The sequence below is a fragment of the Bidens hawaiensis genome, unplaced genomic scaffold, assembly GCF_021521415.1.
Source record: "Bidens hawaiensis isolate Kalapana, Puna unplaced genomic scaffold, B.hawaiensis_p1.1 tig00021170_1, whole genome shotgun sequence".
NCBI lineage: Eukaryota > Viridiplantae > Streptophyta > Magnoliopsida > Asterales > Asteraceae > Bidens > Bidens hawaiensis.
Genome location: NW_027493269.1, coordinates 112512 through 256690, shown reverse-complemented (window position 1 = coordinate 256690; position 144179 = coordinate 112512). Strand labels below are relative to the sequence as shown.

Here is a 144179-nt window from a genome sequence, read left to right as displayed (position 1 = left end):
TAAAAGATTCTTTGATCAGTCACTCGAGTGGTGGGGATGAGTGGTCTTCTCTCATCGTCCAACTCTAATTCTTCAATGTGACTTTCTTCTATTGCACAAGAATCTCTAAATAATTCGTATTCTTTGGAGACAAAGTTGATCACATGAGCATCCGGCGGTGGTGGTGTTGCTTTCTGTGGAAGGTCTTCAGGATCCTGGGTTTTGGATTTCTTCCTTCCCAAGAGTTCTTTAAAGTGACCCTTGCTCAGGAGGTACCCAATTTCTTTTCTCAAGCCAATACACTCATCAGTCGCATAGCCAAAGTCTTCATTGAAGGCGCACCATTTAGACTTGTCCTTTAAGCGGACGACTTTCTCATTCTTTTGGGACCACCTTGCCTTTTCTGCCAGATCCTTCATGGCACAAATCAAGCCATGAGTATCTACAGAGAAACGATAGTCGGAGATGCAAGGGTAATCTTCATCGTCATCTCCTTCTTCAACTGCCCGTAAGTTCTGATTGTTGAACTTGGCGTATGGCTTTGCATTGTTGTTCCTATTCCAGGATCCTTTATTCTTCTCAGGAGTTTCTTGTTTTGTTTGTCCCCCGAGACGATCCTGGATCTTTTTATCTTCTTCCAATTAGTGCCCTGTTTCTGACTTCATCTAATGTCCTGCATGGAGTCATCACTAAATCATCATAAAACGGGGAGCTCTTTTGAATTCCCATCTTGAATGCTTCAACAGCAGTAGTCATATCAAGGTTTGGGATTTCCAGAGCTTCCTTACCGAACCTTGTAACGAAATCCCTAAGGGATTCATCACTGGGTTGGATAACACGATATAAATCACCGGTCAACCTCTCAAATTTCCGACTACAGGAAAATTGAGTGTTGAACAAATTAACTAAATTAGAGAAAGATGTAACCGAGAAAGGGGGAAGACTTAGCAGCCATTTTAGCGCAGCTCCCGTTAATGTTGCTCCAAATCCTTTACAAAGGCAAGCCTCTTTAAGTCTTTCAGGAACAGGATTAATTTCCATTCTTTCTCGATATTGGGCAACATGTTCCTCAGGATCGGTGCTCCCGTCATACGTCTTCATGTTGGGGGTTTGGAACCGCTTCGGAATTTCAGCATCACATATGGACGGAGCGAACCTGGATAATTTGTGACTTCCCTCCAGGATTTCAGGAATTGGACGTATCACTCCCGGAACACTGGATATCATATCCTTTAGCTTTTGTAACTCCCTGGCCATGGCCTGGTTGATACCTGAATCCTGCATAGGAACACGGTTAGTGTCTAAGGATATAAGATCGTACCAGTTACCTCTCTGCTAGGTGAAGTTTGGTATTCCAGACGAGTATCTGGGAAGAGGAGTCGGCAATCGGAGTGGGTCCTCCAGAAGCTATGATCTGCATGGGAATTATATCCCCTTCGTGGACTTCGGAGAATCGTTGCTGTTGGACTCCTGGTGACCCATGATCCCTTGTTGAAGGATAGAGGATCCTGGTTGAAACATTGAGGATCTTTGAGCCAGTTGACCCATGGACCCTGGTTGGAGGATGGATGATCCTTGTGAGCACTGTGCCATGGATTATGGACTGCTAAAATCCATCATCCTGGGCATCAAAGGGGTAAGATCCTCAGCTGGCCTCTTGTTCTTCCTAAGATCTTCTATCTCACGGAGGATCCTCTGATTGGTCTTGTTCTGCTGCTCCATGTATGCTTTAACTGTGAAAACATAGATGAAACATCACTGTTAGTATTAACCACCGGGGCAGCAGCAGCAGTTTTTGAGCTTTGGAAGACTGGTAGTTGCGTCTTACTTCCAGCAGCAGCAGCCTTTGGTGCTCCCATGATTGGCGGAGGCATCGGTGGCAAAGTCCTCGAAAAGAGAGGGACCGTAGTCGGCATGGTTGATGAAGCAGAGGATGATTGAGAGGCCATTGATAGCGATATGGGTATGAAAAAGTTGAGAATGATAAGAATAATATGGATTATAGCACCAATTGCCCCACGGTGGGCGTCAAATTGTTTTGGACAAAAATCGGTTAAGGATCAAGTATCCAAATTTGTAAATGTGAGGTAAGGTGCAAACACAATAATGACAAGTGTATGAGCGTGGTATTGATGAGCACAATGATTTGATTACGAGGGAAAAAGCCCTTAACCAAGATAGTCTTACTTCGGTCAAAACTTATCGAGGCAATCGTTGGTAAAATAGCTCCGGTCAAGGATTAATAGGATAATCGTTGGTCGAAGTACCTTAGTCAATGATCAACAGGATAACCTTTGGTCGATTAGTATATGGTTATCGTGGTCTCCGGCATAAAAAACCCCCGGACGGTGAAAACTATCACCATCGAGTTTATTAATAATCGAAAAGTAGTTACAAATGTTTTTGGAGTATATGATTGAGATTACAATGTAAGCTAGTGTGTAGAGAGAATTATTGAATCTTCTCTAGTGTGTGCGATTACAAGTGTCCTTTTCTAGTCGATCATTACTCGTTTCAATAATCAAACAATAATAACAATATCTCCTAATTAGACGGATCTTTTCCACTAGCCGCTCCATGACTTTGACCACGTGCTTATAGTCGTTCAGTAACGAGATAAGCGGAAGAACCAGTCACACAGTCGTTGGTGATATTTAAACTTCGATCTTCTAGAGAGTTCGTCCATAATCAGCTATGTTGAATTAGGATCCTATATCCATATTCCAGCTATAGGATGTTCCACGAGGATAATTGATGCTAATGCGTCTCGAAGTTGATACACCTGTCTAACACATCACCATACTAAATGCAATCGTTAGTAAACAAACAATACCGAGGATATCGATCATTTATATCCTGACCTGTATCTCAAAGATAAACTATCCATAAGACAGTTAAGGATAAAGGATCCTCAGTATAAAAATCGTGGCCTAACAATGGTTAAATCTCCGTGTGTTGAACAATAATGTTGTGCCATGATCGTGTGTCGATATGGTTAAATCTTCGTGTGTCGGGTTAGCTTAGTGGGCTGAATCGATGAGCCAACAATCCGAGTGGATGGGTTATCAAGCTGTTTAAACAAGATACATCATCATATGTTCCGGGTTTGGTTTTGGGACCAAATCGTAACGTACAAGGCAACATTGGTTCGCGATGTTGACAACAACGAGGGGTGAATTTCGGAGCTGGAACCGGTGGCTAAAAGTGGCCGCATAGTTATGGTTTAGGGCTGTAAAATTACAAGACATCGGGCTCATATGGTTTTGGTTTCTGTTTGTACGAATAATGGGTTTGTAGGAAATCACCGAAAATAAGGAAACTTATGTGTTTGGAGGTGAGTTGAATGATGTCCTAGATCTTGTATAGATTTAGGAGTAACGAACCAAGACGCAACTTCGTGTGAAGGCGTGTGATGAGTCCAAGAATCAAGTCCAAATAGATACGGGTGTTGCGGGCCGTGAAAGACCTTGGAGGAACAAGTATGAATCTAGAGGGAGTGTTGGAATTCAACATTTTAGCCGATGTCGGAAGACGTGACCTGTTGTGTTGAGTCGCAGATTGTTTCGAGTCGATGTGCTTTATGTGTGTCACAGTTAGAAGAAGTTTGGTGTTGAGAGGGAGTGTTAAATGTGTCCAACACCAACTCAGATTGATGAGTCCTAGAATCTCGGATTATATTTAATATAATAATAATTAGTTTATTATTATAGATAAGTTAGTCTTGTCTTTAATCCTAACTGTATTCGAGTTAGTATAGGATTAAGAACCGTGGGTTTATATATACCATTGGTTCAATGTGTTAGCTAAATTATTAAGTTTTTCTCGTGAGTTGTTTTCTTAATAAAAGAGACGATCGTGTGTTGATCAAATCTCGTGTTCGTGTTCTTGATTCACCCGCTAAAAGTTTAACATGCACGGTTCGGTTTGGATCCATTTTTGGGCAAAGTTTGAAACTTCGGTTTTTTTTCGGTTTTTGCCAATTGAGTTTGAAATTTGGGCTGAACAAAAACTTTTGGCCCAAAATAATGAATTTTGGTCCTAAATCGGTTTGTCAATCGGGTCGGTGGTTTCGGGTCAAAACGGGTAAGAGTCATAACAGGTCAATTCGGAATAAGGGTTAATTTGGTTCTGGTTGTACTATTCGGGTCGAAAGGGTTCGGTTCAGAATAGGTTTAGGGTTAGATTGGGTTCGGGTTAGAATGGTTTCGGATCATAACGGGTTGGTTTAAAAAATGTATTTTTTTAAATTACTGTACATTTTAGCTTTGCTTATTGTTTCTATTCCTTTACGGCACTGGTTACATGCATTCAGACGTCGCTTACGGACCTATGTGCGTTCAGGCGTTGGTTACACGTGTTTAAATGCCTGTTACGTGTACCGGCAGGTTACATGTATAATAATTTATTACACATTTGGCTACAATATTTGATTATTAAATTTTCATAAATTAACTAAAATAAAATTGAAAATCTATAAATTTGGTTTGGTTTTTAATTACATGCAAAACCAAAACCGAACCATAAGTTTGGTTTACTAAAACATAAAACCAAACCATTGGTTTTTGTGTCAGTTCGGTTTTTCGGTTTCATGCACACCTTCTTTATCTAGTGTCTGATGTATCGATAAAATTGGTAAGGGAATTTTGATGCGATCGAATGGTATGAATGATATTGAAATGGAATTTGCATGCCAACACACTAATTGTATCAATTTGGGATATGGATTTGGTGGTTAATAAGAACATACCTACTTTGTAATTAATAACAACAGGAACAATGATAAGGGTTTGAAGCTTTATGATCCGGGCTACCACAACACAGCTCCTGTTCGTTCATCAATCTGTTACATTGATGGTAGAAAGTAGTTCATTCTTAGATGTAGCCTACCTTTTAAGCAAGTCCTAAAGTTTAATAATTTTAATTATTCTTTGTATATGTTCTCGAATAATCTGGATTTGTCTTCGGTGTATGGGAATTTGCCATCTCAGAGCCAGTTAGCAGACTGGGAGTTTTGGTAAGACATTTTTCCTTGTGTAAAAAAATATATTCAGTATACAATAAATGTGAATTAAATTTGTATCTAAAATGCATAAATCTTGTTCAGTGCAATGAGTGTGCTTTCTGTATTCCATCCTGATGCAAACCCTACTCTTAGAGTAAGTAATTACTCTTTTAACTATCTTGTTTAATTTCGTTGCAAAATGAAAATGAGAGTTTATGGTCCAATAAACGCACCTCAGAAACCGCAGCAGAGAAACATGAAAGAGAAGACAAAGCTGATCTCTAACCTCAGCCGAGAACAAAGCAACACTCTTACCTCAGCCGAGAGAGAAGCTAAGGAGTGAAACAATGAAAAATGATGACAAATGTGAAGGAAAGCTGACAGGCCCATCTCCGGGAATTTAAATACTTCGGCCGAGCCGAAATAAAAAGGCCCATAGGCCTTAACGAATAAGAAATATATAAGCTAATTTTTAGTAATGGAAACTAGGTATTCCGTCTCCGAGAATTTAAACTAGCTAAATTTTAGTGATGAAATATATGAGCGGATAGGCCTGCCTCGATTTCTTTTTTGGATTAGTAGGTTTAGGAAAAACTTATGGATACTAGGTATATGGATGCATTAGTGATGGAAACTAAGTACCCCGTCATCGCAGATGGCGGAATATGACACTTTATCACATTTTAATGTTTTCAAACTAGTAATTCTAGTAAAAAATAACTATATACGAATCAAATCATCTCTTAATTTATAAAGACACAATAATTACATGTCAACCAGTTCCAAACATCATACATTTTAGCATGGATTCATATGTAAATACCGATCATAAAATTATATTATTATTTCTCTACAAATCAAGTAGATGGGTTAGTAATACTAATCGTAAAACTTAAAGGTTAAAAGTGTGTATGTTTAAATTAATATTAAAATAAGTGAGGGACTATTTTTGTCATATGCCAAAACTTATATTTGAAACACATTCTTACTGCACATGCTTTCCTTCCGTCCCCGACTAAACTCTTATATTACGGCCGTGAACCTTGTTGGGTTTCAACGGTGGTTTGGAGAAAATTGTTAATAATAAATCTAACTCATTTTTAACATATTCATTTAAGTATGTATTAATCAATTAATATATTAAACGAGTCGAATAAACGCAGCGGATAATACGAACTACCAATGAATCAAAAACCGAACTTGGATTCGATTACAACATATAAAAGTACAATAAAACAAACGACAACCATAGATAATAGTTTAAGCTTCATACCTCGTTATACACAAACCGGGAAGAACACCGAGATCTAACGAAAGATACTAGACGGTGACACAATCTGGATCCAATAAAAGATCCAACAGCAGCGGCGGCGGCGAATTGCTCCGGCGACGGCAAGACGGGGCGGGGTGGACCGGTTCCGGCGGACAGAAGCCAAACAACAGCATAGGTTGCGTAAACAGCAGCAACTGCGTAAGTGAGCTGCAACTGGTGGTGTTGAGATCGGCTAGTGGCAGCGGTGGCCAGAAATGGAGCTTGTCGGAAAAACGGGTTCGCCGGAAGGGAGCTGCAGACAGACAGACAAGGGCAAGGAGCAGCACAAGCAGTTTATGAGGGACTGTTGTGGTGTTAGGCGATGTCCAGAAGACGGCGGCGCGAAATTCTGGTGGTCAGAAAAACGGCCGGCGGCGGCTGGTGAAGATGATGGTTAGGGTTTTTAGGTTATTAGTGATAAGGTTCACCTTCTAATAATATATACTATACTATATAAAAAGACCATTAGGGTTAAACCATTTCAAACGCATTGGGCTTAAGCCCAATTACCAACTAAAGCCCAATCCACCATCCAATCTTGCTAATTGATTGTGTCGGCCCAGTTAACTATTAAGTGAGCTTAAGGTTCGTTATTCTCGGTGTAACTCATGCCGGTTCACAATCGGGTCAGCCCGCTTTGACTTGACCCGAACCGACCATAAAATCCAACAGTCTCCCACTTGGACGGTTTAGGATCAAGTAGCACAACGCTGATAGCTAGAGGCGTTCTAGCTACACACAGCTGTCCCCAACCGAAAATTCATAACCAAAATATCTTGGAATACATTATTGAAAGATAATGAACTTATAGTAATAGTTGTCATATATCTTTTCTATATAAGACATCAATTGAACAATGAGACAGGGATCAAATCAATCTCATATAGTGTTCAGTTACTGTAGTTCTCGATATAGAGTCAAAGTGGTCCAATCAAACACACCGTAAGTTTGGGTGAGGCCTCACACTTTACCAGTTTGAATCAACGAGGGCGCCAATATGTATAATTGTTACATTTTAACGTAAGAGTACAGAATCCCATCTTGACTACATACAACTCCCACTGAACTTCAGAATAGTTCCAATCAATGCCTTTATGGCTGGCAGTTACGCAACAGCGGTTAACATGATCAAAGAATATTCCTCGGTAAACGAAAGTTCCAATATGTATCTCAGGTCTAAGGATACTAAATGAGCATACTATTATCAAAACATCTTATGATCAAGATCCATGAAGATGATTTGATGCGAGTTACATCCAACGTCATTCATAATGAGGTCTGTGAGTTTGGAAGTTAACTGCTTGAATCCAAAGTCAGAATAGTCAGAATCGTTCCCACGAGTCGGACCGACTACGGATAATTTAGAATACAATATTCACGGATTAAACGTATTAAAAGAACACAATTGTAACATTCTACGTTTGCATTTAACCATTAAATCAAAAGTGAACTTAAAAGTACAACTGTTTAAATGTTCAGACATCCAAATACTAAATCAAAATAAATCACTAGCAAATCTAAGCCCGATAGCATCTCTATGCTGATCATGCTTGTCCTAAGGCATTGGCTTAGTGAACGGGTCAGCTAGATTTTGATCTGTGTCTACTTTGCTTATCACGATATCACCTTGTTCCAATATTTCCCGAATAAGATGGAACTTTCTTAGGATATGCTTGGTTCTGTGATGAGACCTTGGCTCTTTGGCTTGAGCAATAGCACCTGTGTTATCACATAACACCTCGATTGGCCTGCGAATACTCGGAACCACATCGAGATCGGTGATGAACTTCTTCTTCATCCAAGCAGCCTCCTTAGAAGCATCCGATGCAGCTATATACTTTGATTCGGTGGTAGAATCTGCCACTACACTCTGCTTGGAGCTCTTCCAATAAATAGCTCATCCATTGAGAGTGAAAACGAAACCTGACTGTGAGCAAGAATCATCTTGGTCAGTCTGGAAGCTAGCATCAGTGTAACACCTTACAATGAGCTCCTCTTCCACTCCTCCAAACACCAAGAACATATCTTTGGTCCTATTCAAGTACCTTAGAATGTTCTTCACAGCAGTCCAATGGGTAATGCCAGGACTCTGTTGAAAACGACTAGTTATGCTCAAGGCATACGAGACTTCATGTCTAGTACACAACATAGCATACATGATAGAGCCAACCGCAGAAGCATATGGAATTGCTTGCATATGCTTGGATTCAATGTCCGTTGCCAGAGATTGCGATTTGCTCAACACGGTTCGCTTAGTCATTGGAATGGCTCCTTTCTTGGAGTTTTCCATTGAGAAGCGTGCAATTACTTTGTCTATGTAAGTGCTTTGACTTAGCCCTAGAATCCGCTTAGACCTATCTCTATAGATCTTTATTCCTAGAATATATGCGGCTTCTCCAAGATCTTTCATTGCAAAACAAGATTCCAACCGGTGCTTAACTTCCTTAAGCATAGGAATGTTGTTTCCAATGATTAGTATATCATCCAAATTCAAGATGAGAAATAATATAGTGCTCCCACTAGCCTTTCTGTAAACACAAGGCTCATCTTCATTTTTGATAAAACCAAACTCTTTGATTTTCTCATCAAAGTGAAGATTCCAACTTCGAGATGCTTGCTTAAGTCTATAAATGGACTTGTTCAATTTGAAAACCCTATTAGGATATTTAGGATCGACAAAACCTTCAGGCTTAACCATATAGACATCTTCAGAAAGATGTCCATTAAGAAAAGCGGTTTTGACATCCATTTGCCATATCTCATAGTCATAGTATGCAGCAATGGCAAGCAATATCTTTATTGACTTAGTCATAGAAACGGGCGAAAAGATTTCATCAGAGTCAACCTCTTGAGTCTGAGTAAAACCTTTCGCGACTAGCCGTGCTTTATAGGTTTGCACATTTCCATGCATGTCAGTTTTTCTCTTGAAAATTCATTTGCTTCCTACTGCCCGATCATCGGGGGGTAGCTCAACCAAGTTCCAAACTTGGTTATCATGCATAGACTGCATCTCGGCGTTCATGGAATCTCGCCATTTCTCATATTCCGGATCCAAGATAGCAGACTTGTAGTCAGTAGGTTGGTCGTTAGACTCGGCTACTAATAAGACTTTGGGACCATCTAGATGTATAAGTATCTAGAGTTTGGTACGAGAGTCCTGCTACTTCTGCGAACGCTCGTGTTCATGTCTGATGTATCAGCAACAACTACTTGTTGATCAGATGCTCCAAGTTCTTCAGCGGTTGTTTGTGGTTCTCGAATTTCTTCAAGATCGACAGTGCTATCTTCAGTTCCTCGATCGAGAAATTCCTTCACGAGGAAGTGGCCTTTACTCTTGATAGAAATCGTATATGTATCAGGATGAAAGAATTAATAACCACTTTGGTTATAGTATCCGACGAAAACAACTTTTATGCCGTGGGGATCAAGTTTGTCATCAGACTCACTTGTGACATAAGCATCACATCCCCATACTCTAAGGAAAGATAAATGGGCTTTCACCCATGCCATATCTCATATGGGGTTTTGTCTACCTTCTTAGTTGGAGCAAGATTGACAATGCGGGCGGCGGCAATAAGGGCGAAACTCCAAAAGGAGTGAGGCAAGTTGGTTCTACACATCATTGATCGAACCATGTTTAGCAAAGTTCGATCTCTCCTCTCGCTCACGCCATTATGTTGGGGTGTGCCAGGTGGAGTGAGCTGTGAAACAATTCCACGCTCTTTTAGATGAGTGATGAACTCTGAGCTAAGATACTCTCCACCTCAATATGATTGAAGTATCTTAATGGTTTTACCAAGTTGGTTTTCCACCTCGTCTTGAAACTCTTTAAACTTTTCAAAAGTTTCATTCTTGTGTTTCATAAGATACACATAAGCATATCGACTATAATCGTCGATAAAAGAAACGAAATATCTTTCATGGTTTCTAGACATGGTTCTGAAAGGTCCACGCACATCAGTATGTATGAGTCCTAGCAGATCTCTTGCTCATTCACTTTTATGAGTGAAGGAGTCCTTGGCGAGTTTGCCATCTAAGAAAGATTCACAATCGTCAAAAGAGTCTGGTCCTATGGATTCAAGAATCCCTTCGGATTGGAGTCTTTTAACTCTTGCCTTGCTTATGTGACCAAGTCGGCAATGCCATAGAAATGTATCATTGATGCCAGATCTGATACGTTTTGAAAGATTATATACGTTATTATTAGTTTGAACATAAATCTCATAAATACCATTTTGAGGTTTAGCCTCAAAGTAAAAGATATCATTCAAGTAAGAAGAAATAGCCATGCCATTAAAAACATACTTAAATCCTTGTTCAAACAACAACAAAACTGAAATGATGTTTCTGGTCGAACCAGGAGCATGCAAACAATTATTCAAAGGAAAAACTAGGCCAGATGGACAAGTAAAATGAAATACTCCAGTTGCCTGATACTCTCTTCCCATCTCCAACGATGAGTTCCATACTGCCTTTATTCGGTTTCCTCCACTTCTCAGGCTCCTGTAAGACATTAACGATGTGGAAACCACATCCGGTTTCAAATTCCCATGTGTTGCTAGAGACAATGAAAAGTTCAATAACGTATATGGAAATACCTCGAGAAAAGCCTTCACCATTAGCTCTTTTCATCTTAATCTCAGCAAGGTAATCGGGACAATTTGGCATCCAGTGCCCCATCTTGTTGCATTTGTAGCATTGGCGCTCCTCAAAGGGCGGCGGTGGTGGCTTTGCAACTTTCTTGTTAGTGTTGGTGGCAAACTTGGCAGCAACAGTAACTTTCTTCTTGCATTTTCCCTTATAACCCCGATTCTTGGGTTTTGGCTTCTTGACACCAGCAGATCGGATCATTAGAACTTGATTGTTCCAAGAAGGAATGTTCATCTCAGCCGTTTTGAGCATGTCGTGAAGCTCCGACACTGTCTTCACCCAGGCACTCATATTGAAATTCATTACGAACTGGTCGTAAGAGCTGGGGAGAGAGTTGAGGATGAAATCCGCTACGATCTCATCAGGCAGGGGATAATCAAGTTTCTTAAGTTGATCGATGTGCCCCTTCATCTTAAGAGCATGTGCACTGACGGGAGACCCTTCTGCCATCTTGCAACTAATGAGTTGTTTCATGGTGTCGAAACGTGCTTGACAGACTTGTTTCTGAAACATACCCTTGAGTTGTTCAAGCATCTCATAGGCACCAAAGTCTTCTAAGCCTTTAGCAAGCTCAGAAGTCATGGTTGCTAGCATAATGCTTCAGACATCAGCCGAGTCATCCTTATGCTTCTCAAGAACTTTTCGAGCAGCGGCTGTATTGTTTTCAGGCTCGGTTAGAACAGGTCCATCGAGAACATACATGCGCTTTTCCATGGTGAGAACAAGTCTCAAGTTGCGATGCCATTCGATAAAGTTGGTACCGTTCAGTTTATCCTTCTCAAGGATAGACTTAAGGGCATAGGGTGAGTTTTCGTTTGACGACATCTTATTAATAAAGCGAAAGTAAACTTAATTAGTATTTTCGACGTTGTGGTCCTATTATTCATGACCCATTAACATTAATAAATTAGGAGCATGAGAATCTGGCTTCCAGTTATTAAAGGCAGCTGTAGCACACAATACTAATAAGTGGTTAGGCACACTGACATAGATTTCCAATTGTGAATAGAGCACAACTCTCGGTTATGAGGCCTATTGAGACAAAGATTATCTGAATAGATACGTTTAGCCTCATCTTTGCCCACTTCAAGTCTCCAGACAGCTGTAGCATGTAACAGGAGAGTAAAGTAATAGTTGTCCTAGTATAGTGATGTGTGAAAGGGCCAGATGTGTCAACGAAACGCTTTCACCTTGATATGATAGGCTGGAAAACAAGTGGGTGATGTAGCTCTAAACACTTGAAATTTTGCAGTATGCCTCAAGTGTGACTTGTAGTAGGATTGGCATAAACTATTGGTTTTAAATTGGGATTAATTTTATAATTGCCATATAGAGTAAAAGTCAAATTTTACTGTATTTATTATCAGGACAAATTGATGAACCCTTTTATCTCTCAGGACACTTAGTTTTAAATAAGCTATTAAAAACTAAGTTTGTCGCAATACGGCTAACCAATTTTAAGTTAATAGAAAAACTATTAAGTTATTAGTTTTGTAAATCAAAACGCTTTTAATTTGCAAAACATAATTGGTTAATAAAAATGTTTATTTTCAAATTTATTTGGTATTAGGTCGGTGATATTATAATCCTATTATAAACAACCAAGCAACCACAATAGCAAATTAAATATGTAAATCCATAATGGCCAAAAGAGGTGATCGGTCTCGCTAGAGCCAATTAGGGGGACCGATCGGGTCAAGGGGTTCACAACACAAAACAACCACAAGGATGGACTCTTCGTGCATCCCGTCATCTTGTCCGCACTCCCACTAACTCCAAGAAATCCTTGAGCTCGTCCTCGGTTATCTTCGGGTCTTCTTTATTACAAATTTATAAAACTAACAATAATTTCCTATTACAAATTTGAACCATCCACATGACCAAAAAGAAAACCGAAAATTAAAATAATAATTGTTCAAAACTTTGAACCATCCATATGGCCAAATAACAAGCTCAACAACCAAACAAACATAGGTCGGGGCTGGATTTACATATTCAAAATAAATAATATTCGGGTCGTTTTGACTTGGTCAAATAAAATAAACAAAACTTTGACCAAATCTAAAATTACCCAAAAACAAATAAAGATCAAGAAACTTTAAACGATTTAAAGTTTGTGATGTAGATCCGGTTAAACGAATCGGGATCGACTCGTACGTTGTAACCGCGGCTCTGATACCACTGTTGGTTTTCAACGATGGTTCGGAGAAAACGGTTAATAATAAATCTAACCCGTTTGTAACATATTCGTTTAAGTATGTATTAATCAATTAATATATAAAACGAGTCGAATAAACGCAGCGGATAATACGAACTACCAATGAATCGAAAACCGAACTTGGATTCGATTACAACATATACAAGTACAATAAAACAAACGACAACCATAGATAATAGTTTAAGCTTCATACCTCGGTTATACACAAACCGGGAATAACACCAAGATCTAACGAAAGATACTAGACGGTGACACAATCTGCAGCAGCGGCCGGCGGCAAATTGCTCTGGCGACGGCAAGACTGGGTGGTGGTGGACCGGTTCCGGCGGACAGAAGCCAAACAGCAGCATAGGCTGCGTAAAGAGCAGCTGCTGCGTAAGTGAGCTGCAGCTGGTGGTGTTGAGATCGGCTAGTGGCAGCGGTGGCCGGAAATGGAGCTCGCCGGAAAAATGGGTTCGTCCGAAAAGAGCTGCAGACAGATGTACAAGGGTAGGGAGCAGCACCAGCTGTTTATGAGGGACTGTGGTGGTGGTATGCGATGTCTAGAAGCCGGAGAAGACGGCGGCGCGAAATTCTGGTTGCCGGAAAAAAGGCCGGCGGCGGCTGGTGAAGATGATGGTTAGGGTTTTTAGGTTATTAGTGATAAGGTTCACCTTCTAATAATATATACTATACTATATATAGAAATACCATTAGGTTAAACCATTTTAAACCCATTGGGCTTAAGCCCAATTACCAACTAAAGTCCAATCTGCCATTCAATCTTTGCTAATTGATTGTGTCGGCCCAGTTAACGATTAAGTGAGCTTAACGTTCGTTATTCTCGGTGTAACTCTTACCGGGTCACAATCGGGTCAGCCCGCATTGACTTGACCCGAACCGACCATAAAATCCAACAAACCTCTCATGCGAGTTTTAAACACTAAAAATAACGACTAAATCGACAAATTGACAGCGTCGTTTCGTTTACCGATAAATATATAAATACATAAAAAAGTTTTGGCCCCCGAAAAAAATTATGTGCCTCGGCCGAAGGTCCGGCTCGCACACCCCCAAGCCGGCCCTAAAAGCGGATAAAGACACAGAATAAAGGTGTATCAAATTTAATATGGTAGAATGATGGTTGTAGCCTTTTGAAATCGATTGAGGAAAACAAATAACCCGATTGAGGAATGTGGTGGCGTAGGGGGTTATCTTTCTTGTCCCAAATAATAAGCAGAAGAGCGGTGAAATCTGACAGAGCGGCGATTAACCGAAGAGGAAAAGTAAGAAAAATGATAAGCAGAAGAGTCGTGGCGAGAGAGCACCACGTCAATCCACTCAAATAGCAATGAATTCCAGAAAATTTCAGTTGCATTTTAATATTGGGTATAATGCTTGGTTAATAAAATGCAGCACACTACTTGAATTTTTAGATTTACTATATTGGATTATTTATCATGGATAAGATGAATAATAGCCAGATATACTTTTAGAAAATATGTTACAAATCCTTTAGGTAAGTTTATAAAATGTTTGATAGTTTACAGAAATAACGAGATGAATATTCATATTTTTGTGAAGATAAACATTTACTAGTATTCAAAACTACGAGTTTCCATTTTCTTGAAAGAACAAATCATCAAGTTTATTCTTATTTTAATTTATTTAATTATTTTTTTTTTTGAGAGAAATATCTGGTAACAATTTAAATCAAAATGAAAATGGATAAGAAACTTGTGTCTCAAACTAGAGGCTGATCTAACACCGTAAGCTTGACTCAAATGAGTCAACGTTGAAGACTGACTCAAATGAGTCGACGTTGAAGACTTATAACAGATTGGATATATGAATCATGCATTCTTCATCCTTCACTGTTCATCAGTCAATCATGAGGATTAATTCTGGTTTCTTCTTTGGCTTTTCTCTAATTATCATGTTATCACCTAGTCCCACCACTGCCCAGCCTTCTGAATTATATCCCACAGCAAATCTTTCAACTACATGGACCACCAACGGCTCGTATGACATGCTCGTTCTCCATAGAGAAACCAATATAGCTGTATTCACCTTAGGCTTCCTCTGTGAAGAAAATTGTACCTCTTACATCTTTGGCATATTCATTTCTCCAACCACGAAATCCCCTGGGCAATCTGAATCAGTTTGGCTTGGGTATTCGCTCGGGAACAATACAACACTGAATTTTACTGCAGCTGGAGACTTGGTGCTAACGGAAGATGAATACACATTTTGGAGCACCTACACTTCCAGAAAAGCGGTTGCTGGCATGAACCTCACCGATACCGGAAACCTGGTGTTGTTTAATGACCAGAACTCGGTAGTTTGGCAATCTTTTGATCAGCCAATAGACTCTTTGTTACTTGGACAAAAGCTGTTTGCAGGTCAAGAACTGATATCTTGTTATTCTTTCAACGGTCTATCGTATTCTCTTCAAGTCACGGATAAAGGTGTGTTCGGCTATAAAGAATCACAAGAGTGGTCTCAAACCTATTTCAGTAGGTTCATCTATGGAAACAATACAACAGGAAGAAGATACATGAGGTTCTTGAACGGGAGTTTGTCATTCTTCACGGATTCTTCCGAGCCAAGTGATCCTTCTTATGTAATTGACATACCTAAAGCTTCATCAGCTCAGTATATGAAACTAATACCAGATGGGCATTTGCAAGTATTTGAATGGCAATCTGAAAAGTGGACAATGGTAACCGATCTTACTACAGTTTTTCAATCATATTTTTATACAGCAAATCTTTCAACTACATGGGATGTCAGTCACTCATATCTCCAATCCATGTTCCATAGAGAAACCAATGGAGCTCAATTCTCCTGTGGCTTTATCTGTGAGGGAGATGGGACCGACTGCAAATCTTCTCACTACATCTTTGCCATAGTCATTTCTCCAGCCATTGACCCTAGGGAATATCAAGTCGTTTGGTCAGCCAACCCTGACAATCCGGTCACAAAGAATGCGATACTGAATTTCACTGCAGCTGGAGACTTGGTCCTAACGGATGGAGATGAAACCATAGTATGGACCACCAACACCAAAGGAAAATCCGTTGTTGGCATGAACCTAACTGATATCGGAAATCTGGTGTTGTTTGATCAACAGAACAAGGTAGTTTGGCAATCTTTTGATCACCCAACAGATTGTTTGTTACCTGGCCAAAAGTTGTTTCAAGGTCAAAAGCTGAGATCTAGTGTTTCGTTAACCAATTCAACACGTCAGAATGGTATGTTTTTTCTTCAAGTAACAGAAAAAGGTTTGTTTACTTATGTTGAATCAAGCCCACCTCAACCCTATTACAGTATCTATAGCAACGATACAAGTAAAGGAAGAAGATACATTAGGCTCATGAATGGGAGTTTGTCATTATTCATGCAACCTTCCAAGCCAAGTGTTCCCGATGTTGTTATTGACATACCTAAAGCATCATCAACTCAATATATGAAATTAATGCCAGATGGGCATTTAGTAGTGCTTGAATGGAACTCTGGATCCAACAACTGGAAAGTGGTAGCCAATCTTCTTATGGATATTGATGTAGGAGAGTGTGGTTATCCTTTGGCTTGCGGAAGAAATTCCATTTGCTTGGCTGATAAACAATGCATTTGTCCCGGACATGATTATTTTAGAGCAGTGAACGATCGCCAACTCAACCTGGGATGCTCTGCAATTACTCCCCTCTCATGTAACTCTATACAAGATCATCATTTTATCCAGCTTGAGAACGTCAAGTACTTCACCTTCTATTCTGTTATTTTCGACATGGTGGGCGTGAGTATGGAGACTTGTAAACAAGCGTGTCTAAACAATTGTTCATGCAAAGCAGCTTTTTTCCAGCACCATTTTAATTCTGCAAATGGAGAATGTTATTTACCTTCAGAGTTATTTACAATGAACACTGTAATAACATATTATAATGTTTCAGCTTTCATAAAAGTCCAGAATGTTACATCACCTCCTCAAGTTGCAACATTCGCAGGCTCTAAGGATCATTCTTCTCCTCAAGTTGCAAGAGTTGTAGGCTTTACGATTGGAGGTTTTGTGCTTTTTCTTCTTGTGGTCATAGGTTGTATTACATACGTAGTCCACAAGCGAAAAGGGGATACAGAAATGGAGGAAGACTATTTAGATCAAGTTCCAGGAATGCCGACACGGTTTTCTTATGAAGAGTTAAGAATAGCCACAAATGATTTTCGTAAAAAGCTTGGTGAAGGAGGATTCGGATCTGTTTTCGAAGGCACCCTAGCAGATGGAGCCAAGATTGCAGTAAAATGTCTTGAAGAACTTTCACACATTAAGAAATCATTCCTAGCTGAGGTTCAATCCATTGGCAGCATTCACCATGTAAACCTAGTTAGACTTCATGGATTCTGTACATGGAAATCACAACGATTTCTAGTGTATGATTTCATGAGTAACGGGTCATTAGATAAGTGGATCTACCATAGAGTTCGGGACCATGTACTGGGATGGGAATGTAGAAAGAAAATCATTCTTGATATAGCCAAAGGTTTAGTATATCTCCATGAAGATTGTAGGCAAAAGATTGTGCATCTTGATATCAAACCTCAAAACATACTTCTTGACAAAGATTTGAATGCCAAAGTATCCGATTTTGGGTTATCTAAGCTCATTGACAAAACTCAAACCGAAGTGATGACTACCATAAAAGGAACACCTGGCTATATTGCTCCAGAATGGTGGAGCTCAATTATCACTGAAAAGGTGGATGTGTACAGCTTTGGGATCATTCTCTTGGAGATCTTATGTGGCAGGAAAAATTTCGATAGATCTCTGCCAGAAGAAAGCTGGCACTTGCTCTCTGTCTTTCAGAAGTGCTGGGAGCAAGGAATGTTGTTAGATATGGTTGATGAACACAGTGAAAATATGCAAATAAATGGCACAGAGGTTGTAGAGATGATGAAGATGACTTCATGGTGTTTACAGAATGATTATACACGCAGGCCTTCAATGTCTTCAGTGGTTAAGGTGTTAGAAGTAGGAATGAGCGTTGAAACAAACTTGGATTATAACTTTACAGATCCAAGACTGCGTAAAAACAATAGTCAGAAGAAAGAGTTAACACCATTGTTGGCTTCTGTTCTATCTGGGCCAAGGTAAGTAGCTTCAAAGGTTGTGGATCGTTTCTATGCTTTCTGTATTTTGTTTCCATACAAAAGTATATTGGCTTTATGCGTGTACAATATTATTGAGTTCATATTATAACTGTTGCAATAAATTCCAACTATTAGCTGCTTGTTTTATGTGTTATAATTGTTCAATCCAATGGTGTTTTTATTACCAATAAACCTCAGGTCTTCTTCTGGTGCATATTGATCTCACTGCAATCAACCGAGTCCATTTGTTTGGAGGTCTTGTCTGCCACTACCATATCCGCCACCCTCGTCGCTAGCCTCTACTAAAGAAAATATAACTGGTGAACCCATTTTGATATTTCTTTACATAGTAGAGTTGGTTCAACCGACTCTATGTCCTTTCCTTAAACAAAACCGTTATTCAAGTTTCACGAATTTCAAAACAAACGAGCTACCATGTAATCCAAACTAGCAAAGCATCTTATATAGGCACAAATGTTGCTAGCTAGTTCAAGAAATAAACTCCTTTTAACTTAACCAATAACTAAAATTTGCTGCATCGCACACAATATATAGTTTCATTGAGTAAATAAGAATAAGGTAACAAAAAGAATCATATATAGGGGGCTTGCGCCTCATAAAATGACTTCAATTCCTCATTTTTCTAGTTTCTACGGCATTCCTTAAATAGTTGATGGTGCTTTCACGCAATCTAAAGCGTCCGGAAGAAGCCTCGCATTCGCTGGCTTTAACCCCTTTCTCAACCACCACTTTAGAAGAGCTTGTTCGATCTTCCTCACCTGAAAATATATAAGTATACAATCATAAATATGCCCAGTTTTTCACTTGCATATTGCCACTATCTATGTTTACATATAATGAACAAAAAAGCAGTTTGCCCAAATTTTGGATCAAATTGCCCTCATTCACAACAATCTAAGTTATGACATGCGAATATTAAGTAGTATTTAGTAGTTAATAGTAACTAACACAATTATGTTTCTTATAAGTACTTTGAGATGCTATATATGTAGCTGAATCAGCTGATTCGCCTAACATGTTACCTAGGGTCCTAGGCCGTATTAAAGTTTAATAAAGATAAGATAGTAAAACCTGCTTAACAATGAATGTCTCCTCTGCAACACTCAGCGGGGCAGTTAATATAGTAAGAAACCCGTTTCTTTTCCCGTAGACAATATCTGTGAAGGTCCGATCACCCACCTGTAAAAAAAACATTTTTGTATGATAATTTATTTAACTTTAACAAACACCAAATTAATTTTTATAGATAATACTTGGTACCATAATGAGCTTAGATGAATCACATCCAAAATGCCTTTCAACTTCTTCAGCTGAACCAGCCGGTTTCTTCATCTCTGGTATGAGCATTTAAAGAAACAAAGTGCATGAATTCGTCATCAGTTTAGAGAAATCAAGTATCCACAAGCACACATTTCCCACTTGTGACATGACACGCAAACCTGACATGAACCTAGCACGACGTTCACGGGTTTGTGTTTGTTATAAAATGGTTTGGGTCAGTTTAGGGCCAGGTTCGGATCAATCCGGATACCTATATATTTTTTATGTTTTTTTTCTAAATATGATTTATACAATAAATTAAGTTGATTGGGTATCTTGTGCAAAACTTAAAACTAAAAAGGAAATTAGCATAATATATTATAATTAAAAATGTAAGTGCTTTGTATAAATCTGAAATTTATATTTGTTGTGAAAATGTAAATGTAAAGTATTATTATAAGAAAACAATAAAAAACAAAAAACTTCCGGGTAAAACGAGTCGTGTTCAGCTTCACTTGCCTTACATGATTTTCAGATTCAGGTTCTTGTCAAATTTTCCAGATTTATCGTCAAACTTTCGAGTTCGTGTTGAGTTGGACCCGCCAACCCATGAACACGACCCATGTAACACCCCTACTTGAAAACATGTAAGCTCAATTCAAATGGAGGATATTATAAGGAATTCATTTAGACACTTACTATGTCTAATTACTCGAATTCCAATAGCAAACTCAATCGCCTTTGCTTTCCTGTCATCAGGATCATACTCCTCAAGTCCTAATCCCAATTGAAAGTAGTAATCGATCACATCACAATTCACAAACCATTCAAAATAAACGCAAACTTATCGGTTGGGTTGAAACTAATTTACCAGCAGAGTTACTGAAAACTGCAATGTTGTTCCCAAAAACCGATTTGCAAGACTCCACAGACGCGGTAAGCGGACCCCACAAATCTAAAGAGTAAGGAACAGTAAGAGTGTTATCCTTATCAAACACCACACCTTCAAACCCCTTTGTCTTCAAAGCAGCCCAATCAATATATGTTACATCAGGTACCGAAACATGAGGTATCATCCAATGCCTGTTTCTGGTAATCACCGAAACTGTAAACAGAATCCCTTGGACGTTAATCCTCTGGCCAACTGCTGCCTTTAAGTCTGCCCACCGCATGTTTGTGACATTTCTTCTATGAGATTTAACACATGAACGAATTCTGGTGTTAGAGGCATGGTTGATTGGGTGAGTGTGATGTGGTGGAGACAGGGTATACAACATTTTACGAGGATATTATTGTTATTATTATTATTATAATAGCATGATGAGATGCCCATTTGTGGAATCTAAACGCTTGATGTTTGGAGAATCTTGTGTGTGTGTTTTGGTTTGGAGTTGAGATTGATTTGACTTTATAAAGGATTGTGGCCACTAGTCGTGGATGTGTGGGATGAAATGGATTTGGTTTGTGTGGAATAAAACTTGTAACACAGAAATTTTTTTTTTTTTTTTGAACTATAAGCTTTTATAAACAACCAAATAACCGAACAAAACCGAAACACCCACAAGCTGCCTCCACAACCCGGAGAGCAGCCCAAAACAACGAAAAAACGTTACATAAGCTCAAATTTACACCATTTCGACCAATCTAAATTTTTGTTTTTACCCCTATTCAAAAACAAAAAGAAAACAAAAAAACAAGCGACTTTATGTCTCCTGTTAAATCTTCAGTATTGACTTATTTGCCTTTAAACACCTTTTCATTCATCGCTTTCCAAATTCTCCAACACGCTACAATAACAAAGCCATGAAACACTTCCTTCTCCTTCTCATCGAGCTTAACAGTCTTGTGCAACTCTAAAAGATTTGTTACCGAAAAACTGAAAATACGATGAATTTTACACCATCGGCTAATATGATCCCAAACTAGCGCCGCAACCGCACAACCTGTAAACAGATGGTCCCCCGTTTCCACACCCATCTCACAAAACACACACAAATTATCTTCAACTCTTAAGTTTCTACGCTCCAAGGCTCCCCGAGTAGGAATTCTATTCATCTCAGCCCTCCAAGCATGAATATTGCACTTAGCTAGCACCCATTTGCTCCATTTCATAACAAAATTATTTCCCGCTACATTACTTTTGAGAAACATACCTTTAACGACCTCACCGAGAAAACACCTTCTTTATCACCGAGTCAAACCCAACTATCCGGGGCCCTCCTTCCACCTAGTTGCGATCATTAAGTGGATGCAGATTTCCCACTCTGCCCTTTCTTGGGATGTGCTTGGGCTCTTTATCCAATTCCAAGCCCAGCCGATCCTTCCTTCAAACCGTCAAAAACGCTCCTTAACTCTGCACTTTTTGTTCAGCTCCAACTTGAACAGATTGGGGCAAACATCTTTTAAGTTGTGACTCCCCACCCAATTATCATACCAAAAAAAGCAATCTGTGACCATCACCTAATGAACCTTTTATTATGTCCACCACCCTAATTCCATCCCAAGTAAGACTATTTAACGCCTTAGCTATATTCAGTCAAACACCAGTATTGCCTCTCTTACTCGGGACAACCTCCTTGTCTTTAACCTGATAGTGAATGGAGTCAATAACTTTTTCCCATAACCCATCAACTTCAGTCTTATATCTCTATCCCCATTTAGCTAGCAACGAGTTATTAATATCTTTAAGCCTCGATATGCCTAATCCACCCTCACTTTTAGGTGACGTCACCCTCTCCCAAGCCACCCAATGAATCTTTCGAGCGTTAATAGACCCTCCCCGAAGAAACTGTTTTGTAATCTTTTCAAGATTCTCCACAACTTTGTTTGGAACTTTAAAATAGAGAAGTAATAAACCGGAAGACTTTCGAGCACTGCTTTAATCAACACCACCCTACCTCCAATAGAAAGAGAATGGGATCTCCAAATCGCCAGTCGTTTCTCAAAAATGTCCATAACATCAGTTGGTGTGGGCCTACGGGGTGGACCTAGATGGGCAACCCTCCACTTCCTAAACACCTGTAGTGGTGTTGAGGGCGTTTTTGGGTGATGTGGCATGTGGTAAGCGTCCCATTACGTATGCCCTTGCACTATATCCGATATCAAAGTAATATATTGTTATTTGTCAATTTATGTTGGTAATACACAATTTAAATTCATATAAACCATTTGATAATAAGAATCGTGACAATTGTATTCTATTTTGAATGCTTTCATTTATTCTTCTCGTTTATTTATGCACCTTTAGACCTTTAGTCATCTCCTATTGCTCGTGTTTTAAGTTTTCTTTAGTTTTAAGATATGTTTGGTATGGGGTAATATAATGGACAAATAAATGACGAGAAAATGTATCCGACAATAGAATAAAATGAATCATTACTTTGTATTGTTTGGTATATATGAATAGAAATGGGGTAAATAGGAATACTCATGATTCAAAATGTAGAAAACTTACCAAAATAATAAGAATGATATTGGCGGTGATGATGGTAGCAGCAGTGATAGTAGCGACGAGAGTGGTGGCGATAGTAGTGTTGGTGTTGGTGACAGTGGTACATCAATTACACAGTCAATTCAAAAGGCGGTTATGACACAACTTGTTGCCCGTTACATGTCACTTTATTGTAATCGTTTGAATGGTAAATTATCTACTATTATAATCAACAAAAATATGATTCAACCACATATTCCTTAATTAGCCTAATATTTTGCCAAGTGTCACCCCTATCTATCCATCTTGAATTCTTAATTATTTAATTAATATAAATCATTTAAAATATTCCATAACTTATCTTTTTATCCCTATCACATTCCACTGTTATTTACAATTTAATAATTTATACAGAATAATAGTCTTAATAATTTCATATTAAAAAGTGAATGCATTAAATTTATACTTAATCTTATTGTTAAATTAAACTATAAACTACATTTAAAACTTTAATTTTTGAAAACCATTCATGATTATTAAAATCTTTCACTTTCCATCTATAATTATAACTTCAATTATATTCTAAAAAATATTATAATAGTAACATGGTCAAAAGCTTAGAAACTAATTTTATATAATCTCACTATTCTATGTGTTTTATTAACATTTGTTTATTTCACATAAAAACAAATGTTACAAGTTTTGGACAACCATTCAACAACGGTAATATTCATTGTCGGCCATTCAACATGCTCATGTGCATCAAATCTACATAGATACCTTTCAGGAAAATACATGTGAATATGACCAAAATATCTTACAGACGATGTTATCCAAAACCTATATATGTTGGTTTCATATTGTTTGTGATGTTTTTTTTTGTTTTAAAATAGTGAAGCGGCTTTTTATATTTAAGATAATGTGTTTTATGTTTGAAAGTACCTTTTCAGTTTTTGTGGATTTGTATTGTTTTAAACTCTTAGTATCCGGTGTTTTGATTATATATATTTTTTGAATGTTAAACACATATATTAGTTTATATTGCTTTATAAGAATATATTTATTTAAACTTTAAGTACAGTTTATTTAAGTATTTGTATGAGTTGTATCAATATTTTTTATTAAACACCATTATTCTTAAATATATAAATCCTTATATCAAATTAATATTAGTACTAAATGATTTATGTTTTTAGTAACAATCGTGTGTTATTAGTAAGAAAAGTTGATTAAATAATTTTTAAACATTATATACAAGGAAAGCTTTTAGATTATGTCGCACTTTTATAGATTAATACTAGGGGTGTGTGCGTGGTGGGTTTGGTGTGGTTTTTGGCTATAACCTAACCAAAAATAAAAACTTCGGTTTTTGGAGTTTTTGAAACCGTTCGGTTTCGGTTTTTTTGGTTTTTGTTTTAGTTTCAGTTCGGTTTCGGTTTCTGCCATCAGTTTTTGTTTCAGATTGGTTTTTCGGTTTGGATTATATTCGGTTTCGGATTGTTTTTTTTTCTTGCACATCCCTAATTAATACTAGAGATGAAGTCAATCTTCTAATATTCAACGAAGAGGGTAACTACAAAAATGTTGTATACGAAGAATTTTTTAGAGATCAATGAAGAGGGTAACTACAAAAATTTAATTTTATTCAACGTTGTAATACATTTTCACATTCATCTAATACCAAATTAGTATAAGTATTTCATGTTGTGTTGTTCTTTTGTTAATATAGTTTATCCGACCCATGTATACACGGGTATTTAACCTAGTTATTTTACATATATAAATAAAAATTAGTTAATAAAACGAAAATTTCCATAAATAGGCTTCAATGAGCATGTCCCGTATTCATTCTTTGAGCTTTATGTCAGCCGAATATAGAAAGATTCCAATGACACTTTCATAGACTTTTAGCCATAAACTATTGCTTGTAAATAAATAAAAGAAGACTATACAAAAGATATTATTTGCTTCATCTTAAACAGTCATACTACTTATATAACTTGGATAATGCATCATGCAAGCATGCATAAAATTTTTCATTCAAATAGGAAACAAACGAACATTGAAAACACGAAAACAATGGGGCTTCTTGCAACAATTGGAATCGGGTACGTGTTTTACATTTATACTTGGATTGGAGAATTTGAAAGTTTGTTTCATGAAACTAGTTTAACTTTGTTAATTTTGTTATAGGCCAGGTATACGATTCGTTTCCCCTTGTAAGTTACACTTTCTATCATTAACATACAAATTTGTCCAAGTTTGGTTGTCTTAGTTTTTGTTAGATGTCTAATACCATAAGATTAAACGGACACGAACCAAATATAAGAAAAAAACTGGGGAAAAAAGTCAAAAACCCTTACATCATACATGGGAGAAAGGGTCTTGACGGATCCAAGCATTAGCTAGTTGGTTGCATTTGGCTGACGAGTGGTAATATTGTTAGTGATTAGGCTGAGGGGTGCGGAGCGCTAGTCAGGGCGCGTGAGGGACTTCGATAGCGCCCCGGGGCGCGAGAGCCACACCACCGGGGCGCGAGAGGGGCGCGAGAGGGGCGCGAGAGCGGAAAACGAGGCAGGCGCCAGGAGGCTCGCGCGCGTGAGTGGCTGTGGGAAATGGGAAAGAGCCGTTGGAAGGCTTTAATAATGAATAAAAATATTTTTTTTTTTTTAACAAAATCATCTATATATATCACAATACATATATCACAATACATATCAAACACAACCATTCTCACATACTACAACCAAAACGAATATCACACACCACACCCAAAACCCAAAATCACCCTATCTTCGAAACCTTTTTTTAAAAACATGTCTGGAAATTGGTACCCAAACCTAGATTCAGATTACCCTTACGACGATTTATGGTCGGCACCGGAACAACCGATGTTTTATTCGGGGTCGCAACAATCATCCGGCTTTCAACCATCCAACATGCAACCGTCTCCTAACTTTGTAGTTCCGGAGACACAAGAACCGGAACCAGAAGGTGAAGCTGCGGGACAAAGAAGACGCGTCCACCGGAAAAAACAACTTGCAACGGACGGGTCGGGTTCGGCTTCGACCGGAAGGGCGAAACGGAAAATCACTCCGTGGTCATCGGATGAGAAGGAAGCCCTGTGTCGGGCTTGGATAGCCATTTCTGAGGATCGGCGTTGCGGTAATTGTTTTAACGTTTTTAAAAATGATTGTAAATAAAAAGTTAAATAAAAAAGTTAAATGGCTTACAAATTTATTTACATAATTTTGCAGCCGACTACCAAAAGAGCAAGGTCTTTTGGACAAAGGTTAGGGAGACGTTCTATTCGCTCGTTGGGAGTACAGAGCGGAATCCCGATATGATTTCGGGTCGGTGGACCGAAATTAGAAAATTTGTCGGCTTGTTTACTAATCTGTTCAACAGGAACGCCGGTCGTATGAGACCAAGTGGCAGTGACGATTTGGCGGTCTATAATTTCACTGTCGAAGAGTGGAAGCAGGAGTGCCTGCGGAGGTATGGGGCGGTGAAGACGTGGGACGGTGTAAAGTTGTGGGAGAGGTTGAGAAGGTGTGCCAAGTGGGTTGAGCTGGTGGCGCCGGACCTTGATGCGGAAGTAGGGCCGAAACGGACTAAAACTAGTTCGTCTGGAGCGTACAGCACAACGGACGGGTCGGATTGCCGGGTTGGATTCGACCTAAACGTTGCGGGGGAGGAAACGTCTTCACCGCCGAGGAGGCGGCCATTGGGAAGGGACGCCAGGGGGAAAAAACCGGCTGAGGGGGAAGCCGTAAACATCAACGATCTTGTTGAATCCCTCAATAAATTCAACAAAACCCTGGAGGTGGTCTCTGTTGACAAAAAGGAAAAAAAAAGAATGAGAGATTTGGACTTCCTTGCAAGAGACTTCAGCCACCTAAATCCGGTCGACCAAATGCTGATGGAAAAACAAAAGGAACGTATCCGGAAGAGGTTGATCGAAGAAGACGAAGCCGAAGAATAAGAATAATGTTAATGTGTTTTTTTAATTTTTTTTAATTAATGTGTTTTTTTAATTTTTTAGTACTTTAATTTTTTTTATATATTAATGTGTTTTTTTAATTAATGTGTGTTTGTTTAAATAATTACTTGTTTTTTTAATAATACGTTTTTTTAATACATTTATAAAAAAATAAAAAAATAAACCGCTCGCGCCCCCTCTCGCGCCCCTCCACACCATGCCCCGGGGCGCTATCACCACTACCAATACCCATCTTATCAAGTTTCTCTCTCTGCCACACGTCACAATATTATTGGATGGCGCCCCCACTCACGCCCCCTCTCGCGCCCCCCACACCCCTCAGCCTTATGAGAAATGAAACAACAAACATGGTTTATATAGATTATAGAGTGCTAAAACGTCCAAACACCACTACAGGTGGGGGCGTTACTGAAGAAAATGAGTTGGGGGCGTTAAGCTAGGCACGACAATGCATTTATGTTTCACTATTTCAATTTGCATTTAATTAGAGTATCCAATCAACTTCTTACACAAATTGTTCCATTTACATTTTTATTTAACTTGAAAATTATTTTAGTTAATGTGATGGAGAGAACCCACTACTCACAAAAATATTTTAGTTAATGTGATGAGACGTTTTATGTAATTAATTAACTAACTATTACAGTTGCCCTTATAGCTTTGAATACCGTGGTTTGGAAAGAAAGAAAAGCTTACCGATAATACGTGGTTCGAGAATAGAAAAGAAAAGCGTATAACCCTTCATTTTAGTTTGCTTCATTTTCTTTACCATATACACAACCTTTTATTATTCTTTTTTCCACTACTACAGAATTGTTGTCTTAAAAGCGGTCAAATGTTTCCTTTGAAGCGGTTTGTAACCGCTTTTATGTGCATCACTGTTAATCGAGTTTTGTGTTCACTTTAAAGCGGTTTTCTATTTTTCAATATATTTAAAGCGGTGCACTGTTAGAAGCGGTTTCCTCACCAAACCGCTTTAAACTTTACAAACTACAAATTGGATAAGATGTGCGTTGGAAATTCAATACTAAATATATATAAATAACAGTAGCAGCAAGCTTTAATTTAATATGAATAATAAATAGCTGTTTTATTTAAAAAAAACTGCTATACATTAAAAGTATTATGAAACAAAAATTGCTACACATCACCAAAATTATACAAATTTTTCGAATTCGACAATACGAACTATACAAATTATCCAAATTCAACAATAAATCTAACTTAATGTGGGGCTGTTTTCAAACAATCTATCAAAAAGCGGCGTCATTGCTCTCATTATCGTATTCCCGATCTCCACGAGCGTAGCAAATCCCGATTTTGCTAAATCTATAAATAGATAAATAAAGTTAGAATAATCCGAACAAAACCACAATCTTATATATAAGAGCCCCGCAAACCTTAACAAAAAAACAACCCAATCGGAAACTAACCTGTAAACGAAAACCCAGAACAAAAATCCGAACCTTTATTTTCACTTTACCACTAAAAGACTAAAACCAAACCCAGCCCGAATAACCAAAACATATATTGTAAGTTGTAACTAACCCCAAATTAGTAGAATACCCTTGGTAACCAAAGTTAATCTAAACTACTGTTATAGAAACATTGTTTACACATCCTCAACAAACCCATATAAGCAATAAAAACATAAACTAATGACCACCGTATCACATGGAGTATAAACAAATTTTAGATGTCGGTAGCAATAGATTCTAGCTATTAGCTAATTATCTATAACTTTGAACAACAAAAAAATAAGTGTTCGGGTTCTGTTTTTAGAATAAAACCCAAACAACTCAACACAAGCCCGAATAACAAAGACTTAGGAGCTAAAAAAACGAAAAGTATACCCAATATATAGTTCACGAAACAAATTATCATGAATATATAAAAAATACTTACATTGTTGAGGAATTGATTATGGTAATGATAAACAAATTCAAACATATGCTTTATAAGCATATATCCACATTCCAAGTGCTTTTTTGTTGCTTGCACTACAACAAAAAAAAAACACAATTAAGAGGAAACCAATTAATAAAAACTAAAGAACTAAAAAAAATAGAAAACATACCTTAACCATGTTCCAAATAAGATATTTATCTTGGTCCTTAATGCCTTTTAAGAAGTAAAATTTAAATAATGCAATAAAAGAATCATAATCAGTACATATAAGTAAACAAATTGATTTTCTTTTGTAAACACAAGTGTCAACTAATCTATCTAACACATATTAAAAAGCTCCAACACAGTTAATCAAAAAGAAAACAACAAATGGCATATTCACACAACCCCTTGTGGGCATTCACACATCTAAATAATCGAAGAACCGACAAGCTAGATACCACATGCCTAAACCGCCCCAAACAGTTATTCTAATATATAAGAAGCTCTAGTATTTACCTTTTCATGAAATTTGGAGAAAAAGCTTCAAATTGATAGCCAGGTACCTCGTTTAGGGTTCACCGTTTGGCCGGTGAAGCTGAAATTGATGGCACGGTTCGCTTTGTGGTTCACAGATTCGCTTTGTGAAGATGAAGACGATGGCGGATTAGGAGAATAGAGAAGACGATGTTGGGGTTTGATAGATAGATTTGGGGTTTAGGGATTGAAGTTTGAAATATTTGGGGAAAAAAAAAAGAATGGTGGGTTAGAAGACACGGGCGGGAAATGAAATTAGATGATGAAACTATATCATATATTATAATTATTTTGTATGTATTATGTATTAAATCATATGTCATATATTATAAAACTTGTGATCACCTAAGCACTTTTAAGAAAACTTGTGATCTTAAGGTGATTTCATAAGTACTTTTGGCATTAGGATAACCTAACCACTTGTATGAGTAAACTCACACGTGTGTATAATTAGGACGACTTGATTTGAAACCATGACTATATGATCACCTTAACATGGCGTTCAAAGGTGTTGATGGGATTTAACATACCAACTAAACATATGATGTTTAACCGATCCCATAAAACTAGAAGTTGCAAAGGTTTGCAATTGTCAAACGTTGACTACCTTGTTAATTCGAATAGTAGGATAAAGGTCACCTAACTACTATTTGAATGAAACGTTAGGTTCTAGATTTTAATCAATAATTGTCTTGGAGACATTTAAAGGGTATTAAAGATTAAAATTTTATTAATATCGAAAATACTAATTTGAACTTTGTTAAAATTCTTTTAGATGGCCGCAAACAACGCACCAAACGCAATTATCCCACACGTGCATAATCTATCACTAAGATCCATTCTGGATAAGGATCGTCTAAACTTTAACAACTTCATGGATTGGTATCGAAACTTGAGAATTGTTCTCAAGCAAGAAAAGAAGTCTTATATTTTAGACGATCCTATTCCCGATGAACCCGATGTCAATAACTTGGATGCCTATGCGGATTGGTTAAAATACACCGAGGATTCGGTGCAAGTTTCTTGCCTCATGTTGGGAACAATGATTCCCGAGATCCAAAAGGATTTCGAGAATCATGGGGCGTATGACATGATAACCCAACTTAAGGAAATGTTCCTTACTCAAGCTCGGGTTGAGTGATTCGAAACGGTTCGAGCGCTTCATGCATGTCATATGGAAGAAACCCAATATGTTTCATCTTATGTACTTAAGATGAAGAGCCACATTGATCGGCTTGAACGGCTTAACTGTCCCGTCTCAAAAGAGTTAGCCACGGATTTAATCCTAAATGGCTTAACTAAAAGGTTTGAGACATTCGTCATGAACTACAACATGAATGGATGGGACAAAAGTATTGGTGAGCTTCACGCAATGCTTAAGACAGCCGAGGCCGGCATGGGTAAATAGGTTTTACCCGTTCTTGCGATCAATGAGGGTGGCTCAAAGAAAAGGCATCACCCGGAACCAAAAGCAAAGGTTGCCGTTGGTAAGGGGCAAGTCAAGAAGGGGTTCAAGGGAAAGGCAAAGGCGGAGCCAAAGCCAAAGAAGCTAAAGGTTAGCGCTGAGGATCCGTGCTTTGGTTGTGGTGAGATAGGTCATTGGATGAGAAACTGTCCGACCTATCTCAAGGAGTTGAAAGCTAAGAGGGATGCGGGGCAAACCTCAGGTACAACTTTCATGATTCACATTGATCTTAATATTATTTCTTCTAACACATGGGTATTAGATACCGGATGTGGAACTCACATATGCAATTCATTGCAGGGGTTCAAAAGAAGAAATGAGGTGAAGAAAGGAGATATAAGTCTCTTCATGGGCAATGGAGCAAAGGTTGACGTCCAAGCCCGATGAGATTATGTTTTAAAGCTTCCAAATGGTTTGGAAATTGTTTTGAAAAACATTTTATATTCCCCTAGTTTGACTAGGAATATTATCTCTGTTTCTATATTAAGACAATCTGGTTATGACTTTAAGTTTGTTGATAATGGTATTTATGTTTTCATGGATAATGTCTTTTATTTTAAAGCGATGCCGTTTTATGGCATTTATGAATTAATTCATGATGACTCATACATTGATAACTCGTTGTACCAAGCTAACACCAGAAGACTCAAAATGGATTTGAGTAATACTTTTCTTTGGCATTGTCGTCTTGGTCACATAAACAAGAATCGTATTCATACACTTCGAAAGAATGGTCTTTTGAAATCAAATGTTGATTCATTTGATGAATGTGAATCTTGTTTATTGGGAAAGATGACCAAAGAACCCTTTAATGGAACAAATGAAAGGGCGAAAGACTTATTAGGTATCATACATTCGGATGTATGTGGACCTTTTAGGACAATGACAAGAAATGGTGAAAGATACTTCATTACCTTTACCGACGATTATAGTCGCTATGGGTATGTGTTCTTGTTAAGACACAAAAATGAGGCATTTGAAATGTTCAAAGTCTTCCAAAATGAAGTACAAAATCAACTCAACAAAACAATCAAAGTACTACGTTCCGATAGAGGAGGTGAATACCTCAATGATGCGTTTCTAGAACATCTTAGGAGTTGTGGGATTGTCTCAAAACTTACTCCACCTGGAACACCACAACATAATAGTGTGTCCGAAAGGAGGAATCGAACTTTATTGGACATGGTTCGATCCATGATGGCTAGAAGCTCATTACCTCTATCATTTTGGGGTTTCGCTGTGATCTCTGCTGCCCGTATTTTAAATATGGCACCAACCAAGAAAGTGGATATGACACCTTTTGAAATATGGCATGGAAAGGCTCCAAAATTTTCATATTTAAAGGTATGGGGTTGTGAGGCTTATGTTAAGATCTACACCCCTGACAAACTTGAATGTCGATCCACTAAGTGTATATTTGTAGGATATCCCACGGATTCGATGGGATATTATTTCTACAATCCAAGCGAGCATAAAGTGTTTATAGCTCGAAAGGCTAAGTTCTTGGAAAGAAGGTTCCTTATGGAAGGAACTGATAGAACTGTAGAACTCGAAGAGGATCGAGAACTACAAGCCGATACACGTTTGGTTGACACTAGCAATCAACAAGAGGTTGTTGAGGATGATCAAATGGTTGATCAAAACACACAAAACATTCGCAAATCTGGTAGAGTTAGCACCCCACCTGAGAGATATGGATTATTCATGGATGGATGCTACGTGGTTGATTCGGATGAACCCACCACATACCGAGATGCAATGTCGCAATCTGATTGTGACAAATGGCTAGAAACCATGAATGTTGAGATGCAATCCATGCATGACAATCAAGTATGGGACTTGGTTGCTCCACCTCTAAATTCCAAGCTGGTTGGAAGTAAGTGGGTTTCAAGAAGAAAACTGATATGCATGGAAACTTGGATACTTATAAAGCTAGACTTGTAGCAAAGGGTTTCACTCAAACTCAAGGGGTTGATTATGATGAAACTTTCTCGCCCGTGGCGATGCTAAAGTCTATAAGGATATTGTTTGCCATAGCCGCATATTATGACTATGAGATATGGCAAATGGATGTCAAAACTGCTTTTCTTAATGGGCATCTTAATGAAGATGTTTATATGGTTCAGCCTGAAGGTTTTGTCGATCCACAACATCCTAACAAAGTATGCAAGTTGAAGAAATCAATCTATGGATTGAAACAAGCATCCAGAAGTTGGAATCACCGTTTTGATGATGAAGTTAAGAAATTTGGATTCATCAAAAACGCTGATGAAGCTTGTGTGTATAAGAAAGCTATGGGAGCATCATAACCTTTCTGGTATTATATGTCGATGACATATTACTGTTTGGAAATGACATTCCAACCTTGGAAGGTGTGAAAGCCTGGCTTGGAAGCTGTTTTTCCATAAAGGATCTTGGTGAAGCCGCCTATATTCTGGGAATAAGAATCTATAGGGATAGATCAAGGCGGTTGATAGGTTTGAATCAAAGTGCATACATTGACAAGATCTTGAAAAGGTTCAAGATGGAAAACTCTAAGAAAGGTTTGGTACCTATTCAAAGAGGAACGATGTTGAGTGCTTCTCAATGTCCAAGCTCAAAGGATGAGCAAGACAAAATGAGTGGTCTCCCATATGCATCTGCTATAGGATCCATCATGTATGCCATGATTTGCACTAGACCGGATGTGTCATGCGCCTTGAGCATGACAAGTCGATACCAACAAAATCCGGGAACTAGCCATTGGATGGCTGTTAAAAGCATATTGAAATACCTTAGAAGGACTAAGGATATGTTTCTAATATATGGCTCTGGTGAGGAGGAACTCGTTGTAAAGGGTTACACTGATGCGAGTTTCCAAACTGATCGAGATGATTCTCGATCACAATCGGGATACGTTTTCGTTCTCAATGGTGGTGCTGTCTCATGGAAGAGTGCAAAACAAGACGTGGTAGCTTTATCCACCACTGAATCTGAATACATCGCCGCCTCCCTGGCAGCTCAAGAAGCTGCATGGATTAGAAAGTTCATTGCCGATCTAGGAGTGGTTCGTACCATTCAGGACCCTTTAGAGATCTTTTGTGACAACGAGGGTGCGATTGCTCAAATTAAGGAACCCCGCGCACATCAAAAGACTAGGCACATTGAGCGGAGATTCAACTACATAAGGGATTAAGTTGAAAAGGGAAAGATATGTATTCTCAAAGTTCACACTGATCAAAACATTGCGGACCCACTCACGAAACTCCTTGAAAGGCCGAAGCATGAGAGTCATACTTGCGCCTTAGGACTTCGATATTCTAGTGATTGGATTTGATCAAAATTTGTATTTGGATATTGGAACAATTTTATTTTAACTCAATCATATGGTTTTGGAAGGTCATGTTCTTGAGTTATGTTCCATTTTAGTATGTTTAAATCCGTGAATAATTTGAATTATTCTAAACGTCCGTAGTCGTTCATATTTGTGGGAACAAATGTGAAAGTAAGACTATTATGAACTTGGATTGGTAGATATTCATGAGGTATGAATATAGCAAAGGGTTGCTGCCAAGGTTCATAGATATTTATGGGATAAATATTGGACTGACCTGCTCTCAATTTTACTGCATGGAATCCTTGGGATTTGTGATCATAAGTAAATTTAAGTAAAGGCGAACTTCATAGTATCCTCCGACCTGAGATACATATTGGGTCTTGATATTCATCGACTATTATGCTTTGACTTAGTTCTTCGCTGCTCTGAAATATGTCAGTACATAAGGCTAAGCTCAAGTATAGTACAAGGTGATAGTGATAGACGTATGTAGTCAATATGGGATTTGTCCCTCTTATTCGTTGAGAGTTAAATGTCTAAGGCCTGACAAGTTAAATCAACAGAGAATGATCACTCTGTGTCTCTGGATTTAACATGACATTTGTGGCAAAAGGATAAATGATAGTTTCACCTAAATCATTTTCAAGTATGGGACTTGAAAGGGATGATGTTATTGAATGGCACTTCATCATACGTATTAGGGGTAGTAAACCGTAGTTAGGCGGTATTTGCTACTTGCATCAATCTTCTATGTATCTTGTGCAAGTGGGAGATTGTTGGACTCGGTCTGCCCAAGAGACATATTAAATTGATGTGGCTAATACGTTATGATCCAAGTCGGGTCATACCCAATAACAAGCTAGACAAACACCGATAATATTCGTTCATATATGATGTGATCATAACAAATGAATATTAACACTTGAGTTATTTGGAAAGGGGTTTCTAAATAAAATGTACTTGTGTAATAAACAAATCATATGGATGATTTATGTTTTATGAAAGAACATTACATAGTGTTATTTAAGTTGATTAAATAACAATATGTGAATAATAATAACCAAGCATGTCTCTTAACATATAATAGGTTTTATAAGTTATAAGTTATAAACTTATAAAAGTATATATGTATGGATATATATATATATATATGTTTAAAGTTTTATAAAAGAACAGGATAATAACTCTTTCAAATGTAATATTATTGTATGTTTGAGTGGAGACATGCAAGGTGAGTGGAGACATGCAATGGTTATTATTGGTGGAGAGAAAGATGCCTTTAAATAAAACCAAGTCTTTCTCTTTCATTCTTTCATAACACACATAATTTCCAAGTAAACTTTTCTCCCTTCCTCTCTTGGGTATTTTCATCCAACATAAGAAAAGAAGAAGAAAATTTCAAGTGCAAATCCTAGCTAGAAGTGGTGTGTTGTTGAAGCTTGGGGTATGCTAGCTTGAGGAGCTTCCATATTCAAGTTCTTACCTTTCAATCATCATCTCTTTCACCCGGTTTTGTCATATTGAAAGGTAGTAGTAACATGCATGGACTTATAGTGACATGCATGTATTTGATAGTGTGTAATTCGTATTTGGATCCGGGTTTGGGTTTTGCATGTTTAAAATTGGTTTTATACATATCATATTAACAAGATTTAAAACTTTTATATCCGCTGCGTTTTTGGTAAAATAGGGATTTTATCACTTTGATAATCTTGTTAAAACCCAACATATTCCATTGACTAATCAGACACATCATTTCTCATTCCTTCACAATTACTCATTTCATTCCCCTGTCATTTAAATTACCACGTCATCATTTATTAAATTATGATTATCATCGTTGGCTTGTTGCCTAAGTATTTGACGACTTGCCACGATCACCAAGTGACTCACCATGCATTGACTAACAAGTGTATCTAGGCTTAAAACCACAAGTTATGAAACGAAACTCTAGTTCTTTAATATTATCGAATCTTTTGAAATTTTGACATTCCCTGCAATGACACCAAATCATTTGATCTGCAACATTCACTTGATTATCTTAACGAGCTCTGTGTAATTTTAAGTTTTTCATCTTTTGGACCTTTGTGCATTTATTTTACATTCCCGTAGACTCACTGCCTCAACGTCCAAGACCGACAGTGTCCGGATTATACCAACGTCGCTTATAACGAATGTATCTGACACTCATGGTTAATTTACTAGTTAACTAATAAATAAGAAATGAGCTGAACTCGAGCTTTAAAGATGAGCTTGAAACGAGCCGAGCTCTCGTAATTCAGAATAAGCCGAACTCGAACTTGACTCAGGCGGTTTACACCTCTACTTAAGACTCTGTATAATAAGTCAAAAAATAAATGTTTTTTATAGTTTAATTAGAAAGCTTTATAAATATTTGGAAGGGACATGCACATATAATGTGCTGGTGGAGAGAATGAATAAGTTTAATTCAAATATGTGCCGCTGGAAGAAATATTAATAATAGATGAACGTTTGGCTTTAACTTAAATTGCCTGTGTTAGAAGCGGTTTCAACTCAAAACCGCTTTTGACTATTGAGTCATGAAACTTTGAAGCGGTTCTACGCCCTCACCGCTGCTAACTGAAAATGAAGACCGCTTTTGATTATGAGCTTTTGTAGTAGTGTTCCTTTATATTTCAACTCTTTTATATTTTTGCACAATTCAGTTCATAAATTATAAAATTGTATTTGAAGTTATAATTGCTATCATAATCTGTCAAATATGCATGACATCAAAGTCTATTATCATGTTGCTTTTCATTTTCCTGGACTCAAGGTCTCACTAAGTCCGTCTCCAAGATTTCACTAGGTCCTTCTCCAAGATTTCAGCCGTCCATGATAAGAACTAAAAATGGACCGTTATATAAAATTGTTTTTCTCCATTTTTGGACGTTTATTTAGTTATTTTGTTATTAGCCCAAACCCATTAGGTTGTTATTTGGACAGTTTTACTATTACTATTATTTTCTTGTAAAATGAACTAACGACTATATTTGTACAAACTTAAAAAAAAGGTACACGTCAATACTTGTAATCAAGGGTTTTACATCCGAAGAAGACGATAAAAAATGGCCACCTTTAGGGTTTTATACTCATTCATTACCCTCTTTGAACTTTTCTTTTGGAAAGTCCTTCAATGATAATTCAATCAATTTCACATCCGTAAATTAGTTATTTTCTCTCGTAAGATTAAAATTACAAGTTTGATAACATGTATATCATTTTTTACACATGAAATTGATTATTTCAAGAAAAAAAATAGGTTTTCATTTTGGCCCTACTTGAAGTCTTTGTTTTGCTTGTGGTTGGTTCTACCCGGGATCAATGGGGCATCATACGTATATGCAAATATAGTAAGAAAATATGTTATAGCAGGATCCATTTGAATTCAAAATACTGGAAACTCCTATAAATGATGAGCCTAGATGCACGGAGATCCGTGGAGTGTGACATTGACACATGTGGGCCCGAAGCATTTGATCGAGTAGTCAAAGCGGTTAAATCATAGTTACCATACATTCAACTTCTTTTTTGTGATCACACATCAATTATTAAGATGGTAGTTCATGTTACAAAACCAGAAAATTATCAAAACGATTGCCCTACGTGTTTATGTGGTCAGCTTTGGCGAAGGATAGAGAGGGCCATGGGTCCCCCTTCCCTCACCCTTTGTGCAGTAGTGTAAATTTATCCAGTTTTCGTAAACAAAAATTACACGTAGTGGAAATTTACCTGTTTCAACCTAAATGTTTCTAGAGGTCTGATTTAATGTTACAAAGAGGTTTGAGACGAAAAGGTTAAGTTTTCCGTCCAAAATATTTTTCCACGGGCCAGTGACTAACGACATTAAGATTATGTTAGTCGTAGATTGTTAGGAGCAAATATTTTAAAAGATTGGATCGCCAATAACCAACTCGTTAGTTGCGACTATTATTTGTCAATAGCCAATATTTTGGATTATTTAAATCGAACTTTCGTTAATAGTAACATATTTATGCGTTGTTTCGTAGACTCTTAATGATTCGATTAAGAGACTACGTACCTCTGAATCAGTTAGAGATATAAGGTGTTTGGTTTAGTTAAAAAAACAACCCTTAATTGTTCATGAATTACAACTTTTAAAAAATAATTTTACATTATTATTTTTAGAGTTTAAGTAATTACAACTTTAAAAACATATAACACAATACATTTAATCATATTGTTAAGTTTAAAATTAGTCCAACTTTCCATCACGATTTAAAATGTGCATAACCGTTTCATACATTAATACTTTTTTTAAAAAAAACCCACCCCAAAAAAACAAGCATTCTGCTATCTTTAATACTGAGTATGGTATTACAATAGATTATTTACAATTTAAAAACATTAACATCTTACGCGTTACCATTGTTTGTTGCAGTTGGCCTTCAAGACATATGGTAATGGGTCAAGGCTTGAGATCGCCATACTTGGATTGTCAAGATCAATATCGACAGTTAACATCTCATATAAGGAAGACTTATTCAAGTGTTGGGTATAGAGGTGGGCAAATAAACCACTTAACCAAACCGACCCGAAAATCTAACCGAAGCTAACTGGTTTGAAACATATTATGTAGAAACTGGCGTGGGACCGTTTGAAACCATAGGTTCGGAATTAGTTCTCCACCAAAACCAGTTCCAAGATGGTTAACCGAACCAAAACCGATCAAAAAACCATACCGAAACCGATCGTAAACTGGTTTAAAAAAAGGTTTCAACCCAAACCAATCATAAACCGGTTTTGACTTTGGTTGACCAAACCAAATCAGTTCAATCCAACATGATTTTGAGTTTTAAGACTTTTTATGCACCTCTAATCGGGTAGTTCTTTTTAAGAAAAGAAATATTCACCGTGATAAACGTGTATAAAATACTTATAAGAAAAGGAAAGAACGTGCGATGTATAGGCTAATATGACCAAGGTTTAAGGAAAATACGCACTTGACACTAGGGGTGTTCAAGAAATTCAAAATTCGAACCGAAACCGAAAACCAAATAAACTGATCCGAATTCTTATTCGGATATTCGAATCGGATCGATTAGAATGTAACATCCCCAAAATTTTGGTTCAAATTTAACAACTTAGTAAAGTTGAATGATTAAATTATTCTCTAAAATTAGTAAATAAGAAAAATAGGTTCATTTATAAGAAAGAGAAAACTTCTCTCACATTGATAAATGATAAAACATATGAGTTCATTATGAGAAGATGAGTTCGTATTACTAGTTGAATATTTAGTGAAGAAATGGTCTTTTAAAAATAATAAATTAAAGGAAGATTCCATTCTTGTTATGAACCTACGTGGGTTTTGTTTTTAAAATCTCTTTACATATTTAAACAAGTCCATCATCATAAACTATAAACAAACAAATATTATATACATATAAGAAATCTTAATGTTGAAGAATAATATGGATAGTCTTATCCTTTAGTGAAAATATATACATAATTTTAATGCATATGAGAAGTCTTCATAATGAAGAAATTGATTTGGATAAAGACATGATGCAAGTTGGTCACCATTGTCATTATTATAATATAACTACACCCTATTATAAATTCTTAACAATCTAACATACACAATATGGAAAGCAAGAATGCAAAAGAAATATAAAAATTGGATTGAGAGAATTAGAAGGAAAGGTGTAGGCTTGTAGTCAACTATTATGGTGGCACGATAAGATTTAATGGCGTATTTTTGCACTTCTCGCGCTCGCGTTGTCGCGAGCCACTTGTGAGCCGCCTTTATAGTTTTTGGAAAATGGAAGTAATATCAAGATGTGACAAGTTATTTACGACAATGGATCAAAAAGGAAAATTTGAACTCAGTAAGCCATCGCGCTACGCGATGAGTCCAAGACAAAGGTCATCGCGTATCGCGATGGACCTTGATGAGTCAGCGGACATGTGTCAACACTGAGTATGGTGGCGGAGAATATACGGCGCCGCGATACGCGACGGGCTTACCAAGACCCATCGCGTATCGCTATGGGTTAAGAAATCAGCCTATAAAGGGGGGGGGGGGTTCATGGCACCTCATTTTCTCACACCAAAACTTTCTCTCTCTAGAATATTTTCTCTCACTACCTCGGTTTCCGTGCCCCGACCCGACAATCGCCACCTCGTAATCTCGACAATACCTCGAAGTGTGTGCCACCCAAAATTGACCCGGCATTCTATATCGAAGTACGTGCACGACACGGCGACAACCATATGTCACCTTGTTTTGCGTGCCAACCTCAAAGTTCGTGCCAAGCTCTGAGGTTCCGACATTCTAAGCTCTAGAACGCGATAGTGGAAGTGCTGCTCAATCAATCTTAGTAATAAGAACTTCGAATACCCGTGTAAGGTAGGGCTTCTGCCTAAGTCATTATTTTATTATATTACATGGCTTAGACCATAGTCAAGGGTATAGCCCAAACCTTGATCATAATTATGTTTACATAAACATACAAAGGATTATAGAAATATTTCTTTACAATTAAGAAACATCAATTGTACATTCATAAGGATATATATAGTTTCTTCACAATTAAGAAACGTAGCATTTCATATACAAGGAATATAGCTAAAAATATTGTTTCTTTATGATTAAGAAACATAAGATTTTACATTCAAAGCTAACAGTAAATGAATGTTTCTTCTTGAAGAAGAAACGGATTATAAATGTTTCTTCATGAAGAAGAAACTCAACATATGATTTGTAAATGGACAGAAAAACTATAAATCTAAATATTTCATTCAAACAAATGATTAATCAAGGTTTAAAGTTATCAAAACTAGACTAAGGGTCTATAGCCGGATCAAGAGACGATCCGGGTATTTATATAAACCTATTTTATAGGTCAATCATCAATCAATCAGTCAGTCAGTCAATCATTCACAGTCAAGGTTTCAAACGAGATCACCATATCATTCAGAACAGACAATCACATGTGAATACGTTAACCTTTTTAATCAGTCAAAACATATTTATACTCAATGAGACGAACGGGTGTTTGTCTTAACGAGTCAATCAATGTCTACATGAGATCATGTAATCTCTAAAACATTATAATACAAAGTAGAGAATAAAATCAACTCAGACCGAATACGCATGTGTATGGATCCAAACATAATTGTTAAAGCTCAATCAATCAATCAAAGGCAATGAAGCCGCGAGCTTAAACGGGCATGACCAGTTCTTTGTTCAGGGCCGTGTGGCTCGGAGAATACCGTTGTGTGTGTAGGGCAGTGGTACATATACCGGAAGTAGAAATGCTTCCGCTGAGTTTGTCAAGAAAACTATATTTGTATTGTAATCATCATTCAAAATGTTTTATTGAGTCATACGTGTTCACCAGCATATCGCTGACGTATTTTTCCCCACATTTCAGGAAAACATATTAGCACAGGTAGCAAGGAATATAGTCAATCATGAAGATAGAGTCGGTATCTGACCAAAAAATAACGACCTTCTAACATTACCGACTTTGAAATCTCGGGGTTTCAAAATGATTCAGAGAAAAAAAGCTTGCTCGCAAGTTAGAGATGGCTCAGTTTTAAATTATTAGAATATCGTAAACAAGATTTGAACATGATTTATAAATCAAATAATCGGATATTTATTATCCGAGAAGTTTTCAAATAAATTAATATTTTATTATAAACAAAGTCTTCCGCTAAAATAAACCGCAACTCTGATGTATTTACAAAACAGGTACCAACTATTGGTCATGTCACACCCCGATTTACGGCCTAGGCATGTGACCAATAGTTGGTACCGGTTTTGTAAATGTATCAGAGTTTGTTTTTAGCGGAAGACTTTTAAAATATTTATTATAAAATATTTATATACTTTTGAAATCATTATTAATAAAATATAATTTCTTTTGTTTGAAAAAGCTTCTCGGGTAATAAATATCAAAATATTTGTTTTATAAATCTTTGTTTAAATCCTGCTGTTTAATAATTTAAAACAATGAGCCATCTCTACCTTGCGAACATCCACTTCATAATGGCTCAAATTCTTGATACTGTAATTTTCTGAAATGTTAGAAAATACGTCAGCGATATGCTGGTGAATACGCTGACGCTAAAATATATTTTTTTACTTAATTACCCCTCGTGACCACATAAGCCTCGGCCCATCTTGGCTTAGGAATAATTAAGTTAAACAATCATTATAAACTCAAGTCTCTGCACTAGGTCACCTCAGCAAAACACCGCAGCGTTTCGACATAATTAACTTAGGTACCATAAATATACACATGGTCAGTCTCACTCGGACGTAACTTAGGTCCGGCCCATCGTTGCTGGAGGTCGTGACCAAGCGTGGTGCGATGTGCCCACCGCGTTCCACATATGTAAAGATCCAGACAAACGTATATCATAGCCCAACGGCTGGCTTATACTCTTATTTTATAAACTTTACCTCGATGAACTTTTAGTTCAAAACCTCTTTTACTTTAAAACCTTTAGTTTTAATAGTAACTTAATTATAAACCTTTAGTTTATTTATAAAACCTTACATAAGGCCCCGTTACCGCGGTGCCTCACATTTGGACGTTGGATTTACTCATAAACGCAGTTCTAAATATCAGAGTTAATTAAAACTTTACGCGGAATATAAAACTTTCTTAAAACATTAAATATCAGATCATAACATGTCTTAAAACATTCTTCTTGTCTTTCGAAATCAAAACATTACTTATAAAACATAGCAGATCTTCATATGCCAGGCTTTTATTCTTCTGCCATGTGTCCCACTCACGCCAGCTATCGCATCCTACTCACCTGCGTGCATACTAAAAGTCAGCTACGCTGAGTGATTTCTAGTTAATCATACAACATATTCATATTTACATACGTTCATACGTACCCCATGCTTTTATACTTTCGTTTATACATACATACCTACTTACTTACTCTTTTCCTTTCATATTCATGCCTTACGTTATAAAAAGCATTTCGCCCTATAACCTTCGCATATATTATTAGGGTATGCAACCCTTTAACCTTCGCATATATTATTAGGGTATGCAACCCTTTAACCTTACATTTCATTATCATCACCATCATATCCATACATTTAATATCATTCATATCATAGTCGTACATACTTCCTTACACATAACATACATACTACACTATACTTGCCTTAACGATACGTGCGATACCCGAAGGTCGTTCACGTACTGTCAAGCATACATTCATAGCAATCACATTTGTCATTAAGACATAGACTTACCATTTAAGGTAAGTGTATTAACATTCACATCGAGTATGCACACAGCCCCGAAAACATAACAAGGAAATGAGGCTAGAAACTCACCTGAAGTCGGTTTCGTTCGCCGTTAATCGTAATCCCTTTCTTGAGCTGTGCACGGCTAACTGTATAATATTTACACGTATCAATTAACTATCACTACTCATATCATCTTTCTAGTCTTAGTTATTACCCACAACGAACGGGGGTCCGGGGGCAGCGCCCCTGGCAGCGGGGTCTAGGGGCGGCAGCCCCTAGCAGGGTCCAAGGGGCAGAGCCCCTGGCTGGGGTCGAGCTGCCAGGTCAGCTTGGAAAAATTTTATATACATTAACTGTCTTATCACATTTTCCATTAGGTTTTTAATTTATTTTCTAAGCGAACTTAACTTTAGGCGAAGTTATATAGCAGCGTACTTATATAACCAGCGAACTTATGTATCCAGCGAAGTTATTTAGGAAGCGAACATATAGGGCGAACTTAGCTGATGGCAAACTTAAGCCAGGCGAAGTTAGGCTTGGCGAAGTTAAGCTTTGGCGAACTTGGCCTTAGGCGAAGTTAACCTTGGCAGCGAACTTGGCCTTAGGCGAAGTTATCCAGCTGCGACCTACTGTTCGTCCCCAAACCCCATAATCATCCTCGTTTCATCACGAAATCCTTGAATGCGAGTTTAACCAAACCCGTAAACATTTTTATGTTCATTTTCAGATAAAACTTAATCCCGTAACAGCATAAAACATGAATCTTAACGTTTACTACTAGATCTATGGTTCATTTTACACGAGCCGCACATGTTTGCAGGTCTATGATGTGATGTAAAACACACATGTTTTCCTAATAGTTTTTATGTTATTTTGTGCTTAAACGTTAACAATTATTTTGTTATTCTTGCATTAAATTACATGTTTGTGTATGTGATAGGTCCCATGTTGAATAGAGCGAGAAAACGAGTCAAATGGAAAAAGAATCAGCTAAAACGGAGCTCGGATGAAGCCGGTACTCAAAACCGAAAATAAACGAGCTGAAAGTCGAAAAACGTCAGAAAATGTCATGTCCGAGCGACGCGACCAGGTCATACCATTCAAGAAGCATGTGGTAGATTCCAACATGTCCCAAGGCTGCCAAGAATGTTCAAGAATCAGCTACCACGTCTATTTTGTCTTCTAGTGGGCCTAGTGGGCTTGTTTTAACATATTTTATATTAGGAAGGAGGTGTTTAAACATATATATAAACCCTAAAACCCTATGAACGATTTTATTCATGTTTCCAGCTATCCCACACCTGCTCTAGAGGAGAAACCAAGGAGGACAAGCTTACGGTTCCATCTTTTATCCTTCGGTTGTCAGTTTTAACTATTTTAACGTTTGTGAGTTCGTTTTTGGTTTTTAAGCATTCAAACCTTTTGTAATCAGATTTATATGAACATGTTTATCATTTATATCTATTTCATCTATTTTTCATTGATTATGATTGGCTAAACTTATTAGTTCTACCTAGGTTAGATGAATATTGTTAGGTTTTAATGAGTTTTATGGATTGTTGATCATCATGGCTTGAATTGTTAATGTAAAGTTTGGTTTAAAATTGAATTAGGTTGTGTTTAGTGGCTGTGAATTTATTAGTTATACTTATAAACCTCTTGCTTTAATTAATTGAATGAGTTTTGATTGATTGTTGCTTGTTAGGACTCTTTACTTAGTGTTTAGGGTTTGTTTGCGGGTTGATCAACCGTAAGGTTTAAGTGAGTGTTCTAATTGAATATAATCAGCGGGTAGACACCTTCCTTGAGACCGAGAGGTGATAGGAAGTAAACTCGTCTCATAGCTTTTACTTGTTAGGATTAGGATCGCGCGAGAGCGGGTTCGGTTCTTGTCGGGTTTGGGCTTGTGAGCGATTAGTTGACCTAGTTTAAGTTAAACTGAATTGTTCCTCTATTCTTGGTTGCATAGTATTCGTCTCCATTAGGGTAGTGTGTCGGTGAGACCGAGAGGAGAGTCGGCATTAGAGAACGTTAACAATTCGTCACCCGATTGTTCTTAAAATCAACTAAGTGTAGGTTAGGGCTTGTTAGTGAGACCGAGAGGTAATCTAGCTTCCTGAGTGAACCGTAGTTGTGTCATTCTTTAGGAACCGGTGCCGTGAGATTCTACAATCCAATAGCTTACTATACCTTCAATATGATTCTTACCTAGGTAGACGTTTTCTCCGATTTCAGTAAAGTTTCCAAGTTTCGTCAAGAGTTTCATTTAATTAAGTTAAGTTTAGTTAATTAAGTTAGTTAAAGTAAGTTAGGTTAAGTAGTTAATTATATTAAAAATCATTTAAATATTATTAGGTGAGTCTTGGTTAGGGTTAAGTATCATATACGTTTTCAAGTGTCCTTGTGTTCGATACTCGGACTTCCTTAGGTCTATACTATTAGTGATCGGTATACTTGCCGGTTGTGTGGATTCGTTAGGATTTTCGTTTAATAAATTTAAAGCTTAGTTGTGAGTTATTTAGAAAGAGCATCATTATACACACATCAGTCTAACGAGTTCGTTTTAGCATCAAGTTCGCAACTTTACGTTTCATTTGTATCCTATCTATACCCGTTCTAAGTTTCAAGGTTAAACGTTACTAAAACGTAAACTTTAAAGTAAAACGGCTTACCTTTCGGTCTCGGTTAGCTTGCTTATGGACTCTAGATCTTTGTGTATGGCTCGTATAGCAAAGATCTACCACAAACGGATGTTCGCTCGATCTTGTTTTACCTGTTTCCCTCTCGGCCGTAAGGTTTATGGTGGTGTAGGGTGTGTGTGTGTTTTGAATGTGTAGAGAATAAGATGGAAATGAATGAGGGTTTAGGGTTTTAGGTTGGTTTAGGGGATATTTATATCCCTTAAAGCCCATGGACCTAAGGCCCATTCTCATTTAACCCACCTTAATTAATCTAAGTCCATGATCCGTTATTTACTCGATATTAATTAATTAATAACGCGAAATCACTAAACGTAACTTTTTTTATTTATCATTATAATATTTAGGATGTTACACCTTACGTTTCTTCTTCTTTAAAAAACGTATTCTTTTCTTTATTATTTAAGTATACTCATTATACTTAAATAACTTCTATAACAAAGAATATATAATACACACACACACACACACACACACACACATATATATATATATATATATATATATATATATATATATATTTCATTTCCCTTTCTTCCTTTTCTTTGTTATATATATATTTCTTTTATTCTCAAGGTATTGTATATAATCTCGACTTAGGATATTAAGCCTTTATAATATTTTATTATTATTTTCATCGGGCATTATGTTTACCTTGTTTGGTTTATTATTTTCTAGACTCTCAGGCAGCACTTCGACGCTTGCACGTATATCGAGAATCTTAAACAACATCTCCTTGGCACGCAAATCGAGGTATGCCGGTCTTCAAGCCCCGTCGGCACGCACTTCGAGGCGAATCGTCGGGTCGTCGCGGGTTGGCACGTACTTCGAGGAATCGCCGGGTATTTAGCACGGATTTCAATATGCAACAATGGCTCGTCAGGAATTATTTTGTCGACAGACACAACCATGTATCTTCAATCTGTCGTTGGTAACTTGACTCGACTATACGAAACCCGTGCCTACTACCGCCACCGCTCACCGTCGCAGCTACCGCTAGCCATTATTATCGTAAAAGAGCGCCGCTACTCTTTACTGTTGTGTTAAAATGTATCATTGATCATTCTTGGTTCATCTCACAAGTACTCATGTTTCTTTCTTTTGGTTTATTATGAAAACAACCTGATAGGATATGTATTTGTGGGTAGTTTGAATTTGAAATCGTTTTCAAGAGATGGTGGCGGAAAGTGAAATTATATGATCTGCATTTTGTTCATTTTAAGATGTAGATGTATATATATTAATAAGATGGGATGACACGTGATAAACATAGGGGTCAACAATGAATTTCGTGGCACGCATTCTCAACTTTTGTACTACGTGGCCTTTAATACAAACTTGTTGTGTGATATTTTTCAAACATTTATCCACTATAATGAGTTTTATTTATTGGTTTTGATATAGTTATACATATAGTGTATATATACACACACACTATAATTCTCATCAGGTATGTTTACTCTTTTTAAATTATATTTGTTTGAAAGTAGTTTATACCATTAATTGATAATATGTTATCTAGAAATTTTTAGCGTGACAACTTATGAAATTTTGGAGTAGTAGTAATCTATTTTTAACACTACATCGTCAAGAACGATTATTAAATTTAAATTATTTATAGATGGAGATAATATTATCTTCGTTTGAATATTTTTCAACTCAAACAACCTCTTTTACGTGAAATGTTTGAAGTAATAATATTTCGAGAATAGACTAAAATATTTTGTTTATATCTAAAATATTAAGCGTGCCGTTTCATTACACCACTATTTATGTCGCGTATTATCCTTTAACTTTTAAAAGTTGATATTTTTGTCACCAAATTTTAACGGGTGTTACATCCTTCCCACGTTTATTTAAATCTCGTCCTTGAGATTTGTTCTACGAGATTTTTCTTTTTACTTTCTTTTTTTTAATCATCTTTATACTAATGATTTCATCATTGATCTTGGCTAGGGTATAACTTTTACACCTTTTTTTTCTTTTAATTTTCTTTATTTAAATAATTATTATATGTATTACTTGAGTCGTATCTTATTATGACTTTAATTAAACAATGGTATGTTCTAATTGATGAATTAACTTTTCATATCTCAACCAATACATTTAGAAGTTACTTATTTCATTTTTAGAGTTATGCTCAAATTTGAATATGTCTTGTATAGGAAAATCTTATTATCGACGGATTAGATTATCTTTTTTTTTTCATCTATTTAGTGTTTTGATAACCTTTCATGGTTTAGTTTATTCATGCAGTTAATATTAATTAACATAATGGGTTTTGCTACTACTCAAGGTATAAATTCACAATTACATGATATCAAGTGTAATTGTTAATTTATTTGATTTTATTATAATATCATTTTCATAATGTGTTATTAATTATATATATTTTTGTGTGAATAAAATCTACGTTAAAAACATCGTCTTCTTTCTCTTCTTTTATATATATATGTATAACAAATGATAACCTAATATATTATATATAAAACGCTCATTTACGTAATTAAAATTTACCTCATTTTCATATGCGTGGTAATCGGTTAAGTGTAAGAAATTATTTATTTATTCATAATTCTTAGTTGCCTTTTTATTTATTACTTTCACTATTTTGTATCTTTAACAAAGAGTCAGTTTTTTTTTTTATAGATTTTGTCAATTCAATATGTCTACATTCTACAAAATTGGAATACTTTATATACAGTTATTTCTATTTTTTTTTTAGTTTCTCTTTTCTAAATTATTTAGTTTATATTATTATTTTTATTTTATTTTCTTTTACAAAATAATTTGTGTATTTTGAAATCGGTGTAAGTTTAATTGGTAGATATTTATACGGAGTACATAATTTCGACTGTATATTAGTTGGGATATCCGAATATTTTCTTAACAAAGTTGAAGGGTCTTGACATATTTCTTTTGGCGAGCTTCCTTTTCTTTACATAGTGTGTCCAACTTATTGAGTGTCCATTTTATTGACGACTACTATTGGTTACAAAATTTTAGCCTCTTGAATTTGTTTAGTTTAGTTTCAAGAATGGCCTATTGAAAACTTAAGGCCTAACTTAGCTTTATTTACACAAGTGGTCTTGAATTTCTACTCAATCGTATAAGTTGGTCAATTGCTTTCAAGAAATTTATTTTGCTGGATAGTGTTTAAATAACACTATTGAAAATCTTCTAAATAATTTTGTTATAAAGTTTCAAAATTCTCTAAATTATTTTCTACTTGCCTCTATCCATGAAATCAATCATGGTTTACTTAAAAAAAATGTGTGTGTGTGTGTGTTTTCTCTTTTTTTTTTCCGTTGTATGAGATTATCATATAAATATTTCTTATCTTTTAGACATTGTTTCATTCAATTTAATATGACTTATCTTTTAGGCATTGTTTCTTTCAATTTAATATGACCATAAGTTGTCTTTTGATAAGAGATTTTTCATGCATGTAATTCTATATATCCAGTCCTTAATGCCTTTCTCGGATGCTTTTCTCAAGTTTCATTTTCTGATTTATTATTATTATTATTATTATTATTATTATTATTTTAACAAAATACAATCAGTGTATTTTGTTATGAACATATGATTTAGTTGATAGATATCTATACATAATATATAATCCTGATAATATACTAACCGTGAATATTCGATAAGTTATAATAATTTGAGTAAATTCCGTTTGTGTTTTTTTTATCTGAATCTCAGTGTCCAACTTATCGATAACTTTATATTACTGTTTTTAATCCTTGGTTACAAAACTAGTTTTTTTTTCTTGGTTTATTTTTATGAATAGTGTAAATGATCTTTTGAATTTCTAACTCAATCTTATTTTCATGGAATTTTATTGATGAATAGTGTTTAAAGAACACTATTGATTATTTGATGATTTTATTTAGAAATTTTACAATGTTTATAATACTTTCTACTTGGATTCTTCCATGCATTCTAGTTCTACGATGAGTTCATATATAGTAAAAAAAATCACATTTTAAAATGATTATAGATGTGGGACGTCAAATGTTGTCATGTTAGGTAACCATTCAGAACATAAAGAGTACTGTAAATTGTTAATAACGATGGCCAGTTGCAATTAACTATTTACTTTACTGCTTTACATTCTAAATATTTTCTTTCATGATTTGTACCAATAATTAAATTCACTTTTTAAATTGACTTAATAGGTTACTGAACTATTGATATGGATTGAACCAATAAATACACATTCTAGGGGGAGATAGTTTTGTCACGACATCGTAATATGCAGATTTTGAGAAAATGCTTTATCCCAGGGAAAATATAATTCCACCTTAATGTGAATGCATATTCCATCATTATAGGTTTCTTTTTTTTTTTCTTAAATTGGTTTCCAGTATGTACTTGCATTCATTTCATAGGCTTTCCTAGAACGACTAAGTCCAACTATGATAATTTTCTGAATTTTCATTTTAAATAAAAGGATCCAATTACAATAAAGAGGCAGGTAAGCGGGCAACAAGTTGCGCCGCCACCACATTTTGAATGGCAAAACCGATCCTACTGAAAAGTCAAACTATCAATTAATTATATTCGGTTCAATTTAGATCCAAGTAGATTAATCTTCCTTTATGTCTTAGTTTTACCATCTGCCCTGTTTCTTTTTCATTTCATTTTTCAAACGTATCACGCCATATAATATTACTAACAATTTTTTTATTCGACCTTACCACGGGATAGGCTGAGACTCGGACATATACTAATTATTTAATGGGCGCCGAATTGATGAGAATACATATTTATGGTTGAATATTTGAAGATGATTTAATACTATAATTTGTATTATCCAATCTTATCTGTAATTATCCAACCCTTACAAGGTTAAAGCCAAAATACTTTACCCAAATACTTAATTTGCTCAAACCAATGGCTCTATAATAAAATGGAAATTATCCTTGATCAAAGCTTAGGTATGATTAAATACCTAATTCGCTAAGATCGATGGCTCTGATACCAACCTGTCACACCCCGATTTACGGCCTAGGCATGTGACCAACAGTTGGTACCGGTTTTTTAAATGTATCAGAGTTTGTTTTTAGCGGAAGACTTTTAAAATATTTATTATAAAATATTTATATACTTTTGAAATCATTATTAATAAAATATAATTTCTTTTGTTTGAAAAAGCTTCTCGGGTAATAAATATCAAAATATTTGTTTTATAAATCTTTGTTTAAATCCTGCTGTTTTAATAATTTAAAACAATGAGCCATCTCTACCTTGCGAACATCCACTTCATGAATGGCTCAAATTCTTGATACTGTAATTTTCTGAAATGTTATAAAATACGTCAGCGATATGCTGGTGAATACGCTGACGCTAAAATATTTTTTTTTTACTTAATTACCCTCGTGACCACTTAAGCCTCGGCCCATCTTGGCTTAGGAATAATTAAGTTAAACAATCATTATAAACTCAAGTCTCTGCACTAGGTCACCTCAGCAAAACACCGCAGCGTTTCGACATAATTAACTTAGGTACCATAAATATACACATGGTCAGTCTCACTCGGACGTAACTTAGGTCCGGCCCATCGTGGCTGGAGGTCGTGACCAAGCGTGGTGCGATATGCCCACCGCGTACCACATATGTAAGGATCCAGAAAAACGTATACCATAGCCTGAGGGCTGGCTTATACTCTTATTATAACGTTTTTAGAGACACGTAGCCTCATGTAAATTTTTACACATAACACGTTTTGTTTGTTTGAAAACAAGTTTGTAAAAGTGGGGCGTATTCACCTTTTCGCTTTGGGATCGGCTTCAACACCGTCCGAGGGTCTTTCCCTTGCTATCTTGCACCTATAATGCGAGTATAGCCTTCTCTTTTGGATCAGCTTCAATACACTGTCCGAGGGTCTTTCCCTCTTCTTTGTTATCTCGCACCTATAGTACGAGTATAACTTTTTGTTAGTCGGATATACATCTGGCTTAAGACCTCTAGTCTTAATTTTATAAACTTTATCTCGATGAACTTTTAGTTCAAAACCTCTTTTACTTTAAAACCTTTAGTTTTAATAGTAACTTATAAACCTTTAGTTTATTTATAAAACCTTACGTTTCTTCTTCTTTAAGAAACGTATTCTTTTCTTTATTATTTAAGTATACTCATTATACTTAAATAACTTCTATAACAAAGAGCACACACACACATATATATATATATTTCATTTCTCTTTCTTCCTTTTCTTTGTTATATATATGTTTCTTTTATTCTCAGGGTATTGTATATAATCTCGACTTAGGGTATTAAGCTTTTATAATATTTTATTATTATTTTCATCAGGCATTATGTCTACCTTGTTTGGTTTATTATTTTCTAGACTCTCAGGCAGCACTTAGACGCTTGCACGTATATCGAGAATCTTTATCAACATCTCCTTGGCACGCAAATCGAGGTACGCCGGTCTTCAAGTCTCTGTCGGCACGCACTTCTACGCGAGTCGTCGGGTCGTCTCGGGTTGGCACGTACTTCGAGGAATCGCCGGTATTTGGCACGGATTTCAATATGCAACAATGGCTCGTCAGGAATTATTTTGTCGACGGACACAACCATGTATCTTCAATCTGTCGTTGGTAACTTGACTCGACTATACGAAACCCGTGCTTACTACCGCCAGCGCTCACCGTCGCAGCTACCGCTAACTAACCATTATTATCGTAAAAAAGCGCCGCTACTTTTTACTGTTGTGTTAAAATGTATCATTGATCATTCTTGGTTTATCTCACATGTACTCATGTTTCTTTCTTTTGGTTTATTATGAAAACAACCTGATAAGATACGTATTTGTGGGTAGTTTGAATTTGAAATCGTTTTCAAGAGATTGTGGCGGAAAGTGAAATTATATGATCTGCATTTTCTTCATTTTAAGATGTAGATGTATATATATTAATAAGATGGGATGACACGTGCTAAACATAGGGGACAACAATGAATTTCGTGGCATGCATTCTTAACTTTTGTACTACGTGGCCTTTAATACAAATTTATTGACCAAGTTTTACATTAAAACTTGTGTGATATTTTTCTAACATTTATCCACTATAATGATTTTTATTTATTGGTTTTGATATAGTTATACATATAGTGTATATATATACACACACTACAATTCTCATCAGGTTTGTTTACTCTTTTCAAATTATATTTGTTTGAAAGTAATTTATACCATCAATTGATAATATGTTATCTAGAAATTTTTAGCGTAACAAGTTATGAAATTTTGGAGTAGTAGTAATCTATTTTTAACACTACATCGTCCAGAACGATTATTAAATTTAAATTATTTATAGATGGAGATAATATTATCTTCGTTTGTATATTTTTCAACTCAAACAACCGTTTTTACGTGAAATGTTTGAAGTAATAATATTTCGAGAATAGACTAAAATATTTTGTTTATATCTAAAATAATAAGCGTGCCGTTTCATTACACCACTATTTATGTCGCGTATCACCCTTTAACTTTTAAAAGTTGATATTTTTGTCACCAAATTATAGCGGGTGTTATAGGTCATACGCCTGTGACATAGAATATCCGAATAACTAATTCGGATTCGATCGGATTCAGATATGAAATTTTAAAAAATTTGGATTGTTCGGATTATTCGGATATCCTTTTAATCCAAATAAAAATGATGTTTTTAGTGGTATTTTCCGGTTTGGTATATTTATTAAACTATTATTTGAAGTTTGAACTTTAAATTTGTGTTAGGAGTAATTCATATTTTCCGGTTGTATGCTTATTGTGATTCTAAACTATTAAATGTTAGAAACAAAAAATTAGGCAAATTTTTAGGTTTATTTCGGATTATTTGGATGTTATATGAATCCAATTTGAATTGAATTCGGATAGATTCAGATCAGATAAAATATTCCTAATTCGGATTTCGGATAGGGTCCAAAAATTTTCAAATACGAATAACCCGAACCAATCGAATAATCTGTTATCCGATCCGATGACCACCCCTAGTTGACATCGAATTCAAACCGAACTTGGTAGATGAATGGTTTAAAGAAGGCTCATGTTGGTCGACACGTCAGGAAGGAGTACTAGAGTCGAATCAGTAGGAGGTAACCTTGAAATCATCTATTGTTGTTTTGAATCTAGATGATGAGGAAATTGTGGTTAAAGAAGAAAGTACGGTTGATCAAGACGTAACCGTATATAGTAACCGAACAAGACGAGAAAGAAACCGTGTTGGATTGAGTGCACGAGGAGGTTGTTCCGTCTCATGTTACTGGTTGTCATGGTGGAATAGAAAAGGTTGAAGATCGACAAACCAACAAAGTTGATGTTGGAGTTTGCATGAGGTTCATGCAAAGTTCGGGAGATCCGGATGAACTAACGAATAAAGAAGTTCCGTTCAAGAGGGAGCATGAATCAAGTCATGATGTTGAGAAAGCAAAAGTTGTTTCCTATCCGAAACTGGGTGATGCGGTTCTAAACATTCGTAATCTTGAAACTAGCTCACTTGTCATGGGGGAAAAGAATCCAGAGCTAGCGTAGCGTGAAAAAGTCGAATCCCATTATCAAGATCAAAGAAGTACGAGCATTACAAGGCGTGAAAGATCTTGAAGGAACAATGAAAGTTGGTATTAAGAAGGAGTGTAAAACTTGGTGCAATACTAACTTGAATGATCCGAATGATTAATACGAAAAGTATAAGGGTTGTACGGAAGATTTCAAGGGACAGTTTGGTGGGGATCTAAAGTTTATGAACCAAGTTGAATAACTTGAAGCTAAAGTTATCTTTTAATTATTATTAAATTAATTATAAGTCTAGTATGATTATCCTTCCTAGTTTAAATAGAAGTATAGTATTGGGTGTTATATAAACCCATCATTAGTTTTTTTTTCTAGTAGTATGAATTTTGTTCTTGTTTATTATTAATAAAAAGAGTCGTATAAACGTTTTATGCAATATCAGATTTGGTGTTCTTAATTCACTTGTCTAAAGTTTAACACTTTATTCGATCATCCAAAATGATTTCCGAGCATTATTGAGAGCATAACAAATTGCGCCTCTTTGACCCTGCTAAGGTGGGCGCATTGACCCTGCTAAGGTGGTGTCGCATAAAAATATATAAATTATACATAGAAAACATATTTAAATTTCTGTAAATAAATATTGTTTTAATTTTTTAAAACTCTAAAGGGTTAATGTACATCCAGATTTGATCGATGAACTTCTAGGATTAAATATTTAAATTTAAAAATAATAATAATATTATTAGTTTCCGAAAATATTTTAAGCTAAATACTATATATGTAAACTTAACAATCATATAAAAATATTGCATGCTTTAATTAATATTTTTTATTGTAAATAGGCTACTAGCTAAATTTATCAAATCAGGTTATACTTGTTTTCGATCTAGGGGAAATTAACTCTCATATAAGGCCCAATGCATGTGAGGACTCGCTCGAAGTCATAACAATGTAGTGAGATAAAACTCGTTTCATTCAAGGAACCAACTAGTTAGTCAATATAATGTAACAGATTGCTTAAATTCTATTATTACTATTCTATTTTTTCTTTTTCGGAAAGTTTTTAAAAGGTTTATGATTACTATTCTTATGAATAGAAAGTTATTAGTTTTGGTATTGGAATAATTTTTTTGATATATTCGATCAAAGGTTTACAAAGGAATAAATGGCAAAGGAATATGGAAAATTTCCAAAATAAGCGTTTATAAAAACGTTTTTCAGATTTAAGGTGCCTTTTGCAAGAAATTCCCAAAATAAGTATTATAATCTAGTTGTGATGAGTAGTTTGTATAACCCATGAAAACTTGACACGTGTCTTTAAACTAACCGTAACAGGCAGATTTACTAACCATTTACTTGTCACGACTATATAAGTTTTATGCCTCGTAATCAACGCCCACGAGTAATTCATAAGTTCTTTAGTCGTGACGAGTAGATTGTAAGGTTAAACTAGTCGTGGCGAGTTAACTACAAATAAACTACTCGTGTGGGGATGTAAACCCGGTAATGTCACACCCCGGTTTAGGGCCTAGGCGTGTGACTAATAGTTGGTACCTGTTTTGTAAATACATCAGAGTTTCGGGTTATTTTAGTAGAAGACTTTGGTTGAATAAAATATTAATTTATTTGAAGACTTTCTCGGATAATAAATACCCGGTGTTTGAGTTATAAAGCTTGTTGAAATACCGTTTGCAATATTTTAATAATTAAAAACTGAGTCATCTCTACCTTGCGAGCGTCTATCTTCATGAATGACTATGTTCCTTGCTACCTGTGCTAATATGTTCCCCTGAAATGTGGGGAAAAATACGTCAGCTATATGCTGGTGAACACGTATGACTCAATAAAACATTTGAATGACATTACAATACATATATAGTTTTCTCTACAAGTTCAGCAGAAACATTTATACTTCTGGTCTATGTACCACTGCCCTACACACAAAATTGTTCCCGAGCCACGTAGCCCTTACTTGGAGACTAGTTATGACCATTAGCCCGCGGCCACGTAGCCTTGGAATGATTTAGGTTGAACGGTTATGTTTGGATCCAGACACATGTGTAATCGGTATGAGTTGATTTTATTCTCTACTTTGTATTATAACGTTTTAGAGATCACAAGACCTCATGTATACATTGATTGACTCGTTAAGACAAACACCCGTTCGTCTCATTGAGTATAAATATATTTGACTGATAAAAAGGTTAACGTATTCACGTTATAAAAGGTTTGAACGTATTCACCTGTGATTGACTGTTCTGAATGATATGGTGATTTCGTTTGAAACCTTGACTGTGAATGAATGATTGATTGACTGACTGATTGATTGATTGACATATAATAAAATAGGTATATAAATATCCAGATCGTCTCTTGATCCGGCTATCGACCTTTAGTCTGGTTTAAATAGCTTTAAACCTTGATTGATCATTTGTTTGAATAAAATATTTAGACCCGTAGTCTTTCTGTTTACTTATCAAATCATATGATGAGTTTCTTCTTCATGAAGAAACATCTATAATCTGTTTCTTCTTCAAGAAGAAACATTCATTGACTGCTATGCATGTAAAATCTTATGTTTCTTACACATGAAGAAACAATGTTTTAACTATATTCTTTGTAAACGAATGTTATGTTTCTTAATCGTGAAGAAACTATATTTCCTTATGAGTGTAGAACTGATGTTTCTTAGTTGTAAAGAAACACTATTATAATCCTTTGTGTGTTTAAAGCTTATGTAAACATAATTATGATCAAGGTTTGGGCTATACCCCTGACTATGATCTAAGCCATATAATAATACCATAATGACTTAGGTCAGAACCCTTACCTTACATGGGTATTCGAAGTTAGATACCTAAGTTTGTATGAGCAGCACTTCTACTCTATGTCGTGTACTGGTGCTTAGATTGTCAAAACTTCGGGGCTTAGCATGAACTTCGAGGTTGGCACGCAAAACGAGGCAACATATAGTGGCCGTCGTGACGTGCACGTACTTCGAGATAGAATGTCGGGTTATTCTCGTGTAGCACGCACTTCGAGGTTTCGTCAGTGTATGGCACAGATTACGAGGTGACATTTGTCGGGTCGGGGCACGGAAACCGAGGTAGTGAGAGAGTAATTTCTAGAGAGAGACTCTAGAGAGAGAAAGTTTGGTGTCGGGGTATGAAACGTCGAAACTCTAGAGTGGTGTCGGGACTCCAACTCGGTGGTACAAACTTCGAGGAAGTAATAGTGGTTTGGTGTTCGGGATGTCACAAATGAGCAAACCATGACCACTATTTATAGTTGTTTCTTATACCGCCGGTTGGACCGTCTCTTGCCACCATTCATTGTTGTGATGACACATGTCCTTTCATGTGACATGTGGCGATACATGTCAATCTATTTGATTAGTCACCGTACATGTGTCAATTTCACTAGATTAGTCATCGGACACATATCGATTCCATCCTATTAGTCATCGGACATGTGTCGCTTCAATAGAGTTTTATATTTTTATTATAGCTAAATGATTAAATGGTCCCTCAACTTCCTAAATTGACAAAAATTGGTATGAATATTTTCGGGATGTTACAGGTAAACTAGTCGTTGCGACTATGTGAGTTATGAATTACTCGTGGGCGTTGATTACGAGGCATGAAACTTATTTAGTCGTGACGAGCAAATGAATAGTGAACCTGCTCGTTACGATTAGTTTAAGGGCACACGGCAAGTTTTAACTGGTTTTACAAACTACTCGTGTGTAATCATAAACTACTCATCACGACTAGTTTATAATACCTATTTTGAGAATTTCTTGCAAATGACATCTAAAACCTGAAAAACGTTTTCATACACGCTTATTTTGGAAATTTTTAAAGGAATACTATACATGGAAACTAAAATCACGTAAATCATGGCGAAATAATAGCAGCCACAATAATAGTCTAAAATAAGATTCCAATAAAAGTTGTGTCTCCAACACGGGGGCTTTAATGAGGGGACTATATTAACATTGACTTATAACAGATTGAAGCATGCATTCTTCATCCTTAACTGTTACTCATGAGGTTCAGTTCCAGTTTCTTCTTTGGGTTTTCTCTAATTCTCATGATATCACCCAGTCTCACTGCTCAGCCTTCTGAATTATATCCCACAGCAAATCTTTCAACTACATGGACCACCAACGGCTCGTATGCCATACCCGTTCTCCGTAGAGAAACCAATTTAGCTGTATTCACCTTATGCTTCCTCTGTGAAGAAATTTGTACCTCTTACATCTTTGGCATATTCATTTCTCCAACCACGAAATTCCCTGGGCAATCAGAATCCGTTTGGTTTACCAAGGGAGAGAATTCGCTCAGGAAGATTGAAACACTGAATTTTACTACAGTTGTAAACTTGGTTCTAATGGACGAATATGGATACTATGAATATGAAAGCGCAGTTGCTGGCATGAACCTAACCGGTACCGGAAACCTCGTGATTTTCAATGACCAGAACTCTGTAATTTGGCAATCGTTTGATGACCCAAGAGACTCTTTGTTACCTGGCCAAGAGTTGTCTGAAGGTCAAAATCTGGAATCTAGTGATTCATTATATTATCTTCAAGTCACGGATAAAGGTGTGTTTGGTTATAAAGAACCACAAGGACGATCTCAAACCTATCTCAGTAGGTTGATTAATGACAACGATACAAATGCAGGAAGAAGATGCATGAGATTCTTGAACGGGAGTTTGTCATTCTTCACGGATTCTTCCGAACCAACTGATCCTTATTATGTAATTGACATACCTAAAGCTTCATCAGCTCAGTATATGAAACTAATGCCAGATGGGCATTTGCAAGTATTTGAATGGCAATCTGAAAAGTGGACAATGGTAACCGATCTTACTTCATTTTTTAAATCATATTCTTATACAGCAAATCTTTCAACTACATGGGATGCCAGTTACTCAGATCTCAAACCCATGCTCCTTAGAGAAAATAATGGAGCTCAATTCTCCTGTGGCTTTATATGTGAGGGAGATAGGACCAACTGCAAATCTTCTCACTACATCTTTGCCATATTCATTTCTCCGGTCATTTACCCTGGGGAATATCAAGTCGTTTGGTCAGCCAACCCTGACAATCCGGTCACAAAGAATGCGATACTGAAATTCACTGCAGCTGGAGACTTGGTCCTAACGGATGGAGATGAAACCATAGTATGGACCGCCAACACCACAGGAAAATCCGTTGTTGGCATGAACCTAACTGATACCGGAAATCTGGTGTTGTTTGATCAACAGAACAAGGTAGTTTGGCAATCTTTTGATCACCCAACAGATTGTTTGTTACCTGGCCAAAAGTTGTTTCAAGGTCAAAAGCTGAGATCTAGTGTTTCGTTAACCAATTCAACACGTCAGAATGGTATGTTTTTTCTTCAAGTAACAGAAAAAGGTTTGTTTACTTATGTTGAATCAAGCCCACCTCAACCCTATTACAGTATCTATAGCAACGATACAAGTAAAGGAAGAAGATACATTAGGCTCATGAATGGGAGTTTGTCATTATTCATGCAACCTTCCAAGCCAAGTGTTCCCGATGTTGTTATTGACATACCTAAAGCATCATCAACTCAATATATGAAATTAATGCCAGATGGGCATTTAGTAGTGCTTGAATGGAACTCTGGATCCAACAACTGGATAGTGGTAGCCAATCTTCTTATGGATATTGATGTAGGAGAGTGTGGTTATCCTTTGGCTTGCGGAAGAAACTCCATTTGCTTGGCTGATAAACAATGTAGTTGTACCGGATTTGATGGATTTGATTATTTTAGAGCAGTGAACAATCGCCAACTCAACCTGGGATGCTCTGCAATTACTCCCCTCTCATGTAACTCTATACAAGATCACCATTTTATCCAGCTTGAGAACGTCAAGCACTTCACCTTCTATTCTGGTATTTTCGACATGGTGGGCGTGAGTATGGAGACTTGTAAACAAGCGTGTCTAAACAATTGTTCATGCAAAGCAGCTTTTTTCCAGCACCATTTTAATTCTGCAAATGGAGAATGTTATTTACCTTCAGAGTTATTTACAATGAACACTGTAATAACATATTATAATGTTTCAGCTTTCATAAAAGTCCAGAATGTTACATCACCTCCTCAAGTTGCAACATTCGCAGGCTCTAAGGATCATTCTTCTCCTCAAGTTGCAAGAGTTGTAGGCTCTACGATTGGAAGTTTTGTGCTTTTTCTTCTTGTGGTCATAGGTTGTATTACATACGTAGTCCACAAGCGAAAAGGGGATACAGAAATGGAGGAAGACTATTTAGATCAAGTTCCAGGAATGCCGACACGGTTTTCTTATGAAGAGTTAAGAATAGCCACAAATGATTTTCGTAAAAAGCTTGGTGAAGGAGAATTCGGATCTGTTTTCGAAGGCACCCTAGCAGATGGAGCCAAGATTGCAGTAAAATGTCTTGAAGGACTTTCACACATTAAGAAATCATTCCTAGCTGAGGTTCAATCCATTGGCAGCATTCACCATGTAAACCTAGTTAGACTTCATGGATTCTGTACATGGAAATCACAACGATTTCTAGTGTATGATTTCATGAGTAACGGGTCATTAGATAAGTGGATCTACCATGGAGTTCGGGACCATGTACTGGGATGGGAATGTAGAAAGAAAATCATTCTTGATATAGCCAAAGGTTTAGCATATCTCCATGAAGATTGTAGGCAAAAGATTGTGCATTTAGATATCAAACCTCAAAACATACTTCTTGACAACGATTTCAATGCCAAGGTATCTGATTTTGGGTTATCTAAGCTGATTGACAAAACTCAAACCGAAGTGATGACTACCATAAAGGGAACGCCTGGATATATTGCTCCAGAGTGGTGGAGCTCAATTATCACTGAAAAGGTGGATGTGTACAGTTTTGGGATCGTTCTCTTGGAGATCTTATGTGGCATGAAGAATTTCGATAGATCTCTGCCAGAAGAAAGCTGGCACTTACTCTCTGTCTTTCAGAAATGCTGGGAGCAAGGAACGTTGTTAGAAATGGTTGACGAACACAGTGAAGATATGCAAATAAATGGTGCAGAGGTTGTGGAGATGATGAAGATGGCTTCATGGTGTTTACAGACTGATTATACACGCAGGCCTTCAATGTCTTCCGTGGTTAAGGTGTTAGAAGGAGGAATGAGCGTTGAAACAAGCTTGGATTATAACTTTACAGATCCAAGACTGCGTAAAAACAATAGTCAGAAGAAAGATTTAACACCATTGTTAGCTTCTGTTCTGTCTGGGCCAAGGTAAGTAGCTTTAAAGGTTCTTGTGGATCATTTCTATGCTTTCTGTATTTTGTTTCCATACAAATGTATATTGGCTTTATGCGTGTACAATATTATTGAGTTCAGATTATAATTGTTGCAATAAATTCCAACTGTTGGCTGCTTGTTTTATGTGATAATTGTTCAATCCAATGGTGTGTTTATTACCATTCAACCTCACGTAATCCAAACTAGCAAAGCGTCTTGTATAGGTACAAATGTTACTTCACATCAAGTTGGTTCAAGAAATAAACTCCTTTTAACTTAACCAACAACTAAAATTTGCTACATCGCACACAATATACAGTTTCATGGAGTAAATAAGAATAAGGTAACAAAAAGAACCATGCAAAGGGGGCTTGCGCCACATATAATGACTTCAGTTCCTCATTTTTCTAGTTTCTACGTCATTCCTTAAATAGCTGGTGGTTCTTTCATGCAATCTAAAGCGTCTGGAAGAAGCCTCGCATTAGCTGGCTTTAACCCCTTTCTCAACCACCACTTTAGAAGGGCTTGTTCGATCTTCCTCACCTGAAAATATATAAGTATACAATCATAAATATGCCCAATTTTTCACTTGCATATTGCCGCTATCTATGTTTACGTACATATAATGAACAAAAATAAGTTTGCCCAAATTTTGGATCAAATCGCCCCCATTCACGCATTTAAATCTCAAAGTCCTTATAAGAAACATAATTGTGTTTTACATTCTTATGTTTCTTATAAGGACATTAAGATGCTATATACGTAGCTGAATCAGCTGGTGCCTAACATGTTACCCAGCACGCGTTAAAATTTAATAAAGATAATATATGGAATAAAACCTGCTTAACAATGAATGTCTCTTCTGCAACCCTCAGTGGGGCAGTTAATATAGCAAGAAACCCGTTTCTGTTCCCATAGACAATATCCGTGAAGGTCCGATCACCGACCTGTAACGAAACATTTTTGTATGATAGTTTATTTAACTTTAACAAACATCATATTAATTTTTTTAGATAATACATGGTACCATAATGAGCTTAGATGAATCACATCCAAAATGCCTTTCAACTTCTTCAGCTGAACCAGCTGGTTTCTTCATCTCTAGAATGAACATTTAAAGAAACAAAAAGCATGAATCCATCATCACTCATGAATCAAGTACCCACAAGCACACATTTCTCACTTGTGACATGACACAAAAACCCAACACGAATCTAACACAACATTTGCGGGTTTGTGTTTGGTATAAAATGGTTCGGATCAGTTTCGGGCCGGGTTCGGGTCAATCTGGATACCTATTTATTTTTTATGCTTTTTTTTAATATGTTTTATATAATAAAAAAAAGTTGGTTGGGTATCGTATGCAAAACTTGAAAGTTAAAACTATAAAGTAAATTAGCTAATATTTCATAACAAAAAATGTAAGTGTTTTGCATAAATTTGCAATTTATTTTGGATGTAAAAATGTAAATATAAAGTATTAATATGCGAATACAATAAAAAATAAAAAACTTCTGGGTTCAGGTTCTTGTCGTTCAGGTTCTTGTCAAACATTAAGGTTCGTGTCGGGTTGGACCAGCCAATCTGTGAACACAACCATTGTAACAAACCATTCAAATGAAAACATATATGTAAGTTCAATTCAAATGGAGGATATAAGGAATTCATTTAGACACATACTATGTCTAATTACTCGAATTCCAATGGCCGACTCAACCGCCTTCGCTTTCCTGTCATCAGGATCATACTCCTCAAGTCCTAATCCGAATTGAAAGTAGTAAACACATCACAATTCACAAACCATTCAAAGACACAAACTAACCGGTTGGGTTGAAACTAAATTACCAGCAGAGTTACTGAAAACTGCAATGTTGTCCCCAAAAACCGATTTGCATGACTCCACAGACGCAGTAAGCGGGCCCCACAAATCCAAAGAGTAAGGAACAGTAAGTGTGTTATCCTTATCAAACACCACACCTTCAAACCCCTTATTCTTCAAAGCAGCCCAATCAATATATGTTACATCAGGCACTGATACATGAGGTATCATCCAATGCCTGTTTCTAGTAATCACCGAGTGACATGGTGTCAGTTGCTAGTGCTGCTGAGTCAACTCCTCAATCGAAGGTGGTTACTTTTTTTTTCTCTCTATTTACTAGGTTTGTAAACTAACTGAGCGAACACGAACAAAGTATGTTCGTGTTCGTTTAACTTTTACTAAACAAACGTCTGAACACAAACAGCAGCCAACAGTGACTATGCCTGGAAGAAAGAATCACTGCCCCAGTTAATCGACCCAACAACACGCAAGGTGAAAATCAAAATTTCAGTTTTTGGTTAGCGTTTGCTATCAGAACCGACCACATCAAATTTGGCTTTTACAATTAGACGCTTTCCAATCAATGAAATCGTTCATCGCCTTCAACTTTAAAGGTATTAGCAATATTCCATTCGACTATACAGATTTATTGATTGTTTTAATTCTGTTGGATTTGGAATTTGCAGAATCTACCCACATATCCGAACGATTCAAGGTGATCCCTAATGTCAAAGTGATTACAAAAAGGTAACCCACTGATTTCACCTAAATCGGATACTTGCATGAAATTTATGGCATTAGCTTAAATTTTCATGCGTTCCATATAATTAGTAATTATTAGCTTTAGTGACTGCTATATTTTTTGGTAGAGGGGACACTATGTAAAAGTTGGAAATGAAGAGTATTAGCACTTAAAATGATCTGTTTTTACCCAAACACGATTAGATCGGAATAGGATTTACAGTTTTTTTTTTAAGTGACCCGTTTGGATTTGAACCCGTACCACATGTTTAACCGACCCCCTGCCCCTCCTTCCGCCCCTAAATTTTTTTTTCACGCTTTAATTGCATGGTATATTTCTATGTTATGTTATTATTTAAGTGAATTGATTAATTTGTATTCACATATAGATTTAATTGGGTATTTGGTTCGTAAATGTGTCTTATTTCATTGATCCAATAAGATTGATAAATATTTTCTTCAACACCTCTTGTACCTAAAATTATGCATCTTTTCATTCTTCAACACCTCTTTAAAGTATTTTTTGAATACTAACAAGGTATTAAAAGAGCTTGTAAATGTTATTTGCAAGTTACAATGGTGTCACTAACACTTGTTATGGTGGTTCATGTGATGATAATTTGAGACGCATGGTCAACTGGTGCAGCCTTAGAATAACGCAGTCGATGATCAGAGAATGGAGAACCGAAGTTTTTGGAAAGTCGGAGCGTTTGATATTGGTCCCATAAAAATGGAAGCCTTAGTTTGCATTTAGGACCAAGGTTTACCATCAAACATCAACAGCGCGGGTAACATATGTTGAGATATTCTCAAGAAACAATGGAGCCCAACACTAACATTCTCCAAGGTTTGATCTATTGCTTCATTTTCTCATTTTCGTTATCTTTTTTTAAATCCTTTAATAGAGTGAATAGCTTTGGTTTAATGTGTGATGGTGATATGTGAATGTGTTGCGTGTGTTTGGCAGGTATTACTTTCCATCTTAACAAACCGAAACCCGGATGACGAGTTGGTGCCAAAAGTTGTTCATATGTACAAGATTGAGAAGTCCAAATAATGCTAGTGCTTGCAACTGCACATAGAAGCATGTAATTGGCTGATATTCAAAAGTATGGTAGTTGTGGTTTTTGATTTTTGATTAGCTAGAGTAACATTTTTTTGTTTGTTTATAGAACTCGAATAACTTTTTGTTTATATTGAATTTCTTTGATACAAATTTATAGTTTGATTTGTGTCTGTGTGTTTGTGTCTATATTAATATATATTTTGAACAATTATTTTTGGTTGCCTGATCAAAAAGACGGTAGCAAGATTTGCAGATTTGCGGTTGCAAGACTTGCGACCGCAGCAGTGGTAGCAAGCTTTGCGACTGCAGCAATAGTTGCGACGGCTGGGAGTGGTTGCAATACTTGCGACAGAAGCAGTGGTTGCAAGACTTGCGACCGCAGCAGTGGTAGCAAGCTTTGCGACTGCAGCAATAGTTGCGACGGCTGGGAGTGGTTGCAATACTTGCGACGGCTGGGAGTGGTTGCAAGACTTGCGACCGCAGCAGTGGTAGCAAGCTTTGCGACGGCTGCAGTGGTTGCAAGATTTGCGACGGCTGTAATAAAACGGTCGCAATAGGTCAGTTGCGACGTGTGTTTTCCGACAGCATTTTTGTTGCAAAACGGTCGCAATAGGGCAGTTGCAACTGATTTGCGACCGGAATGTCGTCGCAATTTTCTTGTAGTGTGGAGGTACGGTTGATTGGGTGAGTGTGATGTGGTGGAGACGGTATACAACATTTTACGAGGATATCATTGTTATTATTATTATAACAGCATGATGAGGAACCCATTTTATGGAATCTAAACGCTTCTTGTTTAGAGAATCTTGTGTGTGTGTGTTTTGGTTTGGAGTTGAGATTGACTTTATAATGGATTGTGGCCACTAGTCGTGGATGTGTGGGATGAAATGGATTTGGTTTAAACCAATGTGCGACATAAATGAATATAAATTTGTAAAACACAGAATAACATCAAATGCATTATAAAATACGTTATGTTAATTCTTGAACTTTGTTACAGCATCCTCCGTAGATATAAATATGATTTCATTTGAGAACCTATTAGAGTTTTAAGAACTTGAGAACTAAATTAATGGTCCACATTCAACCACATCAACTAATAAATTAAAATAATAAAGGACATTTTGGTAATTGACAATCTCTATCTCTTCTATCAATAAAATACATCATATGTATTCTCTCTCTTTTATTATGATTAATTTTTTTTATCTTCTTTATTACTCTTTTTTTTTTCAAGTTACCTTTTTATAACTTAACGAAAGTAATAATAAAATTTAAATGCATAAAACTAATTAGAAAACTAGATAAAAAGATTGAGTCACAAACTATATTATCATCTTAAAGTCTAGAAAAAACAAATTAAATTAAATAAATATAGTTTATGTATTAAAAGTTAAATACATGAATAATAGATAAAAATATGTTATAGCAGAGAGCCATTTGAATTCAAAATATTGTTGGAATACCGTATGCCCGAGACACATAATTAGGTTAATGTGGCTAGTCGTGTTTGATCCAAGTCGGGTCATACCCAATAACGAGTTAGACACACACCAATTATGTATTTGTTAAGATAAGATCTATAAGACAAATACAGAACACGACACATTTAGAAAATCGGGTTTCTGAATACTTACTTGAAAGTGTTAAATAAATTAATTGGTTAATTTATTTATTCAAATAATTATTTATTATTGGAATGATTATTTAACTATATGGTTATTTATTCAAATAATTATTATTGGAATGATTATTTAACTATATGTTCTTTTGTAAAATGGTTTATAAAAGATGGGGTGTTTATATATTTTATAAAGTATAAAATAAATAAAATAAAAAAAATAAAAAAAAAAAAAAAATTTTATTTGGGGCCCGTTTTGGGTGGGCCCCACACCCCAAAAGTTTTGGTCAAAAATCTTGTCATGGATATGGGATAGATTGAGTAAACTTCACTTGACCAAAATACCTAACATATGATGTGAGAAAGATTTTGTTTTATATCTTTGAAACAAGTAAACAAAACACAACTTTCAAGGAAGCAAAAACCAACTCTTTCTTTCTTTCTTGGTTTTGGTTTTCGGCCAAGAACAAAAGAAGAGGCTCGGGTCTCGGTTTCTCGTGTTCAAGCTTCCTAACATAGCTCGGTGTGTGTTGGAGGCTCGGGGTATATTCTGTTTGAGGATTTTCTTTTGAAAGTCTAGCTTCAACATCATCATCTTCTTCAACATCAACTACACTCTTAAAGGGTTAAGAATGTAAGTGTTTATAGCTTTGATAGTTTAGTTTTTCTCGTATCATTTGATCCTTGCTTCGGGTTTCTAATAAATAGATTATTGGTAATCTTATAACATGAATAAATTATGTTGTTCATGTACACATTTCCTATAAACTTGTAATATATACATATATAAACACATGGATACATATGTGTAGTTTGTTTATATCACGCTTCCGCCTTAATTGTGACTAGTTAAATGGTTAACTTAGTATAAAATATTCATAGAAACCCAACAAATGGCATCAAGAGCCGGGATACGGGAAACTAAGCTTCGGGTTTTCGGTTTTATATTTTCCCCTTGAAAGATTTTATACAAAAAAATTAACATGCATGATTTTTTTTGTATTTAATCTTGTTATATTTTTTGGCTTTGTTCAAAAAAATAAATAAATAAATAAAACCGAGTAAATGGGCCGAAGCCCAATTCGGATGTGATTGGGCCGAAGCCCACTTCATTAGGTTAATGGGTTAACCGAGAAAAAAAAAAGAAGGGAAGAAAGTGAAATGGGCCGAAGCCCATTTTGGTTAAATGGGCCGAAGCCCATGAGACTTTTCATTGGGCCGAAGCCCATGTGTTTTGGACATGTGGGCCGAAGCTCATAATCATGTTATTGGGTCAAGCCCAAATGGGTTGGGCTAGGCCCGATAAGGTCAAGGGGTTTTGGAACGGGTTCCTAAGACATAACGGGTTATGTTTGTTAAAACTAGACCGAGCCGTAGACCAAATGGATGTTTGTTGTGATTATTATTAATTATTCAAAGTTTCGGTTTGTAATAATTAATCAGGGGCAGTTTTGTAATTATTTATTCATATGGGTATGTAATAAATAGTTTATTTGTAATATCTTTATTTTATAGAAAAAATGTATTAGGACATTTGTTTTGTAAATTTAAAGAAGATTGCAAAATTGGAAGTTTGGGCCTTATTGGGCCGGGTATGGTGATAATGGGTCTCACAAGCCCATTAAGGGGATTCAAGCCCAAAAGAACCTAAGCCCACCTATTGAGCCCAAATGGAAGCTTATGGAAGCTAAGGCCCAAGTTCAAGCCCAATGGATCACAACGGGGTTGAAGAAGATGCTCGAAGCATTTGGATGCGGGATCGAGTGGGAGCTACAACATCCATGTGTCATGTGTCCCTTAGGATCGGACCTAAGACACACACTTGTTTCGGCTAACAAGTGTGGTCTAACTTAGTGGCTCGTGTCTAGTATAATTGTGTATGCTTGTTAATTGATTGTTTGATTGTGTGGTTGTTAGATATTAGGATATCAACTTCGTCACATAGAATTAATTAACAAAGCATAAAACGGGTTCTAATAATTATCGGTAATTACGTGACACGTAGTTTAATAAAATGGATTTATTAACTAGCCGTCTCACGCCCGTAATAAAATGGTTTTATTATAAATTAGAATTTTGAAAATGGTTTCAAAATATCATGTTACTAAATGCATGTTAGAACATGATTTAAAGTTTTACAACTAGAATTATTAAAACTAAAAATCCCTTTTAAAATTAAGGATAACAAGTTAAACACCATCCTTTTGTATAACGCTTAACATATTAGTAAGCTCTTAGTGGGAAAAAGGTCACCTAACCGCGTAGAGTAAATTAATATGTTGAGGTAATATTGGCATATAAATGGGAAAAAGGTCACCTAACCATTTATATGTTGATATTACAAGTTGATACAAGTAGGACGACTTAAAATTAGAACCATGTGAAGAGGGTCACTCAAGCATGGGGTCTAATAGGTGTTGATGGGATAAACATGCCGACACGAAATATGATTTCGAACCGGTCCCATAAAATCTAGAGGTTGCAAAAGGGTTTGCAATTGTTATGAATAACTACCTTGATAAACCGACAATGGGAAAAAGGTCACCTAACCGGAGTCGGGTTTATCGTTGGATTCTAGATTTTAATTATTAATTATATTTGGTATATATAAAAGGGTATTAATAATTAAAAGGGCAAAACACTAAAATGAACTTAATTAAAATTCTGCAGATGGCCGCACACGTCGACGACAACATAATCCCTAACGTCCAAAATGTATCTCTCCGATCTATTCTCGCTAAAGACCGTCTTAACCACAATAACTTTTCGGATTGGTTCCGAAATTTAAGGATTGTTCTAAAACAAGAAAAATTATATCATGTTTTGGAAACACCTATCCCCAACGAACCGGAAGAGGGAAGTGAGGTCGAATATATGAATTGGGTCCAACACACGGAAGATTCCATTCAAGTGTCATGCCTCATGTTGGCGACTATGGTTCCCGAAATCCAAAAAGATTTCGAAAACCATAATGCGTACGACATGATTACTCAACTTAAGGAAATGTTCCTTAAGCAATCAAGAGTTGAAAGGTTCGAAACGGTTCGAGCCTTGCATGCATGTAGAATGGATGATAATCAACCAGTTTCAACTTATGTGCTTAAGATGAAAAGTTACATTGATCGCCTCGCCAAGCTCAATTGTCCCATCTCAAAAGAGTTAGCTACGGATTTGATCCTTAACTCTTTGTCGAAAAGGTTCGACACTTTCGTGTTAAATTATAACATGAACGGGTGGGACAAAAACATTGGAGAACTTCACTCAATGCTTAAAACAGCCGAGGCGAGCATGGGTAAAAGGGTTTTACCCGTGTTTGCGATCAATGAAGGTAGATCCAAGAATCGATCTCAACCCAATCCTAAGGCTAAGGTAGCAAAAAGAAAGGGTCCTCCTGTGCATCTTAAGGGTAAGGGCAAATCACCGGTTATGGCAAAGAAACAAAAGGTTATGGAACCGAAGGGTCATAAGGATGATCCTTGTTTTGGTTGTGGGGAGACCGGACATTGGAAACGCAATTGCCCGGTCTACCTAAAGGAGCTAAGAGACAAGAGGAATGCGGGGCATGCCTCGGGTAATGTCTTTATGATTAATATTGAGCTAAATCTTATTTCTTCTAACACATGGGTATTGGATACCGGATGTGGAACTCACATTTGCAATTGGTTGCAGGGGTTCAAAAGGAATGAAGACTTAAAGAAGGGCGAAGTGAGTCTTTTCATGGGCAACGGTGCAAGGGTGCACGTGGTCGCTAGAGGAGACTTCACTTTATCGCTTCCAAGTGGTTTGGAAGTTATTTTGAGAAATGTTTTGTATGCTCCTAGTTTGACTAGGAACATTATTTCCGTGCACCTTCTTAGACAATGTAACTTTGACTTTAAATTTGTAAAATCAGAAATGCATGTATCATCTAATGGTATCTTTTATTTTAAAGCTGTACCAAACAACGGTATTTATGAATTGGTTCATGACAATACCTCAAATAGCTCATTATATCAAACTTCCACTAAAAGACTCAAACAGGATTTGAGTGATTCCTACATTTGGCATTGTCGTCTTGGACACATAAACAAGAATCGTGTAAATACTCTCCAAAAGAATGGTCTTTTGAAAACAAATGAGTTAGGTTCGTTTGATGAGTGTGAATCTTGTATTCAAGGCAAGATGACCAAAGAACCTTTTAAAGGTACAAATGAAAGGGCTAAGGACTTGTTAGGTATCATACATACGGATGTATGCGGACCTCTCAAGCCCACTAGTAGGAATAGTGAAAGGTACTTCATTACCTTTACCGACGATTTTAGTCGATATGGGTATGTGTATCTAATGAAACACAAACATGAAGCCTTTGAAATGTTCAAGGAATTTCAAAATGAAGTACAAAATCAGCTCGACCGAACAATCAAGGTACTCCGCTCCGATAGAGGAGGCGAATACCTAAGTGATGCTTTTCAATGTCATCTTAGAGATTGTGGAATTATTTCACAGTTCACTCCTCCTGGAACTCCTCAACATAACGGAGTATCCGAGAGGAGGAATCGAACACTGTTGGACATGGTTCGATCAATGATGGCACGAAGCTCACTACCACCATCATTTTGGGGATATGCGCTACTTACAGCGGCTCGTATTTTGAATATGGCCCCGACCAAAAAGGTGGATCGAATACCCTATGAAGTGTGGCATGGAAAGGTTCCATCCTTTTCATATTTAAGGGTATGGGGATGCATAGTTTATGTTAAACGTGACACCCCAAATAAGCTTGAGGCTCGATCCATCAGGTGTATCTTCATAGGATACCCAAAGGATGATATAGGATATATATTCTATGATCCTAGTGAACAAAATGTGTTTGTTTCACGCAAAGGATACTTCTTAGAAACTAAGTTCCTTATGGAAGGACCTAGTGAAAAGAGAGTGGAACTTGAAGAGGTTCAAGAATCACTGGATGATACACAGTTGGTCGATACTAGTTTTCAACACGAGGATGTTGAAGGTGATCAAATGGTTGATCATACACACGTTGCTCGCAGATCTAGTAGGATTAGTCGACCTCCCAAGAAATATGGATTTCTCGTGGATGATTGCTACTTGGTCGATTCGGATGAACCGATCTCCTACAAAGATGCTATGTCACAACCTGATTGTGACAAGTGGCTTGAAGCCATGAGCGCCGAGATGCAATCCATGCACGATAACCAAGTTTGGGAATTGGTTGATCGTCCACTTAACTCCAAACTGGTTGGATGTAAGTGGGTCTTCAAGAAGAAGACCGATATGCATGGAAATCTAGATACTTACAAAGCACGACTTGTAGCAAAAGGTTTCACACAAACTCAAGGGATTGATTATGATGAAACCTTCTCGCCGGTCGCGATGCTTAAGTCGATCAGGATATTATTTGCCATTGCAGCTCATTTTGATTATGAGATATGGCAGATGGATGTCAAGACCGCTTTTCTTAATGGATATCTTGAGGAAGATGTCCATATGGTTCAGCCTGAAGGTTTTGTCGATCCATCTAATCCTGACAAAGTATGTAAGTTAAGGAAATCAATCTACGGGTTGAAACAAGCATCACGGATGTGGAATCATCGTTTTAATGAAGAAATCAAAGCGTTTGGTTTCGTCCAAAACGGTGATGAGGCGTGTGTGTATAAATGGGCTAGTGGGAGTATAGTCATGTTCCTTATTTTGTATGTCGATGATATACTTTTATTTGGAAATGATATACCAAGTATGGAAAACGTTAAAGCGTGGTTAAGTAGTCGTTTCTCAATTAAGGATCTTGGAGAAGCGACATATATCTTGGGAATAAAGGTCTATAGGGATAGACAAAGGAAATTGATCGGACTCAATCAAAGTGCATACATTGATAAAATCCTGAAAAGGTTCAGGATGGAAAACTCTAAGAAAGGTTTGGTACCTATTCCTAGAGGAACCGTGTTAAGCTCATCCCAAAGTCCTAGCTCTAAGGAAGAGCAGGATAGGATGAAGCATGTTCCTTATGCTTCGGCAATAGGATCTATTATGTATGCAATGATGTGCACTAGACCGGACGTCTCGTATGCTTTAAGCATAACGAGTAGATACCAGCACAACCCAGGTGACAGTCATTGGATGGCTGTCAAGAATATATTAAAATACCTTAGAAGGACTAAGGATATGTTTTTAATATATGGGTCTGGTGAGGAGGAACTCGTCGTAAAGGGTTACGTGGATGCGAGTTTCCAAACTGACCGAGATGATTCTCGGTCACAGTCGGGATATGTCTTCATTTTGAATGGAGGCGCTGTCTCTTGGAAGAGTTCGAAGCAGGATGTTGTCGCGTTATCCACTACAGAATCTGAGTACATCGCCGCTTCAATGGCAGCCCAAGAGGCTGCATGGATGAAAAAGTTCATCATGGATCTAGGGATTATCTCTACCATTCAGGAGCCCCTAGAGATATTCTGTGACAATGAGGGTGCTATTGCACAGATCAAGGAGCCTCGTGCTCATCAGAAAACGAGGCACATTGAGCGCAGATTCAACTACATAAGGGATGAAGTTGAAAAGAGAAAGATATGTATTCATAAAGTTCATACCGATCAAAATATTGCGGACCCACTCACGAAGCTCCTCGATAGGCCAAAGCATGAGGGTCATGTTTGTGCATTAGGACTTCGGTATTCTAGTGAGTGGATTTAATCTGTATTTAGTGTTTTTATAAGAACGAATGTAATGGGTATCTCATGAAAATTAATTATGTTTTAATTATTCAATGAGTTATGTTCTATATTTGCATGTTTAATCCATGAATGACTTATGTTGTTCTAAACGTCCGTAGTCGATCATACTTGTGGGAACAAGTATGAAGGTAAGACTATTATGAACCCGGATTGGTTGATATTCATGTGATGAATATAGGGCATAGGTTTGCCACCAAGGTTCATAGATATTTGTGGGAAACAAATATTGGACATGATCCGCTCTCAAGGATCACTGCATGGAGTTAGTGCAACTGATCATAAGTAATCCTTGAGTAAAGGCGAGTATCATTGTGTCTTTTGACCTGAGATGCATATTGGATCTGGTTTCTCATCAAGTCTGATAACTTGACTCTTTTCTTTGTTATTTCGGTAACACGATGACGTGTAAGAAAGAGCTCAGATATCATATGAGATGTCAACGAGGATGTATGCAGTCAAGATGGGATTTGTTCCTCTTATGTGTTGAGAGTTTAGATGTCTAAGGCCTGTTAAGTTAAATCATTGAGAGAATGATCACTCTGTGTCTCTTCGATTTGACAGGACATCTAGTAACAAAGGGATGTAATGATAAGACTTACCTATATCATATCAAGTATGAACTTGAAGGGGATGATGTTATTGAATGGCACTTAGTCAAACATACTAGGGGTGGTGACCTGTTGTTAGGCGGTATTCACCATTAGCATTAACTTCCTATGAGTCTCGTGCAAGTGGGAGATTGTTGGAATACCGTATGCCCGAGACACATAATTAGGTTAATGTGGCTAGTCGTGTTTGATCCAAGTCGGGTCATACCCAATAACGAGTTAGACACACACCAATTATGTATTTGTTAAGATAAGATCTATAAGACAAATACAGAACACGACACATTTAGAAAATCGGGTTTCTGAATACTTACTTGAAAGTGTTAAATAAATTAATTGGTTAATTTATTTATTCAAATAATTATTATTGGAATGATTATTTAACTATATGTTCTTTTGTAAAATGGTTTATAAAAGATGGGGTGTTTATATATTTTATAAAGTATAAAATAAATAAAATAAAAAAAATAAAAAAAAAAAAATTTTATTTGGGGCCGGTTTTGGGTGGGCCCCACACCCCAAAAGTTTTGGTCAAAAATCTTGTCATGGATATGGGATAGATTGAATAAACTTCACTTGACCAAAATACCTAACATATGATGTGAGAAAGATTTTGTTTTATATCTTTGAAACAAGTAAACAAAACACAACTTTCAAGGAAGCAAAAACCAACTCTTTCTTTCTTTCTTGGTTTTGGTTTTCGGCCAAGAACAAAAGAAGAGGCTCGGGTCTCGGTTTCTCGTGTTCAAGCTTCCTAACATAGCTCGGTGTGTGTTGGAGGCTCGGGGTATATTCTGTTTGAGGATTTTCTTTTGAAAGTCTAGCTTCAACATCATCATCTTCTTCAACATCAACTACACTCTTAAAGGGTTAAGAATGTAAGTGTTTATAGCTTTGATAGTTTAGTTTTTCTCGTATCATTTGATCCTTGCTTCGGGTTTCTAATAAATAGATTATTGGTAATCTTATAACATGAATAAATTATGTTGTTCATGTACACATTTCCTATAAACTTGTAATATATACATATATAAACACATGGATACATATGTGTAGTTTGTTTATATCACGCTTCCGCCTTAATTGTGACTAGTTAAATGGTTAACTTAGTATAAAATATTCATAGAAACCCAACAAATATTGGAAACTCCTACAAATGATGAGCCTAGATGCGCGAAGATCCGTGGAGTGTTACATTGAGACATGTGGAGCTGAAGCATTTGATCGAGTAGTCAAAGCGGTACAATCATAGTTACCATATGTTCAACTTCTTTTTTGTGATCACACATCAATTGTATCTAAGATGGCAGTTCATTTTACAAAACCAAAAAATTATCAAAACGACTGCCCTACGTATTGAATATATGTTCTCGAATATTTTGGATTTGTTTTCGGTGTATGGGAATTTGCCATATCAGAGCCAATTAGCAGACTGGGAGTTTTGGTAATTAAGATCATTTTTCCTTGTGTAAAAAAATATATTCAGTATACAATAAATGAATTAACTTTGTATCTAAAATGCATAAATCTTGTTCAGTGCAATGATTGTGCTTTCTGTATTCCATCCTGATGCAAACTCTGCTCTTAGAGTAAGTAATCCCTCTTTTAACCATCTTGTTTAATTTCGTCGCAAAATGAAAATGAGAGGTTACGGTCCAATAATCGCATGCACCTCAGAAACCGCAGCAGAGAAACACGAAAGAGAAGACAAAGCTGATCTCTGACCTCAGCCGAAAACAAAGCAACACTCTGACCTCAGCCAAGAGAGAAGCTAAGGAGTGAAACAATGAAAAATGATGACAAATGCGAAGTACAGCGGATAAAGACAGAATAAAAGTGTGGATCAAATTTAATATGGTAGAATGACGGTTGTAGCCTTTTGAAATCGATTGAGGAAATCAAATAACCCGATTGAGGAATGTGGCGGCGTAGGGGGGTTATCTTTCTTGTCCCAAATAATATGGCTTTGTAACTGGCGGTGAAATCTGACGTTGGTGGCCTGAGATAGTGGTCATCTATGGTGACAGAGCGGCGATTAACCGAAGAGGAAAAGTAAGAAAAATGATAAGCAGAAGAGTCGTGGCGAGAGAGCACCACGTCAATCCACTCAAATAGCAATGAATTCCAGAAAATTTCAGTTGCATTTTAATATTGGGTATAATGCTTGGTTAATAAAATGCAGCACACTACTTGAATTTTTAGATTTACTATATTGGATTATTTATCATGGATAAGCTGAATAATAGCCAGATATACTTTTAGAAAATATGTTACAAATCCTTTAGGTAAGTTTACAAAATGTTTGATAGTTTACAGAAATGACATTAAGAAGAATAACTAGTTGAATATTCATATTTTTGTGAAGATAAACATCTACTAGTATTCAAAACTACCAGTTTCCATTTTCTTGATGAAAGAACAAATCATCAAGTTTATTTTTGTTTTAATTTATTTAATTATTTTTTTTTTTGGGAGAAATATCTGGTAACAATTTAAATCAAAATGAAAATGGATAAGAAATTTGTGTCTCAAACTAGAGGCTGATCTAACACGGTAAGCTTGACTCAAATGAGTCAACGTTGAAGACTGACTCAAATGACTGGACGTTGAAGACTTATAACAGACTGGATATTTGAATTATGCATTCTTCATCCTTCACTGTTCATCAATCAATCATGAGGATTAATTCTAGTTTCTTCTTTGGCTTTTCTCTAGTTCTCATGTTATCACCCAGTCCCACCACTGCCCAGCCTTCTGAATTATATCCCACAGCAAATGTTTCAACTACATGGACCACCAACGGCTCGTACGCCATGCCCGTTCTCCGTAGAGAAACCAATATAGCTGTATTCACCTTTGGCTTCCTCTGTGAAGAAAATTGTTCCAGTTACACCTTAGGCATATCCATTTCTCCAACCATGAAATCCCCTGGGCAATCTAAATCAGTTTGGTCACCCTTGAGAGGGTATCAGCTGACGAGGAAAGCAGCACTGATTTTTACTGCATCTGGAGACTTGGTGCTAGAAAACAAATATGATGGTCTAATTTGGGGCACCGACACTACCGGAAAATGCGTTGCTGGCATGAACCTAACCGATTCCGGAAACCTGGTGTTGTTCAATGATCAGAACTTGGTAGTTTGGCAATCCTTTGATTACCCAACAGACTCTTTGTTACCAGGCCAAAAATTGTTTCAAGGTCAAGAACTGGAATATAGTGTTTCTTTAGACGATTTATCGTATTTTCTTCAAGTCACGGATAAAGGTTTGTTTGGTCATATACAATCACAAGCATACTCTCAAACTTATTTCAGTAGGTTGGTCCATGGCAACGATACAAATACTGGAATAAGATACATGAGGTTCTTGAACGGGAGTTTGGCTTTCTTCATGAATTCTTCGGAGGCAAGTGATCCTTATTATGTAATTGACATGCCTAAAGCATCATCAGCCACTACTAGAAAAAACACCTTTAATGACAAGCGCACCATGACACGCGAGGTTTTATGACATGCAAATGCGTGCGTCATAAAAAATGTCATATTTTTTAAAATTTGAAATATTTATGACACATATTCTTGTACGTCGTTGATTCAGTGTCATAAAGAAAAAAATAAAGTTATGCGTGTCATCTTATAATTTTAAATATATTTATCAAACCAGAAGTCAGAACTCTAATCCATATCAGTTACCCTTCTCTCATAAACCCTCCCCAGCACCCCAACCACTTCTCAAGATCCAACTGCTGCCGCCACGTCCTCTCCTCCACCCTAATTCACAAATCGCTTCTCGCTGCCGCTCTTTGCCTCTGGATAATCGGTTAAATCTGCACAACAGAAGCCTGTTCGATGACAAATCTCATGCCTTTGCTACTAATAAAACCCCCAAATTCTAGGGTTTCCGCTGTTACTTTCTAATTTCTGGAACAAATCACTCTAATACGTAAGATTGCTTCTATTCATATTACTTGTTTATACTTGATTTCTATATTTCAACTTTTTCAATTTTATTTTGTGATTAATCATTAATTGACTAATAATAATTACCTAAAAGATGGATTTAATTAATTTACTCTAATCTATGGGGCTTCCGATTGTTAATTGGTAGATGAATGATTATCTGATGTTGCTATTGTTTAGTAATTACTATATGTTTGTTATATTGCAATGCATATTACTGATTTTGCTTTGCTTTACCATTTTACAATATGTTTTTTATTCTTTTTAAGTTTTGCTTGATAATTACAATATTCTGGTATTCTCATTGTTTAATAGTTACAATATGTTTCTTATGTTGTGTTTTTGCTTTACCGATTTTAATTTGAAAGATTGCTATAAACAGTTTGTTACCGAGCTTAACAAATGGGTCTTCCATGAAAGACTTCATTTTAAGGCATTATAATATAGTTGTATATATTATAACTATTAAATTTTATGTATTTAACTTGCAAACTTATTAAATTTTAAATCTTGAATGTTATCAGGCTGTGAATGTTAGAAACGAGTACACGACAGAGTTCAGACGAGTTAAAACAGTGTTAGGTTCATAAAAGTTTCTAATTTTTGTGAGGTTTCGACTTTTAAAAATCAACCTGATGAAAATTAAAGTTTAAACGTGATTCGGTTTTAGATTTCATCGTCAGGTAGGTATCTTATTATTAGTTGTTTCTTTTAGGCAAATGTCTTCTCAATTAACTGTTGTTTTTACAGCTACCGTATTTATTTTTGTTTTTTGCAGCTTTGGAAGCCTTAGTATTCGAGACGGGGGATAATTTCTCATGCATGGATCATACCTTAAGGTGACTTTGTTAATTGTATGTAAATATAGGTAAATCGCTATAGGGGTAGAGAGCTTAAGGTGGAAAAGTAAACTCGCAGAGGGGGGTTTGCGATCTAACAAAGAATCTGACAAAAGTGTTGAAAATAAAAAGGTTCTCAAATATAATTTTGGATAAAATTTTTTAGTTGGAAGGTTTGGTCTTGAACTTCAAATATTTAAATTCGGAAATGGGTGTAGACTGTAAGCCGGATGTCTCGGAGAAATCCACGGCTGTGCGCGCGTAACATAGTCACGGGCACGCGCGCAACGTGTTATTGGGCGACTGTATGCTCGTACACGTACAGGCACGCGCACGCGCGCAACATCTTTATACTTTTATAATATACAGTTAACCGTTATTAAAAAAAGGATAGGAAATTAAGATAACCCATCTAGTAGAACAAAGGTGGAGAAATGAGTAATGCTTTGGATCGTTTACACAGTTGGTTGGGCACTTTGGAAAAAGGTGAATGAATAGATCTTTAGGAAATTTAAAGTCAGCTGCAAAAGACTTCAGGAAATTTGAATGTCACTGTTTTGTGTTTTGTTGCAGTTTGAATTTACGCCTTTTAATTTAGGATTTACGTTTGCTAAACAATATTGACAATGTTAAAGTTCATTAAGGAGATCGTTGGTGAAGAACTTGAAATACTCGTCAATATCCAATGTACGTGTAATTTACAGGTTTCATTATGTTTATATTGGTTTGTTTTGACCCAGCCAAATTTCTTAACATTTTATTGGTTTAATGTTCTTCTCAGGTTGGGGGAGGCAAACATGAATACACGAAAGAGGATTTGATGGAATTTGAGTAGAATGGTCGAGTTATGTAACACAATTTGTTTTTTGGTGATGTAATTTATTGACTATTAAACCAAAATTTTGTTAACTTTAGAATATTTGTAATATTTTGACTTAAGATGTTTAATTATGAAATGAAATAAATAGTTTTGCTATTTTATATTTTATGTTGTTTGCCATAAGAATTTAATTATCGTCATGAACATAAAAATTAGTAATTATGCAAAAATAAGTAAAAATATATTTAAAAAAAATAATACTATGACATGCATAAATGTAAGTCGTACATGGGGGTCGTAAAAGCACGTCATAAACACGTGTTATTAATGCATGTCATAAAATATGACACGCGGATGCATGTCATATTCTATTTATGACTGGGTCTTCTACGACGCGCATTTGCGTGTCATCTGTACCCTTTAATGACGCGCATTGCGTGTCGTTAAAGGTGTTTTTTCTAGTAGTGAGCTGAGTATATGAAACTGATGCCAGATGGGCATTTGCAAGTATTTGAATGGAAATCTGAAAAGTGGACGATGGTAACCGATCTTACTACAGTTTTTCAATCATATTCTTATACAGCAAATCTTTCAACTACATGGAATGTCAGTTACTCATATCTCCAACCCATGCTCCTTAGAGAAACCAATGGAGCTCAATTCTCCTGTGGCTTTATCTGTGAGGGAGATAGGCGTTACTGCATATCTTCTCACTACATCTTTGCCATATTCATTTCTCCGGCTACTGGCCCCGGGGAATATCAAGTCGTTTGGTTAGCCAACCGAAACCATCCTGTCAGGGATAATGCCATACTGGAATTCATTGCAACTGGAGAATTGGTCCTAAAGGACGGAGATGGAAGAATTGTTTGGACCACCAACACTGCAGGAAAATCCGTCGCTGGCATGAACCTAACTGAAGTCGGGAATCTGGTGTTATTCGATCACCAGAACTCCGTAGTTTGGCAATCCTTTGATCATCCAACAGATTGTTTGTTACTTGGGCAAAAGCTTTTTATGGGTCAAAAACTGATATCTAATGTTTTTTCTTCCAATTCTTCAGAAGGTTTGTATTCTCTTCAAGTCACGGATAAAGGTTTGTTTGCTTATATCAAATCAAACCCACCTCAAGCCTATTACAGTATATTGGTCTACGATCTTGAAATTAATGAAAGAAGTTACATTAGGTACTTGAACGGGAGTTTATCACTATTCATTGAATCTTCCGACCCTAGTTATCCTGATGGTAAGATTCCCATAAGTCAAGCATCATCAGCTCAGTATATGAAACTGATGCCAGATGGGCATCTGCAAGTGTTTGAATGGCAAGCTGAAGAATGGATAATGGTAACCGATATCACTCTACTTAGTGTTGATGAGTGTAGCTTTCCTTTGGTTTGCACAAGAAATTCCATCTGCACGCCTAATAAGGAATGCACTTGTCCCGAATTTGAATATTTTAAATATGTGAATGATCGCCAGTTAAACCTTGGATGCTCTGAAATTACTCCTCTCTCATGTAATTCTGCACAAGATCAAAAATTTATTAAACTCGAGAATATTACGTACTTCGCCTCTATTGCTGACATGGAGGGTGTGAGTATGGACACTTGCAAGCAAGCATGCCAAAATAATTGTTCATGCAAAGCAGCATTTTTTGGGTATTATGTAAATGCTTCAAATGGAGTATGTTTTTTACCATCAGAGTTATTTACAATGAAGACTGCTGATCCATATTATCATGCTTCAGCTTTCATAAAAGTTCAGAAATCAGAATGTTGGACCACCTCCTTCATCACATCAAGTTGCAAGAGTTGTAGGCTCTGCGATTGGAAGCTTTGTGCTTCTGCTTGTTGTGGCGATAGGGTGTATTACATACGTAGTTCACAAGCGAAGAAATGATGTTGAACTGGAGGAAGAGTTTTTAGATCAACTTCCAGGAATGCCAAATCCGTTTTCTTATCAAGAACTAATAAACGCCACAGAGAATTTTACTAAAAAGCTTGGTGAAGGAGGTTCTGGATCGGTTTCGAAGGGAGTCTCAAAGATGGCTCCAAGATAGCAGTAAAATGTCTTGAAGGCCTTTCACACATTAAGAAATCATTCCTAGCTGAGGTTCAATCTATTGGTAATATTCACCATGTGAATCTGGTTAGACTAAGAGGATTTTGTACATGGAAATCACAAAGATTTCTAGTGTATGACTTCATGAGTAATGGGTCATTAGATTGGTGGATTTATCATGGAGTTCGGGAGCAAGTACTTGGATGGGAATGTAGAAAGAAAATTATTGTTGATATAGCCAAAGGTTTAACATATCTCCATGAAGAATGTAGGCAAAAAATTCTGCATCTTGATATCAAACCTCAAAACATACTTCTTCACGACGATTTCAATGCCAAAGTATCCGATTTTGGGTTATCTAAGCTCATTGACAAAACTCAAACCGAAGTGATGACTACCATTAAAGGAACACCTGGCTATATTGCTCCAGAGTAGGGCTGTTCACGAACCGAACCAAACCGAACGTGGACATGCTCATACTTGGTTTGGTTTGAAAGCGAGCCGAACCGAGCGGATTGAATTTAAAGAAACGAGCGATATCTTTATGCTTGAACTTGGTTTGGTTTTGAAACCGAGCGGTTTGGTTCGGTTTGATTTTGCTTGATTTCGTACAAAGTTTCCAATTTTAAATTTCTAAAATTTCAAAATATCATTAATTCAAGACTTTCAACTCTAAATTGTCTAAACTTTCACCATTAAAATGTATAAAACTCATAGTTAACAACAAAACATATATAAAACTAGTAGCTATGGTTTAAATTTGAACTTTGAATTTAACATAAAAGAGGGTAATTTTTAAAACTTTAAAAAATAGTATACTTTTATATATATACATAAAGTTTTATGTATAAAACTAGTAAATAAAAAATAATTCAAGCAAAACGAACCGAACCAAACCAAGCAAGGCTTTGCTCGTGCTTGGATTGCTTTTAAACCGAACCGAGTCGAACGGCTCACTTCCAAACCGAGCCGAAATCGAACGAGCATTTTTCGAGCAAAATTCGAGCGAACGACGAACGAGCGGCGAGCGATGAGCAGTTTGGACAGCCCTACTCCAGAGTGGTGGAGCTCAATTATCACTAAAAAGGTGGATGTGTACAGCTTTGGGATCGTTCTCTTGGAGATCTTATGTGGCAGGAAAAATTTCGATAGATCTCTGCCAGAAGAAAGCTGGCATTTGCTCTCTGTCTTTCAAAATTGCTGGTTGCAAGGAACGTTGTTAGATATGGTTGACGAACACTGTGAAGATATGCAAATAAATGGGACAGAGGTTTTAGAGATGATGAAGATGGCTTCATGGTGTTTACAGACTGATTATACACGCAGGCCTTCAATGTCTTCCGTGGTTAAGGTGTTAGGAGGAGGAATGAGCGTTGAAACAAACTTGGATTATAACTTTACAGATCCAAGGCTGCGTAAAAACAATAGTCAGAAGAAAGATTTAACACCATTGTTGGCTTCTGTTCTATCTGGCCCAAGGTAAGTAGCTTTAAAGGTTCTTGTGGATCATTTCTATGCTTTCTGTATTTTGTTTCCATACAAATGTATATTGGCTTTATGCGTGTACAATATTATTGTGTTCAGATTATATTTGTTGCAATAAATTCCAACTATTGGCTGCTTATTTTATGTGTTATAATTGTTCAATTCAATGGTGTGTTTATTACCATTCAACCTCAGGTCTTCTTCTGGTGCATATTGATCTCACTGCAATCAACCGAGTCCATCTCTTTTGTGGTGGCTGCCTCGTTATATACCTATTAGAGATACACCCGGCAGTAATGACTCTTTCTTCAAGGAATGGTTTGATTTGGGTAATTGGGTATACTAAAACTTGATAACAAGCAAAGTACAAATTAGCGGATAACACCCGCCACCACTACGTGTTACCACCGCCCGTACCACAACAACCACCTTGGCTGCCACTACCATATCCGCCACCCTCGTCGCTAGCCACTATTAAAGGAAATATAACTGGCAGGGTTGGTTCAACCGACTCTATGACCTTTCCTTAATCAAAACCGTTTTTAAAGTTTCACGATTTTCAAAACAAACGAACTACCATGTAATCCAAACTAGCAAATCATCTTATATAGGTACAATTGTTAGTTCACATCAAGCTAGTTCAAGAAATAAACTCCATTTAACTTAACCAACAACTAAAATTTGCTGCGTCGCACATAATATACAGTTTCATGGAGTAAATAAGAATAAGGTAACAAAAAGAACCTTGCAGAGGGGGCTTGCGCCACATACACTACTAGAAAACAAGTCATTTTCTCACAAAATCTTCCTACACAGTTCCTACGACAAATAGTTCCAACATATTTTCAACAAAAAAATAAGCTTAAACTTTGCTACAATATTATCTAATAAACATTATGAATAGTTTTTGTAGGAAAGTTGTAGGAAGTTTACAACCACATGTTTTTGTAGCAATTTTGTAAGAAAATTTGTTGGAAAATGGTTGAAAACGATTTTCAAGCATGTGTTTTTCCAACAACTTTTTGCTAGAAAATTGTTAGAAACTGGATTTTTCCAACAAACTTCCTACAATTTGGTTGTGGAAAAACATCTCTTTTTCTAGTAGTGATATAATGACTTCAGTTCCTCATTTTTCTAGTTTCTACGTCATTCCTTAAATAGTTGGCGGTTCTTTCATGCAATCTAAAGCATCCGGAAGAAGCCTCGCATTCACTGGCTTTAACCCCTTTCTCAACCACCACTTTAGAAGAGCTTGTTCGATCTTCCTCACCTGAAAATATATAAGTATTAAATATGCCCAATTTTTCACTTGCATATTGCCACTATGTTTTGCATATAATGAACCAAAAGCAGTTTGCCCAAATTTTGGATCAAATTGATCTCATTCACAACAATCTGAGTTATGTCATGCAAAATTTACATTCTAGTGTGCATTTAGATTTAGTTGTGGGACTATAGGGGTTAAGTAGTATTTAATAAAGATTATATATGGAATAAAACCTGCTTAACAATGAATGTCTCTTCTGCAACACTCAGTGGGGCAGTTAATATAGTAAGAAACCCGTTTCTGTTCCCGTAGACAATATCTGTGAAGGTCCGATCACCCACCTGTAAAAAACAACATTTGTATCATAATTCATTTAACTTTAACAAACACCATATTTGTTTAGATAATACATGGTACCATAATGAGCTTAGATGAATCACATCCAAAATGTCTTTCAACTTCTTCAGCTGAACCAGCTGGTTTCTTCATTTCTAGCATGAACATTTAAAGAAACAAAACGCATGAACCCATCATCACTTTAGAGAAATCTAGTATCCAAAAGCACACATGTGACATGATACGAAAACCCTGACACAAATCTAACACGACGTTTGCGGGTTTTTGTTTGGTATAAAATGGTTCGGATCAGTTCAATCCAGATACCTATATATTTTTATGTTTTTTTTAATATATGGTTAATATAATAAATTAAGCTTGTTGGGTATCTTAAGCAAAACTTAAAACTAAAAAGGAAATTAGCATAATAAATTTTAATTAAAGATGCAAGTGTTTTGTATAAATTTGCAATTTATTTTGGTTGTAAAATTAAAGTATTAATATGCGAAAACAATAAAAAATGAAAAACTTCCGGGTTCATGTTCATGTCAAATTTTCGGATTCTTGTGAATAATTCAGTTCAGGTTGGACCCACCAATCTGCGAACACAACCCATGTAACAACCCTACTTGAAAACATGTAAGTTCAATACAAATGGAGGATCATTTAGACACTTACTATGTCTAATTACTCGAATTCCAATGGCAAGCTCAATCGCCTTTGCTTTCATGTCATCAGGATCACTCAAGTCCTAATCCCAATAGAAAGCAGAACACATCACGTCACAAACCATTCAAAATAAACGCAAACTAATTTTCATGCGTTCCATATAATTAGTAATTATTAGCTTTAGTGACTGCTATATTTTTTGGTAGAGGGGACACTATGTAAAAGTTGGAAATGAAGAGTATTAGCACTTAAAATGATCTGTTTTTACCCAAACACGATTAGATCGGAATAGGATTTACAGTTTTTTTTTAAGTGACCCGTTTGGATTTGAACCCGTACCACATGTTTAACCGACCCCCTGCCCCTCCTTCCGCCCCTAAATTTTTTTTTCACGCTTTAATTGCATGGTATATTTCTATGTTATGTTATTATTTAAGTGAATTGATTAATTTGTATTCACATATAGATTTAATTGGGTATTTGGTTCGTAAATGTGTCTTATTTCATTGATCCAATAAGATTGATAAATATTTTCTTCAACACCTCTTGTACCTAAAATTATGCATCTTTTCATTCTTCAACACCTCTTTAAAGTATTTTTTGAATACTAACAAGGTATTAAAAGAGCTTGTAAATGTTATTTGCAAGTTACAATGGTGTCACTAACACTTGTTATGGTGGTTCATGTGATGATAATTTGAGACGCATGGTCAACTGGTGCAGCCTTAGAATAACGCAGTCGATGATCAGAGAATGGAGAACCGAAGTTTTTGGAAAGTCGGAGCGTTTGATATTGGTCCCATAAAAATGGAAGCCTTAGTTTGCATTTAGGACCAAGGTTTACCATCAAACATCAACAGCGCGGGTAACATATGTTGAGATATTCTCAAGAAACAATGGAGCCCAACACTAACATTCTCCAAGGTTTGATCTATTGCTTCATTTTCTCATTTTCGTTATCTTTTTTTAAATCCTTTAATAGAGTGAATAGCTTTGGTTTAATGTGTGATGGTGATATGTGAATGTGTTGCGTGTGTTTGGCAGGTATTACTTTCCATCTTAACAAACCGAAACCCGGATGACGAGTTGGTGCCAAAAGTTGTTCATATGTACAAGATTGAGAAGTCCAAATAATGCTAGTGCTTGCAACTGCACATAGAAGCATGTAATTGGCTGATATTCAAAAGTATGGTAGTTGTGGTTTTTGATTTTTGATTAGCTAGAGTAACATTTTTTTGTTTGTTTATAGAACTCGAATAACTTTTTGTTTATATTGAATTTCTTTGATACAAATTTATAGTTTGATTTGTGTCTGTGTGTTTGTGTCTATATTTATATATATTTTGAACAATTATTTTTGGTTGCCTGATCAAAAAGACGGTAGCAAGATTTGCAGATTTGCGGTTGCAAGACTTGCGACCGCAGCAGTGGTAGCAAGCTTTGCGACTGCAGCAATAGTTGCGACGGCTGGGAGTGGTTGCAATACTTGCGACGGCTGGGAGTGGTTGCAATACTTGCGACAGAAGCAGTGGTTGCAAGACTTGCGACCGCAGCAGTGGTAGCAAGCTTTGCGACTGCAGCAATAGTTGCGACGGCTGGGAGTGGTTGCAATACTTGCGACGGCTGGGAGTGGTTGCAAGACTTGCGACCGCAGCAGTGGTAGCAAGCTTTGCGACGGCTGCAGTGGTTGCAAGATTTGCGACGGCTGTAATAAAACGGTCGCAATAGGTCAGTTGCGACGTGTGTTTTCCGACAGCATTTTTGTTGCAAAACGGTCGCAATAGGGCAGTTGCAACTGATTTGCGACCGGAATGTCGTCGCAATTTTCTTGTAGTGTGGAGGTACGGTTGATTGGGTGAGTGTGATGTGGTGGAGACGGTATACAACATTTTACGAGGATATCATTGTTATTATTATTATAACAGCATGATGAGGAACCCATTTTATGGAATCTAAACGCTTCTTGTTTAGAGAATCTTGTGTGTGTGTGTTTTGGTTTGGAGTTGAGATTGACTTTATAATGGATTGTGGCCACTAGTCGTGGATGTGTGGGATGAAATGGATTTGGTTTAAACCAATGTGCGACATAAATGAATATAAATTTGTAAAACACAGAATAACATCAAATGCATTATAAAATACGTTATGTTAATTCTTGAACTTTGTTACAGCATCCTCCGTAGATATAAATATGATTTCATTTGAGAACCTATTAGAGTTTTAAGAACTTGAGAACTAAATTAATGGTCCACATTCAACCACATCAACTAATAAATTAAAATAATAAAGGACATTTTGGTAATTGACAATCTCTATCTCTTCTATCAATAAAATACATCATATGTATTCTCTCTCTTTTATTATGATTAATTTTTTTTATCTTCTTTATTACTCTTTTTTTTTCAAGTTACCTTTTTATAACTTAACGAAAGTAATAATAAAATTTAAATGCATAAAACTAATTAGAAAAGTAGATAAAAAGATTGAGTCACAAACTATATTATCATCTTAAAGTCTAGAAAAAACAAATTAAATTAAATAAATATAGTTTATGTATTAAAAGTTAAATACATGAATAATAGATAAAAATATGTTATAGCAGAGAGCCATTTGAATTCAAAATATTGGAAACTCCTACAAATGATGAGCCTAGATGCGCGAAGATCCGTGGAGTGTTACATTGAGACGTGTGGAGCTGAAGCATTTGATCGAGTAGTCAAAGCGGTACAATCATAGTTACCATATGTTCAACTTCTTTTTTGTGATCACACATCAATTGTATCTAAGATGGCAGTTCATGTTACAAAACCAAAAAATTATCAAAACGACTGCCCTACGTATTGAATATATGTTCTCGAATATTTTGGATTTGTTTTCGGTGTATGGGAATTTGCCATATCAGAGCCAATTAGCAGACTGGGAGTTTTGGTAATTAAGATCATTTTTCCTTGTGTAAAAAAATATATTCAGTATACAATAAATGAATTAACTTTGTATCTAAAATGCATAAATCTTGTTCAGTGCAATGATTGTGCTTTCTGTATTCCATCCTGATGCAAACTCTGCTCTTAGAGTAAGTAATCCCTCTTTTAACCATCTTGTTTAATTTCGTCGCAAAATGAAAATGAGAGGTTACGGTCCAATAATCGCATGCACCTCAGAAACCGCAGCAGAGAAACACGAAAGAGAAGACAAAGCTGATCTCTGACCTCAGCCGAAAACAAAGCAACACTCTGACCTCAGCCAAGAGAGAAGCTAAGGAGTGAAACAATGAAAAATGATGACAAATGCGAAGTACAGCGGATAAAGACAGAATAAAAGTGTGGATCAAATTTAATATGGTAGAATGACGGTTGTAGCCTTTTGAAATCGATTGAGGAAATCAAATAACCCGATTGAGGAATGTGGCGGCGTAGGGGGGTTATCTTTACAAATGGAGTATCTTTAATATGGTAGAATGACGGTTGTAGCCTTTTGATAACAAGCAAAGTACAAATTAGCGGATAACACCCGCCACCACTACGTGTTACCACCGCCCGTACCACAACAACCACCTTGGCTGCCACTACCATATCCGCCACCCTCGTCGCTAGCCACTATTAAAGGAAATATAACTGGCAGGGTTGGTTCAACCGACTCTATGACCTTTCCTTAATCAAAACCGTTTTTAAAGTTTCACGATTTTCAAAACAAACGAACTACCATGTAATCCAAACTAGCAAATCATCTTATATAGGTACAATTGTTAGTTCACATCAAGCTAGTTCAAGAAATAAACTCCATTTAACTTAACCAACAACTAAAATTTGCTGCGTCGCACATAATATACAGTTTCATGGAGTAAATAAGAATAAGGTAACAAAAAGAACCTTGCAGAGGGGGCTTGCGCCACATACACTACTAGAAAACAAGTCATTTTCTCACAAAATCTTCCTACACAGTTCCTACGACAAATAGTTCCAACATATTTTCAACAAAAAAATAAGCTTAAACTTTGCTACAATATTATCTAATAAACATTATGAATAGTTTTTGTAGGAAAGTTGTAGGAAGTTTACAACCACATGTTTTTGTAGCAATTTTGTAAGAAAATTTGTTGGAAAATGGTTGAAAACGATTTTCAAGCATGTGTTTTTCCAACAACTTTTTGCTAGAAAATTGTTAGAAACTGGATTTTTCCAACAAACTTCCTACAATTTGGTTGTGGAAAAACATCTCTTTTTCTAGTAGTGATATAATGACTTCAGTTCCTCATTTTTCTAGTTTCTACGTCATTCCTTAAATAATTGGCGGTTCTTTCATGCAATCTAAAGCATCCGGAAGAAGCCTCGCATTCACTGGCTTTAACCCCTTTCTCAACCACCACTTTAGAAGAGCTTGTTCGATCTTCCTCACCTGAAAATATATAAGTATTAAATATGCCCAATTTTTCACTTGCATATTGCCACTATGTTTTGCATATAATGAACCAAAAGCAGTTTGCCCAAATTTTGGATCAAATTGATCTCATTCACAACAATCTGAGTTATGTCATGCAAAATTTACATTCTAGTGTGCATTTAGATTTAGTTGTGGGACTATAGGGGTTAAGTAGTATTTAATAAAGATTATATATGGAATAAAACCTGCTTAACAATGAATGTCTCTTCTGCAACACTCAGTGGGGCAGTTAATATAGTAAGAAACCCGTTTCTGTTCCCGTAGACAATATCTGTGAAGGTCCGATCACCCACCTGTAAAAAACAACATTTGTATCATAATTCATTTAACTTTAACAAACACCATATTTGTTTAGATAATACATGGTACCATAATGAGCTTAGATGAATCACATCCAAAATGTCTTTCAACTTCTTCAGCTGAACCAGCTGGTTTCTTCATTTCTAGCATGAACATTTAAAGAAACAAAACGCATGAACCCATCATCACTTTAGAGAAATCTAGTATCCAAAAGCACACATGTGACATGATACGAAAACCCTGACACAAATCTAACACGACGTTTGCGGGTTTTTGTTTGGTATAAAATGGTTCGGATCAGTTCAATCCAGATACCTATATATTTTTATGTTTTTTTTAATATATGGTTAATATAATAAATTAAGCTTGTTGGGTATCTTAAGCAAAACTTAAAACTAAAAAGGAAATTAGCATAATAAATTTTAATTAAAGATGCAAGTGTTTTGTATAAATTTGCAATTTATTTTGGTTGTAAAATTAAAGTATTAATATGCGAAAACAATAAAAAATGAAAAACTTCCGGGTTCATGTTCATGTCAAATTTTCGGATTCTTGTGAATAATTCAGTTCAGGTTGGACCCACCAATCTGCGAACACAACCCATGTAACAACCCTACTTGAAAACATGTAAGTTCAATACAAATGGAGGATCATTTAGACACTTACTATGTCTAATTACTCGAATTCCAATGGCAAGCTCAATCGCCTTTGCTTTCATGTCATCAGGATCACTCAAGTCCTAATCCCAATAGAAAGCAGAACACATCACGTCACAAACCATTCAAAATAAACGCAAACTAATTGGTTGGGTTGAAACTAAATTACCAGCAGAGTTACTAAAAACTGCAATGTTGTTTCCAAACACCGATTTGCATGACTCCACAGACGCGGTAAGCGGGCCCCACAAATCCAAAGAGTAAGGAACAGTAAGAGTGTTATCCTTATCAAACACCACACCTTCAAACCCCTTATTCTTCAAAGCAGCCCAATCAATATATGTCACATCAGGCACTGATACATGAGGTATCATCCAATGCCTGTTTCTAGTAATCACCGAAACCGAAAACAGAATCCCTTGGACGTTAATCCTCTGGCCAACTGCTGCCTTAAGTCTGCCCACCGCATGTTTGTGACATTTCTGCTATGAGATTTAACACATGAACGAATTCTGGTGTTGGAGTGACGGTTGATTGGGTGAGTGTGATGTGGTGGAGACAGGGTATACAACATTTTACGAGGATATTATTGTTATAATAGCATGATGAGGAACCCATTTGTGGAATCTAAAGCTGTTTGGAGAATCTTGTGTGTGTGTTTTGGTTTTGAAGTTGAGATTGACTTTATAAAGGATTGTGGCCACTAGTTACGGATGTGTGGGATGAAATGGATTTGGTTTGTGGGACATAAAACATGTAACACAGAATAACATCAAATGCATTATAAAATACTTTATGTTAATTCTTGAACTTTGGTACAGCATCCGTAGTGTTTTTAGGAAAAAAAATCAAGTTGAAAAACACCCCCCAAAAAATATATATATTGGTTTCACTCATCACATTGATTAAAATAATGTTTAAATAATGGAATGCTATGATTGGCCAACGAATGTGAGTGAGATTGATTTAGGGGGGCAACGCCCAAACAATTAGTTGGTGTGGGCCTACGGCGTGCACCTAGATGGGCAACACTCTACTTCCTAAACACTAGTAGTGGTGTTGAGGGCGTTTTTGGGTGATATGGTATGCGGTAAGCGTCCCATTACATACGCCCTTACACTATATCCGATATCAAAATAATATATTGTTATTTATCAATTTATGTTGGTAATGTACAATTTAAATTTATATAAACCATTTGACAATAAGAATCGTGACAATTGTATTCTATTTTAAATGCTTTCATTTATTCTTCTCATTTATTTATATACCTTTAGACCTTTAGTAATTTCCTATTGCTCGTGATTTAAGTTTTCTTTAATTTTAAGATATGTTTGGTATGATGTAATTAATTGGACAAATAAATTGAATGGACGAGAAAATGTATTCGACGATATAATGAAATGAATCATTAATATGTGTTGTTTGGTAAATAGGAATAGAAATGGGGTAAATAGGAATACTCATTATTCAAAATGTAAAATTTTATTCCAAAATATTAAGAATGATTATGGCGGTGACGATGGTAGCAATGGTCGTGGTAGCGACGGGAGTGGTGGCAATTGTAGTGTTGGTGGTGGTGACAATGGTACATTAATTACACAATCAATTCATGAGACGGTTACGACGCAACTTGTTGTCCGTTACATGTCGCTTGTAATCGTTTGAGTGACAAATTATTATTTTATATATAAAAATAAAAGCTAGTTAATAAAACGAAAATTTCCATAAATAGGCTTCAATGAGCATGTCCCGTACTCATTCTTTGAGCTTTATGTCAGCCGAATATAGAAAGATTCCAATGACACTTTCATAGACTTTTAGCCATAATCTATTGCTTGTAAATAAATAAAAGAAGATTATACTCAAAAGATATGCTTTGCTGAATTGCTTCATCTTAAACAGTCATACTACTTATATAACTTGGATAATGCATCATCAAGCATGCATAAAATTTTTCATTCGAATAGGAAACAAACGAACAAGATTGAAAACACGAAAACAATGGGGCTTCTTGCAACAATTGGTGGATATTTAAACACACTAATCGGGTACACGTTTTACGTTTATACTTATATTGGAGAATTTGAAAGTTTTTGTTTCATGTAACTAGTTTAACTTTGTTAATTTTGTTATAGGCCCGGTATAATGCTTCTTTTCCCCTTGTAAGTTACACTTTCTCTCATTAACATACAAGTTTGTCCCAGTTTGGTTGTCTTAGTTTTTGTTAGATGTCTAATACCATAAGATTAAACGGACCCGAACCAAATATAAGAAAAATCTGGGGAAAAAACCCTTACATCATACATGGGAAAAAGGGTCTTGACGGATCCAAGCCTTAGCTAGTTGGTTTGATTTGGCTGACGAGTCGGTAATATTCTTTATGATTATGAGAAACGACAATATTAACAACAAATTAGTTTATATAGATTATAGAGTGCTTAGAGCATCTGTAATGGGGATGTTTGTCTACCTGTGCGGCACTGTTAAAATGTCCAAACACCACTACGGGTGGGGGCGTTACTGAAGAAAACGAGTTGGGGCGTCAAGCTAGGCACGACAATGCATTTATGTTTCACAATTTCAATTTGCATTTAATTAGAGTATCAATTTAACTTTTTTTTGAACGGCCAACTAAGTAACGCCAGGTATCCCGTACGCGGCCCCCAATGGCTAAAGGTAGCCCGAGCCGGCCACTAGTCCGAACGGACGGAGCCCCTAGCGGTCCACCTGTTGAGGGATTCACCGGATAAAACCCGACCCCCACGCCCGCCAAACGGCACGACAACGAGGAGCCGGTAAAACCGGGTGAGATCAAGACTCGAACCCTGACAAGCCAGGGTCATCCCTCATATCTCCCATATAAGTTGGTGGTAGTGAGGTTTGATCCCCCTACCTCTCACTTGTAAAGTGAGTGCTCTACCATTGAGCCACAACCAACTTATAAAGTATCAATTTAACTACTTACACACATTGTTCCATTTACTTTTTTATTTAACTTGAAAATTATTATAGTTAATGTGATGGAGAGAACCGCTACTCACAATATTTTAGTGAATGTGATGAGACGTTTTGTGTAACTAACTAACTATTACAGATTCCCTTATAGCTTTGAATATCGTGGTTTGGAAAGAAATAAAGGAAAAAAGAAAAGCTTACTGATAATACCTGGTTTGAGAATAGAAAAGAAAAACATATAACCCTTCATTTTAGTTTGTTTCATTTTCTTTACCAAATAATCAACCTTTTATTATTCTCTTTTTTCCTTTATATTTCAACTCTTTTATATTTTAATGAACTCAAGGTCTCACTAGGTCCGTCTTCGAGATTTCGAACGTCCATGATAAGAACTAACAATGGGTTGTTATATAAAATTATTTTTCTCCATTGTTGGCCGTTTATTTAGTTACTTTGTTATTAGCCCAGACCCATTAGGTTGTTATTTGGACAAGTTTATCATTACCATTATTTTCTTATAAAATGAACTAACGACTATAATTGTACAAACTTACAAAAAAAGGTACACGTCAATACTTGCAATCAAGGGCTCTACATCAGAAGAAGACTATAAAAAATGGCTTACCTATTGGGTTTTATACTCGTTCATTACCCTCTTTGAACTTTTCTTTTGAAAAGTCCTTCAATGGTAATTCAATCAATTTCACCTCTGTAAATAAGTTATTTTCACTCGTAAGATCAAAATTACAAGTTTAATAATATATATATCATTTTTCACACATAAAATTAAAAAAATAGGTTTCCCTTTTGGCCCTACTTGAAGTCTTTGTTTTGGTTGTGGTTGGTGCTACCCGGGATCAATGGGACATCACACGTATATGCAAATATAGTAAGAAAATATGTTATAGCAGGGAGCCATTTGAATTCAAAATACTGGAAACACCTACAAATGATGAGCCTAGATGCGCGAAGATCCGTGGAGTGTTACATTGAGACATGTGGACCTGAAGCATTTGATCGAGTAGTCAAATCGGTAAAATCATAGTTACCATATAATCAACGTCTTTTTTGTGATCACACATCAATTATATCTAAGATGGTAGTTCATGTTACAAGGACAGAAAATTATGAAAACGACTACCCTACGTGTTAAATGTATTTGGTTAGCTTTGGCGAAGGATAGTGAGGGTCATGGGTCCACCCCCCATTTTTTTCATAGTAATGTACATTTACCTAGTTTTCGTCAGAAAATTTTACACGTAATGGAAATTTACCCATTTTCAACCGAAATGTTTCTAGAGGTCTGATCTAATGTTACAAAGAGGTTTGAGACGGAAAGATTAAGTTTTCCGGCGAAAAATGTTTTTCAAGGGACTGGTGACTAACGACATTAAGATTTAGCTGCAGATTGTTGGGAGCAAATATTTTAAAAGACATGACCGCCAACAACCAACACGTTAATTGCGACTGTTATTTGTCAATAGCCAATATTTAAGATTATTTAAATCAAATTTTCCTTAATGGTAACATATTTATGCGTTTTTTGGTTGGTAGACTCTTATTCGATTAAGAGACTACCTCTGAATCGGTCAGATATATAACGTGTTTGGCTTAGTTAAAAAAAACCCTTTATGGTTCATGAATTACAACTTTTAAAAATCAATTTTACATTATTATTTTTAAAGCTTAAGTAATTACAACTATTAAAACATACAACACAATACTTTTAATCATATTGTTAAGTTTAAAATCGATCAACTTTCCTTCACGATTTAAAACAGGCATAACTTTTTCACACTTTAATACTTTGTTTAAAAAAACAAACATACACAAAAAAACAAGCATTTTATTATCTTTAAAACTAAGTATGATATTACCGTTGATTATTTAAATTTTTAAAAAAATGAACTTACGCGATTACCATTGTTTGTTTTACCCGTGTTGCACAACCATTTCTACAATAGTGCTAAAACACACACTGTACGAAACTTTTTATTTTTTCTTGTATGGATCTTAAGCCATACATGGATTGTCAAAATCAATATTGACAGTTTACATCTCTTGTTAGGAAGACTTATTCAGGTGTTGGGTATAGAGGTGGGCAAATAAACCGATTAGCCGAACCGACTCGATAATCTAATCGAAGCCCAACCGGTTTAAAACAGATTATGTAGAAACCGGGTTGGAACCGACTGAAACTATAGGCTTGGAATCGATTTGTAACTTTCTCCACCAAAACCAGTTCCAAGCTGGTTAATCGAATCGAAACCGGTCAAAACCCGAACCGAAATCTATCAAAACTCATGCAAAAACCAATCATAACCTAGTTAAAAAACCGGTTTTGTTTTTTATTGACCAAACAAAATGAGTTTCAATCTAACCCGGTTTTAAGTTTTAAGCCGGTTTATATACCTCTAATTGGGTGGTTCTTTAAAAAACAATCACTCGTGATAAACGTGTATAAAATACTAAAAGAAAAGGAAATAAGTCAAAAAGGAAATAGAAGACAATCTCTCAAGATAATAATAATAATAATAATAATAATAACGAACTTTAGCACCAAACTCCTGTCGATCAAACTGAGGTTCCACAAACCAAGATCCAATTTTTCAAGAAAATGGGAATTGAAAGATCAGACAATAATAATAATATTATTGCTCGTGGTCGATTAGCTGTTGTATCAGCTCATCTTTCCGCCTGTATCGAACCCAATTATTTTACTACTCCGGTTCTTGAATCATCACCGGTTTCTGCTCAGGTTTTGGTATCACCACCACCGTCCAATTTGAAGGGTTCGTTGACGATCGTCGATGAAAGAACCGGGAAGAAGTATCAAGTTCCGGTTAATGATCAAGGTACCGTCAGAGCTACCGACTTTAAGAAGGTAATTGAAGTTTTGTATTGTTTGTTTTGGTTAATTGGGGTTTATTAGTTTTGAAGTGTAATTGGGGTTTGTTTAAGGAGTGTGCACGGTTCGGTTTGGATTGGTCTTTGGGTAAAGTTAGAAACTTCGGTTTCTGTTTTTTTGGTTTTGTCATTTGAGTTTGAAGTTTTGGGCTGAACAAAAATTTGTGGCCCAAGATAGTGAATTTGGGCCTAAAACTTTTTGTTAGTTGGTAACTAACTGATTATTGTACGCTTGGGCTAGTGGTGCGAACGAGCCGAGCTGGTTGCGAGCTACTTGAGATAGGGTTGATAAAAAGCTCAAAATGAGCCGAGCTTTTTATAGAAGCTCGATTAGCCTCGTTGAGCCTTAATGAGCGTTGTGTATTTTTAGATTTTACCTCTTTTGAACTTTTAAGTATTAATTTCACAGTGAACAACTGAGCTCAAGTCAAGGTTGGCTCGTTAAAGGTACTACACGAGCTAGATGTAAGCTTAGGCTCGTTTAATGTTTTTCTCCAGATGAAAAAAATAATTAAAAATGTATATAAATTAATTAATAAATAATAAACGAACCGAGCTTGAAAAATCAACTCAAGGACCGAGCTCAAGCTTGAGCTTTCGTGAGTCAAAATGACCCAAACTCAAGCCTAGTCGAGCTTGGATCGGCTCGTATACACCCTTATAATTATTTGGGCTAAAATATTTGATTTTAAATTATTATAAATGAACTAAAAAAAAAATTAAAAAGTGAATCCATAAATTCGGTTAGGTTTTTTCGGTTTATATTATATGCAAAACCAAAACCACTTACGGTTTTTACAAAAACATAAAACCAAACCGTTGGTTTTTTTCTTTTTTCCGGTTTCGGATTGATTTTTTTCGGTTTCATGCACGCCCTCTTTATCCAGTGTGATGTATGTGATAAAATTGGTGAGGGAATTTTGATGCGATTGGATGTTTATGATTGGTATCGGAATGGAATTTACATGCAAACACACTAATCGTATCAATTTGGGATATGGATTTGATGGTTAATAAGAGTTAAACTTCTTTGTAACAGATAACAACTGGAAACAATGATAAGGGTTTTGAAGCTTTATGACCCAGGCTACCTCAACACGGCTCCTGTTCGTTCATCGATCTGTTACATTGACGGTGATGAAGGGATCCTTAGATACCGAGGCTACCCGATTGAAGAGCTGGCAGAAAGTAGTTCATTCTTAGATATAGCCTACCTTCTAAGTTAGTCCTAGAAACTTAAAACAATATGAACTACTCAATAAATATAATATTCTGAAATAATGTTTTATTTTTTTCCAGTGTATGGAAATTTGCCATCTCAGAGCCAATTAGCAGACTGGGAGTTTGCTGTATCACAACATTCAGCGGTTCCACAGGGAATTTTGGTAACATCATTTTTCCTTGTGTAAAAAAATATATTCAGTTTACGGTAAATACATTATCTTTGTATTTAAAAGGCGTAAACCTTGTTGGGCAGGATATTATGCTCGCTATGCCTCACGATGCTCATCCGATGGGTGTTCTGGTTAGTGCAATGAGTGCGCTTTCTGTATTCCATCCTGATGCAAACCCTGCTCTTAGAGTAAGCTCTCTGCAAAATTGCTTCATCTGTTTAATGCCGTTTTATCAATGCAAAACGATTGATATTGACATCGTTCTAAAGTTCGTCACCAAAACTACAGAACCATCAACTTGTTATCTCCACAAGTTATCGTTACTTGTTGAGAAATGCTAAATTTGACCTTGTTGATACAGGGCCAGGATCTGTACAAGTCTAAGCCAATACGAGACAAGCAAATAGTGCGCATACTTGGCAAGGTTTGAACAGTAAACAATAAGTGCTTTAATATTATTACTAATACAATATTATCATAATTATGATATAAAGTATGGTTTTTTATGGTTGACCACTTCAATTATATCCATTCCTTCACATTTTTCTCGTATATTTGTCAAATATCAAAATATTTGGTTTGACTGTTTGATTATTATTGATTGATGTTCAGGCACCAACAATCGCAGCAGCAGCTTATCTAAGGATGGCAGGGAGGCCACCTGTTCTTCCTTCCAACAAGCTTTCTTACTCGGAGAATTTTTTATACATGCTAGATTCATTGTATGTTACCTTTTCATGTTATTAATGATCAACAAAGGGGCTCACTTAATATTTATCATACAATCTTTATATATTTGCAGAGGTGATAAGTCATATAAACCAAATCCAAGACTTGCTCGAGTACTCGATATTCTGTTTATTTTACATGCGGAGCACGAGATGAACTGTTCCACAGCAGCAGCAAGACATCTTGCATCAAGGTAACCAATTTATATTATTAATCTTATTACTGTTGAAATGCTATGTTATTGCAACTAATAATCAGAGATGGTGTGCAGTGGTGTTGATGTATACACTTCTCTTGCTGGAGCAGTTGGAGCACTATACGGGCCGCTCCATGGTGGGGCCAACGAGGTATGCTAATACTGAGTACCGCTGGCAAAGTGAGCCAAAATTGTCTATTTTTTTAATGTTTATATCTCTGTGTTATAGGCGGTCTTGAAGATGTTGAATGAGATTGGAAGTGTTGATAATATCCCCGAGTTCATTGAAGGTGTGAAAAACAGGTCAGTTATTTTTGCCTTGTTTAGTTGCTGATTTGTGTGAATTAAATGATTCCTGATCGTGTACGGTTTGTTTCAGGAAACGAAAGATGTCGGGTTTTGGGCACCGTGTGTACAAAAACTATGATCCAAGAGCAAAGGTTATTAAGAAGTTAGCAGAAGAGGTTTTCTCGATTGTTGGCAGGGACCCGCTCATTGAGGTATTTCAAAGTTTATAAAATTTAGAGTAAATTATACAAAGCATCCTTTAAACTAAGGTTATTATAAAGAAGGCCCTTTATTTGAAAGTTGTCACGCTTTCAGTCGTTGACTCATTTCAACTAACTGATGTTAGTTTTTTAAAATTGACCATTTTGCCCTAACAGTTATAGGGCAAAATGTGCAATTTTCACTACTGTTTTCTTTTTTATTCTTATTACTTTTATTTATAATTTAATTAATAATTTTACTAACTAATCAACTTATTTATTTCATAAAATATGATTTTTATATTGAAAATATATTTTATGATTTTATTTATTTTTAAAAATAAAAGGAAAAAAACCGAAAAAGATTTTTTTTTTTTTTTTAAATTACACAATTTCTCATTTAACTGTAAGGGCAAAATTGTCATTTTTAATAAATTAACAGAAAAATTAAGACCAGTTAATGGAAAGGACTGAAAGCGTGACAACTTTTCAAATAAGTGCCTTTTTTGTAATTACTCTAGTTTAAGGACAGAATGTGTAATTTTATGTATACTTAAAAGGACGATTTGGGCAACTTGGTATAGAATTTATATTGTCTAGTTTTTATAATTTAAAATATTAGTCGACTAACATGGCGGTGATAGGTGGCTGTTGCTTTGGAGCAAGCTGCATTATCAGATGAGTTCTTTGTTAAACGAAGGTTGTACCCGAATGTTGATTTCTATTCTGGACTTATTTACAGGTATTTTTCCTTTTTTTTTTCTTTAATTAATTTCAATCATTTCTGCTTGCAAAAAAATATATATTATGATTTATGATTGTATACTGATATGCAAAGTTTTTAAAACAGGGCAATGGGTTTTCCAACCGAATTCTTTCCTGTATTGTTTGCCATACCTCGAATGGCTGGCTATTTGTCACATTGGCGAGAGTCACTTGATGATCCCGACACAAAGATCATGAGGCCCGCACAGGTATGTTTCCTTAAACTTTGAGGTGGCAATATGACCCCTTAACCTTTGAAAAGCGTCGATTTTAGTTGCGTTCTCAAACGGGTCAAATTAAAGACACTAGCTAAGTATAATACTCCCTAAAAGGGACAAAAAAAAGGTACAAAAGAAAAGCTTATTACAATATGAACCCGTTTTGACCCGTTGCTCAAATTTCTGTCCCGTTAATTTTGGCACATGTATAATAATATTTCAGTTTTGAATTAGGGGAGCAAACGAGCCAAGCTAAACTCGAGCTCGACTAGGCTCGAGCTTGGTAAGTTTTGACTTGTGAGAACTCAAGCTCGAGCTCGGCTTATGAGTCGGTTTTTAAGCTCGAACTCAGCTCGGTTTTTGGCTTCTTTATTATTTATTAATTAATTTATATGCATAATTACATTTTTAATTATCTTTACATATTTTTTTATAAATTTTTTATATAACATAATATATATTAGTTATTTGTTTTTGTAATTTTATATATAAAGTGTTATTATATATAAAAACTATATTTGGTACACTGAATAAAAGTTACATAAGTAATAGGCTCGTTTAGGCTCGCAAGCCAGTTCGATAAGTGAACCTCGGGCTCGCTTATAGCTTTTAACGAGCCGATCTTGAGTAGCTCATGAGCTGGCTCGGCTTGTTTGCACTTTGCACCCCTAGTTTTGATGTACGTTTTTAACTTCTCTCAACATGGTATAATATTTTGTTGGGATATGATCAGGTATACACGGGTGTATGGATGAGGCATTACATTCCTGCCCACGAGCGTATGACATCAACTGAAGCTATGGCGGATAAACTAGGACAGGTGTCGGTCTCCAATGCCACAAAGCGGCGGTTATCTGGCTCTGGGGTTTGACTGGGCTATCTTTGTGCGTTGACTTCAAGGAAAGCTGAAAAAGTGGGAGTATAATGGTTTACATGTTATCATAATTCATCAGTGATCTGTTTGATTATTGTGTAATGCTAGTGATAATATGTATGATCAAGTTCATGTTGAACTGTTGTCTTGGTATATCAGTCACGGTGACGGTTGCATATATGAATATTTATAATATATTGTTGTTCATACATTTAGACATTTTATGAACTAAATGAGCTCCGCGTGTATGGTGCATATCAGTTTTACCATGTAATATCTTCGCTTGAAAGGTCAACTAGCCATTATTCATACCAAAATGATTATGAAAGAAAACACAAAACATTAGGAAGGTACATATAGTCAACTTCATGGTTATTCACCTAGGACCAGAGAGAGCAGAAGCCAACACCGGTGTCAGATCTCTCTCATGCTCAACCGCTTTATTTTGAAGTCTAGGATCCGTAAAGTTAAAATCCAAGTTCGATTCAACGTTCATAACTCCTTCTAACACCTTAACCACTACCGACATTGAAGGCCTTCTTGTAAAATTAGTTTGCAAACACCATGAAGCCACTTTCATCATCTCCACAACTTCTTGACCGCGTGTCTGCATGTCTTCACTATACTTGTCGACAATATCTAGCAACGCCCCTTGTTCCCAACATTTTTGAAAGACACTGAGTAAATGGCAACTTTCTTCGGGCTGAGATCTATCAAAATTCTTCCTTCCACACAAGATCTCTAAAAGAACGACCCCAAAGCTGTATACATCTACTTTTTCAGTAATAACTGAACTCAACCATTCGGGAGCCATGTATCCCGGGGTTCCTCTCATTCTAGTCATCACTTGCCTTTCATCTCTGTCGATGAGTTTAGACAACCCGAAATCAGATACTTTGGCATTGAAGTCGGTGTCTAGGAGTATGTTTTGAGGTTTTATATCAAGGTGGATGATTTTTTGCATACAGTCTTCATGAAGATATTCTAACCCTTTGGCTATGTCAAGAATAATTTTCCTTCTGCATTCCCATTTGAGTATTTGCTCCCGTACTCCATGGTAGATCCACTTATCTAATGACCCGTTACTCATGAAATCATACACGAGAAACCGTTGTGCTTTCCAAGCACCAAAACCTCTTAGTCTAACTAGATTGACATGGTGAATGCTTCCAATAGATTCAACCTCTGCCAGGAATGATTTGTTAACATGCCCAAGACCGTCAAGACGTTTTACTGCAATCTTTGAGTCATCCTCAAGAGTTCCTTCAAAAACTAATCCGAATCCTCCTTGTCCAATCTTTTTACTAAAATTGTCTGTGGCGGTTTTTAGTTCTTCATGGGTAAACCGAGTGGGCAGTCCTGGTACCACATCTATATACTCTTCCTCTACTTGAGTGCCTGGTCTTAGTTTGCGAATTATGGAAGCAATAAATATGCCTACAACTAAAAAACTTCCAATAATGGAAGTTATAACTGCTACTGCAGGCCGACTTTTTTTCTTTGGTATTTGGGGCGTTGATTTTACATTCTGGGCTTTTATGAAAGTTGAAGTATCTCGATTAATACTGACTAATGCAGAGATCTCATAAAGTAAAAAGCATATCCCATATTCAGGGTCAAATACTGCTGCTTTGCACGAACAATTGTTGGCACATGCTTGTTTGCAAGTCTCCATACTAACGCCGTACATGTCTTGGGGCAAATAACCGGGAATGGTGACGTGCTGGAGTGAAATAAAAACTTGATCTTGGGTGGCATTACATGCGAGAGGTGTAATTGCAGAGCAACCCAGGTTTGGTTGCCGATCGTTCACCGCTCTGAAATAGTCTATCCTTGGAGAGCTTGATACTGGACAGCTACACTGTTGATAACTCGAGCAAATGGCATTTCTCCCACAAACCAAAGGATAAGTACACTCTCCGTACACTGCATTTGTAAGAAGATCAGCCACCACGGCTTGCCATTTAAAGACTTTTAAATGTCCGTCAGGCATAAACTTTATATATTGAGCTGATGATGCTTCAGGTATACGAATATAACTGTCGGGACCACCTGGCTCATCAAATGACAAACTCCCATTCAAGAACGTAATGTATTTTCTTTCTTTATTTGTTTCGTTGCCAAAGTTCATGCCATAGTAATAAATGAATTGATTTTGGTTTGATCCCACACTAGCGATCAAGGCTTGATCAGTTACTTGAAGAGAAAACAAACCTTCTTGAGCCGCCCAATTGGTTGACGAAACACTAGGTATCAGTTGTTGCCCTTGATACAGTCTTTGCCCCATTACCAAACAGTCTGTTGGGTAATCAAAAGATTGCCAAACCACAGAGCTATTGACATCAAACAACACTAGATTTCCTGCATCAGTTAAGTTCATACCAACAGCTTTCCCTGTTGTGTTGGTTGTCCAAACTATGCTTCCATCAACATCCTGAAGGACCAAATTTCCAGTTGCAGTGAAATTCAGTTTTGCACCAAAACGAACTGGATAGTCTCGGTTTGCTGACCAAATGACTTGAGCGAACTCCAATAAATCATATGACATAATATCACTAGCGTCGTCGGTTTCAACAATATACACAACAAAGAGGTAAGATGTGCAGTTTCCGTTACAGAAGAAACCACAGGCGAAACCCGTGCTCCCTGGTGTTCCTCTAAGGAGGATGGGTCGAATCTGTATTTCTTCATCGTCATAAACAACCAGATCAGTGCTGTCCCATGTTGTGGAAAGATTTGGAGTAGAGCTGTACATGGGTCGAATCTGTATTTCTTCATCGTCATAAACAACCAGATCAGTGCTGTCCCATGTTGTGGAAAGATTTGGAGTAGAGCTTGGCTCGTTTAAGGTGTACTACGCGAGCTCGGGCGTGTTTAAGGTTTTTATCCAAATGTACAAAATAATAAAAAAAAACATATATAATTTAATTATAAATAACAATGAGCCGAGCTTGAGCTTGAACAAACAAGTCATGGACGAGCTCGAGATTTAGAAAAAGAGCTCGAAACAAGCCGAGCTCGAGCTTGAACTCTTATAAGTCAAAACAATCATAGCTAGAGCATAGTTAAGTGTTACAAGCTAAACAGAAGAACTTAACCCAAAAGACTAGTCTGATGGGTGAGGGAACCCATTTGGCTTATAAACCCCACATCAGTTGCCCATACAACCGATGTAGGACAAGTCTCATAACTTGCAATGGTTTTAGTCCGTAACATTGAGCTTGGACTCAGCTCGTTTACACGCCTAATATGGTCTAAAATATTTGATTATTAAATTCTTATAAATTAACTAAAATAAAAAACAAAAAGTGAAAATCTATATATTCGTTTCAGTTTTTTCAATTTTTTATTACCTGCGAAACTAAAAACGAACTGTAAGTTTGTTTCAAAAACATAAAACCAAACCGTAAGTTGAAGGGACCCGCCCATACCCGGCAGTAGGGCCTCCGACAATGGAGGGACCCGCCCCATACCCGGCAATAGGGCCTCCGACATTGGAGGGACCCGCCCCTGATCATCATCGTTAACAGGGTTTGCCCGAGGTCTAGGTCAACCACGACGCCCCCGAGGGAGCGGAGCATGTTGGGGGAGCGTGTTATCATGTCTCAAATCCGGTTCAGTTGTAACACCGCGTCTTAAACCCTATAAAATTTTAGCTAAATATACTAACTTATAAAGTATAGGGACCAAAAAGTAAAAATCAGAAAACTTCATCCATCACGATACGCGATGGGATAGGAATTAAGCCCATCGCGTAGCGCGACGAACTTGCACAACAACCCAGAAATTGGCGGCGTAGCGATACGCTACGGCCCAATCACAACGGTCATCGCGTATCGCGATGACCATGCTGAGTCACTAGACATGTGTCCAACCACGTGTCAACACGTCGCACGATATAACAGGCCACGTGTCACATTCTGATAAGGCGGCGTCAAACTGCGGTGTCGCGATAGGCGACGGGGTTGAGAAAACTCATCGCGTATCGCGATGGGTCCAGAAATTCGCCAATAAAAGGGGTGAACGGGTTTGAAGCCAAATTCATCCCATCACATCTCAATTTACACATACTTAACCTAGAAAGGCGTGCCCTATTGCCGTGTCAAGCCGACGTGCCATTTTCTCAAAGTTTGTGCAAGTAACGAAGTCATAATCAAGTAGTAATCATATAAGCGAGTAGATCAAGATCCTGCATTTTTCTTATTATCATTCTAAGTATCCGATCTAAGATTTGGAGTTATGTTTAAGTTATTTGAATTAGAGCTTAGACAATAAATCGAGGCTATGGCCTTTAACCTTGAAAGGGTTTTATAAACATTCATAAACAAGTTTTCATAAACGTTACTTCATAGTAAAGTAATGTTAATCAAAGATATATTTTGACGGGCATGTAGTAAACTGTAAGGATAATATCACTAGTAGTAAGTTTCTTGCCTAAGGAAAAGTAATTCGTACAAATCCCAATCAACCGAGGGACCCGTTTACTTACCTGGAGAAACTTACCAACGTGACCTATAAGCCAAAGCATGCTACATCAAACGTCACATAAAACCTAAGTGTTTTCATTCACAATCAAAGATAAACGATTTCAAGGTTAAGCTTAGCAATCATAGCTTAATCAAAACATCATTCAGATATTTATACAAACCTATTATGTATAGGTTAAATATCACTCACAATCAATCAATCAGTCAAGGTTTTCAACACCGACGGTACAGGTGAACACGTTAACCTTTTCAATCAATCAAAACATATTTGTACTCGATAAGACGGACGTGTGTTTGTCTTAAAGAGTCCGTCAACGTTTACATGAGATTATGTGATCTCTAAAACATTATAATACAAGATAGAAAATAAAAGCAACTCAGACCGAGTATACATGTGTCTGGATCCATACATAACTGTTTAGTCTAAACAATCTGAGGCTAAGTGGCTGCGGGCTAACAGTCATAACTAGTTCTCCTTTCCGGGGCTGCCATAGCTCGGGGGAACACTTGTGTGTGTGTAGGGTAGTGGTACAAAGCCCAGAAGTAGAAATACTTCTGCTGAGTGTACAGAAAACTATAATTGTATTGTAATGTCATTCAAATGTTTTATAGAGTCATACGTGTTCACCAGCATATAGCTGACGTATTTTTCCAACCCATTGCAGGTAATTAAGCATTAGTAGCATTAGCAAGGATTGGAGTCTTATGAAGATAGAAGCGCGTTATGAGATGGCTCCGTTTTGATAAACTAAAATCCTTGTATCATGAACACATATTTTGTAAACCGAATACTTGAGTGTTTAATTCCCAAGTAAATTTTCAATGTAAATTAATATTATATTCAAACCTAAAGTCTTCAGCTAAAATTAACCCATAAACTCTGATATAATTACAAAACAGATACCAACTTGTGGTCACACGCCTAGGCCCTAAGTCGGGATGTGACATCAGTGGTCTGTATGAGGATGGCTGATCCACATGATTAACATATTGAATTAGTCGAGAAGCCATGTTTTGACCCCTGAAAAATTTTCATAGTAATGGTCAGGGCCCATGCTCTGCATTCTGATGGCTTCTTGACTAATGTGGCCTAGTCCATCCATTTAGAATAAAATAAGAGTACCATTATACCCTTGGTTCCACTAAAACTCATTTATGTTTACTAATTTGAAAACAAATGCATCTCATCATATCCATACTCTATTTATTTAAATGATACTTGTTAACCATTATCAAAAGTTAATTTTGTTTCTGTCTTTTTTTTTAAGTGTCAACATGCAAAAAGTTTTAAATCATAATAATAGATATATATATTATTTTAAAATCAACAATTTTAAGATCTAAATTTATAATAATAGATATTTATATTATTTTAAAATCTTTTAATACAACCCAACATTTTAAAATCTCTTAATACAACCCAATATTATAAAAATGATTCAAACTACTAAACCGTCAACCTAAACATTTAATATAACCAAACATTATAAAAAAATTATAAAATCTTTTAATACCTTGCTCCATATGGATGTCTCCAATTGATTTCTTGATCGCCAATTGTGGGGCTCATTGTTCGAATCCGGGTCCATGCCCATACTCGTAGCAGTGACATTGGGTCGCCAACTGCCTTTTCTTGGGGTTGGTTCCCTTGCAGAGTTCTCTATACAAACACGCTAGGACAACAGAACCCTAACTCAGTCGCCCACTAACTTGAGGGTCTTTCAAATGAGATAGTAAATGTAATGAGGCGTACCCATTATTTGTATTTGCTAACATGTTACTAAAAGCATCTATTAGGCAGACACAACGGGCACGCTGAATACATTCTATATCAGAAGATTCTTCGTATATTGGGTTTTCTATCATAAACTCTACTATACATTTGAGTTTTAAAAATTGATTTTTATAATCAGATTCTTTTGTATTAAAACCCAAATAAGTAAGGCACATGTGCCTCCGTTGGTTGTAGTCGACCGATTCCTCAGACCCAGCTAACGCCTCGCCCTCTATGGGTAACCCCATAGAACATTAACACCCTCCAAGGTGACAGTCGCCTCGCCAAATGGCAGGTGAAACGTGTTCGTTTCGGGCCGCCACCTTTCAACCAGAGCTTCTACCAACGCTCGGTCAACTTTTCTATAACCACAACGAACAATACCGCCAAATCCAAATGAATAATATACCCCAAAACTCTACCCTCTAGTTTTATGATGCCTTCCATGGCTCGCACCCAAAATGTATCATCCCCCGTTAAAAATACAATGTAGAAATCTCCCTCTCTCGTGGATTGAGGAACAACTTTTGGGCTCGGTGTTCGGCTCCTAGTTACAAGAGTGTATCATCGCTTGGACCCGGGTTGAGATGCAAGTTCGGATTCATTTTATTGGGTGAATTTGGGTGTGGGTTTGAGGTGCTGGATGTGGTTTGTGAAATTGAGTGTGAGATTGTAGAAGTGCGGGTTTAAGAATGAAGGTGGGGGTGTTATATATATAGTATTTAGTATAAGTTAGTTGTTTTAGTTTTTTATAAATTGTAAGTTTATAAATTGTATATAAAAGTATATATGAAGATGGTCATTGGATCATTTAAGTCTCATATATATATGAAAAACTTAAATTAGGGTGTACGTTTCAGGTTAGGCATAAGAGTTTTCTCACTTATCATAAAGCAAATTTTGTGAGTTATTAGTCTAGATTTTAAAGTGTTAGAATGAAATAAACTATAATCAAGCAAATAATACTTAAGAAACAAGTTGACTAAAAACAAATGGATGAAACACATAACATCTTTATTAAAAAACATATTAAAAACACATAACAACTATAATAAAACATAGATTACTTACAATGGAAATCATCATTTGACCACTCCGAATCCGATGAGTGCTCTCCTAGATACGGGCCGGTCATGGTGGTACTCCGGTTCAACTTCTTTTTTCCCCTTCGTTTTCATAAATACTCTTCAACACATCTGGGTTTTCTAACAAATCTAGATTCAACTGGTCAAAAGTTAACTCCGGTGAGGGAGGTTGTGTGGGAGGTTGTACTTTTGCTTCAGGCTGAGGAAGCTCACTATTATACTAAGAAAACATATATTTAGTTACTCGATCAAAAGATATATTTGATCAAGATATACATAAACACTTACACAATGTAGGATCCACGTATCGCAAATCATACAGTAGAAAGTAGGAGCACCACAAAGGTAACATACCTCCTTGGGAATGACTCTTGTTGGACTGCTAGCATACAAAACGTTAGGATCCATTATAGTCGATAATGAACTACCAAGTAATTTACCAACTACTCTCACTATTTATACACCACTTTGAAAAATACCATGTACAAATTAGGGTTTTAAATAAAAACCATAATCCTCTATTGCCAACGGAGGATTAGAAACAAATTTGAATTTTTAAAAAAACCCTATCCTCTTTTCACAATAGCGGATTAGGAAGATTTTTTTTAAACCCTATTCTGCCATTGGCAGGAGAGGATTAGGTTTAATTTTTTTTAAACCCTAATCCGCCATTGGCAGGAGCGAATTAAGAAAAAAAATATTTTTTTCTGGTTCGTCTTCTTCCTCCAGAAAGCCTTACATGTTGCAGCTTTGAATTTTAGGCATGTGATACTGGTCAGCTTTGTTCACGGGTCTTTGAGATTATTTATTATGCAGCTTTGGAAGCTTTAAAGGCATGCATTGATGAAGATGGCAGGAGCTTTGAAGACAACTTTGAAGATGGCAGAAGCCTGCATGTGTAGGTAAGAAGGTAAAAATCAATTAGGTTTAGTTTCGTAAGTAAAATATTAATAAGTAGGTAAAAAACAAAATATTAATAGTTGGGTAGGTAAAATATTAATAAGTAGGTCAAATATTAAAGATTTAAAAAAAGGTTATTCATATTGGTGGAAAGTTATTTAAAAACAAGTATGGTGGTAAATGGTGGAAAGTTTATTTTAATAAATGTTACCAAAAAACAGGCTGGGAGGGGTTTGAACCCGCGACCTCCCACTCCGTAACAAATTTACTTACCAGCTGGGCTACCAGCGACGTGCAATAAAACATTGGTTCTCTAATTTAAATACCTTAAAAAGATAAAAGGAAAAAAAAACCCTAATCTGCTCCTGCCAATGGCGGATTAGAAAGAAAATGAAAACCCTTAATCCACTATTGGTGGCAGCGGATTAGGAAGAAAAACTAAAACCCTAAATCCACTATTGGTGGCAGCGGATTAGGATAAAAAATTTTTTTCCTGGTTTGAATTCGTCTTCTTCCTCATGTTCATGGCATGCATGTGTAGGTAGCTTTGATGTGAGGTCTTTAATCAATAATGTTGGCAGCTTTGCGCATGTGGTGGCAGCAATAATGTTGAATCAATAATGCATGTGGTGGCAGCTTTGATGTTGGCAGCTTTGTGCATGTGAAGACATTGATGCATGTGTAGGGTAGGTATGCATGCTTTGTGCATGCATGTTTTTATGCAGATGGCATGCTTTATGCATGCATGTGTAGGGTAGGTCTTGAATCAGTTAGGTAAAAAAAGGGTTTGAAGTTAACGGAAGAAAACAGAACAAAAACGGGGTTTGAAACTTGTTCCTCTTAATCCGCCATTGGCAGCGAAGGATTAGCTCTCAATGATTGATCCGCTCCTGCCAATGGCGGATCCTACTCCATTTTCAAACTGGTTCTTCCTAATCCGCTGCTGGCAGCAGCGGATACACCATTTCCCTTTTTTGTTACTTTCCCCATTTTCCTTTTTTTTTTTTTTTAAATAAACTCCATTTTGAAAAAAAATTCAATTAACAATGTAGTTGAACAAATACAAGTCTTCCTGTGAACTATATTAAACCAGTGGACGATCGCCAACCGAACCAGGGTTGCTCTGAGTTTATTCCTCTCACATGTGATTATGCCTAAGAACAACGTTTTTATTACATTCAAGAACGTCAGCTACTTCACGGTCTTCACTTCGACTGCCGACATGGAGAGGGTCAATATGGAGACTTGCAAACAAGCTTGTCTAAACAATTGCTCATGCAAAGCATCTTTTTTTAAGTATTATTCCGATGTTTCAAGTGGAGAATGCTATTAACCTACGGAGCTCTTTACAATGATTACCGTTGATCCAGATCATATAACTTGGAATGCTGCAGTATTCATAAAAGTCCAGTATGCGCTACCTTTGTCAACGTCCAGAAATCCTAGTTGACTATCAAAGAAAGAAAACCAAGTTGCAACGGATGTAGGTGCAACGATTGGAATTTGTATGTTTAATCTTATTGTGATAATTGGTTTTATAATGTTCAGAGCCCATAAGAAAAAAAGAAACAGTGAATTGGAAGAAGAATAATTAGATCAATTACCAGGAATGCCTACTCGTTTATCCTATGAAGAGTTAATAGTCGCTACAGAGAATTTTACTAAACAAACTTGGTCAAGGAGGATGTGGATCGGTTTTCGAAGGGACTCTCGGGGATGGCACCAAGATTGCAGCAAAATGCCTTGAAGGCCTTTTCACACAATAAGAAATCATTCCTAGCTGAGGTTCAATCCATTGGTAGCGTTCACCATGTGAATCTGGTAAGACTTCGAGGATTTTGTGCTTGGAAATCACAGCGACTTCTTGTGTATGACTTCATGAGTAACGGGTCATTAGATTGGTGGATCTACCATGGAGTTCGGGAGCATATACTCTACTGGGAATGCAGAACGAATATTATTCTTGATATAGCCAAAGGTTTGGCATATCTCCATGAAGAACGTATGTAAAAAAATTGCGCATCTTGACATTAAGCCTTAAAACATACTTCTAGACAACGATTTCAATGCCAAAGTCTAAGCTCATTGACAAAACTCAAACCAAAGTGATGACTACAATGATGAGAGGAACCTAGGGGTATGGTATCTGGCTCTAGAATGGTTGAGCTCGGTTATAACTGAAAAGGTGGATGTATACAGTTTTGGTATCGTTCTGTTAGTGATCTTGTGTAGAAGAAAGAATTTGGACCGATCTCTGCCTGAAGAAAGGTGGCACTTACTCCATGTTTTTCAAAAATGTTGGGAGCAACAAACGTTGTTAGATATGGTTGGCATCAACATTGAAGATAAGCATATAAATAGTAAAGAGGTTGTGGAGATGATGAAGATGGCTTTATGGTGTTTACAGACCAATTACACGAGAAGGCCTTCGATGTCATCAGTGGTTAAAGTGTCAGAAGTTAAAGTGTCAGAAGGAGGAATGAACATTGAGTCAAACTTGGACTATAATTTCACATATCCAAAACTACAAGGAAAACAATAGTAAGGAGAAAGGCTCAACACCATTGTTGCCTTCTCTTCTATCTGGGCCAAGGCGACTAGATCATTTTCAGGCTTATGTGTTTTGTTGTCAAACAGATTGACTTTATTTGAATGTATAACATTTGTTGCGAGTACAGATTAAAATTTGTTGCAATAAAATTCAAATTATTATACTATGTAACTGTCCTACATGCATTCCGCTTCACTAATAACGATCAGCTTAAACAGGTCAATCCGGACACACTCCATTTATTAAACAGGTTAAACAATCGACCTGGACACGCTCGTGTTTCAAACAAGTTTGGGTTGAAATCTGGCCTGGTTGGTTCTAACTCGGTTCGGGAAAAACCAGTTTGTTGTGCGTCACTGATTTGTGTTCAGTTGAAATACAGTTTTCTAAACATTTTACAAAATTTTATAAATAACAGATCTACGATTGGTTGTAATTAGAGGTGCACAAAATTGGGTATTTTTTAAACCCGGAACCGGGTAGGAACGGGTTCCGGGTATGGTCAACAAAGGCCAAACCAGGTTCAGGTAGGAACCGGTTCCGGGTATAGTCGGGTATTTGACCGGTTCCTCCGGGTTTTTTTCGGGTTTGACTCGGTATTTCCGGTTCCGGTTCCACCAGTTCCGGGTCGGTTCCGGTTCCGGGTATGGCTCCGGGGAGAAATCCTATACCTGGTCCTACCAGCGGGTAGGGTACGGGTAGGAACCGGTTCCGGGTCGGGTCCGGAACCGGTTCTTTTGTGCACCTCTAGTTGTAATTAGAGATGTTCAACGAAACCGGTTCCTGGAACCGAACCGGTGGACCCGAACCGGACCCGAACCGGTTCCTACCCGTTTTTTGTAGGAACCGGACCCTATCTGATTCAACCCGATGATCCGTGACCGGTTCTTGCATTTCTGAGTGGGGGCGGGTAGGAACCGGAACCGAACCGGAACCGGTTCTGGAACCGGTTCCTAACCGGTTCTAGCCGTTGGATCGAATATAGCCGTTGGAAATCGTTTTTTTTTGCCCTTTTTTGACCGTTGGGGTCAAAAATAGCCGTTTTTTTGGCTCCCCCAAGCACCCCACTGTATTTGGTGTCATGGGTTGGAACCGGTTACGGTACAGGAACCGGGTTAGGAACCGGTTAGATAGGTTAGGGGTCCGAGGGTGGGAGAACCGGTTCGGTTCCCTAACCGGTTCGAGCCTGGAACCGGTTTAAAAGGGGGTTTTGAATATAGGAACCGGTTAGGAACCGGTTCCGGTTCCTAGTCCCAAACCGTTTTGAACATGCCTAGTTGTAATTGATCAAAAAAACCATGAACGAGTTGTGGATAGTTACTTTAAAGGCAATTCTGTGGGAAGGAAATCATGGCAGCTAAGGTGCTTGAAAGAATGTCAGTTAAAACTTATTCGTTGGCAACAAATGTCATCACGAAAGAAGCAAAGAGGATATGCCAATGATCAGAAGAGGGTATTACCGAACCAAAGATGATCACGGAATGCATCTAAGGGAACATTGTGAATAGAAACTGTAATATGAAAATTTCAAATAGTGTGGAAAATAGAGCAAGATAAGGCCTCTCAGATATCAGTTTACATGACCGGTTTAAGTTTCAAACAGAACATTAAACCACCAAACCGTGAAACTGAACCATGAATACTGGCCGACTTGTTCAGAACAAGTTTCAAACTGTTTTTGAACACTCTACCTAGTGATCTCCATTCTTCAACTTGATGAGAATTCTACTCCCTTTTTCATTTTTGAAGAAGACCACCAAATAGATTTACCAGAACAAAAATTTCCTAACTTCATTAATAAATGAATACATAGTTTTATTCATGAAAAAATGTACATGCGCAGTTAATAAATGACTACATAGTTAAAACTTAAAACCACTGTTGCTAGCTTTTAAATTGTATCTGCTATCAATGGTGGGATAAAGTTGTAACCTTGAAGAGTTTGCTCAAATATATGCCCCACTCTAAGCAATTTCTCCTGCATTTATGATATTAAAAATGTTAAATCAATATAATATGAACTTTTTTTATTTTTATGGTATCAAGAAATTAGTTCCACCTCATCAAATGCAGCACCAATCATTTGAAAGCCAACAGGAAGGCTGTCTTTTGCAAAGCCACATGGCAAAACCAATGCAGGCAATCCAGCCAAATTCACATTCACCTGCATTTGAAAGTTGAAACCAAACAAAAGTATCTATTATCTAAAGTTAATATATTTATAAAATATATAAAACTTAGAAGTTAAATGAGAAGTTTTTAACAACATACGGTCATAATATCCCCTGCATACATTGCCAGTGGATCGTTTTTCTTTTCACCTATATGGAAAAGAACGAAATAGTGGTTACAATTTCAAGATTATGGTAAATAAAGTGATCATAGAGGGTAAACTGGGAATTACCAATTTTGTATGCTGCAGATGGAGCTGCTGGTGAAATTAGAATATCATGTAAATCTAATGCTTCCTTGAAGCTTTTTTGTACCACAGCCCTCACCTAAGTCAACAAATCAACATGATTATCATATAAAATTATTAACAAATATCGATAAGAATATAATATAAAAAATACCTGTTGCGCTCGCTTGTAATAAGCATCATAATAACCAGCAGAAAGAGCATATGTGCCCATCAAAATCCTCCTTTTTACCTGCCACATATTAATAAATATTCATTTTTTTTTTGTTATAATAATATCAAATCGTTATAGACTTATAAACAAAGTTTATCAATGTGATATTTTTCCACACCTCTGGACCAAATCCATTAGCACGAGAATCTCCATAAAGAGAACTCAGTTCATCAGAAACCGCTTGATTCCCATACCTGTAGATAAAAAACTTGATTTTTCAAATTAAAATATAAAAATTCCTAGAAATGCCAACTTTAAATAAGGCACAATATATATCACCTAACACCATCATAGCGTGACAAATTTGATGAAGATTCAGATGAAGCAAGAACATAATATGCAGGCAATCCTAAAGAGAAAGAAGGCAATGAAACCTGCAATCCAAAATAAATTAAAAAACATGTAAAATAACTTATATTAGTTGCACAACCTCAAAGATTTAGTTCTATTAATACCTCTGTTACAGTACACCCTAACTCTTCCAAATGAGATATAGCACCACGAACCGATGAAACAACTTCTTGGTCAACTCCATCACCAAGAGTTTCAGAAATCACACCAACCCTTAACCCTTTTAACGGCTGTGATTCAAAATAATCTTTGGAAACAAACTGTGACGTGTAATCATTAACCTCCTGAAAACAAGATCAATAATTTCCTATCACATCAAAGATATCAAGAAACTGTAAATAACAAGATTAAGGTGGAACAAACATACTCGTGTGCTACTAGTGGCATCAAGTTTATCATAACCACAAATTGACTGAAGCAAAATTCCAGCATCAGCAACCGATGAGCCAAAACAACCAATAACATCCAGTGATGATGCATAAGCCACCAGCCCGTAACGTGAAACACGACCGTATGTTGGTTTTAGCCCCACAACACCACAAAACGAGGCAGGTTGCCGGACACTTCCGCCAGTATCACTGCCCAGTGACACCACACACTGCCTGGCTGCAACCGCTGCAGCCGAGCCACCAGATGAGCCGCCTGGTACACATTCAAGGTTCCATGGATTTGAAGTAACCTAATAAGTACCAAATGCCAAAAGCATTAGGTCAATAGGCGATATAGTTTACAAGTATCAAAATCGGTGTAATGAGAAACAATAAAACCCTAAACCTGATAAGCCGATCCTTCAGTGGTACTCCCCATACCAAATTCATCCAAATTGGTTTTGCCAACAATAATGGCGCCACTTTCCTTCAATTTCTTAACAGCAGTGGCATCAAATGGCGGTCGGTAATTTTGTAATAATTTGGATCCAGCGGTGGACGGCATGTCAGCAGTACAAATGTTGTCTTTAACAGCCACCAATACTCCGGAAAGGGGGGCAATGTCCTCATTGCAGTCAATCTTCCGGTCGATTTCATCTGCTTCATTTAAGACAGTTTCTGAGATGTGGAGGAAGCTCTTGACATGGGGTTCGGTGAGGCGTAGACGGTTGAGAAATTCTTCGGCAAATTGGCGGGTTGTTTTCTCGCGAGAAAGGATGGATTTTTGGATGGTTTGGATTTGAGAGGTGGGTAGTGATGCAGAAATGGGATGGGGTAGAGCGGTGGCGTGGGTGGATTTGGGGTAACGGTGGTGGTAGTGGTGGTGAAGAGGGTTAGATCGCCGGCAGTGGTGGAGGAGGGCGCGAGGGTTTTGGACTGAAGATAGCATTTTTCTGCAAGAAGCGGGTCGGAGGAGAAAGAATTAGTGGTGTTCATAAACCTTGTGTACAAACATACAGGAGTATAAAGGAACCGAGTTTGAGTAGATTTTTAAGCAAGAGCACGGACTCGTTTATTTAAAAAGTTTATTTTTACGCTCGAGCTGCTCGTTTATTTAACAAGTTTATTTTTAGGCTCGGGCTCGTTTAAGGTTTGCTTGGTTCGAGCTTTTAACGAGCCGATTTCGATTAGCTCGGGAGCAGCTTAGCTCATTTATAAACATACTTAAAACACACTTAATCATACTTATACTACACTTAAACAAACGTAAAACCATAAAGCTGAAAGCCTGAAACCAATGAATAATTTTAAACAATAATGCTGGATTTTGTTTCGAGGAATACAACCAAAACTACTCATATGTACACACCACATCAAGATTATCTGTTTCTCATTATATATGGCATTTTAATGGTCAAATATCTCTCAAACTAAGCGCTAGTCCGACAATGAAATCCCGATGCGCAGAGGGCATGTCATGTATGGCTTCAACTAAGAAAACGAACGATAAATCAAGAATAGCTGTTATACATTAAAGTAATTAACTTGTTTAACCGGCCTAAATGTTCATCTTCCCTTAGATTCATTATAATCTAAAAATCTATTGAAATTAAAACTCATACTTCATCAGGCATTTCATCGAACAAGTGGCGTGCATATACTAAACCCAATTTAAAAAAATTCAAACTTTATTCAATTCAATCCCAAAATTACAAGTTTAAAGTATGAATTCAAGAAATCATGGGAAAAATGCAAACTTTTCGATACAAATTTCCACCAATTTCTATCAAATCTACAAAAAAAAGAAAATGTATATAAACACAACTGTAAAATTGTAAATGTAGAATAAATATTTACCAGGATATCTTGATTAGGACAGTCAGCAGCGACTGAGAGGCTGAGGGTTAATTGAGTCAGAGGCTTACAAAGAAAGATGTAAAAGGATAAAGAGTCATCTTCCTTATCACCAGAGTAGAGTTTGTCAACTGTAGGGTAATATTGAAATTTGACGAACCAGTCAAAATAAACCGGGCTTGATTAAGGTCGAGGAGCTCTAGCTCGGTTTATTTTGACCAATGAGGCTTCGAAATCTTTTTCTAAATCTCAAGTCGTGTTTGTGAGTTGTTATTTTAAGCTTATTTCATCTTGTTTGTTAATTAATTTATGTACATTTTTTACTTTTAATATATAATTTAAGAATCACTTTGCACGAGTAGGCTTGTAAACGAACCGAACGTTCGGTGAACTGTCCGTAAACCGTTCGGCGGGAAGTTCGTTTATGTTTGTTTATTTATTAAACGAACGAACATGAACAAAAAAATTGTGTTCGTTTAATTAAACGAACGAACATGAGCATATGTTCCGTTCGTTCATTTATGTTCATGAACGTTCGTTTATTTATGTTTGTTTATGTATATTTATTTATGTTCGTTTATGTATTAACATAAAATAATTAATTATTATCTATATTAGTCATCTAATTAAAGGCTTTTTTTTTAAAAAAAAATTGTTCATTTAAATTCGTTTATCTTTGTTCAGTTATGTACCCTTAGATTATAAACAAAGGGATATAAACGAGCACAAATGTTCTTTTTTTATATAAACGAAAAGGAACATAAAAATTTGTTCAATTAAGTGTTCGTATCGTTTAAAGTTAAATGAGCGAACACGAATATGCCATTGTTTGTGTTTGTTCGATTCGTTTACAGGCTTTCATTATTCACATTGATGAATACGTAGGTCTCAATCTCTAGGCTCTGCTGATTTTATTTGTGTTCGCTTGTGTTCGTGAACATATGCATTTCCTTAATGAACGAACACGAACATAAAATATGGTTCGGTAAGTGTTCATGAACCGTTCGTCAACACATTATTTCCTTAACGAACGAACAAGAACAAGGCCTTGTTCGTGTTCGTTCGGTTCGTTTACAGCCCTATGCACGAGTCCAAGCTCAGCTTGAGCTCATCTGTGCAATCTAAAACTAATACATAAAATATCAAAAGAAGTAAACCTTATAAATACATAAGGTTCGAGCTCTGACTCGATAACTAAACGAGCTTTATTTGAGGCTCGGGTTCGACTCGAGATCTAAAAGGCTCGGCTCTTTAAAAAACTTTTTATTGATCGAGCTTTATTAGCTCGCGAGTGGCTTGGCTCGTAATAATTATCAAATTAAAGATTTAGGTTATATCCAAATGTATTTTGTGATTATTGGGAGTGAAATCAATATTTTAAGTAAAAACATTGGTGGTTTGGTCCATTTACAAAATATTTCATATAGGAAATTGGATTTTACAATCGACTTCATGTAAACTTGTTATTCGGTTTAACTATTCTTTCAAAGGGAGTAATCTTTCTCCAACCAAATAATTTAGTTGTTTCTACTTATGACGGTGTCTAACCAAGCAATTTGGTTAAAACCGAATAAACCTAACGAACTGAAGCAATTTGGCCGGTTTGATTACTTATTGGTTTGGGATATTTTCACAAATCATTTGTTGTTCCGACTCTGTTTGATATGTTAACATTATTTGTGCTTGTAATATTAGAAGGAAGGTTTCTTTTATTTATTCCAACATTTAAGTTGAAACACATAGATCAATCCACATACAAAGAACATTTTATACAAACTATAACTTCTGAATATCAATCCACAAAACATATGTACCCACAAAAACATTCTAAATATCTTTAAAAGTTTATGGTCAACGTTGAACCAAAAATTCAACAATGATCAAAGCTTGACGAGAAGTCAAAACTCGAAAGGCCTAACAAATTTAATGCAGGTGGGCTTATGAAATCGTGATAAGCTATAGCCCAGTTCAATGGGCCATTATGGGCCGTGTACAATAAGCACAAGGTGGATGGGTCTTGTTAGACGTGCACAAAATACCCCGTTTCGGAACCGATCTTTCTACCCAAACTTTTGTTGACCATACCCGAAGCCGGTTCCTACCCGGTTCCAGGTCTTGAAAATACCCGATTTGTGCACCTTCAGGTTTTGTGAACCACGGGTAATTTTTGGTTCTGGGTTGCATGTGAGCATGCTTTGAGTGCTTGGATTATACCGGTGGGCTATGCTTTAAATGAAAAATATGAGAAAAGATCAAATAAGAAGTTTGATTATTCTAAGAAGGCTAGGAAGAAGAGTATTTTTGTCTAATACTTTAATATTGAAAAACTCACTTAATTTAATTTTAAAAACCCATTTAATTAAAACACACTTAATTAAAACTCACTTAAATTTTAACTTATCTCCTACAACCACCACCGCCCACCGCCACCACCTTGCCGGAAAAGTCTTCGGAAATTTCGTCGGAAAATAAAACACTATGAAAAACACAATGAAAAAGACACAACCGCCCACCGCCACCACCTTGCCGGAAAAGTCTTCGGAAATTTCGTCGGAAAATAAAACACTATGAAAAACACAATGAAAAAGACACAACGTAAAAAACACAATGGAATAAACACTATGAAAATAAAAACACAATGACAAAAACACAATGAAAAACACAATTAAATTACACAATGTAAAAAACACAATGCAAAAAACACTATGAAAAAGTAAAACACACTTGTATAACACAATTTTGTAAAACACAATTTTGATAAAAACACACTTTGTAAAAAAACCCACAAATTTTTTTTTTAATTTTTATATAGCAATATGGTACTCATATAAAAGAAAAAAACACTCGTTATTATGGTGAAATTGTTTTAAAAAAATGTCGTATAAAAAGTTATGGGCGTTTTAAAATGATAGGGGTATTTGACATGTGGTTTGCATATGGAGAGAGAAAGTCAACAAATGTGTTATCCCTATTATACCCTTACCCTTGTTTTACACTTTGATGATCTCTCTAATCTAATCTCAACCATTCAATTTTAAAATGAATGGACAAGATTATTTTCTATATTTCCTAGGAAAACTAATGTTCTTATTATAACTCAACCCAGAAAAATATAATGTAATATTTGAAATCAAATTTCAAGTTGAAAATCATAAATTCATATTCGATCTGAAATTCAGTTTCTGATACTGTGTAGAACCGAATTCGAGGTTTTAAAAACCAGATTCAAACTTTGAAATTCAAATTCGATACAAATCTTGAGTTTCCAGAACCTGATTCGAATATCGAACAACCCTATGTAATAATAAAGTATGAACTGTAAACACGACCTCCTTTATTGCGTTTTGTTATTACCCATTTGATTAAAAAGGTATGTGTTTAATAAGAAATTCCAGAAGTTTAATAACAAAAAAGTTGATAAAAATTAGTAATTTAGTATTTTATGCTGACTTATGAATTGTGATAAAGGATTTGTCGTATGACTAGAATATCAGAACACACACGATTACAGCTTGCAAAACATTATCCAACAAACAAACGGTGGCTGGAAAATTTGACCACGTTAAATCTAAATATTATCGTCATAGTTGCCTTGTTGGTAAGACTTCTAATTTAATATTCTGACTTTAAGTGACGTCATATAAATAAATGGGTTGTGTAATATATTAATTTTATTTTTTACAAATGAATTCTTTGCACTTTATCATCGACCTCATATTCCACACCTTAACAATTTTACCATTTTTTAAAATGAGAATGGCGTAATATGCGAATTACAAATATTTATTAAAATAAGATATCCTAAATTTTTAAAAATGTTTTTGCAATACTCATAAATTTTTCTTCTAGACCCGCTACTGAGGTCTACCCCACATATATAGGTACCAAAATAGAGCGAGTCCACTTTGGCACCAGCCGACACCCGACAACCTGTTAGCAAGACAAGGAGCTCAAGTGTGTTTGGCCACTACAAATCCAATCAATTACATTTCCTCCACTCGTGTTTTTATAATAAAGAGAAGTATATAATAATTGTGTTTCAGTTAAACCACTACGTGTGCTTGATGATTTAGTTAGTAAATACCGCATCACATAAGGGTATAAGAAATAAATCAATAATAATTGTTTTAATTTGCAAAGGAAGTATGATTCAATACTCAACATGCGATCCGGACACGGTTTTGCACATTCAATATCTGGAAACCTCAATAATAATAATAGAAAACGACTTTTACACATTTAAAATCCCATAAATACACGACTAAATATATGCATTCATCTTCACTTCTATCTATTCTGTTCATTAATCATCAGCCATGAAAACAACACTAATTTGTAGTCTTCTCCTTGCTTTCTTTCTCATCTTATCTCGCTACTCAACCGTGGCCCAGCCCTTCGACTACCCGTCCGCAAATCTTTCCACGACATGGACCAACAATGCATCCGCACCCCACTCAGTATCCTTCACAGACGGCTCCACAGTCCGCGCCATCCTCCTTAGAGGATCATTCGGACCAAGGTTCGCCTGTGGGTTCTACTGCAATGGAACCTGCGACTCTTACCTCTTTGCAGTTTTTATTGTCCAAACTAATAGCGGGTCAGGTATTGTCCAACCCGCTATTGGGTTCCCTCAAGTTGTCTGGTCAGCCAACCGGGACCACCCAGTTAAACTTGGGGCAAAACTTAATCTTAATGAAGTTGGAGACTTAGTGCTCCGAGATGCAGATGGTAACCTCGTTTGGTCTACCAACACCGCAGGAAAACATGTTGCTGGCATGCAGATAACTGATACCGGAAACCTAGTCTTGTTTGATTCGGGTAACGCAATCGTTTGGCAATCGTTTGATCACCCGACAGACAGTTTAGTACCCGGGCAAAAACTGTTTGAAGGACAAAAACTGATTGCTAGTGTTTCTTCGACGAATTGGAGGAAAGGTTTGTATTCGGTTGAGGTTACGAATAAGGGTTTGTTTGGTTACATTGAATCGAAGCCACGTCGAGTTTATTACAAGTATTTGGTTAATGGTTCTGATGGAAGTGAAGAAAGAAGTTATGTTAGGTTGTTTAATGGAAGTTTGGCTTTGTTCATTCATTCTGCCGAGCCAAGTCCTCCTGATGGTTCGATTCCCTTGCCGATAGCATCATCGGCTCAGTATATGAAACTAATGCCCGATGGGCATTTGAGAGTGTTGGAATGGCAGTCTGGGTGGCGGGTTGTGGCTGATTTATTCGGAGTTCGTGGCCGAAGACTCTAATGGGTGTTATATATGCAATGATTTGGGCTATGACATGAAGACATCATTGTTGCATTTTGTATAATAAATGAATGTGTGATAAATTATTATACGTTTTAGTTTGTTGTTGTATACTTATGTTACTTATGAATTAATTAAATAAAAGCAGACAATTGTTGAGATCCATTGGATCATCATCATCATCGTACTCAGTATATCTCACCAATAGCAAAGCTATGGTAGGGTCTGAAGAGGGTAAAATGTAGACAGCCTTACCTCTACCCTATGGGGCTAGAGAGGCTGCTTCCGGTGAGACCCCCGGCTCGATAGTAGTTTTGCATCAAGCCTTGGACATAAGACACATAGTACTCAATCATCGGGATGCCGGCTGATTGGTGCATGTACCCTTGTCTTTCGGCTGTCAACGCCACCATTGGATGGTTTGCGTAATGTCGAGTGAAGGGCAAACAAGGAGCTATCCTTGACGAGCAATTATGTTGGGCTTTGTCGCTAAAAGTCATTATCAACAAGTATTCGTCGATGGAAGTCTATCTACAATGAAAAGGGGTTGCGGCACAGTTGTTTCCCTTGTAATCGTTTTGAGTTTAATGAGAAATCGACATATTAGTGAAGGAATTTCTCAAGGGACTAGCAAGTCTTCTCTAGTCGTCGACAAGAACTCTCCTGCGGTAGAATCACTGGCTAATTACCAACGAGATGTTTTAGAAGTTACTTTCAAATTTTCTGGAGAATCTTTAAAGCAAAAATAAAACATAAAATGAAAGTCAAAATTAAAACTCAATAACAAAATTGTACTTAAACCAAGCCACCCGAATAATCATGTTAGAGTTTTCAGAACCGCCTTATCACGAATGAGAACGATCCATCCGAACATCCAAGAATCAAGGGCATATCATCTAGTTGGTCTGGAGTTGTGCGGACTCCAAATATTTTACTCTTACTTAGGTTTACTTTAAGATAGGGTGACAAATAAAAACAACTTAATAAATTAACGAGCTAAGTTTAATACATTCGAGAAGGACTAATCACCTGCGAAGATATACACTCGTTGGCATGGAAAACATCAGAAATCACCAGACTGTCTAACTACTTAAACTTTATTTGGCTTTAGTTAATACCATGAAATAACCTCTCAGGCCGACTCAAGTACCAAATTTAACGCCCGACAATAATCAGGATTGGTGCTACGGGATCTCCTTGCCTAACCCCCCTTTTAACTTTAAACTCCTTTGAAGGCGGCCGCTGTGTGAGAAACCAACTCAAGACAACATGGAATCCTTTTACGCCATAAAACTGGAAATCCCATTTGCATCATTATTGAATCTAAAAACATCCAGTTTAAAGTATCAAAAGCCTTCTTGAAATACTTTGAAAATCATAGCAATTTTGTCAACAAACTTAAAGTAGCTAGGAAGCAAGCTCATTAAGAATGAGCGGACTGCCTAAAATATACGCACTTTGGACATGGCCTATCACCGAACTGATGCAGCGGTATAAACAAGAATGAAGATCGAATCACATTGATTCAGAGAATACCCGTGATGAGCTTCGAAACTCCCAAATCTCACCCAAAGGTTTAGGGAAAATGAAGAGAAAATTGATAATTATTAAAATTCAAGTCTGTCCATTCATATTACATAAGCAGCATATAAATAAAGAGTCTAATACGAAATAGGCCAAAAAAGGTCCATGGGCTGAACACAAACCCAAAAATAAAAACATAAAAAGTGCTGAAAAAACATAAAAAAGGCCCAAAACTTTATTTAGAAGGCGTTTTTGGGCTTCAAGGGCCAAACCGCCGTAGGCGTTTGCCACAAGGTGCTCCTCGTCTTCGAATTGGAGGAAAGGTATGTATTCGGTTGAGGTTACGAATAAGGGTTTGTTTGGTTACATTGAATCGAAGCCACATCGAGTTTATTACAAGTATTTGGTTAATGGTCCTGATAGAAGTAAAGAAAGAAGTTATGTTAGGTTGTTTAATGGAAGTTTGGCTTTGTTCATTCATTCCGCCGAGCCAAGTCGTCCTGACGGTGTGATTCGAGTGCCGCTAGCATCATCGGCCGGCCAGTATATGAAACTAATGCCCGATGGGCGTTTGAGAGTGTTTGAGTGGCAGTTGGGATGGCGGGTTGTGGCTGATTTGTTTGGAGTTCGTGGCCGGACACTCTAATGGATATTGAAGACATCGATATTGCTGCGTTGTATAATAAATTAATAAGTGATCAATTATCATACGTATTAATGTGTTGTATACTCATGTTACATCTGAATTAATTAAATAAATTATCATATGTATTAATAATTAAGCATGTTTATGAAAAATGAGTATATGATCATATAATGTTATTCAATAATTACATATAATTTATTGAAAGTAACCATAAATGATAAAATAGATACGAGAACTTTATTAAATAAGGCCACAAAAGACTAACGTTTTTGCAAGAAAAATCCATAGACGTTACAGTCTCTCCCACTTAAGGAAAATTTCGTCTCGAAATTAAACATTGGAGACTGCTTCAGATTGAAAAGGATGAGGGTATTTTTGTTTCATTTGATCTTCAAGTTCCCAAATAAACTCGGGTCCTTGCTTATAGTTCCACTTCAGTTTCAGTAGACGGATTCAACTTCGCTTGAGTTTCTTGACATCATGATCCACGATTTCGATAGGTTTCCCAACAAAGTTGTGACACCCCGAAACCGGTGCTCAACGAAACGTTGGATTTACACAAAAACAGAGCCTTTTTATTGATAAGCACAGCGGAAGTCACAAATATTTATTTAGAAACAAATGTACAACAAACTTGAATGAGGCTATGTTTATCAGAGTTCATTATGCCAAATACTGCTCGTGCTAAATAGCCACATGATGCCTTCTTCGACACTTACTACTTTATCCTGAAATACATGCTAAAACAAGTCAGCTTTCGCTGGTGAGTTCTAATTTTATAATTAACAAACAATAAATTATAAAATGCTTCAATATGTAAAATAAGTTTGGCACTGAAATTTATTTCAAGGTCACAGTTATAGTTTCTTAGCCGCTCATTTGGTTTCGGTTACCTCTTAGAGTCACCCACTCTACGGTATCCTCTGCCTAAGCGTTGTTGGGTTACGGTTATCTATTAGGGCCACCAGCTCTACGATAACCTCACCCCACCCTCTTCAATTCCAATGTAGCCCAACTACTAGAGAGTTCCTCACTCTCGGTGTCACACTATACAGGTACACATATACCCCAAAGCCTTAAGGTCTTACATGCGGGTTATCAAGCCTGGAGGCCCGTGGTACTAAACCACCCTCCATTGAACCAATTATCCGTACATGGTGTTAATCACCCGACAGTCTGTGGCATAACACCACCCTCCAAAGCAGTGGCGGAACTTGAATAATTACATGGGGGGGTCAAAAATTTTAGATTAATCATAAGTTCATACATATAAACCAACCAAATTTTTATCACAAAAAAAAGACCATAAATCCAAAAAAATAACATTTTCTTACACATAAACGACAAAAGAAGAAAAATTACAACTGAGCCCGACGACCTTTAAGGTCTTTAAATTCATCGATTACTGATTTCGAATCAAACTTTTCAGCAATTTCTCTTTCGATGTAAACCACCAAGTTATTTGCAAGAAATTCATCAGACATCCGAAGACGATTTTTTTACTATTTTCATTGCTGAAAATCCCCTCTCTGTTGTTGCGGTAGAAACTGGAAGAGTCAAGATCAGCCGAACCACTCTATCAAGCAAATAAATGTCTCACGTTTTTGAGTTTTCACAAGACTTTGGCATAGATCATTAAGAGTTGATACATCACTTAGATTGGGATTCTTTACCATTTCAATATTAAAAAGCTCCTATTGATACCGTAGTTGAATTCTCTCTTGCTCCGTAAAATCAGCGGGATAATAATTCTCAACAAGAAGACAAATGTCATCAATATTAATCGCTTTAGGCTGTTTTTTTTTAAACTAAAGTAGAACTAAGACTTAACAACTCAATAGCTTGATCATTGAATATGCTATTCAACTCATGTAATTGTTTGTCCAAGGTGGATGTAAACAGATCTACTCGATAAAAATGTTCAAAAGTTACCTGATTATCTTTTTTACGAGGCCGATACCGAGTAGAAGTATACAAAGCATCCATCTTTGGCATATCTATTTTATGTTTTTCACAAAAACACTTTATTTGTGTAATTAAAGAATCCCATCCATTGTTTCTGTAATCATTTAGATTCCCTTTTGTTGCCGAAATTAACTCCATGGCATTAAGAATATCTTGGGATTTCTTTTGTAGGGCTTGAGAAAGAATGTCAGTTTTACCCATTACTTCCTTTAACAAGTGAAGAATAAACACGAACTCAAATGATTTAGTGTGAGAGTAAACTGCATCAGCATCGCTACAATGAGAAGAACTAGCACACTTGTCATTAATTATTCCCTTGAGAACAACACGGGTACTATGAAACATGTTAAGCAAACTGCAAACGGAACGATAATGGGAACCCCAACGTGTATCACCGTCTCTTCTTAATGTTGTGCTTGATTTTCCCCTTTACCCGATTTTATTTCACCAAGTTCCAATAATTCTTTAATCTCCACTCCCTTTGCCTTTTGTAACTCATCATGACGCTTACTAGAAGAACAAACTACATTGATTATAGACACTAAGTTACTAAAAAACTAATTTATAGGAATAATTTCCTTTGAAGCAACAACCAAGGCAAGTTGTAATCTGTGAGCAAAGCAATGAACATAATACGCATAAGGACAATCCTTAATAACAAGTGCCTGTAATCCATTCCATTCCCCTCTCATGTTGCTAGCAACATCATATCCTTGGCCACGAATTTTGCTAACATCAAACTCATACCGCAAAAGTTGTCTCCAAATTACTTTTCGGAGTTAATGAAAAGGTATCCGTAACATGAACCAAATCCAAGAACCTTTCTCGTATAATCCCTTCTACATCAACAAATCTCAAAACTATGGCCATTTGCTCCTTTTTAGACTCGTCCCGTGACTCATCAACCATAACACAAAAATATGAATCCCCAACTTCACTACGAATCTGCTTTCGAACGTTATTAGCAATAAATCCAAGTATACTTTGAATTGTAAGGAGCATTCTCTAAAATAACTTTTGCAACTTTATCATTATAAGAGGCTAGAAGTTTTAAGAGTTCAAGAAAATTACCTTGATTTTTGGAAATTAAATTTTCATCATGTCCTCGAAAACCACAAGCTTGGAATGTTAACCAACAAACTGATCAACTGAAGCTTTTAATCATATACGGTTCTTCAATAATTCCTCTTCGCTTTGTTTATCTATGATATTGTCAATGTGTGTTGTTTGGTTCAACAAGTTTTCACTGAATTCCACAGCCCTTCTATGTTGTGAACAATCAATATGCTTCAAGAATGCACACTTTTTCCCATCTATGTTGTAACAATCAATATGCTTCAACAAGTTTAACAATAAATGCATCATGACCGTTGCCCACATTTGGTGTATCATTAAATATATACAAAGAAAACAATAAGCAGAATGTGTTGTTGGAGAATACTCTAACCAATTAGGGAAAACAGCGAACCAAGAATATTGGAATCTACGAGGATGCTTCTTTGAACCTTTGGCAAGATACTCACTGAGATGTATTTGGAAAGGTCCTAAAGACAAATAAGCTCGTCTTATTTGCTCCCTTAAATTAACCGGATAATTCCACATTGTTATTCGTTTAGCGGGATCTCTTTCTAGAAGGTTAAGATCCACGTCATTGATATTTGCTTGTGGTTTTGGAGTTTCAAAATTGTCACGTTGTTGCTGATTTTCATTCTTTTCGGGCTCACTCGTTGAAGCTTTGTTTTACTCTCTTCATTAGCTTTATCAATATCGTTTTCAACCTTTCTTTTGAAAAAAGAATCAATTGTTTTCATCTTTTCCATATTTTTTTTATATCTACAAGAAGAAAAAATTAAACATTCAAATTAATAAACCCTAATTTAATTTGTCAATTGGTTCAGTAATCAAACATAAAAATATATAATTATATAAATAATCTAAACTAAAAATTTCACAACATCAAACATAAACCAATGGAAATAATAGATGAATGGTTTGGTACAAACCTTTTAGTAAAGAAAAGATAAATGGCTAGTGACGATGGATTGATTATTCTCTATGTTGCCAATAGCCGGCTCCTGCTGTTCTATAATTATATTCGACCATATACTTTCAAAATTTCCATAAGAAATCCTGCAGCACTACGACACTTTCCTAGTCCTCCAGACGTTTTATATTTTCATTGAGTTATTGGGCTTTTAAATGTTGGTTTAATTAGTTTATTGGGCTTTTAAATATGGGAAATGAATACAAAATATGGACATACTTGTATATGTATGGGCTATATAATGTAGTTCTAGGCCCAAAATCAGGGGGGCACAACCCCTCCCTGCCCATCATATGGTCCGCCGATGCTCCAATGCCCATAAGGTCTTACATAGAGTTTCCAAGCCCATAGGCCCGTTATATAAAACCAAGCATAAAAATATTTCAAATTTATCATTTTGCTTATGACCATGCCAAGTCATTATGCATATATTTCTAAAATCAAAATTTGTATGCAACTGTGCTAGTTCAATTAAAACCATTTCAAATAATCATTTTATCAAAGTGTTTTCTATAACTTTAACAAACTTTTAAAACAAGTGTTCAATATGAGACTATAAGGATTTGAAAAGCATATGGTCCATATCAATAATTAATTTAAGTATTTAAAATGCTTCAAATCAATATAAGTTTACGTGTATCTCAACTCAAAATGATTAAAAATACAGTCTTAGATACTCATAATTTTATTACGAGATACTACACGAGCATGTGTCTCAGCCCAAAATAATATTAAAAGGGGCAGTGTCATAGAACTCACCTATTAGATGTTACCGCTAGTCCAAGCCTTGTAGTTAATTAGTATCGTCTTTTATTTTTACAAAAATGTCGTCAGAGTTGACATACCTGAATATATACCAGTATTACTTTAAGTTATCTAACGAGTCATTAAATACTAAGATAACCTACTAACTAGTTGACACGATTCGTAAAGATAATTTTCTTATTTATAAACCGCTTGAATACATATGAACTTATTTCTCATATATAAAACATGTTTATATCAGTTTGGTGTCAACGTAACTTTTATGTATTATACAATCTATTTTATTTACATCTTTATTTAATTATCTTCTTGATGGCTTTTACCATTGTTATATATTATAAAACTCATTTTTAACAACTATATATAATGGAAAGTTAAACTTTTGATCATCAATAGTCAACATTAACTATTCAATATTTTACCAAATTTCATAACTAAAAAGGTTTATACCAGCTTGTTAGAATCATCCGGACATTATAACCACCACAATATTAATCATCACCGCGACTCTGCGAGACCCATTATTTTTACCATAAATGTCATGTCTCGGCCATAGCATCGTCATCACGCCTTCGTTACGTAAAACCGTCACCATAGTACCGGTGCCAAGACTATCGCTGATCACCATCTTGGGCCGCATTTAATTACCGTTTGATGGCACCCGTCGTCTTACCACTGCAGTGACCATCGTCACAGGCTACACTTTTTTTCACTCTCGACTCCTTTTTTTTACTCTTTCTATCTCTATATTATTATTATTATTATTATTTTGAGATGAGATGAATAAATAAAAGCCTTAAAACTCAATGAATAGGTGGTGGTATGTATATTCATATAATATGGTGATATATATACACATAATATGGTGATGGACAAGAGCTTCATAAAAAAAGGCATATCTAGGGGATGTGTTAAATATCCAGGGGAGGTTTTTAACACCTACGTGGCTTCACAGGATGTTGATTTGTGGCTTCAAAAATGGTGATTCATTTGTTGGTCATTTAAAAGAAATAAAGATATGATTCAAGAAAAACTTGGCTTGCACTCATCATTCAATGTTTCATAGTGGCACTCCAAGCTAATATAAATTTCTATAACTATCCTTAAGTTTTAATTTGAATGTTAACTAAATCTTCAACTTATATTTTTAAACTTTTTAAAGTGGGTGTCACAAAAGTCAAGTTTATGATCAATGCAAATATCTTCAAAGGGAACATGCTGAGTATCATTAGCTAAGCATTTCTTGAGGTTGGAAACATGGAAACTGCTATGAACGCCGCACAATTCCTGAAGTAGTTTGAGTTTGTATGCCACTGGACCAATCCTATCAAGAATCTCAAAAGGTCCAACATACCTAGGAGCAAGCTTTCCTATGTTCCCAAATCGGATAATGCCTTTCCAGGGGGACTTTGAGTAAGATTTGGTCTCCAACTTGAAACTCAAGTGGTTTACTTCGATTGTTGGCATAACTCTTTTGTCGATCACTAGCAGATTTAAGTCTTTCTCGAATGATGGCAATCCAGTCGAAGGTTGCTTGGACGATTTCGAGACCAATACCTTGAGATTCACCAATCTCGGTCCAACACACGGGTGTTCGACATTTCCTACCATACAAAACCTCAAAAGGAGCACATTTGATGCTAGTATGGTAGTTGTTATTATAAGAAAATTCAATGAGAGGTAGATGTCATCCCAATTTTCTCCAAAATCGATTATGCAAGAACGTAGCATGACTTCCAAGGTTTGGATGGTTCTCTTGGTTTGACCATCCTTTTGGGGATGATAGGTTGTGCTAAGATCTACACGAGTCCCCCAAGCCTTTTGAAAGGATTGCCAAAAGATGGAGGTAAAGCGACTGTAACAATTGGAGATTATGGATAAGGGAACACCATGAATTGTCATGATTGAGTTGATGTAAATTTGACACAACCTCTCCATCTTGTAGGCTTCACTAATAGGGATGAGATGAGCAGATTTTGAGAGACGATCGTTTAAAACCCAAATTGAGTCATTCTTGCGAGTGGTTTTTGGTAGTTTAGTGATAAAATCCATGGAAATTTGATCCCACTTTTATAGAGGAATCTTGGATTGTTGAAGAAAACCCGAGGGATTCCGATGTTCGTATTTAACTTTTGAGCATGTGGACACTTCCCAACGTACAAGGCTATATCCTTCTTCATACCAGGCCACCAATAGAATTCCCTATGATCATGGTACATTTTATCAGCTCCCGGATGGATGGAGTATCGAGTTTTGTGTGCTTCGTCAAGGATAAGATTTCGAAGGTCTTCGGAATTTTGAATCCATATGTGTCCCATGAAGTAAAGAACTCCATCGGACTTAGTTTCAAATTATTTTTCAGCTCCACAATCCAATTCGGCCTTATGATTGTTTTGGGCTACCACTTGTGCTTGAGCTTGAAGAATTCGGGCCTTAAGGCTAGTGTTAATGGCCATTTCCATGGCCCAAATACGAGAGGGTTTAACTCTATCCTTTCGGATTAGGGCATCGGTAACGATATTCTCTTTGCCGGGGTGGTAACGAATCTCACAATCGTAATCATTGAGTAACTTGACCCGACGATGTTGCCTCATGCTGAGTTCTTTTTGGTTGAGGATGTGTTGCAAGCTTTTATGATCGGCATAAATGACACATTTAGTTCCATAAAGGTAGTGTATCCAAACTTTTAGAGTGAAAATCACTACACCTAACTCAAGATCGTGAGTGGCCGGTGTAGTTCTTTTCGTGGATCTAAAGTTAACGAGGAACAATAGGCTATGAACTTGCCTCGCTGCATGAGTACTCAACGGAGACCTTGATTTGAAGCATCACAAAGATTGTCCCTTCTCTTCAATCCTTCTTGTTACTTTCTGTCCCGACTCTCTTTTTTGCTTCTGACTCCATCCAGTTCGCTGCAAAAGCCAAGTATGCTCTTCGAATAATTTGTAGTTTCCGCCCCTTTCCTCTTGGTTTATTTCATGTCATCTATAGGATGGACTTCCTCTCAATTGATTTATTTTCTTGTGGGCACTATAGATTCACGACATGTTTTTCTACAACTCTAGTGGGCCACATCCCACTTTCTTATTCTACGTAAGATGCATTAACATTAGAATCAAATATTTTTAAATAATATTAACTTTAGTATGGTGTGACAATTATTTTTCTTAAGTTAATTAGGTAAATATTTTAATGGATCCGGCATTAACAGTAAATAAAACTTGTTTAGAATTTTGTTCGTCCATCTCAACTTTATTAAAAGTATTCCAGATTAGCTCGTTATTTCTAGAAAGCTTTAAAATATAAGTATGAACCACTTAAGATATTATTTAATAAAAACTAACATAAAACCAATTATAAGTGTAAGAAATACTTGTAAAATTTATATATAATTTCGACTATATCACTCCCAATAGTGTTTATCAACTTGAAAGAATTTAAAAGCCTATTTTTCGTACCCGCAACACTAAACGGCATCCTTACATTCCTCTAAGAAGAGACGCGTCATCAAAAGAGCCGAATCGAGAGAGAGAACCATTCGAAGTTAATATATATAAAAGATGGTCAGGAATCAATCTATCAACAATCCATCGATTCAATAGTCAACCATCGATTCAATAGTCAACATATGATCCGGACAAGGTTTTGCACATTCAATATCAAGGAACTTCAAATTAGAAAGAAAACTATTGCCCATACAAAACAAAGGAAAAGCCTTTTATAGATATGAAATCCTATAAATACACAACTTAGTATATGTATTCATTCATCTTCAATTCTATCTGTTCTATTCATTAATTACTTATTAGCCATGAAAACGCCATTATTTTCTAGTTTTCTCCTTGCTTTCTTTCTCATCTTTTCTCGCCACTCAATCGCCCAGCGCTTCGACTACCCGACCGCAAAGCTTTCCACCACATGGACCAACAATGAGTCCGCACCCCACTCAATACCCTTCACAGATGGCTCAACAATCCGAGCCATCCTCCTTAATTCAAGAACATACGGACCCAGGTTCGCCTGCGGGTTCTATTGCAACGGGAGGTGCGACTCGTACCTCTTAGCAGTCTTCATAGTCCAAACCAACAGTGGGGGAGGTATAACACAACCCGCTAGTGGGTTCCCTCAAGTTGTCTGGTCAGCCAACCGAGCCCACCCCGTTAAACTCGGTGCAAAAGTTAGTCTTAATGAAGCTGGAGATTTAGTTCTCCGTGATGCCGATGGTAGCCGAGTTTGGTCTACCAACACCGCTGGAAAACATGTTGCTGGCATGAGTATAACTGATACTGGAAACCTGGTACTGTTTGATTCGGGTAACAAGATTGTTTGGCAATCATTTGATCACCCGACGGACAGTTTAGTACCCAGGCAGAAACTGTTTGAAGGACAGAAGCTGATTGCTAGTGTTTCTTCGACGAATTGGAGGAAAGGTTTGTATTCGGTTGAGGTTACGAATAAGGGTTTGTTTGGTTACATTGAATCGAAGCCACGTCGAGTATATTACAAGTATTTGGTTAATGGTCCTGATGGAAGTAAAGAAAGAAGTTATGTTAGGTTGCTTAATGGAAGTTTGGCTTTGTTCATTCATTCTGCCGAGCCAAGTCGTCCTGACGGTGTGATTCGAGTGCCGCTAGCGTCATCGGCCGGCCAGTATATGAAACTAATGCCGGATGGGCATTTGAGAGTGTTTGAATGGCAGTTGGGATGGCGGGTTGTGGCTGATTTGTTTGGAGTTCGTGGCCGGGGACTCTAATGGATATTGAAAACATCTACATATTGTTGCATTGTATAATAAATTAATAAGTGACAAATTATCATACGTATTAATTTGTTGTATACTTATGTTACATCTGAATTAATAAAATAAAAGCAGTAATATGTTGACCTCCATTTGATGGTTTGTGTAAAATCTGATTAAGGGCATACTAAGGCTTAGATAAAAACCATATGAGAGAATATATTTAGGAATTATAAGTTATTATCAAGCATTACATATAATTGTTAGGAGTAATACATTACACTCATAGAGAAAGGATCAAATAGAAATAAAGAAAATTATGAGAACAGTAAGAACAAATCTTAGCCATCCATATTTTTATTCTATGGCTGAGATTTTGCAAAGTATCAAATATAATTAGTTAGTCATTAAAATGGGCATGAAGGACATAGTTGTAACTTCTTAGTATTTAAAATTTAGAAACCTTCAAAAGACATTAATTACGACAATTTTTTATAACATAAATCTTTTATGTTACGTTATTTCTCATTTCTATTATTTAATTTTACTTATTGCACTCCAATACTCCATACCGTGTTATTAGAGTTGTGTTAATTTTGATTTGTAAACACTATGAAGCATGATGTGTTGTTTTGAATGTGTTGTTATGGTGTGTTATTTTTATGTTGTATGTTCAGTGTGTCGTTATAGGTGTGTTATTTTTTGTTTTAAAGGTGTTATAGTTGTGTTATTTTTGATTTGTAAACAATATGAAACATAATGTGTTGTTTTGAATGTGTTGTTACAATTTTATTTGAAATATTATGTGGATGTGTTGTTTAATTTTAAGTGAGATAAAATGGTTTTTGGGCTTTTACACTTACATTTGAAAATTCTTACTTAAGAAATATCCTATAAAAATTTAATATTTAAAAGTTTCATTAAAAAAAGAGTCAAACCGGTTACATAATTATAGGAGTTACCTAATAATAATTCTCAACAAAATGTACATAAATACCCTTTAGTAAGAAATACATTGAATGTGTTGTGATTGGTTCCTACTTTTTTTACACAAAATGTGTTTTCTACAGTATCCATTCTCTACACTCATAAACGAAACTAGTTTGGTCAAAGTAGCATACATATTAATTACTAGACACTAGAAATAAATGATCGTAACTGAAATATTAATAAAACCAAAAATTTAATAAAAACCAATTGTTTTAATTCATTTCTTCAATCTTATTTCTCATTCTCACCCATATGTCAATTATTTGAGTAACTGGCTCCTTATCATGTTCCTTCATTTCTATAGAACTCGCCTTAGAGTTATTAGAGTATAGAGATCTAGTTGATGACTTGTTTTGGTTTTTCCAACTTTATAAACTAATTCATTTCACCTTTGTTTTTCAATACCCTTCATTATAACACATGATTCCATTAACTTTTTGTTACATGGTTCTCTACATATATCATTCGTTTCTTTGTTTTGTCGAGTCTCTACATATATTATTTAGCAAACTCTGAGTATCTTAACCTAGCGCATTATCGTCGTTATGAGATCCATAATTAGAATTATCATCAAAATTGGAGTTATCATCAAAATTAACATATCCCTTATCATGTGGAGTTCGCCTCTTTTCTCCGAATATGGGTAATATGTTCTCACACAATGTTGCTCCAATCTGACCTAGCTTGTGAGCGATTATAAGGCTAGGGTTAAGTAAATAGATTTCTTCAATGGAATAATGGTTGCTAATAGGTGTATTTTATGTGTGCAACATTATGTACTAATTTTTAAATAAATGCATGGATGTGTTAACATTATATTTATTTCTTCATATCATTTTTATATTTGGTAGCTCCTAATAGATAATTTACTAAACCACGTATTTGAGCTAATAGGAAGAAACGTTTAGATGAAGAAATCAACTAAACCACAGTAGCCCACAAGAATGTGCACGGTTACGAGGCAGTCTTGAGGGCTGGGTGTTTTTGTCGGCGGCCATAAAAGGAAGAGAAGTAGTCAACTACTTGTTTCATTCTTTCTTTAACCGCAAATATACCGACTCCTACTTCTTACTTACTCCAAATTAATATACCTCGTGCCTGAGACTTCAATATTTCATATATGTTAAGTTACTTGTATACTTTAGTGATTATAACCAAACCTTTGACACATTTAGCGAGTCGTCTAATCCACGATTAGCCTATTATGTTTATTGTTTAACGATCGTCGGATTATGAACACACAAGCCTCTACCCGAGGCGTGAGTGGGTGGGTCGGGCCAATAGATCTATCATCATATTACCACTGGATTAACAAGTTAATGGTTGTACGTGTGAGTAAGTATACACTTGTAATAATCACATATGATGAATATCATGAATAAAGCTTGAATCGATAGCATTTATAAAACATAGAATAAATAAGTTGCATATTTCCACCCCAAAGTATAAAATGTTTAAAAGCATATAGAATGGACTATGAAACTCACCTTTCTTGGTGGATGAACACGAATGAGAGAAATAGTTTGTTTGTTGAACCGGTAACTGGATTCCCTAGATTGAGTTTTGATTTTTAAATTAGTTAGAGTGTCGCACACTAGAATGATTTAAACCAAGAGGGCATCACCTCCATCAAGTTGATTCCTAGGTAAGAGTCACGGGTCAAATGGGATTATTTACGCCACTCTTGCCTTCGACATAACCGTTTTCTTGTCAGATTCGTACATACCCGATTTATACTCTATTTGTATACTAGCTCAAAATGTTTTAGAATGGTTTTGATAAATAAGAAACTACGAGGTTAAAAGTGTAATATCATACAGTTTAGAGTGTTTATTGACATTTAGGATAGTATGGGGTTCTATGGGTGTTCACGGTCCGGTTTTCAAGGTTTTTAGGTCAAACCGTGAACCAAACCGTTAGTAACGGTTTTTGATTTTCGTAAACCAAAACCGAACCATTGAACTCTTAAACTGAACCAAACCGAACCATTTATAACGGTTTGGTTTCGCGGTTTGGCCTTGTTCGGTCCTTATACAAATTGTTCAAAATAATTCATAATATGTTAATATTGTACAACTTATAATATTTATATAATTTAACAAACAACTAATTTTTACGTTTTTAAAATATCATTCAAGAAAATAAAAGGCCAATTAAAGTTTCTTTCATTTTTGATTTGGGCTTAGCCCACCTTTTTTGTTTACTATCATTATTTTGATACATATTTAAGAGTGTCCATGTATACACACACACACATATATATATAATACAGAATACTATATATGTCTAGTTATTAATTTATACACACACCCACACACACACACACACACACACATATATAGGGTTGGTATCATTTAAGAACTCTAAAAAAGTTAAGAACTCTTAGAAACTCTAAACAATCAAACATTTTTTTAATTTTTTTATATACTAACATTATATAAGAGTAGTTTTATCATATTTTATATAAAAAATTTTGATTACATATATTAATTACAAGTTTACATATGTGTAAAATTTATGTACTACCAAATTTACATAGGTGTAAAACAAAACATAGATATGTATAAAAACTAATTTTCAAAATTGTAATTGTAAATATAGATATACAAAATGATGAAACTACACTCACATAACATTGTTAGGCCACGATTTTTATACTGAGGATCCTTTATCTTTGACTGTCTTATGGATAGTTTATCCTTGAAATATACATCAGGATATAAAGGATCGACGATCCTCAGTATTACTTGTTTACTAATGATTGCATTTAGTATGGTGATGTGTTAGACAGGTGTAGCAACTTTAAGACGTACTTGTACGAGTTATCCTCACGGGACATCCTATAGCTGGAGCGTGTATCCAGGATCCTACTTTAATGTAGCTGTTAATGGACGATTTCATATGAAGATGAACGTGCAAATATCAACAACGGCTATAAGACTCATTCTACATCTTATCTCGCTACTGGATGGCTATTGGCACGTGGTCAAAGGTCGTGGAGCGGCTAAGTGGAAGACTTCCGTGTAATTAGGAGATATTGTTATTATTGTTATCTTATTTAAACGAGCTATGATCGAGTAGGTAAACACATGTACTTACACACACACTAGAGCAGAAGAAAACATTCTCTCTACACACTAGCATACTTTGTAATCTCGATCATATACTCCATCACATTTGTAACCACCTTTTGTTTATTAATATAATCGACGGTGATAGTTTTCACCGTCCGGGGTTTTTTGTGCCGGAGACCACGATAACCATATACTAATCGACCAAAGGTTAACTTGTTGATCCTTGATTAGAGTGATCCGACCAAAGATTAGCTTATTAATCCTTGACCGACATCATTTCTTCAAAGATTACCTTGATAAGTTTTAACCGAAGTAAGACTATCTTGGTTAAGGGATTTTTCCCTCGTAATCAAACCTTTGTGTTCACCAATATCACGATCATACACTTGTCATTATCGAGTTAGCACCTTACCTCACATAACAGATTTGGATACTTGATCCTTAGCCGATTTTTGTCCAAAACAATTTGACGCCCACCGTGGGGCAATTGGTGCTGTCACACCCTCAAAATCCACTAACGGAGTTTTACCGTCAGAGGGTGTGAACTAACAGGATCGGAATCATCAGTTATAATCAAACCATAAAATAAAGTTTCAAAACCATGAAAACGTTTACGAGTAATTTAATGCGGAAGCGTAAAAAAAAACCTTTAATCAAAAGTTGCGTCACGCAGGACGACTTAAAACCAATGATAACTGTTAAAAATAAATTTGCATAACAGAAGCGTTTTCAAACAATGCATGTTCCTAAACCGCGCGCCCGCCTCGGCTACCTGAGAATAACATACTAAAAGTGTCAACACAAGGTTGGTGAGTTCACAAGTTATATAAAAATAAAGCGATTAGCGTTTGCGTTCAGCGTGTTGCGTTAAGCGTGTTGCGTTAAGCGTTTTGCGTTACAGCATTTTGCGTTACAGCGTTTTGCGTTACCAGATAGTGTTATGTCAATTATATATCTATAGGTAGCTAGCCTATAAAGCAAGTATTACTAAGTGTTCAACACCGAAGCTGACTGTTTATCAAGTGCCTTGTCACCAGGTCATCCAGACCATGGTACGTGTTAGCCAAAATTACACCCGCTCGACCTCCCGTCGAGTTTAGCGTTGGGTGGGGTTTGTCAAACCCAGTAGTACTACTCAACAGTGACTCGCTATTCCAAATATTAACCGGTTCGATGTGTAGGACTTCAATTGTTTCGTTTGCCGCTTAGCCTTTACAAGTGATATATAATTTACTAACAAAATCTTAAATGTGTTTATCGGAGTATGTTATCTCCCCCAAGTGAAAAGCGTTTAAAACAGTTTAAAAGGGGTAAGTGAAACTCACTGTTTGCGAAGAATTTCCCAAATTAAATCACCAAGATGCGCGTCACAGAAAAACTCTCTCTAGCGTTCTAAAACAACAAAGAGATTTTCTAAGTGTCGGAATATTATCGAGTCTCTAGACCCGGCACATAATACCTATGCACATAACATGTTTCGTGTTTCGTTTGTGAATCGTGTGTGACTTTAACAATGTATTTGTGATACATTACATGTGTAAGCACTCATATACGTGTCATGTATTCATAAAGTACATCACTAGCAATTACTCCCCGTAAGGGCATTTTGGTCAAATCATGACAATTAACTAGCCATTATTCCCCATAACTGCATTTTGGTCAAAACACGAAATTTATCTTGCAATCATTCCCCTCAAGGGCAATTTGGTCAAAACACGATAATAAATTAGCAAGTATCATGTTTCATGCAATTTCACAAAACTCAGCAGCTAGTTTCACCGAGACAGAAATTCTACTTGAAAGATTGTACTATTCCACCGATCATAGCATCTCAATTAATTCATCAAAAATCATCACAGAAGCATACATGTCTTAGGTTTCCAGAACATATTTTATTATATTTTTATTCCACATAGTTTTCTCACAATCATCAAATCATTACAGCAAACTCACAACAGTCAAATTCACGCGCAATAGAATGTTAATTGAAATTCCCATTAAACGAAAAATCCAATAAATGGAAGACCACTTGGGTTAGGTTCCTAACTCAATAAGTCAACTTCCAGAAGTGGAACCAACCCAATTGGTCTCGTAGTTCATGAGATATAACATTTACAAAACAACCTAACAGCAGGTCTAACAGCTCAGCTTTGCACAACGTTTTTGTAAAATCATAAAAGTTAACCTTTACTTGACCAAAAATTACAAATTTATATTCATTAGAAACTAGACTCAACCTAGTTTACAGTAGTATCAATAATCTCAACCAATTTTCACATTTACACTTCGTTACAGTCACTTAAACATCAATAACACATTCTGTCCAGAAACTGTTTGCATCCAAACTCAACATATTAACAATCTATGAACTATCATGCATTCATATAACACTCTAGACTCCATAAACACCATCCATGCACATCAATTACACATTACATACATGATTAGGGTTTTTGTTTTGAACTCAAATCAAAGACACAACAATCAACATGTTACAATATCAATTCTAGTTATCAAATCATCAATTAATCAACAACAATCATATTAACTACATATACATATAGAATCGGCAGCTAGGGTTTACAATTAACCCAACAAACATCAAAATCAAGTAATAAGAATGTATAGGATAATCAATTATACCTTCCTAGCACCTAATTCTTCAATCAAACACTTGATTTGATGGTGTATATGTGTGTGAAAGTCGACGGCAGCCAAGGAGCAAGGGGGGTGGGGTTCCGATCGGGGTTGGGATTGAAGAAAATAGGTTAGGGATTAGTTGTTAAGGATATATTTATAATAATAATAAGTTACACTCAAGTCCCTCCACTATCAATTGTTGTTTTTCTAACTTAAATAACTAGTTTGCATTCTTGAGTTAACGTTTATAACCATGTTATCACACAACACATAAGTCTAACACATAATTATCACATAATTACTGTTTTGACGTTTTTCGTTTATTCATCAATCGTTTGCGTCAACTCGTTTGCGTTTCGGTGCAATTCCCGAAAGACTACACATGTAGTAAGTGTTAAGCGTCATTTAAACCCTAGTTTAAATGTAATGAAGTGTGCGTTATAGATTCAGTGATCTTAAGTTTGAATTGACGGAGTTGGGTTAACGGAGTTAACCTGAAATTGACGATTGTCACATCATTCCCATGTTAAAGAATTTTCGTCCCGAAAATTTGAGTCAAGTCGTGATGAGTGTCTGAAAGAGTAAGAAGAAAATTTTTTTTTCAGTTTGTCATATCATCCCCTAGTAGAAAGAAATTTCGTCCCGAAATTTAATTCATACCTCCGGTGATGTCTGACGGTTTGCCGGGTTTCGCGGTTTTCTGTGTTTGGTCAGCCCTTCAAAAAGGTGAGGATACTTTTTCATCATTTGATCCTCGCGTTCCCACGTGAACTCCGGTCCACATCTCGAGTTCCAACGAACTTTAACGATTGGAATTTTGCTGTGCTTGAGCGTTTTGGTTTCCCAATCCAAAACCTCGACTGGTTCCTCAATGAAACGTAACTGTTCATCAACTTGCAGTTCCTCCAAAGGAACTACTTGGGTTTCATCGGACAGGCATTTCTTCAAATTTGATACGTGGAATACATCGTGTACGCCACTGAGTTCCGTTGGTAGGTCCAGTCGGTACGCCACCGGACCAATGCGCTCAGTTATTCGATAGGGACCAACATATCGTGGGTTGAGTTTGTTTCGCTTACCAAAGCGAACCACACCTTTCCAAGGTGAGACTTTGAGTAACACTCGATCGTTCACTTGAAATTCGAGAGGTTTTCGGCGCTTGTCGGCGTAACTCTTTTGGCGATCTCGTGCTGCTGCCATGCGATTTCGGATTTGAACAATCTTTTCCGAAGTTTCGAGTACCAGTTCTGGACCAGTGATTTGGCTGTCACCCACCTCTGCCCAGCAGAGTGGTGATCGACACTTCCGTCCGTACAGCGCTTCAAACGGCGCTGCCTTAATACTTGCGTGGTAGCTGTTATTATACGAAAACTCTACCAAAGGTAAGTGAGGCTCCCAACTTTTTCCGAAATCCAATACGCATGCACGCAACATATCTTCCAGGGTCTGAATAGTTCGTTCACTTTGCCCATCCGTCTGAGGATGGTATGCTGTGCTCATATCAAGACGGGTGCCTAGTGCGCTTTGCAGCGACTTCCAAAAGTGCGAAGTGAAACGAGAATCTCGATCAGAAATGATTGAGATAGGCACTCCGTGTCTAGACACTACTTCCTTCATGTAGACGCGAGTCAGCCTTTCCATTTTGTCCGATTCCTTAATCGCTAAGAAGTGTGCAGACTTAGTCAACCGGTCAACGATCACCCAGATGGTATCGCATCCCGTCGGTGTCTTAGGTAAACCCGTGATAAAATCCATTGAGATGTGTTCCCATTTCCACATTGGGAGTTCCGGTTGTTGCAGTAGGCCAGATGGTTTCTGGTATTCTATCTTGACTCTGGCACAAGTCAAGCATTTGCTCACGTAGGTGGCAATGTCGGCTTTCATGTTCGGCCACCAGTAAAGTGCCTTTAAATCATGATACATTTTATCTGAGCCAGGGTGGATAGAATATTTGGACTTGTGAGCTTCGTCCATTACTAGAGTTCTCAACTCTCCGTATCGTGGAACCCAAATCCGGTTCTCAAAATATCGGACCCCGTCCGATCCGGTTTCAAGTTGCTTGTTCATTCCCCGCATGAGTTCCGATGGAAGATTATCATCTTTCAAAGCTTCGTGTTGCGCCTCGCGAATCTGGTCGGGTAAGTTTGCATGAATCGTGAGTTGCAATGCTCGCACTCGTCTGGGTTTATCTGTTTCTTTTCTGCTGAGGGCGTCGGCCACCACATTGGCCTTGCCAGGGTGGTACTTGATGGCACAATCATAATCCTTGAGCAGCTCGACCCAACGGCGCTGTCGCATGTTCAGCTCCTTCTGATCGTAGATATGCTGGAGACTCTTGTGGTCGGTGTAAATGGTAAACTTGGTACCGTACAAGTAATGCCTCCATATCTTAAGAGCAAACACCACAACTCCGAGTTCCAAATCATGGGTCGTGTAGTTCTTCTCGTGAACCCGTAGTTGTCGAGAGACGTAGGCTATAACTTTCTCGAGTTGCATCAGCACACAACCGAGACCTTGTATAGATGCGTCACAGTGTACCTCAAAATTTTCCGTTCCCTCGGGGAGGGCTAGAATAGGGGCGCTGCAG

At 36.4% G+C, this 144179-nt stretch overlaps 11 protein-coding genes, 2 long non-coding RNA genes and 2 pseudogenes across 15 annotated transcripts; 9 read left to right on the top strand and 6 right to left on the bottom strand.

Moving 5' to 3' along the window:
• The first annotated feature begins 15031 nt into the window (after positions 1-15031).
• Positions 15032-18477, top strand: LOC143562792 (G-type lectin S-receptor-like serine/threonine-protein kinase SD2-5). The gene has a single exon (XM_077050498.1). The coding sequence runs from the start codon at positions 15032-15034 to the stop codon at positions 18287-18289; it is 3258 nt and encodes a 1085-aa protein (XP_076906613.1). The 3' UTR covers positions 18290-18477.
• Positions 18475-20907, bottom strand: LOC143562795 (phosphatidylglycerophosphate phosphatase 1, chloroplastic/mitochondrial-like). The gene is made up of 5 exons (XM_077050500.1): positions 20438-20907; positions 20266-20343; positions 19567-19640; positions 19378-19485; positions 18475-19064 (listed from the first exon to the last, which is right to left on the bottom strand). Exons 1-5 carry the CDS (start codon positions 20841-20843, stop codon positions 18948-18950), a joined length of 783 nt encoding a protein of 260 aa, XP_076906615.1. The 5' UTR covers positions 20844-20907; the 3' UTR covers positions 18475-18947.
• Positions 20908-58748: 37841 nt separating this feature from the next.
• LOC143562789 (G-type lectin S-receptor-like serine/threonine-protein kinase SD2-5) lies at positions 58749-62168 on the top strand. Its single transcript, XM_077050496.1, has one exon. It carries the CDS (start codon positions 58749-58751, stop codon positions 61998-62000), a length of 3252 nt encoding a protein of 1083 aa, XP_076906611.1. The 3' UTR covers positions 62001-62168.
• A 44-nt stretch (positions 62169-62212) lies between these two features.
• LOC143562796 (phosphatidylglycerophosphate phosphatase 1, chloroplastic/mitochondrial-like) lies at positions 62213-91995 on the bottom strand. Its single transcript, XM_077050501.1, has 5 exons — positions 91589-91995; positions 63683-63760; positions 63030-63103; positions 62842-62949; positions 62213-62545 (listed from the first exon to the last, which is right to left on the bottom strand). The coding sequence occupies exons 1-5, from the start codon at positions 91791-91793 to the stop codon at positions 62429-62431; spliced, it is 582 nt and encodes a 193-aa protein (XP_076906616.1). The 5' UTR covers positions 91794-91995; the 3' UTR covers positions 62213-62428.
• Positions 64075-65792, top strand: LOC143562799 (uncharacterized). 2 transcript variants are annotated; one of them, XR_013140556.1, is made up of 5 exons: positions 64075-64129; positions 64249-64435; positions 64508-64568; positions 65188-65409; positions 65530-65792. It is a non-coding gene; the product is annotated as an uncharacterized LOC143562799 (long non-coding RNA). The 2 variants fall into 2 exon arrangements; XR_013140555.1 differs by having other exon boundaries at positions 64246-64435.
• On the top strand, positions 77147-83008 carry LOC143562788 (G-type lectin S-receptor-like serine/threonine-protein kinase SD2-5; annotated as a pseudogene).
• LOC143562798 (phosphatidylglycerophosphate phosphatase 1, chloroplastic/mitochondrial-like) lies at positions 84859-86091 on the bottom strand. The gene is made up of 4 exons (XM_077050504.1): positions 86033-86091; positions 85436-85509; positions 85252-85359; positions 84859-85021 (listed from the first exon to the last, which is right to left on the bottom strand). The coding sequence occupies exons 1-4, from the start codon at positions 86082-86084 to the stop codon at positions 84905-84907; spliced, it is 351 nt and encodes a 116-aa protein (XP_076906619.1). The 5' UTR covers positions 86085-86091; the 3' UTR covers positions 84859-84904.
• Positions 86586-87330, top strand: LOC143562787 (uncharacterized). The gene is made up of 2 exons (XR_013140552.1): positions 86586-86947; positions 87068-87330. It is a non-coding gene; the product is annotated as an uncharacterized LOC143562787 (long non-coding RNA).
• LOC143562797 (phosphatidylglycerophosphate phosphatase 1, chloroplastic/mitochondrial-like) lies at positions 90265-91488 on the bottom strand. The gene is made up of 4 exons (XM_077050503.1): positions 91430-91488; positions 90833-90906; positions 90649-90756; positions 90265-90418 (listed from the first exon to the last, which is right to left on the bottom strand). Exons 1-4 carry the CDS (start codon positions 91479-91481, stop codon positions 90302-90304), a joined length of 351 nt encoding a protein of 116 aa, XP_076906618.1. The 5' UTR covers positions 91482-91488; the 3' UTR covers positions 90265-90301.
• A 4899-nt stretch (positions 91996-96894) lies between the features above and the next one.
• Positions 96895-102141, top strand: LOC143562791 (citrate synthase, glyoxysomal-like; annotated as a pseudogene). Its single transcript, XR_013140554.1, has 13 exons — positions 96895-97261; positions 98324-98505; positions 98584-98669; positions 98762-98866; positions 99040-99102; positions 99291-99400; positions 99481-99600; positions 99679-99754; positions 99833-99906; positions 99983-100103; positions 100736-100833; positions 100942-101065; positions 101808-102141. The product of XR_013140554.1 is annotated as a citrate synthase, glyoxysomal-like (transcript).
• A 90-nt stretch (positions 102142-102231) lies between these two features.
• LOC143562804 (G-type lectin S-receptor-like serine/threonine-protein kinase SD2-5) lies at positions 102232-104703 on the bottom strand. Its single transcript, XM_077050509.1, has one exon. It carries the CDS (start codon positions 104701-104703, stop codon positions 102325-102327), a length of 2379 nt encoding a protein of 792 aa, XP_076906624.1. The 3' UTR covers positions 102232-102324.
• Positions 104704-111910: 7207 nt separating this feature from the next.
• LOC143562803 (G-type lectin S-receptor-like serine/threonine-protein kinase SD2-5) lies at positions 111911-112736 on the top strand. The gene is made up of 2 exons (XM_077050508.1): positions 111911-112200; positions 112301-112736. The coding sequence occupies exons 1-2, from the start codon at positions 111911-111913 to the stop codon at positions 112734-112736; spliced, it is 726 nt and encodes a 241-aa protein (XP_076906623.1).
• Positions 112737-114510: 1774 nt separating this feature from the next.
• LOC143562790 (glutamyl-tRNA(Gln) amidotransferase subunit A, chloroplastic/mitochondrial-like) lies at positions 114511-118096 on the bottom strand. The gene is made up of 11 exons (XM_077050497.1): positions 117955-118096; positions 116504-117050; positions 116097-116408; positions 115834-116013; positions 115658-115752; positions 115497-115572; positions 115319-115396; positions 115150-115243; positions 115017-115066; positions 114805-114909; positions 114511-114723 (listed from the first exon to the last, which is right to left on the bottom strand). The coding sequence occupies exons 2-11, from the start codon at positions 117044-117046 to the stop codon at positions 114637-114639; spliced, it is 1620 nt and encodes a 539-aa protein (XP_076906612.1). The 5' UTR covers positions 117047-117050; positions 117955-118096; the 3' UTR covers positions 114511-114636.
• A 4006-nt stretch (positions 118097-122102) lies between these two features.
• Positions 122103-123217, top strand: LOC143562786 (EP1-like glycoprotein 4). Its single transcript, XM_077050495.1, has one exon. The coding sequence runs from the start codon at positions 122268-122270 to the stop codon at positions 123204-123206; it is 939 nt and encodes a 312-aa protein (XP_076906610.1). The 5' UTR covers positions 122103-122267; the 3' UTR covers positions 123207-123217.
• Positions 123218-133961: 10744 nt separating this feature from the next.
• Positions 133962-134903, top strand: LOC143562802 (putative receptor protein kinase ZmPK1). The gene has a single exon (XM_077050507.1). The coding sequence runs from the start codon at positions 133962-133964 to the stop codon at positions 134901-134903; it is 942 nt and encodes a 313-aa protein (XP_076906622.1).
• The last annotated feature ends 9276 nt before the right edge of the window (positions 134904-144179 follow it).

Bases quoted from the DNA above. Each gene is read 5' to 3' on its own strand.
- LOC143562804 (XM_077050509.1), bottom strand. From the start codon at position 104,703: ATGTACAGCTCTACTCCAAATCTTTCCACAACATGGGACAGCACTGAT.
- LOC143562789 (XM_077050496.1), top strand. From the start codon at position 58,749: ATGAGGTTCAGTTCCAGTTTCTTCTTTGGGTTTTCTCTAATTCTCATG.
- LOC143562802 (XM_077050507.1), top strand. From the start codon at position 133,962: ATGAAAACGCCATTATTTTCTAGTTTTCTCCTTGCTTTCTTTCTCATC.
- LOC143562790 (XM_077050497.1), bottom strand. From the start codon at position 117,046: ATGCTATCTTCAGTCCAAAACCCTCGCGCCCTCCTCCACCACTGCCGG. The intron at 115,067-115,149 runs GTAATTCCCAGT...TTTTCCATATAG, and splicing joins ATCTGCAGCATACAAAATTG to GTGAAAAGAAAAACGATCCA. The intron at 114,910-115,016 runs GTATGTTGTTAA...TTTCAAATGCAG, and splicing joins ATGCAGGGGATATTATGACC to GTGAATGTGAATTTGGCTGG.
- LOC143562796 (XM_077050501.1), bottom strand. From the start codon at position 91,793: ATGATACCTCATGTATCAGTGCCTGATGTGACATATATTGATTGGGCT. The intron at 63,761-91,588 runs GTAATTTAGTTT...AATTCGGATTAG, and splicing joins AGTTTTTAGTAACTCTGCTG to GACTTGAGGAGTATGATCCT. The intron at 63,104-63,682 runs GTATGTGTCTAA...TGTTCATTCTAG, and splicing joins AATTCGAGTAATTAGACATA to AGATGAAGAAACCAGCTGGT.
- LOC143562792 (XM_077050498.1), top strand. From the start codon at position 15,032: ATGAGGATTAATTCTGGTTTCTTCTTTGGCTTTTCTCTAATTATCATG.
- LOC143562797 (XM_077050503.1), bottom strand. From the start codon at position 91,481: ATGAAAGCAAAGGCGATTGAGCTTGCCATTGGAATTCGAGTAATTAGA. The intron at 90,757-90,832 runs GTACCATGTATT...TGTTTTTTACAG, and splicing joins ATTCATCTAAGCTCATTATG to GTGGGTGATCGGACCTTCAC. The intron at 90,419-90,648 runs GTTTTATTCCAT...ATATATTTTCAG, and splicing joins AGACATTCATTGTTAAGCAG to GTGAGGAAGATCGAACAAGC.
- LOC143562798 (XM_077050504.1), bottom strand. From the start codon at position 86,084: ATGAAAGCAAAGGCGATTGAGCTTGCCATTGGAATTCGAGTAATTAGA. The intron at 85,510-86,032 runs GTAAGTGTCTAA...TGTTCATGCTAG, and splicing joins AATTCGAGTAATTAGACATA to AAATGAAGAAACCAGCTGGT. The intron at 85,022-85,251 runs GTTTTATTCCAT...ATATATTTTCAG, and splicing joins AGACATTCATTGTTAAGCAG to GTGAGGAAGATCGAACAAGC.
- LOC143562786 (XM_077050495.1), top strand. From the start codon at position 122,268: ATGAAAACAACACTAATTTGTAGTCTTCTCCTTGCTTTCTTTCTCATC.
- LOC143562803 (XM_077050508.1), top strand. From the start codon at position 111,911: ATGGCACCAAGATTGCAGCAAAATGCCTTGAAGGCCTTTTCACACAAT. The intron at 112,201-112,300 runs GTAAAAAAATTG...CTCAAACCAAAG, and splicing joins TATCTCCATGAAGAACGTAT to TGATGACTACAATGATGAGA.
- LOC143562795 (XM_077050500.1), bottom strand. From the start codon at position 20,843: ATGTTGTATACCCTGTCTCCACCACATCACACTCACCCAATCAACCAT. The intron at 20,344-20,437 runs GTAAATTAGTTT...AATTGGGATTAG, and splicing joins AGTTTTCAGTAACTCTGCTG to GACTTGAGGAGTATGATCCT. The intron at 19,065-19,377 runs GTTTTACTATCT...ATATATTTTCAG, and splicing joins AGACATTCATTGTTAAGCAG to GTGAGGAAGATCGAACAAGC.